Genomic DNA, 144,179 nt, shown 5'->3' on the forward strand with positions numbered 1-144,179 from the left:
TCATCAAGAGACGGGTGGACAAACAAAACCCAACAAATTCTGGCAAAATGCAAGCATTGCTTATGCAAGAATGGACAGCTATCAGTCAGGATTTGGTCCAGAAGTTGATTGAGAGCATGCCAGCGAGAATTGCAGAGGTCCTGAAGAAGAAGGGTCAAAACTGCAAATATTGACTTGCTGCATTAACTCATTCTAACTGTCAATAGAACTTTTTGGTACTCATAATATGATTGCAACTATATTTCTGTATGTGATGTAAACATCAGACAAACACAATAAAAAACCAGAGGGCAACAGATCATGTGAAAACATAATTTTGGTGTCATTCTCAAAACTTTTGGCCATGACTGTATACATACAAATACCACACAGGATCATAAAGGTTTCATTTGGGGATGTAAAACATTTTACTGCTGGTTTTAACCCCTTAAGCCCCCGGGCTTTTTGAATTTTCAATTATATTTTTTTCCTCTCTTCCAAAAGGCGTAATTTTTTTTATTTTTCCTTCAATCTTGTCATATAAGGGCTTGTTTTTTGTAGAACGAGTTGTAGTTTTAAATTAAACCATAAGTTATACCATATAGTGTACTGGACAACGGCAAAAATATTTCAAGTGTAGAAAAACTGGAAAAAAGTGTGATCGCACAATAGTTTTTCGGATATTTTATTCACCATGTTCATTATATGGTAATGTGACGCCCTGGGCAAGCCAAGGGTCACAGGTCATTACACCACCACACCCTACATCCCAGTTAGGAACACCAAAGCTACTAAAATCCTTGTTGCCTTCCTCCAGGGGCTGATGTTCACACCAGGGGGTGGGCCAGTTGGTTGGCTCCGCCCACCGAGGAGTTCACAGCCCTGGAGGCGGGAGGAACCAGGCAGATAGAAAAAGGAGGAGGAAGTGAGAGGAGTGAAGCTAGGGAAGTGAAAGTAGAATGAAGTTGTAGAGGAGCTAAGTGAAAGTGAAGTGGGAGTGGAGCAAAGAAGAAAAGGAGCAAAAGTGAGCGTAGAAAGACCTGAAGTGAGTCCAGCTAAGTGCAGGACAGGTCAGCAAGGTCAGCAACAGCGGTGATCGTCTGGAGGGGGACTGCTCGGAGGTTGCTGGAAGGACCGCGGATGGGTAGTGGCCCGGCGGTCTGGAGCAGTATACGAAGGACAGTCAGCACCAGGGCAGGGGCCTCTCGGACCCCGGCAAGGCTGGGAGTCGCCATAATTTGCCGAATCCGTCAGTGAAGGGGACGTCGATCCCCCAACAACCAAGTCCCGACTGAAGGCAAAAGTCCAACCATTAAGGAGGAACACCGCCACCGCCAGGGCACCAGTTCCTCTGGGCCAGCGTCTGCGGGCAAGAGAGGGCTCCTCCGGCCAATATCTAAGCCGGGGAGCGGGTTACCGGTGGGAACCCATCGCTACCAACACAGAAACACTAGGTGCAGGTCAAAGGGACATCACCGTTACCTACTGGGAGAGCAAGTGCAGCCGTCCGTGGGAACCGTCTTTCCAGCCGTGTGGTTTACCGTAAAACTGTGTCAACGTCTCAGGCTGAGTGAGTACCACAGTGCCGCAAGGCACAGCGCTGCCCCCGCGTCCCTGCGCCCACCAGGCCCTGCATCTCCCACCTCATCACTGGGCCCTGGGATCACCAACCCCTACCCACGGAGGGGCAACACAACAACTGGCTGCTCCATACCATCCTTCACGGGATCCCCATACAGAGCAGCGGTGGTGCCAACAAATCACCACAACCGTGGGTGGCGTCACGGACAATAAACCATCCCCACACCCAACAACCCCCTTTCACTCACGGGCGAGGAGCGCCGCTAGAGCCCCCGGGATCCGGCTCATCGCTCGAGCCACCGAGCAGCAGCAGGCCGCGGCGGCGGCCGGACCCGAGCAGCAGTGGGAGAGCGCGGCGTCCCCTCCTCCGCCCGCGACAACTTGGCGTCACAAACAGGATCTTACCGCTCTGCCGTTGGGTAGAGGTGCGCCTTGTAACCGCCGGAGGTATCCGGCTGAAAATTTCCAGAAGTCGCCATCTTTGGCGCGAAAAGTTCCCGCTCGAGCGTCTTCTCGAGTAGCAGAGGCGCGAAGGCCAAAACTCCGCCCCAATAGAGGAGTGGCCGAAAAGAAGCTAAGGGGGACGCGATGGCGGCTGGATGTATGCAGCGCGCGGCTGTATGAGCCAAGACGCTGGGACCCCGTGATTTGCCGAGCCTTACAACGAGATGTCTGTTCCGCCTAGCTACGCGGAGGCTACTGAGCTGGTGCCCGGAACAGCGGCATGGCTGAGGGCCCGAACGGCAGCGATCTGCCGACACTACCGGAGCCAGATCTGCAGGCTGATGGAGCAGTGGACCGCGGAGGTGGAGGATATAGCTGCGGTTGAACGAGTGTATGGGATGGAGGCCATGGTGGAGGAGCTGGTGAGTGACCCACGCCCCTGTGTCCCCGAGGGACCGGCCGCTGCGGCTGAGGGACCCGGTCTGCCCCTGGCTCCCACGCCACCTCCGCCCTCCTTACCCGTGCACCGTACTGTGCCTGGCCCGTCGGGCGTACACCCCTCCGTGACTGTGGCCAAGAGAGCAGCCAGCCTAGAAGCTACGGCAGTTGGTATCCACCCGTCTGGTGCAGAGGCCGGCGATGGTGATTCCGGGCCTGACACCGAGCCCATGTCGGAAGAGGATGGGTCCGCCGCAGCCGAAGAATCTGAGTAGGGCAGCGGAGCACCGCTGCAACAGTCCCCGTTGGGACCACCTTGAGCTTGTTTAAAAGTTTGAAAAGTTTTGAGAATGATAAGAAAAATGATGATTACCGAGTACTTCACCTGATTCTTTGTGATTGAACCGGCCGGAGCCGGCACCGTTGTCCCCGTGGGGACCGTTAAAAAAGCTTAGCATGGGAACTATCCATGGACAAGCCCGTGAACTTGCAGGGCAACCACTAACGTTAAGTGGCTTGTAAATAAGTTGTTTTACCGTACCGTTTCCGCAGTTGCCGCCTCCGGAGAGGCAGGTTGGAGGGAGGGCCCTCAGCAGAGCAGGCTGGGGCCCAGCCACCAAAGGAACCGGTGGCTACCCTCTGGAGGGGAAGGACAGATCCCGCTCAGGTGACTTGTGCTGGACTGTGGGTCAAGGGGTGCTGCCTGGGCTTTAGGGGCAGCATCAGGGCCAGGTTGCTTGGGTGGGAGAGAGCGGAAACCGTACCCGTAAAACAGTTTAGTAACGTTTAAGAAATGTGCCTCCCGTTGTGGGATGATGTTATACTTTACATGTTATCTTTTTACATTTACAGAAAAATAAAACCGGTGTTGGACGGGCAGCCCGCGGACGGTCTGCATTTTGCTAAGGGGGAATGTGACGCCCTGGGCAAGCCAGGGGTCACAGGTCATTACACCACCACACCCTACATCCCAGTTAGGAACACCAAAGCTACTAAAATCCTTGTTGCCTTCCTCCAGGGGCTGATGTTCACACCAGGGGGTGGGCCAGGCGGTTGGCTCCGCCCACCGAGGAGTTCACAGCCCTGGAGGCGGGAGGAACCAGACAGATAGAAAAAGGAGGAGGAAGTGAGAGGAGTGAAGCTAGGGAAGTGAAAGTAGAAGGAAGTGGTAGAGGAGCTAAGTGAAAGTGAAGTGGGAGTGGAGCAAAGAAGAAAAGGAGCAAAAGTGAGCGTAGAAAGACCTGAAGTGAGTCCAGCTAAGTGCAGGACAGGTCAGCAAGGTCAGCAACAGCGGTGATCGTCTGGAGGGGGACTGCTCGGAGGTTGCTGGATGGACCGCGGACGGGTAGTGGCCCGGCGGTCTGGAGCAGCATACAAAGGACAGTCAGCACCAGGGCAGAGGCCTCTCGGACCCCGGCAGGCTGGGAGTCGCCATAATTTGCCGAATCCGTCAGTGAAGGGGACGTCGATCCCCCAACAACCAAGTCCCGACTGAAGGCAAAAGTCCAACCATTAAGGAGGAACACCGCCACCGCCAGGGCACCAGTTCCTCATGGCCAGCGTCTGCGGGCAAGAGAGGGCTCCTCCAGCCAATATCTAAGCCGGGGAGTGGGTTACCGGTGGGAACCCATCGCTACCAACACAGAAACACTAGGTGCAGGTCAAAGGGACATCACCGTTACCTACTGGGAGAGCAAGTGCAGCCGTCCGTGGGAACCGTCTTTCCAGCCGTGTGGTTTACCGTAAAACTGTGTCAACGTCTCAGGCTGAGTGAGTACCACAGTGCCGCAAGGCACAGCGCTGCCCCCGTGTCCCTGCGCCCACCAGGCCCTGCATCTCCCACCTCATCACTGGGCCCCGGGATCACCAACCCCTACCCACGGAGGGGCAACACAACTGGCTGCTCCATACCATCCTTCCCGGGATCCCCGTACAGAGCAGCGGTGGTGCTAACAAATCACCACAACCGTGGGTGGCGTCACGGACAATAAACCATCCCCACACCCAACAACCCCCTTTCCCTCACGGGCGAGGAGCGCCGCTAGAGTCCCCGGGATCCGGCTCATCGCTCGAGCCACCGAGCAGCAGCAGGCCGCAGCCGCCGTGGCGGCCGGACCCGAGCAGCAGTGGGAGAGCGCGGCGTCCCCTCCTCCGCCCGCGACAGTAACACTGATGTGTTGCTGGGATGCCTGAAGTCAGTGCGAGTTTGTAGACCCCCAAACATGAATTGGGTTACTTGTATCTAAGGGGTTAAAACAATTCCCAAGTTTGTCCAAAAAAAGTGGCACAGGTTTTTCGCCATTTGCCGAAACCCCTAGCGTTCTCATTTTTCTGGATCTATGGGTCAGTGATGGCTTATTTTTTGCGTTTCGAGCTGATGTTTTTAACTGCATCATTTTTGTGTAGATGATACTTTTTGATCGCCTGTTATTGCATTTTGCGCAAAATTTGCAGCGACCAAAAAAAATGTAATTTTATTGTTTGGAATTTTTTCCCACTACACCATTTACTGATCAGATTAATTGATTTTATATTTTGATAGATTGGGCATTTCTGAACGCGGCGATACCAAATATGTATATTTTTTTAACGCTTTAATTTTCAATGGGGCGAAAGGGGGGTGATTTGAAATTTTAGGTTTTTTTTTTTTTTTACTTTATTTTACTAGGTCTCTTAGGGGACTATATGGATCAGCTGTCTGATCGCTCTTCCATATCTCCAGATCACAGCTACACAGCTGAGATCTGCAGATATGCTAGCTACAGGCGTCATCACATGACCCTGTGCTACTATGGCAACCACCGGACGTCACGTGATCACGTCACGTTACTTCCGATGGGCAGGGTAAATCATCATAATGGCTGCGCGTATATACATCTCGCTGCCAGATATTGGCAGTGAGATGTAAGGGGTTAATAGTCACGGGTGGAAGCGATTCCACTCGCAACTAGCAGGCACACATGTCAGCTGTTGAAATCAGCCGATATGTGCGCGGATTGCACCAGCAGGTTGCGGGGATTAACCTCACATGATCCATGATGTACCCAGTAAGGGGTTAAAAAAAGTTTTACCCCAAAGAAAAAATAATTTGCGATCTTGTGCTGTAATGTCTGTATATTCTCTTTTGCTTTCTCCCCGACCCAGAAGATATGGTATGATCAGACAATGACCCTGTACGGTCAGAAATGACCATTACACAATACACACCAGGGGCACAAATATAAAGATTATTTCAGCACAGGAGCATTTTTTTTTTTTTTAAAAAACATATTCAATTGTGGAATTTATTATTCCAAGATGTTGATTAAAATTAACTCTGATTTTGGAAAAACCCCTTTAAGGCTACTTTCACATCAGCAGTTTTTTGCCTAAACTACATATGACTAGATGCAACCGCAATTGTTATTTTACCGGATCCTTCTACTTTTTATGGCTGCTGCGATGGATGCAGCGGGACACAGAATTTATTGGCCGGCACTGGAGTCAGCTGATCGGGAGTCAGCTGAACTCCTGATCTCACAGCTCGCACACGCTGCGATGGATGCAGGTTAACAGCAGTTACTGCCTGCTGCCAATCACGTGTGACCGTGTGCGGGCTGTGTGGTCAGGAATTCAGCTGAGTTCAGATCAGCTAACTCCAGTGCCGGCCAATTACTTGTTCTGTGTCCCGCTGCATCCATCGCACCGTGTGCGGGCTGTGGAATTCAGCTGAGTTCGGCCGGCACTGGAGTCAGCTGATCTGAACTCCTGACCTCATAGCCAGCAGAACAAGTAATCAGATCAGCTGACTCCAGTGTCGGCAAACTAATTGTTCTGGGTCCCCCTGCATCCATCACAGAGTGTGAGGGCTGTGAGGTCAGCTGAGTTCAGATCAGCGGACTACAGTGCCGGCCGAACTCAGCTGACCTCATAGCCCGCACACGCTGCGATGGATGCAGGGGGACCCAGAACAAGTAATCGACCGGAACTGGAGTCAGCTGATCTGATTACTTGTTCTTCTGGCTGTGTGGTCAGGAGTATGGATGAGTGAGCAGTAAAATGCTCGGGTGCTCGATGGGCGAAGCCCATGTTGATTTTTCTTATTTTTAAATTCTTTAAAAAATAAAAAATAAACAAAAACCCCAAACACATAACCCTAAAATGTGTGGGCTCCCGCTGCATTTTCTATTCCTAGGGGTAACCCAAGCAGCAACTGGCTGGTAACTCCCATTGCTTGGTGGTACCTTTACTAGCAATGGAAAAGTTTTGCTTAAAAACTAAAAACAAAAAAAAAATGACATGGGCTATTTTTGTATGCTAGCCAGGTACGCGCTGCCCCCAATGCCCAGCTGCCTATTTGTACTCTGCTTGGAACCAAAAATATAGGGAAGCCCTTTTTCTAATTATTTCATGAAATAATTAAAAAAAAAAACAAACAAACAAACAAACAAACAAACATGAGCTTCGCCCAATTTTTGTGTCCAGCCAGGTACAACTAGGCAGCTGGGGATTGGAATCCACAGCGCAGGATGGCCCAAACTTTCAGAATATGGAGTTTTCATAGAAGCACCATCTTCTGGCGCTGTATCCAACTTTTTTTGCACGGCCTTGGTGCCGGGTGGCACGCTAGGTAATAAGCGGTTAATACCAGCTTTGTTTTACCAGCTGGTATAAAGCCCGAGATTCTTAATGTCAGGCCAAGTTTGACCCGGCCATTAAGAATCTCCAATACAGGGTTAAAGAAAAAAGACATCACACGGAGAAAAAATACTTTATTAGAAATAAATACACAGACTCACTTAGGGACTCCATATTTATAACTGCCTTTCACCCCTCCATGATCCTGGTATTCTGTCAGAGAGAGATATTTCTGTACTGACCATGCCAGGCTGCTTTCTGGGCATGCTCAGTGCAGAACACAGGATCCTGTCTATCAGAATGTGGTGATTTCCGATAGAGCAGGATCCCGCTCCTTGAAATGCATTGCAGGTACCGCCGTAAACTAATGGATTAATTGACATGCAGTATTTTGACCAAGGACAAAAACGCTGCAAGCAGCGGTTTTTGAAAAGGTAAAATACCGCAAAGCAACGGATCCAGTGTGTGCCGCATGCAACCGCATATTGCCGCGATTCCATTGCAAATGCATTGAAATGACAACGCAATTTTTATTTCGTAAATCAATAGTACACATAATAAGCAGATTTGTAATATTTTCTTATCAGACAAATCTGCTTCTTTCTCTGCCAGAATTGATCAGCCATTATCAAAATTCTCAATTCTGTGGTAAAATCTGTATTCAGTGAAGACTTTCCCATTACGCAGACAGGAGATGGCAGTTGTTACTGATGAGATTCTATTTAGATAGAAGAGGGAGAGTTCTGCCTCTAGCAGTTGCTTATTTTCATGTATACTATTGATTTATGAAATAAAAATTGAAACAGTTACAGTTAAGGCAGCTTTGACTCTGCAACATCGGATGCACAGTGGGATGGGAAGAGGTGGCTGGGATTAGGAGATAAACATGCTCCAGCAGTTCTGTATTGACTCAATGAAGGGCACATAAGCTCATTGGGAAAGACGTTCTAAGCACTTCACATTTTCATCATCTCTTGTACACCCACGTAGTGCGTGGTCTCCTTGGCTAAGAAACACAAACAAACACACACACTTAACTTCTGGTCTCACGCTGCTCTTGCGCTTAGAATAAAGTGTCCACCAGCGTTCAACCATCACTTGTGAGTTGCAGCCTTCTAATTAATGATGGGCAGTCCGGCTTATTTTGGTGTTCTGGCTCCTCTTGCCAAAAAAAGCTGGTTCTTTGGATACTAAATGGATCTCTATTAAATATGTATTCAACCCAGGTGAACACATTTAAAATGATGTTAATGTGACAAAAGCCCGGCCATCCATGGCAAAAGCCCCGCCTACTTTCAAACACCAATTAAAGTAATGAGTGGATGGGGTTTGGTTCAGATGGGCTGGGTTTTGTCTGTCGAAAAGCTAAAATTCTCCACCCAGTGAGAGCGATTAAGAGAAACTAGTGGCTCTCACTGGGGTGCCAGCTCCCGTTGTTTATAGGAACCGGCTCTATGCCTCACATTATTCATGATAGACCCATCACTACAGCCTTTATGGGTTCGTAAAGGCTGTAGTGATGGGATTTTTTAGGTTTTTGCACCCAGTTCAGACTCAGAATGTAGTTCCAGACGTTATTTCTTGATTAATTTGTAGTTTTTCGTTTGTGAGCCCGGCCCCACCCAATAGCCAGTCCACATTATACGCATATATAGCCTGGGTCTCAGCTTCCCATACACGGTAAGGTTTTTTTTGTTTTTTTTTGTTTTTTAACTGCATGAGAGGACACACACAAGCTAGGGACCCCAACGTAGAGAAATATTTTGGCAAAGTGTTGGGGCTCTGTTGCATTGATCAATTCAATAGCTAAATTTCTCTTTATTCATATGTTCATGGCAGTAATGCAGGTTCCATTTTTCATATTTTCATTCTTACATATAGCTATTGGATTTTTCATGTCAGTATTCACACAGCAGTTTCTGCTTTTCATATATTCCCCTTACATAGTCACTGGTGTGCATACCTTCTCTCCATATAATTTACGGGTTTGTAGGACTGACAAGTGAAGGCTGCAGCCTATCTGCAGCCATTGATAGGCTGCAGTGCTCCTGTGACAAACAATAGCTTAGGGTAGAAGAAATCCGCTGGGAATCCATCAGGTAAGGTAAAAATTAACTTTTAATTCTTCCAAAATAAAAATTCATAACACTGGCATTTTCAATACTGGTTAAATAGGTGTTCAGATGTGGAAAAAAAAGAACGCGTTTCGGCAGCAATGCCTACCTCGCCATTGTTACAACTGAGTTTTTAAAAGCAACTAAGCGCTGTCTTGGTGACTCCCACAATCAGTGCACTAGTTGGCATCACCATAGGAGGTGGGAGAAACCATAGACAATCACAGACTAAAACATTGTAATGAAAACACATCTGAACAATAGTTTTCATGTTATATGTACAAACATTAATATTAGTATAATATCATTTCACATTAAATTCATTTATAGCATTGTACATATTATCAATCCAATAAGGACATCAGAAAATGTGGAAACACAAGAGAAAAAAAAACACAGAAAAAAAACACCAAAAGAAGTCCATCATATTATTATATATGTTAACCTTGCTTGATTTAATACCATAGATAGAGCCAACATTTTATAACAATACATATATTAATAACTTTTTTCTTTCATAGCAAAACAAGATTTTATTATTGCACAATGAGATGAAAAAACACATCAAATAATGCAAACATTCATAGGCGAAAGAGAAGCATCCACAAACACCTGTTATCGCAAATAACAGTCTAATAACATCTGATTAGATCTTGTCTGCTATTCAGACCTGTAGGTGCTCAAGTTTCCAATAAAAATATCCATTTACTTTCATGATTAAGAATTTTTTTTCTATGGTTTCCACCTCTTACTGGTTTGTAGATCTTCTCTATCCCCATAAATTTGAATGCTCTAACATCCCCCTATGTACCGTAGCAAAATGCCTTGATACCGCTGATATCCCTATCAAATATGTATTGGACACATCAGACAGGTGCTTTCTAATTCTCTTTTTTAAGGGACCCGTTGTGCAACCAATATACTGTATATGGTAGTCTATGCATTCTATTATGTATACTACATATTACGTATTAAAATTAATAAATGATGTAATGTTATAAGTATCACCTGTAACCGCTGAGGAAAATACTTTGGTTTTAGATGCGAAGCCACAGCATTTGCAGTGGTTGGCTCCACATCTAAAAAAAACCTGTCATTTCCAACCACATCGTAGATTTAACTGTTTGATGATGAGTTTTAAATAAGCAGGGTGACAAGATACTTTGCAGGGTAGGAGCCCGTTTTGCTACAAATCTGATTTCATTAGATTTCAGTATATCCTTAATCTTTGGATCCTGATCTAAAATAGGCAGATACTTTTTCAAAATATCTTTAATAAGTCTAAATTGTTCACTATACTGTGTGAAAAAGGTGATACTTTCCCTATTAGTACCTAATTTCCCATTTCTTTTATCTTTTAATAATTCATTCCTATCCAAATTTTCTACTATATGTTTGGCTCTAATAGTCCAGGTGGGATAATCTCGTTCTTTTAATTTGGACCTCAATACTGATACCTCTTTATGATAAGATTGTATTTGCATGCTATTTCTTTTCATTCTTATGAATTCTCCAACTGGTATATTTTTTACTACGTGCTTTGGGTGACACGATCTTGCATTGAGAGTACTGTTACAAGCTGATGGTTTAAAATAAGGAGCTATATCAATTTTATTATTGTGCACTATTTAATATCTAAAACATTAATTTCAGTATTATGAATATTTTTTGGTAAATTTTAAAAATTGCAATTTATTTTTATCAACATACCGTATTTTTCGCTTTATAAGACGCACTTTTCCTCCCAAAAATTTGGGAGGAAAATGGGGGGTGCGTCTTATAAAGCAGTACCGGGGGGCGGGGGGGTGTCCTGTCTGAGGTGATCGGGCGGCCAGGTGCCTGTGGCTGCATGCAAGCGGCCGGGTACCTGTGCTTGCGTGCGGTGACAGCCGGGTACCCGTGGCTGTGTGCGGGCGGCAGCGGGTGCTGTGTGGGGTCGGTAGCCGGGTACCTGTGCTTGCATGCGGTGGCAGCCGGGTACCCATGGCTGTGTGCGGGCGGCAGCCGGGTGCTGTGTGCGAGCGGCAGTCGGGTGCCCGTGTGGGCGGCAGCCGGCTACCGCCCTCACACAGGCACCCGGCTGCCAACCTCACACAGTCACCCAGCTGTCGCCCGCACACAGCCATGTGCAGCATTTTACCACTTGTCCGCGTCCCACTTTCAAATGATGGCGCCGGTGGAGCTCGTGGATGAGAGCTCCATCTGCGCATGCGCTGCTCCGGGAGTCAACGCGTGCGCAGATGGAGCCCTTGGATGAGAGCTCCATCTGCGCATGCGTCGCTCCGGGCGCCATTACTTCAATCGGGACCGCGGACACACTGGGAAAACACCGCATCCGTCTGCTCCACCACTGAGCAGTCCCTGCCGGTGCCACCACTGAGCAGTCGACGCTGCTGCCACCACTGAACCGGGACCGCGGACACTCACTGCACCGGCCTGCTGCACTGCTCACCCGCCACGGCTGCTGCCGCCACCACGGACCCCACGGCTCCTGCAACCACGGACCCCGCTGCCACTGACCCACCGCGCCTGCCAGCACAACCTGTGCCTCCTGTGACCCTGCTTCACCACCAATGCTGCCCCCCTCCGGTAAGAGAACACCGGAGTATAAGACGGACCCCATTTTTCTTTTTTTACCTTTTTTATGTCTAAGTTTGGGGTGCGTCTTATATTCCGGTGCGTCTTATAAAGCGAAAAATACGGTAATCAAAAATCTTTTCAGCCTCCATTTCAGTGCCTCTCCAGATTATCAGTAGGTCGTCTATGTACCTCCCGAGCCAGAATAAATTATGAAAAAATGGGTTATTATCAGAATATAAATATTTTTCTTCCCACACTGCCATTATGATATTCGCTAAAGATGGTGAAAAAACTGCTCCCATGCTCATTCCTTGTAACTGTCAAAAAAAAAACGGTTATCAAAAGAAAAATGATTGTGGCTGAGGAGGTACACGACCGATGCTACTAGAAAATCCTTAATGACAATATCATAGTTGCTATAGGTATCCAAAAAATATGTAAGACTGGAAATTGCTTCATTATGGGGTATCGATGGATAAAGTCTAATAACATCACAACTAATCCAATAATAATCATCCTCCCATGTAATATTTTCTAACATAGAAACCGCAGATTTGGTATCTGTAATATAGCTTGGGATATGTTTTATAAGTGGCTGTAAGTAATGGTCTATCCATTCTCCTAATCTCTCATTTAAGCCTCCTATACCCGCTATTATCAGTCTCAGAGGAGGAGGGAAGATGTATTTATGCACTTTTAGGAGCGAATGATATATTGGCAATACTGGAAATTCAACCAAAAGATATATATATTTTTTTTATCAATAGCTTTAGTATATACAGTGCCTACAAGTAGTATTCAACCCCCTGCAGATTTAGCAGGTTTGATAAGATGCAAATAAGTTAGAGCCTGCAAACTTAAAACAAGAGCAGGATTTATTAACAGATGCATAAATCTTACAAATCAACAAGTTATGTTGCTCAGTTAAATTTTAATAAATTTTCAACATAAAAGTGTGGGTCAATTATTATTCAACCCCTAGGTTTAATATTTTGTGGAATAACCCTTGTTTGCAATTACAGCTAATAATCGTCTTTTATAAGACCTGATTAGGCCGGCACAGGTCTCTGGAGTTATCTTGGCCCACTCCTCCATGCAGATCTTCTCCAAGTTATCTAGGTTCTTTGGGTGTCTCATGTGGACTTTAATCTTGAGCTCCTTCCACAAGTTTTCAATTGGGTTAAGGTCAGGAGACTGACTAGGCCACTGCAACACCTTGATTTTTTCCCTCTTGAACCAGGCCTTGGTTTTCTTGGCTGTGTGCTTTGGGTCGTTGTCTTGTTGGAAGATGAAATGATGACCCATCTTAAGATCCTTGATGGAGGAGCGGAGGTTCTTGGCCAAAATCTCCAGGTAGGTCGTGCTATCCATCTTCCCATGGATGCAGACCAGATGGCCAAGCCCCTTGGCTGAGAAACAGCCCCACAGCATGATGCTGCCACCACCATGCTTGACTGTAGGGATGGTATTCTTGGGGTCGTATGCAGTGCCATCCAGTCTCCAAACGTCACGTGTGTGGTTGGCACCAAAGATCTCGATCTTGGTCTCATCAGACCAGAGAACCTTGAACCAGTCTGTCTCAGAGTCCTCCAAGTGATCATGAGCAAACTGTAGACGAGCCTTGACATGACGCTTTGAAAGTAAAGGTACCTTACGGGCTCGTCTGGAACGGAGACCATTGCGGTGGAGTACGTTACTTATGGTATTGACTGAAACCAATGTCCCCACTGCCATGAGATCTTCCCGGAGCTCCTTCCTTGTTGTCCTGGGGTTAACCTTGACTCTTCGGACAAGCCTGGCCTCGGCACGGGTGGAAACTTTCAAAGGCTGTCCAGGCCGTGGAAGGCTAACAGTAGTTCCATAAGCCTTCCACTTCCGGATGATGCTCCCAACAGTGGAGACAGGTAGGCCCAACTCCTTGGAAAGGGTTTTGTACCCCTTGCCAGCCTTGTGACCCTCCACGATCTTGTCTCTGATGGCCTTGGAATGCTCCTTTGTCTGTCCCATGTTGACAAAGTATGAGTGTTCACAAGTTTGGGGAGGGTCTTAATTAGTCAGAAAAGGCTGGAAAAAGAGATAATTAATCCAAACATGTGAAGCTCATTGTTCTTTGTGGCTGAAATACTTCTTAATACTTTAGGGGAACCAAACAGAATTCTTGTGGTTTGAGGGGTTGAATAATAAATGACCCTCTGAATAAACTTTTCACAATTTAAAAAAAAAAATTAAAAAAGAAATAACATTCTTTTTTGCTGCAGTGCATTTCACACTTCCAGGCTGATCTACAGTTCAAATGTCACAATACCAAGTTAATTACGAATGTGTAAACCTGCTAAATCTGCAGGGGGTTGAATACTACTTGTAGGCACTGTAGCCGTTCATCAAGTAACAGTAGAAGTTCTTTTTTGTATTTATCTGTGGGGTCAGAAGGCAATTCCCTATACACATTATCATTTCCCAAATCCATCAAATTACGTTTTTTATATAACCCAGAATTTAAAACTACAATGGAACCGCCTTTATCCGATTTTTTAATAAGCAGATCCTTATTATCATTTAGACTTAAGGCATTTCTCTCTTCCCTCGTTAAATTATCATATTTTTTACTTTCTAGCTTAGTTTTTTTTTAATTTAGATCTATCAGTTCTAATTCATTCATCAAAATCATTTCTTGAAAGGAATCACAGATTTGCGGTCTTGAGCTAAGGATAGAAATATAGATTAGGCATATATTATATACTAGAAGGTGGCCCGATTCTACGCATCGGGTATTCTAGAATTTACGTATTGTGTAGTTCATGTATGATTTTTGTTATATATATATATACAGTTAGGTCCAGAAATATTTGGACAGTGACACAATTTTCGCGAGTTGGGCTCTGCATGCCACCACATTGGATTTGAAATGAAATCTCTACAACAGAATTCAAGTGCAGATTGTAACGTTTAATTTGAAGTTTTGAACAAAAATATCTGATAGAAATTGTAGGAATTGTACACATTTCTTTACAAACACTCCACATTTTAGGAGGTCAAAAGTAATTGGACAAATAAACCAAACCCAAACAAAATATTTTTATTTTCAATATTTTGTTGCGAATCCTTTGGAGGCAATCACTGCCTTAAGTCTGGAACCCATGGACATCACCAAACGCTGGGTTTCCTCCTTCTTAATGCTTTGCCAGGCCTTTACAGCCGCAGCCTTCAGGTCTTGCTTGTTTGTGGGTCTTTCCGTCTTAAGTCTGGATTTGAGCAAGTGAAATGCATGCTCAATTGGGTTAAGATCTGGTGATTGACTTGGCCATTGCAGAATGTTCCACTTTTTTGCACTCATGAACTCCTGGGTAGCTTTGGCTGTATGCTTGGGGTCATTGTCCATCTGTACTATGAAGCGCCGTCCGATCAACTTTGCGGCATTTGGCTGAATCTGGGCTGAAAGTATATCCCGGTACACTTCAGAATTCATCCGGCTACTCTTGTCTGCTGTTATGTCATCAATAAACACAAGTGACCCAGTGCCATTGAAAGCCATGCATGCCCATGCCATCACGTTGCCTCCACCATGTTTTACAGAGGATGTGGTGTGCCTTGGATCATGTGCCGTTCCCTTTCTTCTCCAAACTTCTTTCTTCCCATCATTCTGGTACAGGTTTATCTTTGTCTCATCTGTCCATAGAATGCTTTTCCAGAACTGAGCTGGCTTCATGAGGTGTTTTTCAGCAAATTTAACTCTGGCCTGTCTATTTTTGGAATTGATGAATGGTTTGCATCTAGATGTGAACCCTTTGTATTTACTTTCATGCAGTCTTCTCTTTACTGTTGACTTAGAGACAGATACACCTACTTCACTGAGAGTGTTCTGGACTTCAGTTGATGTTGTGAACGGGTTCTTCTTCACCAAAGAAAGTATGCGGCGATCATCCACCACTGTTGTCATCCGTGGACGCCCAGGCCTTTTTGAGTTCCCAAGCTCACCAGTCAATTCCTTTTTTCTCAGAATGTACCCGACTGTTGATTTTGCTACTCCAAGCATGTCTGCTATCTCTCTGATGGATTTTTTCTTTTTTTTCAGCCTCAGGATGTTCTGCTTCACCTCAATTGAGAGTTCCTTAGACCGCATATTGTCTGGTCACAGCAACAGCTTCCAAATGCAAAACCACACACCTGTAATCAACCCCAGACCTTTTAACTACTTCATTGATTACAGGTTAACGAGGGAGACGCCTTCAGAGTTAATTGCAGCCCTTAGAGTCCCTTGTCCAATTACTTTTGGTTCCTTGAAAAAGAGGAGGCTATGCATTACAGAGCTATGATTCCTAAACCCTTTCTCCGATTTGGATGTGAAAACTCTCATATTGCAGCTGGGAGTGTGCACTTTCAGCCCATATTATATATATAATTGTATTTCTGAACATGTTTTTGTAAACAGCTAAAATAACAAAACTTGTGTCACTGTCCAAATATTTCTGGACCTAACTGTATATATATATATATATATATATATATATATATATATATATATATAGATGTTGTTGTGTGTAGTTACCAAGTGTTTGTGTAGGGCGCTGTACATGTTCTGGGTGTTGTCTGGGTGTGATGGGGGGTGAGAGCGGTGTTGTTTGTGTGTTGCGTTGTTTGTGGAGCGCTGTGTGTCTGTAGCGTTGTGTGTGTGTTGCGCGGTTTGTGTGTGTGTGGTGTGTTTTGGGGGGAGGTATGTTTTGTGCAATGTGTGTGTTGTGCGGTATGTGCGTATATTTGTGTGTGCAGCGTTGTCTGTGTGTGGGTGTCTGTGTAGGGCAGTTGTTTGTGGTTCCCAGTGTGTGTGTGTGGTGTGTTGTGTGTGTGTGTGTGTTGGGGGGAGGTGTGCACTTCTCATCGTGCTCCATCCCCCATGCAGCGCACTCCCCATCGTGCTCCATCCCCCATGCAGCGCACTCCCCATCGTGCTCCATCCCCTATGCTGCGCACCCCCCATCGTGCTCCATCTCCCATCCTGCGCACTCCCAAACGTGCTCCATCCACCATGCAGCGCACTCCCCATCGTGCTCCATCCCCCATGCTGCGCACTCCCAAACGTGCTCCATCCGCCATTCTGCGCACTCCCCATCGTGCTCCATCCCCCATGCTGCGCACTCCCAAACGTGCTCCATCCGCCATGCTGCGCACTCCCAAACGTGCTCCATCCGCCATGCTGTGCACTTCCAAACGTGCTCCATCCGCCATACTCCGCACTCCCCATCGTGCTCCATCCGCCATGCAGCGCACTCCCCATCGTGCTCCATCCCCCATGGTGCACACTCCCAAACGTGCTCCATCCGCCATGCTGCGCACTCCCCATCGTGCTCCATCTCCCATGCTGCGCACTCCCAAACATGCTCCATCCGCCATGCTGCGCACTCCCCATCGTGCTCCATCCCCCATGCTGCGCACTCCCCATCGTGCTCCATCCCCTATGCTGCGCACCCCCCATCGTGCTCCATCTCCCATGCTGCACACTCCCAAACGTGCTCCATCCGCCATGCTGCGCACTCCCAAACGTGGTCCATCCGCCATGCTGCGCACTCCCAAACGTGGTCCATCCGCCATGCTGCGCACTCCCAAACGTGCTCCATCCCCTATGCTGCGCACCCCCCATCGTGCTCCATCTCCCATCCTGCGCACTCCCAAACGTGCTCCATCCGCCATGCTGCGCACTCCCAAACGTGCTCCATCCGCCATGCTGCGCACTCCCAAACGTGCTCCATCCGCCATGCTGCGCACTCCCAAACGTGCTCCATCCGCCATGCTGCGCACTCCCAAACGTGCTCCATCCGCCATGCTGCGCACTCCCAAACGTGCTCCATCCGCCATGCTGCGCACTCCCAAACGTGCTCCATCCGCCATGCTGCGCACTCCCAAACGTGCTCCATCCGCCATGCTGCGCACTGCCAAACGTGCTCCATCCGCCATGCTGCGCCAGCATCAGCCTCTCTACCCGCAGCATCAGCCTCTCTGCCCGCAGCATCAGCCTCTCTCCTCCCAGCATCAGCCTCTCTGCCCGCAGCATCAGCCTCTCTGTCCCCAGCATCAGCCTCTCTCATCCCAGCATCAGCCTCTCTGTCCCCAGCATCAGCCTCTCTGTCCCAAGCATCAGCCTCTCTCCCCGCAGCATCAGCCTCTCTGTCCCCAGCATCAGCCTCTCTGTCCCCAGCATCAGCCTCTCTGTCCCCAGCATCAGCCTCTCTGTCCCCAGCATCAGCCTCTCTGTCCCCAGCATCAGCCTCTCTCATCCCAGCATCAGCCTCTCTGTCCCCAGCATCAGCGTCTCTCATCCCAGCATCAGCCTCTCTGTCCCCAGCATCAGCCTCTCTCATCCCAGCATCAGCCTCTCTCATCCCAGCATCAGCCTCTCTCATCCCAGCATCAGCCTCTCTCATCCCAGCATCAGCCTCTCTCATCCCAGCATCAGCCTCTCTGTCCCCAGCATCAGCCTCTCTGTCCCCAGCATCAGCCTCTCCATCCCAGCCTTCCCCAGGATCAGCCTCTCTCATCCCAGCATCAGCCTCTCTGTCCCCAGCATCAGCCTCTCTGTCCCCAGCATCAGCCTCTCTCATCCCAGCATCAGCCTCTCTCATCCCAGCATCAGCCTCTCTCATCCCAGCATCAGCCTCTCTCATCCCAGCATCAGCCTCTCTGTCCCCAGCATCAGCCTCTCTGTCCCCAGCATCAGCCTCTCTGTCCCCAGCATCAGCCTCTCTGTCCCCAGCATCAGCCTCTCTGTCCCCAGCATCAGCCTCTCTCATCCCAGCATCAGCCTCTCTGTCCCCAGCATCAGCCTCCCCATCCCAGCCTTCCCCAGGATCAGCCTCTCTCCTCCCAGCCTCCTCCAGCACGCCATGCTCCTCTGCCGACACTCACAGATCCGATCGCATACACTCACACACACTCACACACACCCGATCGCATACACTCACACACACCCGATCGCATACACTCACACACACCCGATCGCATACACTCACGCACACACACATTGACGATATTGCACATACGCGCTCATACTCACAACTAGAGTTGAACGCGGTTCGTGGTTCGTGGTTCTCCAGTTCTAGGCTCGAGTGATTTTGGGGCATGTTCTAGATCGAACTAGAACTCGAGCTTTTTGCAAAAGCTCGATAGTTCTAGAAACGTTCGAGAACGGTTCTAGCAGCCAAAAAACAGCTAAATCATAGCTTGGTTTCTGCTGTAATAGTGTAAGTCACTCTGTGAATCAAACTATTATCACATTTCAGTGTATAGTGTGCGTGAACAGCGCCTTCAGATCACTGCTGTTTCTATAATGGCGATCGCCATTTTTTTTTTTTTTTTCTTGTCTTCCTTCCCTAAGCGCGCGCGTCTTGTGGGGCGGGCCAGCATGTCAGCCAATCACAGACACACACACAGCTAAGTGGACTTTGAGCCAGAGAAGCAACGGCATGTGTGATAGGATCTGCATGTCACATGTCCCTGCATTATAAAACCGGACATTTTCTTCACGGACGCCATTATCTGCCTTCTGCGTCTTTGGTGTCAGACATCACTGTCGCAGCTCCGTCTTGAGTCCTATCGCTGATACAGCTGTATGCGCTGCATACACAGCGTTAGACAGCATAGGGAGAGCACTTTATAGCAGTCCTTTTAAGGGCTCAAACCGGCAGGGTCAGAGTTAAGGTGACAGGTCCTGAAAACAGCGCCAGCGTCTGTGCAGCCAAGGTCAGGGATTTCCTCCCTGCATTTCACCATTAGGAGGGAATAGAAAGGCAGGCTTCCATTCCTCTACCCAGAGCACCACAATCCTGCCACTGTACCCTCTTGTCCTCTGCACACTCCAACTCATAACTAAGCCATTATACTAGCAAACACTCAGTGTACCTAGTGGCATCCTATCTGTGGCTATTGGACTTTGCTATAGTCCCACTAGTGCAAAGACATTTGCAGAGCACGTCTGCCTGCATTGCACACTACAACTAATTATAACTAAGCCATTATACTAGCAAACACTCAGTGTACCTAGTGGCATCCTATACGTGGCTATTGGACTTTGCTATAGTCCCACTAGTGCCAAGACATTTGCAGAGCGCATCTGCCTGCGTTGCACACTCCAACTAATTATAACTAAGCCATTATACTAGCAAACACTCAGTGTACCTAGTGGCATCCTATACGTGGCTATTGGACTTTGCTATAGTCCCACTAGTGCCAAGACATTTGCAGAGCGCATCTGCCTGCGTTGCACACTCCAACTAATTATAACTAAGCCATTATACTAGCAAACACTTAGTGTACCTAGTGGCATCCTATACGTGGCTATTGGACTTTGCTTTAGTCCCACTAGTGCCAAGACATTTGCAGAACGCATCTGCCTGCGTTGCACACTCCAACTAATTATAACTAAGCCATTATACTAGCACACACTCAGTGTACCTAGTGGCATCCTATACGTGGCTATTGGACTTTGCTATAGTCCCACTAGTGCCAAGACATTTGCAGAGCGCATCTGCCTGCGTTGCACACTCCAACTAATTATAACTAAGCCATTATACTAGCACACACTCAGTGTACCTAGTGGCATCCTATACGTGGCTATTGGACTTTGCTATAGTCCCACTAGTGCCAAGACATTTGCAGAGCGCATCTGCCTGCGTTGCACACTCCAACTAATTATAACTAAGCCATTATACTAGCACACACTCAGTGTACCTAGTGGCATCCTATACGTGGCTATTGGACTTTGCTATAGTCCCACTAGTGCCAAGACATTTGCAGAGCGCATCTGCCTGCGTTGCACACTCCAACTAATTATAACTAAGCCATTATACTAGCAAACACTTAGTGTACCTAGTGGCATCCTATACGTGGCTATTGGACTTTGCTATAGTCCCACTAGTGCCAAGACATTTGCAGAGCGCATCTGCCTGCGTTGCACACTCCAACTAATTATAACTAAGCCATTATACTAGCAAACACTTAGTGTACCTAGTGGCATCCTATACGTGGCTATTGGACTTTGCTATAGTCCCACTAGTGCCAAGACATTTGCAGAGCGCATCTGCCTGCGTTGCACACTCCAACTAATTATAACTAAGCCATTATACTAGCACACACTCAGTGTACCTAGTGGCATCCTATACGTGGCTATTGGACTTTGCTATAGTCCCACTAGTGCCAAGACATTTGGAGAGCGCATCTGCCTGCGTTGCACACTCCAACTAATTATAACTAAGCCATTATACTAGCACACACTCAGTGTACCTAGTGGCATCCTATACGTGGCTATTGGACTTTGCTATAGTCCCACTAGTGCCAAGACATTTGCAGAGCGCATCTGCCTGCGTTGCACACTCCAACTAATTATAACTAAGCCATTATACTAGCAAACACTTAGTGTACCTAGTGGCATCCTATACGTGGCTATTGGACTTTGCTTTAGTCCCACTAGTGCCAAGACATTTGCAGAACGCATCTGCCTGCGTTGCACACTCCAACTAATTATAACTAAGCCATTATACTAGCACACACTCAGTGTACCTAGTGGCATCCTATACGTGGCTATTGGACTTTGCTATAGTCCCACTAGTGCCAAGACATTTGCAGAGCGCATCTGCCTGCGTTGCACACTCCAACTAATTATAACTAAGCCATTATACTAGCAAACACTTAGTGTACCTAGTGGCATCCTATACGTGGCTATTGGACTTTGCTTTAGTCCCACTAGTGCCAAGACATTTGCAGAACGCATCTGCCTGCGTTGCACACTCCAACTAATTATAACTAAGCCATTATACTAGCAAACACTTAGTGTACCTAGTGGCATCCTATACGTGGCTATTGGACTTTGCTTTAGTCCCACTAGTGCCAAGACATTTGCAGAACGCATCTGCCTGCGTTGCACACTCCAACTAATTATAACTAAGCCATTATACTAGCACACACTCAGTGTACCTAGTGGCATCCTATACGTGGCTATTGGACTTTGCTATAGTCCCACTAGTGCCAAGACATTTGCAGAGCGCATCTGCCTGCGTTGCACACTCCAACTAATTATAACTAAGCCATTATACTAGCAAACACTTAGTGTACCTAGTGGCATCCTATACGTGGCTATTGGACTTTGCTTTAGTCCCACTAGTGCCAAGACATTTGCAGAACGCATCTGCCTGCGTTGCACACTCCAACTAATTATAACTAAGCCATTATACTAGCACACACTCAGTGTACCTAGTGGCATCCTATACGTGGCTATTGGACTTTGCTATAGTCCCACTAGTGCCAAGACATTTGCAGAGCGCATCTGCCTGCGTTGCACACTCCAACTAATTATAACTAAGCCATTATACTAGCACACACTCAGTGTACCTAGTGGCATCCTATACGTGGCTATTGGACTTTGCTATAGTCCCACTAGTGCCAAGACATTTGCAGAGCGCATCTGCCTGCGTTGCACACTCCAACTAATTATAACTAAGCCATTATACTAGCACACACTCAGTGTACCTAGTGGCATCCTATACGTGGCTATTGGACTTTGCTATAGTCCCACTAGTGCCAAGACATTTGCAGAGCGCATCTGCCTGCGTTGCACACTCCAACTAATTATAACTAAGCCATTATACTAGCAAACACTCAGTGTACCTAGTGGCATCCTATACGTGGCTATTGGACTTTGCTTTAGTCCCACTAGTGCCAAGACATTTGCAGCACGTCTGCCTGCGTTGCACACTCCAACTAATTATAACTAAGTTACATTGTCAGGGATATTTATTCTTTATTATTCTGCTGTTAATAAAGCTAGACCACCACTGCAATCTTCACCACCTCTCAATTTTTACTACCACATTTTCAGTCCACAATCTTGTCGCAATCAACATGAGTGGCAAAATGACAGATGCTGGTGGAAAGGGGAAGAGGCGTGGTGGAAAAGGCAAAAAAGGTTTTGTCAGTGGGGAAGGTGGCAAAGCTCCATTATCATCTGCTGCAGATAGACCATCTACTAGCAAAAGTAAGATGTCTACTACTTATTGTGGACAATCCGATGTGCTCCCTTTTTTACGGACACGAACAAGAGGAACAAAGGTAGATGATGGGCAAAAAAGGAAAATGCTTGAATGGATCTCAAGTGGTCCAACAAGTGCCCTCTCAGCCACTTCAAGTACCGCATCCAAAAAACACCAGTCCTCTGAGTTGTCATCCCAATCACACTTGATTTCTCCCAGCTCTGAAGTCTCCATCAGCCCTGCACAGTATGGTGGAACTGAGATGGCTGAGTCTGCAGAGCTGTTCAGTCACACTATAGCCTGGGAATCAGAGGTCTGCTCCCAAGCTACAGTGAGTACAGAACAGGAAATGGTCTGCAGTGATGCCCAGAACCTTTGTGACTCTGATTCAGGCCGTGAGGACCAAGTTTCTGAGCATAATGTTGACCCTTTGTTACAAACTGTAACACCTGTGGTTATAGACAATGAGGAACATACTGATGAAGATGAGACGCAGATACCCGATTGGGATGACAACTTAAATATTCGGTCAGGGCAAGAAGAGGCTCGGTCTGAGGGGGAGGGGAGTGCAAACACAACAATTGATGATGACGTTCTAGATCCCACCTACTGTCAACCCCCAGTCAGGCACTCGAGGAGGTCAACAGAGGCGGTGGAGGAGGATGCAACCGACGACGAAGTTACCTTGCGCCTTCCTGGACAGAGTCGGAGCACTGGTAGCACGTCTACAACTGCATCCTCAGCCACCACTCTGCCTATGAGCATTATTCGGGGTGGATCAACAGGTCGCATGGCCTCTAAGCCTTGCCTAGCCTGGTCCTTTTTTCACATCGAAAAAGATCGCCCAACTCATGTGATATGTAACATTTGTCATGATTCTGTTAGTAGAGGTCAAAACCTCAGCAGTTTGACAACTTCTTCCATGAATCGTCACATGACTAAATATCATAAGTCCCGGTGGGAAGCTCACCGTGCTGCAATGCGGCCTAGCGGAGCGAACCATCCACCGCCCGCCCCTTCCAGTGCATCCGCGCGCTCTTCATCTTCTAGGACTGTGGGGACAGCTGTCACACCTGTTTTTCCACGCAAAACTTCCACCACTGTAACCGCAACAGGCAGTTTGCTTGTAAGGTCGTCAGTTGGTTTGGAAGGGGAAACAAGTGAGTGTGTACAGCTCTCTCAGACATCGATAGCACCAACGTTGGATGAAGGCAACATCATGTCTCCGCCTGCACTTTCCTCACAAACCTGCATTTTTCCAGGGACACCCTACTCAACACCGTCTACACACAGCAGCCAGATCTCTGTCCCTCAGATGTGGTCAAATAAAAGGCCACTTCCTCCGACCCATGACAAAGCTAAGAGGTTGACTCTATCCCTCTGTAAGCTGTTGGCTACCGAAATGCTGCCTTTCCGCCTAGTGGACACACAGGATTTTAGAGACCTTATGTCTGTCGCTGTGCCCCAGTACCAGATGCCTAGTCGCCACTACTTCTCTAAGAAAGGTGTGCCCGCGCTACACCAGCATGTCGCACACAACATCACCGCTTCCTTGAGAAACTCTGTGTGTGAACGGGTGCATTTCACCACCGATACTTGGACCAGTAAGCATGGACAGGGACGTTACATGTCGCTGACTGGGCACTGGGTAACTATGGTGATAGATGGTGAAGGGTCTGCTGCACAAGTCTTGCCGTCCCCACGACTTGTGTGTCAATCCTCTGTCTGTCCAAGTTCCGCCACTGCTTCTGCATCCTCCACCTCATCTGGGTCCTCCACCTCCGCCCCAAGCCTGCCTGGTCAGGCCACCAGCGTTCTCACTGCGCAGAAGGAATCACGCACCCCTCATTACTATGCTGGCAGCAGAGCGCAACGGCATCAGGCGGTCTTTAGCTTGACATGTCTTGGTAATAAGAGTCACACAGCTGAGGAGTTGTGGTCAGCTCTGCGGTCCAAGTTTAATAAATGGTTGTCTCCACTCAACCTGCAGCCTGGTAAGGCCGTGTGCGACAATGCTGCAAACCTGGGTGCGGCCCTTCGCCTGGGCAAGGTGACACACGTACCTTGTATGGCTCACGTGTTGAACCTTGTCATGCAGCAATTTTTAACACACTATCCCGGCCTAGATGGCCTTCTGAACAGGGCACGAAAACTGTCTGCTCACTTCCGCCGTTCAAGCGCCGCAGCTGAGCGACTTGCATCGCTCCAGAAGTCTTTCGGCCTGCCGGTTCATCGCCTGAAATGCGATGTGGCGACACGCTGGAATTCAACTCTCCACATGTTACAGCGACTGTGGCAGCACCGCAGAGCCCTGGTGCAATACGTCATGACGTATAGCCTGGGCCAACGAGATGCAGAGGTGGGGCAGATCACCCTGATGGAGTGGTCTCAGATCAAGGACCTATGCACCCTTCTGCACAGTTTCGACATGGCGACGAATATGTTTAGCGCTGACAATGCCATTATCAGCATGACGATTCCAGTCATTTACATGCTGGAGCACACGCTAAACACTATTCGGAGTCAGGGGGTGGGACAACATGAAGGGGAGGAACTACAGGAGGATTCATATGCGCAAGGGACAACAACATCACCAAGGTCCAGACGTTCATCATCACCAACGCAGCAGGCATGGGACCAAGGGGGACAGGGATCGACAAGGGCGCATAGTAGCAGGCGAAATGTTGAGCAAGGTGCAGGAGAACATGAAGAAATGGAGGACGAACTGTCCATGGACATGGAAGACTCAGCGGATGAGGGAGACCTTGGTCAAATTTCAGTTGAAAGAGGTTGGGGTCAGATGTCAGAGGAAGAAAGAACGGGTAGCACCTCTATGCCACAAACACAGCGTGGACTTGGTCCGCATGGCTGCGCAAGACACATGAGTGCCTTTTTGTTGCACTACCTCCAACATGACAGTCGTATTGTCAAAATTAGAAGTGATGATGACTACTGGATTGCCACACTATTAGATCCCCGGTACAAGTCCAAATTTTGTGACATAATTCCAGCCATAGAAAGGGACGCACGTATGCAGGAGTATCAGCAGAAGCTGTTACTAGATCTTAGCTCGGCTTTTCCACCAAACAACCGTGCAGGTGCAGGGAGTGAATCTCCCAGTTGTAACTTGACAAACATGGGACGGTCTCGTCATCTTCAACAGTCTACCCGTACCAGTAGGACCGTATCTGGTGCCGGTAACAGCAATTTTATGGAATCTTTTCATAATTTTTTTAGACCCTCTTTTGCAAGGCCACCAGAGACAACAAGTCTGACACATAGTCAACGGCTGGAGAGGATGATACAGGAGTATCTCCAAATGAACATCGATGCCATGACTGTGCAACTGGAGCCTTGCTCCTTTTGGGCTTCAAACCTAGAAAAATGGCCAGAGCTCGCAACTTACGCCTTGGAGATTTTGTCGTGTCCAGCTGCCAGCGTTGTCTCTGAACGTGTATTCAGTGCTGCTGGGTGTGTGCTGACAGATAAGCGCACGCGTCTGTCCAGTGACAATGTGGACAGACTGACGTTCATCAAAATGAACAAGTCATGGATCCAGAAGGAATTTACTACCCCTGTGTCATCCTGGGGAGAGTAAATGCTTGTTGATTTGGAATGTGCTTGATGCAAATCAAAACATCCTGTTTGCAACTAGGGCACAAGTGCTGCCACTGAATGGGTGGGTGTGTGGGGCCCAATTTTTGGAAAAAAAAGGGAGACTCCGCTTGGAGTAACCCTTGCTTGCTGTGTTTTTAAAAGAAGCCAAGATGAACAGAGCTGGGATCAGGAAAGACTTTGCTACCTACCCCGGTGTCATCCTGGGGACGGATAAGAATGGCGTATTTTTGAATGTGCTTGATGCAAATGTAGCTGTGAAGTGTACAACTAGGGCACAACTGCTGCCACTGAAGGGGTGGGTGTGTGTGGGGCCCAATTTTTGGAAAAAAGGGAGACTCCGCTTGGAGTAACCCTTGCTTACATTGTTTTTAAAAGAAGCCAAGATGAACAAGTCATGGGTCAGCAAAGACTTTGCTACCTACCCCGGTGTCATCCTGGGGACGGATAAGAATGACGTATTTTTGAATGTGCTTGATGCAAATCTAGCTGTGAAGTGTACATCTGGGGCACAACTGCTGCCACTGAAGGGGTGGGTGTGTGTGGGGCCCAATTTTTGGAAAAAAGGGAGACTCCGCTTGGAGTAACCCTTGCTTGCTGTGTTTTTAAAAGAAGCCAAGATGAACAGAGCTGGGATCAGGAAAGACTTTGCTACCTACCCCGGTGTCATCCTGGGGACGGATAAGAATGACGTATTTTTGAATGTGCTTGATGCAAATCTAGCTGTGAAGTGTACAACTGGGGCACAACTGCTGCCACTGAATGGGTGGGTGTGTGGGGCCCAATTTTTGGAAAAAAAGGGAGACTCCGCTTGGAGTAACCCTTGCTTGCTGTGTTTTTAAAAGAAGCCAAGATGAACAGAGCTGGGATCAGGAAAGAGTTTGCTACCTACCCCGGTGTCATCCTGGGGACGGATAAGAATGACGTATTTTTGAATGTGCTTGATGCAAATCTAGCTGTGAAGTGTACAACTGGGGCACAACTGCTGCCACTGAATGGGTGGGTGTGTGGGGCCCAATTTTTGGAAAAAAAGGGAGACTCCGCTTGGAGTAACCCTTGCTTGCTGTGTTTTTAAAAGAAGCCAAGATGAACAGAGCTGGGATCAGGAAAGACTTTGCTACCTACCCCGGTGTCATCCTGGGGATGGATAAGAATGACGTATTTTTGAATGTGCTTGATGCAAATCTAGCTGTGAAGTGTACAACTGGGGCACAACTGCTGCCACTGAAGGGGTGGGTGTGTGTGGGGCCCAATTTTTGGAAAAAAGGGAGACTCCGCTTGGAGTAACCCTTGCTTACATTGTTTTTAAAAGAAGCCAAGATGAACAAGTCATGGGTCAGCAAAGACTTTGCTACCTACCCCGGTGTCATCCTGGGGACGGATAAGAATGACGTATTTTTGAATGTGCTTGATGCAAATCTAGCTGTGAAGTGTACAACTGGGGCACAACTGCTGCCACTGAATGGGTGGGTGTGTGGGGCCCAATTTTTGGAAAAAAAGGGAGACTCCGCTTGGAGTAACCCTTGCTTGCTGTGTTTTTAAAAGAAGCCAAGATGAACAGAGCTGGGATCAGGAAAGACTTTGCTACCTACCCCGGTGTCATCCTGGGGACGGATAAGAATGACGTATTTTTGAATGTGCTTGATGCAAATCTAGCTGTGAAGTGTACAACTGGGGCACAACTGCTGCCACTGAATGGGTGGGTGTGTGGGGCCCAATTTTTGGAAAAAAAGGGAGACTCCGCTTGGAGTAACCCTTGCTTGATGTGTTTTTAAAAGAAGCCAAGATGAACAGAGCTGGGATCAGGAAAGACTTTGCTACCTACCCCGGTGTCATCCTGGGGACGGATAAGAATGGCGTATTTTTGAATGTGCTTGATGCAAATGTAGCTGTGAAGTGTACAACTAGGGCACAACTGCTGCCACTGAAGGGGTGGGTGTGTGTGGGGCCCAATTTTTGGAAAAAAGGGAGACTCCGCTTGGAGTAACCCTTGCTTACATTGTTTTTAAAAGAAGCCAAGATGAACAAGTCATGGGTCAGCAAAGACTTTGCTACCTACCCCGGTGTCATCCTGGGGATGGATAAGAATGGCGTATTTTTGAATGTGCTTGATGCAAATGTAGCTGTGAAGTGTACAACTAGGGCACAACTGCTGCCACTGAAGGGGTGGGTGTGTGTGGGGCCCAATTTTTGGAAAAAAGGGAGACTCCGCTTGGAGTAACCCTTGCTTGATGTGTTTTTAAAAGAAGCCAAGATGAACAGAGCTGGGATCAGGAAAGACTTTGCTACCTACCCCGGTGTCATCCTGGGGACGGATAAGAATGACGTATTTTTGAATGTGCTTGATGCAAATCTAGCTGTGAAGTGTACAACTGGGGCACAACTGCTGCCACTGAATGGGTGGGTGTGTGGGGCCCAATTTTTGGAAAAAAAGGGAGACTCCGCTTGGAGTAACCCTTGCTTGATGTGTTTTTAAAAGAAGCCAAGATGAACAGAGCTGGGATCAGGAAAGACTTTGCTACCTACCCCGGTGTCATCCTGGGGACGGATAAGAATGGCGTATTTTTGAATGTGCTTGATGCAAATGTAGCTGTGAAGTGTACAACTAGGGCACAACTGCTGCCACTGAAGGGGTGGGTGTGTGTGGGGCCCAATTTTTGGAAAAAAGGGAGACTCCGCTTCGAGTAACCCTTGCTTACATTGTTTTTAAAAGAAGCCAAGATGAACAAGTCATGGGTCAGCAAAGACTTTGCTACCTACCCCGGTGTCATCCTGGGGATGGATAAGAATGGCGTATTTTTGAATGTGCTTGATGCAAATGTAGCTGTGAAGTGTACAACTAGGGCACAACTGCTGCCACTGAAGGGGTGGGTGTGTGTGGGGCCCAATTTTTGGAAAAAAGGGAGACTCCGCTTGGAGTAACCCTTGCTTACATTGTTTTTAAAAGAAGCCAAGATGAACAGAGCTGGGATCAGGAAAGACTTTGCTACCTACCCCGGTGTCATCCTGGGGACGGATAAGAATGGCGTATTTTTGAATGTGCTTGATGCAAATGTAGCTGTGAAGTGTACAACTAGGGCACAACTGCTGCCACTGAAGGGGTGGGTGTGTGTGGGGCCCAATTTTTGGAAAAAAGGGAGACTCCGCTTGGAGTAACCCTTGATTGCTGTGTTTTTTATAAATGATCCAAGCTGCACAGAGCTGGGATCAGGAAAGACTTAGCTACCTACCCTGGTGTCATCCTGGGGACGGTTAATTATGGCGTATTTTTGAATGTGCTTGATGCAAATCTAGCTGTGAAGTGTGCAACTGGGGCACAAGTGCTACCACTGAAGGGGTGGGTGTGTGTGTGGCCCAATTTTTGGAAAAAAGGGAGACTCCGCTTGGAGTCACCTTGCGGTGTTTTACATGATTTTAGAAGGGCGTGCCATGCCTATATCTGTGTGTCCTCCTCTTTTTCCTTGTCCAGCTGTTTTGTTTTCGCATGAGTATATGTCCTTGTCACTTTCCAATGTGTTTGAGTTGTTTGTCACCTTTAGGACACCTTTGAGGGTGTTTTCTAGGTGTTTTTCTGTGTTTGTGATTGCCTGCCATTGTTTCCTATGCAGTTCGAGTTCGGTTCGTCGAACGTTCGACGAACCGAACTCGAACGGGAGGTCCGTTCGGCGAACCAACCTCGAGCCGAACCGCGACCGGTTCGCTCATCTCTACTCACAACATCCGGAGATACCACATGCTTCTGGCCATGTGATCCTCCGGCAAGTCCTGGAAGCTCACAACAGCACAGTATCGAGGCCGAGAAGCAAGCATTATCTCCGGATGCTGTGAGTGTGTGGATGCGATGTGTGTGTGAGGTGTTTGTGAGAGTGAGTGTGATCTGATGTGTGTGTATGTGTGTGTATGTGTGTGTGTGTGCTGTTATGTGTGTGCGTGTGGATCTTCCGCCGCTGCAGGACCTTGATGTGCTGGTAACTATGCTAGCATGGTTACCAACGTATCCCGTCCCCCGCTCAGGACTCCTACGGGAGCCCACACCAGCATACGGCGGCAAGGCCAGCAATGCGAGGGTCAGTGTCAGCTGGGTTGGCGGCATACGCTGATGTGGGCTTGCGCGGGGGGGGGGCAGAGCTAGCGTGCATTGCGTGAGGGGGGCGGGGCGTGGCGTGGCCGAGTTGCCAATGCCTGCAGGGTGCCGAGGCGAGAGGCCAATCTGTGGGGGGCGGAGCCTGGGCGAGCGGCTGGCCAATCCGTGTGGGGGCGCAGCCTGGGCGAGTGGCCAATCCGTGTGGGGGGCGGGGCCATGGCGAGCCCAGCGGCCAATCAGCTTTGTGTCACCGTAAGGACACAATGTCACCGTAAGGACACAATTTTGGAGCATGACAGACAGACAGGCAGGCAGAATAAGGCAATGATATATATAAAATATATATATATATATATATATATATATATATATATATATATATATATATATATATATATACACACATATATACATATATATACACATATAAGTTGAATTGGGCTTCAGATAGTATATAACTTGACAAATCCCAGACTGGAATAGCTGCTACCACTTTTTCTTGCTCCGTGTGCTATACCTTGCTTCTGTGTTTTCTGCCTGCCCTGCGTCGTTTTTTGTCTTTTTTGAATCCATAATTATTTCTGCGCAGCGGGGGCCATTGTTCACTAGAAGCACTGGCTGATACACATGAGGTATCAGAAATGTCCTCTGAATTATTTGAAAAGGTACTGTCCATAGTAGAATTAGGATTTCTGAATGATACTTTTTGGTTTCTATATGGCTGTCTTTTATTGTCATTCCTCAAGATAGAATATGGACCTCTACTCCAGTTGTATATTTTATTTTGTTTGTAATCTTCTGTATCTCTATCAAATTTTCTTTTTTTAGTTTCTGTAATATTGGATTCAAGTTTACTTAAATTCTCAGATGTTTTCTCCTCTATTTTACCAAACGGTTTATGTCCAGAGTAGGCATTGGCTGTAGTTTGTAGATCTTTGATCCATTATCTGGATTGTTGTGACAAACAATTGTCACGCAATCACCAGGGAACAGAACTCAAAGTGCTGCCAGTATGGTTTTTTTTAATTTTACAAGGTAAATTAGGGACATTTAGTAGTGGACAACCCTTTTAATAAAAAGATAGGAGATACAAGATGGAAATGACCCTTAATAAGATACTTATTTTTTTTTCCACTTTCCATAGCTAGAGAAATATACTCTTGCTGATATATGACACAATGGAATAAATGGGTGCTTTTTTTAATCATATCTGGCATCTATTAGAGTTATTTTTGCCAAAACAGTCCAATAGCTTTTTATAGCATGTGTAAATTATGCCTGATAAAGGCAGAAAAACAGTTTTCTATGGCATCTGCCTAATAACAAAGATGTCCGACACTCATCAGAGTACAGTTGTAAACATAAATAGGTCATCACATTCATTGGTGAGAATACTGTCCTGGTGTTTGGTTACCAGTCACCATTATTGACCATTGGCCAATTACTTACCCCTAGTTTGCAAGCAACATAGCTTCTCTTGCAGGGTGAGCCCCAGATTTTTGTTAACCAGAGGGGTGACAATTCTCTCCAAGGCGATGAGAGATGGTCTTTCCAGGTCAATTAAAAGGTCCCATTGTCATTACTTTTAGAAGAAAAATGGAAACATTTGCAGTATGTATCCTTCAGAGAATGAGGCGTTTTGAATATATTCACCACAGCTAATGCATACCATTTTTTTCACAAATTATTTTATTTATTGATGTCATTCAATGAAAATTTTACAACCAGTAAGAATACATGGGGTAGAAAATTGATGCTAAGGTCAAGTATAGGCACAATAGAGGTTTTGTGAGGGGGGGTTAAGGTGCTGTGTGGAACAACATGCGTGGTCCTTAAAAGCTGAAGACAGACATTGTAGATGTCCCAAGAATGATTTTTGGTTTAGAATTGAGGAATAATTGGTTTATTCGTTCTGTGCTGAAGATGTAGTTTTCAGGCAGCTGCTAATCCAAGGTTGAGACACCACAGATCGTCCTAATATTGGTCATTAGTTCTGCAGGATAAGGCAAAGGTTAATCTGTAAATTGGTGTTGTGGGCAAATTGTCCAAAAATTTCAATGGATCGTCAACTGTTACTTATAGCAGAAAAATTGCAAGTAATCTTGCGACTATCATTTAAATTTCAACATGGTTACGTACAAGTTTTCTTTCTAGTCGTATGCAATTGCAATTTTACTATGAATTGCAGACATATTCAGGTAATCAGAATTAGGAATTCAATTTACATCATTGCTGAAAGTTGAAGATGTCAGAGAGATGGGTTATTTGCTTGCATATTGCCTCATTTGCATAGAATAAGCAATTTACAGGCACTGGTGTAATGGTGTTCATGTGGGTATGGAAGATGGAGCATAGTTAGACAAGTCCAGTCTTTGTTGTTGATATATTCTTTAAAAATCGCTGGGATTTTAAAGGAAATCTAAACAACAGTATTGTAGGTTACACACCTTAAGGAGTTCGTGTAGAAGGTGCTATTTCCTTTAGAGCCAACCACTGAGCTTGTGTAATACTGTAGCAGGAAGGAGAAAGGAACTTCACAGCAAGAGGCTCATAGAGATGCTTTTAATATGGTTTAATATTGGCATCTCATATCCATACATCACACCGTTGTAAGTGCAGAAAATATACGGTGCAACATTTCAGGTATATCACCTTTCATCAGGTGTGAACGCAAAGGTCATCCTGGTGGGCTCCCCATGAAAGAGGCAAACCATGACCCTATCCAAAACACCACAAAAGAGGATGTAGGATTGGGTCAAAGTTTGACTTTATCTTACCCTGTGCCCTGGACTTTCTAGTTCATGTGCAGTGACCTTGCATGGAGGCCTGATGAAGGGTAATATACCTGAAACGTTGTACAACATATTTTCTATACCTACAGTAGTATGATCTATGTATATGAGATAACAATAATAATTACTATTTAAGTTATCTCTACGTGCCACTTAGTGTGCAGTGCCTTCCTCCGTTTTACTTAAAGGGAATCTGTTGGCAACATTTAATGTACGCATGCAGAGGTACTATTGGATAAGGTAGTGTATAACATTTTCAAGGATACCAATGTTGCCCCTATCTGGAGCCAACTTGCTTTGAAATTCATCTTTCAAGTGCAAATTAGTGCACTAGTGGGCAGCCCAGTACACTTGCAGTGGATGGCTCCTTTTTGCTCCTTACTATCAATACAAAAAGTAAAGGGCAGTGCTAGTGAGGACACTGCAGAGATTACCTCTTGCAGCAGAGCCTGAGTATCCACTGTCAATCAAGAAGCAGGAGCAATACCGGTTGGGAGAACCAAAGAGGAACCATCGACTACAAATGCACCGATACACTCGCCTTGCAAAGCTAATTTCATATGAATAAATTCTACATTTTATAGCAAGGGAACACAAGATAAGGGCGAAACACGTATACATGGAAATGTTTTAACTCTGCACCATCCTGCAGCACCCCTCCAAGACTAGGGCAAATTTTACTAAATAAGACAAATACATTGTCTGTGTTATTACATTAGTAAATATTTCCAAATGCGTTTTTAAGGCTATGTGCGCAAAAAATTTAATTTTTCTTAAGGAAAAACCGGACCTTCTGAAAGAAAGAATCCAGCACCTGCAATAAAAAAAACGCACCAAAACTGCAACGAAATCCGCATGCGGTTTTCCCGCGGTTTTTCAGCAGGTTGGTCCCTGCGGATTTTTACCATTATTTATTGCAAAAACCACAGTTGCCTGCGGAAAAGAAGTGACATGCTCATTAATTCCGCAGCGGAAATTCCGCAGGTAAATCTGCAGGTATAAAAAAAAAGCAGTGTGCGCACAGCAATTTTTTTTCATACCCCGAGGTTTTGCTGGGGAATGACTGCAGCAATGTTAGACACATTTTCTGCAGCATATCTGCAGTAAACTCGGCGGTAAATCTGCAGCGTGCGCACGTAGCCTAATACAAACATTTTTGTACATACAGCACTTTCCAAACAAATACTGAATGAAATCTTTTCAATGTGCAAACTTTACCATTTTGAAAATATTACATTTTGAAAATAAAACTGCAATATTTAAAAAAGAAAAAAAACATATTTCAGAGGGCAGAATATACATGAGGTTTCATGGATCAGTATCAATGTGCTGTTAGCAATAAACAGTTGTATCTGTCCAGAAAAATAATTTTTTAACATTGTTAATATTAATTTTAACTTTAAATCTTTATGAATAAAACTTTCCGCCAAGATAGGCAGAGATGTAGTATTAAAGGAAATCTGTCACCAGGTTTTTGCCACGTAATCTGAGAGCAGTAAAACGTAGAGGCAGAGAACCTGATTCCAGCGCTGGGTCACTTACTGGGCTGCTTAGTGTAGATTTTATAAGATCACTGATTAATCAGCAGCTGATTATCATTACAGGACTACTTGACATGCTACAAGGTAGTCCAGGAGCTGCACGAGCTCGTTAAAATCCTGCTTTACATTCAAATAACTGCTAGATCTGCAGCAGAGAAAAAAGCGATTTTATCAAAACGAGAGCAAACAGCTCAGTAACTGATACATGGCTGGAATCAGGGTCTCTGTCTCTATATTTACGCTTCTCTTAGACTCTCAGATGGTGTAGCAAAAACCTGATGACAGAGTCCCTTTAAAATCTGAATATTCGGTGACATAGCTAAACTGCTACACTTACACATCAACATTTTTAACGTTGTTCAGAAAAGAAAATATACAAAAAGCTCTAAGATAATTTTTGGAAAAGGACTAATAAATATGGGAAAGGTGAAGGTTTTGGCCGCATTTGGAATGGCACCAGAAAGGAAGTCTGTATCTATATTCCAGATCTTCAAGCTTTAAGTGACACATACCTAGAATTCAAAACAGTGAAAAATATCAAACAATGAATAAAAATGCAAACACAAGTGAATAAAGTATAGATACAGGTATGACTTCAAATATTTCCATCTACAGTCTTAGGGATATGCACAAATGAAATGGATTATATGCTTTTATATTATGCTGCATGTTAGAATACAACCCACATACAGAACCAAACGTTTTGACACTTCTATTCATGTAATCGTTCACCTTGTTCATTTTGGAATGTGCACTTTGTAGGTTAAGACTGAAGGCAGTAAAAGAATGAAAGAACACATATGGACACTAGTATAGAAACGGTTAACACAAACCAGAATATGTGTTAAAGGGAAGGTGTCGCGTTTTTTATTTTTGTATTAATAATAGTGATTATGAAATTAATTCTGTATTAAAAATACTTTGTCACTGTTTATGTAGTTTGTATTTAATTCTATTTTTACTGAAGCACTGGGGGCTGCCATCTTGGATTTGCTGTGAGTAACGATCGTTACTCACCTCAAATACGGCAGACCCTCTGCATAGAAGACAGTTGTCGCTCTCTGACCCCATCTCTTGCACGGTGTCTGCTTCCTGCTGTGACCTGGACAAGCCCCCTGGGTTGTCCAGATCACAGCAGAGGGAGGAGATTACCGCCATCTTTGTGGAGCTCACAGCGTATGCTGTGTGCTGCACTTTCCTCCTGTTACCCACCGGGATGTGTGAGTACCGGTGCCGGGCCGCCGCTACCCTTCCCTCTCCCCCGATACCCTCCCCTCTCCCCCTGCTGCTTCCCTCTGTCCCCCTGCTGCTGCCCCTCTACCATCCCCCCAGCCGCTACCCCGACGCCACTCCCCCTGCCTTCGTGTTCTCACCTCGGGCCTCTGCTTCTCAGCAGTATACTGAGGAGCGGTGTACACAGGCGTGCGTGCAGCAGAGCATTCCAGCGCGTGACTGCGGCAGAGCATTGCGGGGCATGTGTGCGGCAGAGCATTACGGGACGTGCGTGCGGCAGAGCATTGCGGGCTGATGTGCGTGTGGCAGAGCATTGCTGGTACAGAGCGAGCAGAGCGCTATGTGGGGAACACTATGCAGCTGTCCTTGGTGACACTTTAGACATTAGGATCACTTTGCGGTCACCAACAATATGGCTCTGCACTGTGATCCTAAACTTCATTCTCTTATTATTTTGGAAACACCCAGATTGGGAGGGGGAGCTGTGACATCACACACAAGAGAGCGGATTCCACCCACTTTTACTGCAGTTGTAATGTGAACTATTTCTATAGTCGGATTTCAGTAGCTGCTCCTCCTAGTGTTTAAGAGTGGAAAATATCAAACTTTTATTTTTTTTATATTTTGCTCAATTAAAACAAATACTATAGAAACAAAACATTAAAACTTTAATTTTTTTCAGTTCTTGAATTTTATTTTTTGGACGATACTCTCCCTTTAAAACAACCTTTTATTCTAATGACAGTTTTATAAACCTTTGACATTTTCCCAAGCAACTTCATCAGTTAGTCCCCTGAATTAGCTGCCAATGAGCAGGTCTGCCTCCTCAAGAATTCATTTGTGGAAAGTGTGGCCTTCAGAAAGTGTTCATGATCATCACTAGAGAGCGTTTTGGTACACAGTTCCATACAGTGCTGAGCCCTATTCCACAATTGCTGTATGCCAGAATACGGGAAACAGAACCACAACTAACCATAGAGAAAACCATCCACTACTACTTTAAGACAAGAAAGTCAGTCAATCTGGAAAATTATTAGCCCTTTGATGGTTTCATGACTGCACATACTTTCAATCAGTATGATTAAACTGGATTTAATTAGGACTGCCCTAGGAAAAGAAGGCCAAGAATTTCCTCTGCTGCAGAGACTCTATATATATATATAATTGCCTTATTGTCTGTCTGTCTTGCTCCAAAATTGTGTCGTTACAGTGACAGTGTCAATTGTCGGATTGGCCGCTGGGCTCGGCCTGGCCCCGCCCCCCCACGGATTGGCCGATCGCCTCGCCCTAGCCCCGCCCCCCGCATGGATTGGCCGCTCGCCCGGCCCTCCGCACACATTGCCCGCTCCAGCGTACACCGGCTCCCGATACACATGTGCAGTGAGCCGGCATACGCTGACGCCTCGCCCGCTCGGCCCCGCCCCCGGCACATGTTGGCACGCTCAGCCCCGCCCCCGGCGGACATAACTTTGCGATGCTGGGATTGTGACGGACACCTATACACCTCCCCCCCAGAACTACTCCTCCCATTATACTGCTCTTTCCCCAGGACTACTCCTCCTATTATAGTCCTCCTATTATACTCCTCTCTGAGTATAATAGGAGGACTATTATAGCATGGGGAATGGAGCACGATGGGGGGTGCGCAGCATGGGGGATGGAGCACGATGGGGGGTGCGCAGCATGGAGGATGGAGCACGATGGGGGGTGTGCAGCATGGAGGATGGAGCACGATGGGGGGTGCGCAGCATGGGAGATGGAGCACGATGGGAGGTGCGCAGCATGGGAGATGGAGCACGATGGGGGGGTGCGCAGCATGGGAGATGGAGCACGATGGGGGGGTGCGCAGCATGGGAGATGGAGCACGATGGGGGTGCGCAGCATGTGGGATGGAGCACAATGGGGGTGCACACCTCCCCCTAAACACACACACACACACACACACACACACACACACACACACACACACACACACCACACCACACACACACACTGGGAACCATAAACACTGCCCTACAAAAGACACACACACAGACAACGCCGCACACACACACACACAACACCCAACACACAAACACCGCGGCATACACAAATATACGCACATACCGCGCAACACACACACACATTGCACAAAACATACCTCCCTCCAAAACACAGACGCACCCCACAGCCACACCCACACACAAACCGCGCAACACACAATACACACAGCACCCCCCACACCCAGACAACACCCAGAACATTTACAGCGCCCTACACAAACACTTGGCAACTACATACACATTAATATATAATATATATATATATATATATATATATATATATATATATATATATATATATAAAACAAAAATCATACATTAACTACACAATACGTAAATTCTAGAATACCGGATGCGTTAGAATCGGGCCACCTTCTAGTAAGTTCATAAGAGTGATCAGTATTCAAATTGTCTCCTCAAATAATAGCCTTTAAAAACGATGCACATAGTACCACACACATCTCCACATCAAGTGTCCAGTGGAAACTGCAAAATTCAGGCCTTTATGGTCAAATTGCTGCAAAGAAGTCATTACTGACTACTGCAAACAAAAAGATCCTTGTTTGGGTTAATCAATACAAGTACCGGACATTAGATCAGTGGAAATCTGTACTACGGTCTGAAGATTCAAAATTTGAGATTTTTAGTGCCAATAACCATGCTTTGTGAGACTCAGAAAAGGCAAGTAGATAGTCTGTATGCGTGTGGTGCACATAGGATAGCCTGGAGGGTGAGGTGTTATGGTGTCAGTATGTTTTGCTGGTAACACTTGGCGATTTAGTCTGAATACAAGGCACGCTTATCCAGAATGGCATCCACAGCATTCTGCAATGACATGCCATGCCATGTTTTTTGCACTCAGTGGGACCAACATTTGTATTGCAACAGGACAATGACAGCAGACATATCCAGGCTATGTAAGGGCTATGTGACAAAGACATGGATGAGGAATGGAGTCCTGCGTCACATGACCCAATAGAGATGGTTTAGGATTAGAGCTGGGCAGACTCGCAGATAACCTGGACCAGCGGATCCCTGCTAAATTGTAATTAAAAATTTGGATCTGGTCCGGTATCCGGTACCCATATAAGTTTGTGGGGACCAGAATCCGGAGATTAAAAAATATTGGTAGACGGGATAGTGTGGGTAGGAGTGCGGACAGTGTACTCGCCGAAATCCATCATGGCAGCAAGCTCCTTCCAGGTCACACACTCCCTTCCAAAGCCGACAATTAATCCTCATTGAATATTCTAAATAATATAAATTTGAGATTTTTTCTTTTTATAAAATCTCACAAACCAGCGCTGAATAATAGTGAAAGTTTATTTTATTACAATCCTTATTCCTAATCCTTGACAAAATACACAAGAATTAACCCTACAAGTAGGTTACAAGAGGCAAACCACATATAACTTGTAGGCACAGTAACACCTAAAAGATCATGGGGCCCCGGCCGGTGGCAACCATGATCTGATAAAAAAAAATTTTATTAAGGTCTTTAATCCAAATATAAAAAAAGGGTAATTCTCTCATGGAATTTTAGGTCAGTAACTGCAACCAGTTTTTACAAAGAAGTACTGTAACAATGCCAGCCCGTATGTCACGGCGATCTTCCTGCTTAAAAGGTACCTGCACAGAAGTTGCTTAGTATAGTATAGCTGCTTGGGCGTTCACCTGCCAGAGATCTGACAGGTCCCGCAGTCAGTCAAGGGCAATCAGACAGTTACGTCCACTTCACAAACAATGAACTGAGCACGATCCGACGCACGTTTCGGGGGCGTTACCGATCCCCTTCCTCAGGGATAGCTCAGTCACTCCTTTAGGTGCTATTTATAGTTAAAATATAACTGCGATATTTCGCAGGTAACAATGCAACAATTACACACAAAAATATAAATAAAACCACATATAAAATTCATACACAAACCGTACTAAGTGCCATATTTAGTGCAGAGGTTTTTTTAGGAAGAATTTTTTGAAAAGGACCTTATTATAATAAACCTTAATAAAAGGTATAAATATTTAACCAAAAATTCTAGAATTAACAATTTCTACCCATAGTTCATAAAAAACCCTTAAATGAGGTATATACAGCCACATATAGATACTAAGAATATAAAAATATATTTATATGTCTTATATAAAAACAATATAAAGATAAAAAATATGAAATTGTGAATATACAAATGTATGTTAATAAAAAAAAAATTTATAATTTTTTTTTCTTCTTTTTTTATATTTTTTAGCTTTTTATCTAATAGTATTCTTTTATCTGTTTATATATAAAGGTTTTTTAAAAAAAAAGTTTATGCAAAGATGAAAAAAATTATAAATGAAGAAATTATAAACAGAAAAACAAAAAAATAAAGAATTTAATAAAAAAATAAAAATTTTATAAAATTTTTTTTTATTAAACACAATTTTTTTTTATTAACATACGTTTGTATATTCAAAATTTCATCTTTTTTATCTTTATATTGTTTTTATATAAGACAAATACATTTTTATATTCTTCTTAGTATCTATATGTGGCTGTATATACCTCATTTAAGGTTTTTTTTATGAACTATGGGTAGAAATTGTTAATTCTAGAATTTTTGGTTAACTAAATATTTATACCTTTAAAAAAAGGTTTATTATAATAAGGTCCTTTTCAAAAAATTCTTCCTAAAAAATTCTTCCTAAAAAATCTCTGCACTAAATATGGCACTTAGTATGGTTTGTGTATGAATTTTGTGTGTGGTTTTATTTATATTTTTGTGTGTAATTGTTGCATTGTTACCTGCGGAATATCGCAGTTATATTTTAACTATAAATAGCACCTAAAAGGAGTGACTGAGCTATCCTTGAGGAAGGGGACCGGTAACGCCCCCGAAATGCGCATCGGATCGTGCTCAGTTCATTGTTTGTGAAGTGGACGTAACTGTCTGATTGCCCTTGACTGACTACGGGACCTGTCAGATCTCTGGCAGGTGAACGCCCAAGCAGCTATACGGAGAAATCTACAATCCAGGAGTATACAGCCCTTTGTAACATTCAACAACACTTTTGGCTTCCTGCTTCTTGGATTTGAAAATCCTGTGCACAGAAACCTAACATCAAACCTATCATCTCCAGACAGGAGAAAAAACCGCACCACGCAAGGACCACATCTCACGGAGTCCCTCTGGTTAACATCGGTGTCAGGTAACCTATACTGGGGATCTGTAGCAGGCCCCCGGCGCACTGATTTAGTTACCGCTAGACTCCCTGCCAGGAGCGCAGTATATCTAGTCATAACCAGGGATCGTGAATAAGTGCAGCGTGGCTGTCAGTGAGAATTTAACAAGCAGTAAAGACTCAACTTCTGTGCAGGTACCTTTAAGCAGGAAGATCGCCGTGACATACGGGCTGGCATTGTTAGGCTATGTGCGCACGTTGCGTAAATACATGCAGTTACGCTGCGCTTTGTAGCGCAGCGTAACTGCATGCGTCCCCTGCACAGTCTATGGAGATTGTGCAGGGGCCGTGCGCACGTGGCGTTTTAGAGCGCTTAGCTTCGGCTACTGCCGAAGCGCTGCGTAAAAAGAAGTGACATGTCACTTCTTACGTGCGCTTTGCCGGCAGCTCCTGCTCTGTCTATGGGAGGAGCTGCAGGCAGAGCGCATGGAATCGGCTTCACTACGGACATTTCTGCAGCGATTTAAAGCGCACATGTGCTCTTCAGATCGCTGCAGAAATTTCTGCAGTGAACTGTACGCAACGTGCGCACATAGCCTTACAGTACTTCTTTGTAAAAACTGGTTGCAGTCACTGAACTAAAATTCCATGAGAGAATTACCCTTATTTATATTTTGACTAAAGACATTAATAAATTTTTTTTTATCAGATCGTGGTTGCCATCGGCCGGGGCCCCATGATCTTTTAGGTGTTACTGTGCCTACAAGTTATATGTGGTTTGCCTCTTGTAACCTACTTGTAGGGTTAATTCTTGTGTATTTTGTCAAGGATTAGGAATAAGGATAGTAATAAAATAAACTTTCAATAATTCAGCGCTGGTTTGTGAGATTTTATAAAAAGAAAAAATCTCTAATTTATATTATTTTCATTTTAGGCAATTTTTGGGGAGACTTTTGCCTTAAAACCAGCTGCAGAATTATAAGAAAGTAGTTTGGGTCAAGCGCTCACTATTGTCTTGGGACAATTATTTTAACTCATTGAATATTCACTGCTTTCCCTGCCTACCGGCACATGTAATTGGTTGCAGTTAGACGTGTCCCCACTCTGAGTGGCAGCCGACTGCAACCAATCACAGGCGCCAGGATGGCCAGTGGGCGGAGAAAACAGTGCAATAGTCTGCGGGTCAGTATCATGGCATAAAAATAAATGAATACATAAAACTATCAGTGTAGGGCCCCCCGTATTCTGATACCCAGCACAGATAAAGCCTGGGGTTACAGGCTGCAGCTGCCAGCTGTCGGGCTTTATCTTGGCTGTTTATCAAAATAAAGCCGGAGTCCTACTTGCGAGGGACTCATGTGAATCTTGCATTGCATCACCCGGCACAGCCTGATGCTCTCCGGACTTGAGCACGCAGCTGCATAGAAATACATATAGCCGACATGCTCCTGTCAGGAGAGTATGCAGCCGTGCCAGGTGATGCGATGTGAGACTCGTGAAAGTCCCTCGCAAGTGTGACTCTGGCCTAAGAGAACCTGAATTTTTTTTTATTATTTAAATAAACAAAAAAAAAACAAAAAAAAAAAAAACCAGACCTGTGGTTTCCCCCAATTCTGATACCCAGCCAAGGTAAAGCCTGATAGCTGGGTCTGGTATTCTGAGGTTGAGAAGATCTAGCCTATAAATATCAGCCTCCAGCCGCCTGGAATTGTTGCATCCATTAGAAGCGCCAATCCCGGCGCTTTACCCCGCTCTTCCTGATTATCCTGGTGCGGTAGCAATCGGGGTAATAAGGAATTAATGGCAGCCCACAGCAGCAGTGCCAGTTCCTGCAGTTATACACTCAGTATATGGGTGCGTTCACACAAGCCATATGACTCATGACTCTCGCATCGCATCACCTGGAACGGCCGCACACTCTCCTGACAGGAGCGGGTCGGCTGCATGTATTTCTATGCAGCTGAGACACTCCTGTTTGGAGAGTGTGAGGCCATGGCTGGTGATGCGATCCGATACTCGTTCGAGTCATACGGCTCGTGTGAGCGCACCCTATAGAATATATCAGGGAGGTACAGACCTCCAAGATTGGTTGCAAGGAGAAAGGCTGGGGGCGCGTATGAGAGAAACCAGACTCCAGGCCGGCTGGTGGGCAGGGAAAGTAATGCATATGGTGGAAGTGGCCCAGGAAGTGAAGGAGAGGCTGCAGGAGCAGCGTACAGCTACGAAGGAGCCTTGGTAAGTATAAAGCACTCGCTTCAGTCTTAATTTCTTTATTGTTATGTTTGTTTTTTTATTTTCTTGCGAGTCGGATTCGGATTGAACACCTGGATTCCCGGGCTTGGCACCCCAGCACCTTTGAAACCACATGGATCCATACTTTTACAGTTCGGGTCCGGCCATCATTCTTTCGGATGCTTTGGACTGCAGAATAATGGACTGCAGAGTAATACAAGGCAGCCAAAAAGTGCTCCCTTTTGGAAACTTCTTCAAGGTTGTGGGAAAGTCATTCGAGGTGACTACCTGATGAAACTGCTTGAGTGAATTTCAAGGATGTGTAAACATGTTAAATAAAAGGGGGAACGTTGACGATTAAAACATATTCTGGTTTGTTTCACACGTTACTCCTGGTTTACAAATGTATTTTTTTTTGTGGTTTTGCTGCCTTCATTCTGAATCTAAACGTAATAATCCTATACTGCGTATAGTAATGACACACAAAGGAAATATTGTGTAAATACCAAAAATGTATGCACATATGTCACAAAAAAAACAATATAATTGTGGCTCTGCACACAAATAGCTACAAATACACATACAGTAAAAGTGTGTTAGGAATCAACGTAAGCGGACAAAAAAATATATAATCTTTATTAAGGAATACACATTAAAAACACATTAATACACATTAAATATTAAAAAGCAACTCACACTGACAAGAAAACTAGAGCCACAATATGCTCTAATACAACTCTAATAGCTGGTCTATGAGACGCTTATTGTATTTAACCCCATCACAACATATGAAGTACATGTACATTATATGTTGTGCCCCTGCCTTTGATGTGAGCTTGCATAGAGTACACATATTTACCAACATCTTATCTCTTACAGTGGCATTCAACACGCACTGGCAGGGGGAGTGTGTCATTCCATGTGGCCATCAGCACACCCGCAACGTAATTGTGAGGCGCTGATGAGTTATGAAAGCCGGGGATCTGCTGATGATCCCCAAACGGGTCAATACAATACTCCTGTGAAAGCCAGCCTGTAGCTGGCGTTTATTTGAGATCCTGATTTTTACTATACACAGGTGTATAGCACAAATCGATCAGATGATTGCAGCTTGTGAAAGATTTTAAAAATATGAAAAAAAAACAAACTAAAAAAGTTCAAATAACCCCCCTTTTGCCCCATTACAAATAACACAATTATAGAACAATACACATTTTTGGTAATGCGTTCATAATAGTCAGATCAAATTATAAAATAAATTACCGTATTTTTCGCTTCATAAGACGCACCTGATTAGAAGACGCACCCCCAAATTTGGTGAAGGAAGAGAGATTTTTTTTAATGATAAATGGGGTCCATCTTATAATGCCAGTGTCCGTCTAACAAATCATATAGGGTATATGTCCCTCATAGCCCTCCCATCCTAAAATTAGCCCCCCTTAATCTGGATATAGCGCCCTTATATTAAATCTAGCACCCTTGTGCTGGGACACATCCCCCAGTGATGCCACATGTCCCCCATTGATGACACACATCCCCTATTGCTGGCACATGTCCCCTATTTATGGCACATGTTCCCCTGTGCTGCCCATGGCCCCTATAGATGGCACACCTCCTCTGTGTTAGATATGGTCCCCATATGTGCTGCCCATGGCCACTATAGATGGCACACCTCCCCTGTTAGATATGGCCCCCATACTGTTGCCCATAGTAAAACAAAACACTCTTTCCTTACCTTCTCAGCGCTGTCCCTCCTAGTGTCTCCCTCCGTGCTGCTGCTCCTCCTCCACTTCCTGGTTCTCAGTGCCGGTCATGTGATCGGCACAGCAGAGTGATATCATCTCTGCGTGCCTGATCACAGACAGCAGCAGCAGAGACACCGGGAGATCAGCGCTGGAGGTAAGTAAAGCTTTTTTTATTTTACTATGGGCAGCAGTATGGGGTCCATATCTAACACAGGGGGGGATCATGTGCAATCAAAGGAGGGCGCAGGCAGATATATTATGCGCCGCTGCCCCAGCCCATCGCCGCGGTGCGGTTTCAGCACCACGGTGATGGACAGCGGCAGTGCATATTATATGAGCGGGAGCAGGAGATCAAAGGCTCCCTCCTGCAGCTTTCACAAGTGCCCAGCACCGCTCCAGAGCTGCCCCAACCTCCCCTGCACCATTTATATATATATATATATATATATATATATATATACACACACACATACATACACACACACACACACACACACACACACCCGTATATTTGGATTATAAGACGCACCCCCTACTTTCCCCCAAAATTTGGGGGAACAAAAGTGCGTCTTATAAAGCGAAAAATACAGTAATCCAAACAATAAACAGCGTAAAGAAAAAAAAAAAAATGTCAAAATTACGGGGGGTTTTTTTGTCCCAGCAACATTACAATACAATGCAATAAGAGGCAATCAGAATTGTATCAACCCCAAAATGATATCAGTAAAAATGCCACAGATCCCTAAAAGTGGGAACATTACAAGTCTAGGGAAAATTTTTATTTCTTAAAGGGCATCTGTTACCAGGTTCTTGCTTCCTCATCTGAAAGCAGCATAATGTAGGAAAAGAAACTCCGAATTTAACGTGTATCACTTTACTGGGTGCAGCACTTGTGACACAATTAGAGTTCTAATATGTATGATGAACCAGAGCTCAAAAAGCTAACCCCACCCACACCACAGCTTTCAATGAATAATGTATATAGACAGTGAGCTGCTTATCAGAGGTGGGATATATTATATAAATATTTATTTATAATATATATATATATTGTGACGTTGCACCTTGCAACATAGGGGGTTACTCGCTCAGCATGAGGGCTTCAGGTAGACACAGGAGGCACAGTTTCTTAAGATCACAGCCTGCTTTATTCCACTTCATAAAGCACCGCGCTGGTACGGACATCACATGGCATGTACAGGCAGGAAAACAGGTACATTCCCAAACCTCAGCCCTTCAGGTTATGTTCAGTCCACAAGTCCCTGCAGAGCCTTCTCAGATGCTGTTTCCTTACCTCCACCCAACAATACACCCAGCTACTTCCTCCAGCACAGGAACTTCAGTGCAGGGCCATGGGTGTGTTCAGAGGCCTGACTTTCATTCCTGGGACCACACCCCGAGGTGGAGATATGGTGAACAGCCATCCCACCTATCTCATTAGCTGTCCACAACAGAGCCGGCCCAGGTAACACACCTTAACCCTCTCAGCACAGTACCAGTGATTATATCACATATCCTCCCCCTCTGCCCAAAGCCGGGGGGTTTTGGCACCTTGACATAGCGGACAAGAGCACCCGCTCTGTCCGCCCCGGACTACAGCCCTTGATGTACCGTCCGCCACAGTCACCGGACCCTCCCCAGCGAACTCTCTCATACGCCCCCTGGTCAGTCCCAGCTCTCCAAGGCTGCCACCCACGGTCAGTGTAGGAGGGAGTCTCTCTCCCAGTCGATACTACCGTTCCGTCCAACCCTGAGCTATCCCGACCACTAGAGGGGTCACTATCAAGGGGTCTCAGAGGTGAACTGCCAGAAGAGGCGCCATATCCAAGCCCTCCGTAGGGTCTGTGTATACATCTATCGTGGGCTCTTCTACCCGGGCATCGCCGTCTGTTTCTCGGATTGTGCACTCTCTTGTCAACGACATTGGCTAACGACACATTGCTACTTTCGTTCAGTCCTCTGGATTGTGTCTCACAGGCCTGAGACAGTTCAGAGTCTGTGCTATAGCCCAATGAATACCTGGGTCCTCTATGACCCTGGCTCCTTTTACCATTGGACTTGCTTTTGCCCTCTGAAGCAACACGTTCATAGAGCGGGCCACCTTTCTCTTCGGGGCCATAGCCCCTATATGGTCGCCATCCCACACCAACGTGGCGAAGTTGGTTTGCAATCCTCCGTCTTTCTCGATTCAATTGTTTTAACTCTTCCAGGTATCCCAAACGGTATTCTAGGAGGGCTCGTATATCTTCAACACACCCAGTTGTGCCCACAATGGCACATGGAACCATACCGACTTCACAGGGCCTCCTGGCTTCGTTATGAATATCAATTCTTAATGTCGTCACACCGGTCTTATCAACCATCTCCTGCATGGCTCTTCCATGTCGTCCAATAAGTTTTCTTCACAACCACCAATTCTTGAAAGCCTGCGGTCAGCTGCGCCAAGCGTCTGGTGTCTTCATCCTTCTTTGCAGTGATGATCCACTTCGTACGAAGACACCGTAGGTGCATGTCACTCAGGATTGCCACTCGCTTCTTTGTGACATCACTGAAAGAGCACACCACTAACTGATTAGTCTCTGCGGCAAAGTACACTTTACAGGCCCCTACTGCCTTCTGGAATCTCTCATGCACCTTCTCACTGGCACAGGCTTCTCTTAAGTCTTCCGGCACGTCTATCCGGCACTTGACGACTGGTCTGCTTCCTTCACTGTCAAGGACACTAGACTGTTCCTGAGGTCTCTTGCCTTCCTCCATATTCTCCACCAAAGGCTTCACCTGTTGAGTTACACACGCCTCGGGTTCCGCCCCGGCCTCAGAGCCTTCGGGTTTCAGGCTCTTAGCTGAGCCAATCTTCTTGTCTGCGATCTTGGTCTTACCCACTGAGTCAGTCAGGCTCTCAGCTTCTGATGAGACCTCACGTCCAGACTTCACCTCTTCCTCAGAGACTCTTTCCACTTTTACAGCACCAGCCGTGTCTTGGGACTTCACTGCATTATCTCCACCTTCCTCTTGGGTCTGTGCAGTGTCACCCTCTGCCTTCTCTTGGGAGTTTACAGCATCGCCTTCTACCAGGGTATTACGCCCTTCAGCACGGCACTCTGTTCTTCTTAGAACCTTGGCACTATTTTCAACATATATCACTTCAACACTGGGTGGCTTACCGGTCTGCTCACCAGGACCTTTGTGGATTTGTACTCCACCAATACTGTCCAGGATTCCGTCTCCTGTATTACTCTGTTGGATTTCATCTCCTACAGCGCTTTCATCCGACAGACCACCAGCTTCATGCTTGAAAATTATAGGAGACACCGCCATTACTTCTTTGGTCGGTTCCGTCCCTGCAATTTCACCCTGCTGATTTTTGTCGTGACAATGTGTCAGTTCAGTCTTTGATTCCTTTTTCTTTTGTATGATATCACTGTCTGACTCTACCGTAGCAGTTGCTACTGGCAACGTGTTTTCATTACCCAGGTATTTCACTTTCTCTGCACCCTCAGGCGACATACACTGTGCCCCCTCTCGGCGCTTATTACGTCTTCGGCGTCGGGAGGAAGTTTTCCCCTTCTCACACTTCTGTACCTCACTGTATGTGCTTGTCACCTTTCTGGAGTCAGTGTCTTTACTGGAGTCATCGTCACTCCCCCTGGTGTCCTGGACTAACACGTCCCCACTTAACCAGATGTCGGCCCCCTTTTCTGGAGCTACTAAAACTGTAGTGGTCACACTGTCACTTCCTTTTGGAGACGTCATGGTCACCCCTAACTGTTGACAGTCCTTATGTGGAGGTACCATCTCCTCATTGCACCCCAATATCCCACAGGGAATCTGTATAACCTCATACGGAAAAGAGGCTTTCTTAGGCGAGGGCCGACTCATTCCTGTGCAATCGGTCCCGGCCTCTGTCTTCCATAAATCCTGAAAGAGCTCAGAGTCCCGTCCTATGATAACCGGATATAACAGATCTGGCGCTACACCCACATCAGGGCGTCCCAAACGTTTGGCCGTTTGAATCATCACCCTGGCCAGAGGATATACTTTAGTGGTCCCATGCACACAACTTCCTTCTATCGTCCTACCCACCATCACATGGAGATCAGGCATGGGTCTAACTAAGGTCAACCGGCTCCCCGGGTCTAACAGACCAGACACACGTAGCCCATTCAAGTCCACGGAGCACTTCTGTGGCCTCATACTGGATAGATAGCCTATACCGCAGGTAGGACATATGTAAGGCGAACCCCATTGCCCCTTGCTATAGTCTACCTGTTTGGCTTGTAAATGCTCCACCCCCTTGTGGGTCACCATCGCTTTCTGAGGCTCCACCCCCTGTTGGGTAACTACCCCGTTCCGGGCCTCCGCCCCCTTTTGGGCAACCACCCCGTTCCGGGCCTCCGCCCCCTTTAGGGCAACCACCCCTTTTTGGGACTCCGCCCCCTTTTGGGCAACCACCCCTTTTTGGGCCTCCGCCCCCTTTTGGGCAACCACCCCTTTTTGGGCCTCCGCCCCCTTTTGGGCAACCACCCCTTTTTGGGACTCCGCCCCCTTTTGGGGTTTCCATGCAACGTCCTTAGCCCCCAGTTCACACCGTTCGCCCTTATCTCCCTGGGCACCCAGTGTCCATACCGGCCCCCGAAGGGAACGCTCAAACTGGTCCATGGCTGCCACATCGCTGCACACTGACAGCTCCTGCTGTCCCTGCACCAGGAACTGGTACAGCTCCTCCACAACGTCTGCAGGGACCATTCCCTCTTTTTGGCTTTTAGCCCCCACTGCTGTCACTGGACCTCCAGGCACATGCTGTTGGTGCTGCTGGCTCTGCAGCAGCTGGTTCAGGAGCTCCTCCATGCTGTAACGAAAAAGAGGCACAGGAGGGGCGCTCCAATGGGTAATACCCGGTGGTCAAAGACAGGGGGGGGGGTTAGAGAACCACTAACCTTTCCGGGTTGTACCGCCCGTACAACCAGGATCTCCAGCCTGTGGTGTATCACTGCTCACCAAGCAGGGCCTTGCAATTCCGGCTGGCCTGGAACCTCCAGTCGCTGGACTCTCGCCACTGCAGCACGGGTCCCCAACGACCGGCTGATTCACCACCAGGTGCTTGAGAGCGCTGTCCCTGTTCGTGGACCCGCCGATCCACCGCCAGCTGCTTGAGTGCACAGACAATTTTCGTGGACCCGCCGATCCACCGCAAGCAGTCCGTATCCACAGGAATATGTCGTAGGCCGTTGCCCCTAGCAACCAGACCGCATGCCCGCATTCGAGACACCATATGTGACGTTGCACCTTGCAACATAGGGGGTTACTCGCTCAGCATGAGGGCTTCAGGTAGACACAGGAGGCACAGTTTCTTAAGATCACAGCCTGCTTTATTCCACTTCATAAAGCACCGCGCTGGTACGGACATCACATGGCATGTACAGGCAGGAAAACAGGTACATTCCCAAACCTCAGCCCTTCAGGTTATGTTCAGTCCACAAGTCCCTGCAGAGCCTTCTCAGATGCTGTTTCCTTACCTCCACCCAACAATACACCCAGCTACTTCCTCCAGCACAGGAACTTCAGTGCAGGGCCATGGGTGTGTTCAGAGGCCTGACTTTCATTCCTGGGACCACACCCCGAGGTGGAGATATGGTGAACAGCCATCCCACCTATCTCATTAGCTGTCCACAACAGAGCCGGCCCAGGTAACACACCTTAACCCTCTCAGCACAGTACCAGTGATTATATCACAATATATATATATATATATATATATATATATATATATATATATATATATATATACATACATACAGTTAGATCCAGAAATATTTGGACAGTGACACAATTTTCGCGAGTTGGGCTCTGCATGCCACCACATTGGATTTGAAATGAAACCTCTACAACAGAATTCAAGTGCAGATTGTAACGTTTAATTTGAAGGTTTGAACAAAAATATCTGATAGAAATTGTAGGAATTGTACACATTTCTTTACAAACACTCCACATTTTAGGAGGTCAAAAGTAATTGGACAAATAAACCAAACCCAAACAAAATATTTTTATTTTCAATATATTGTTGCGAATCCTTTGGAGGCAATCACTGCCTTAAGTCTGGAACCCATGGACATCACCAAACGCTGGGTTTCCTCCTTCTTAATGCTTTGCCAGGCCTTTACAGCCGCAGCCTTCAGGTCTTGCTTGTTTGTGGGTCTTTCCGTCTTAAGTCTGGATTTGAGCAAGTGAAATGCATGCTCAATTGGGTTAAGATCTGGTGATTGACTTGGCCATTGCAGAATGTTCCACTTTTTTGCACTCATGAACTCCTGGGTAGCTTTGGCTGTATGCTTGGGGTCATTGTCCATCTGCACTATGAAGCGCCGTCCGATCAACTTTGCGGCATTTGGCTGAATCTGGGCTGAAAGTATACCCCGGTACACTTCAGAATTCATCCGGCTACTCTTGTCTGCTGTTATGTCATCAATAAACACAAGTGACCCAGTGCCATTGAAAGCCATGCATGACCATGCCATCACGTTGCCTCCACCATGTTTTACAGAGGATGTGGTGTGCCTTGGATCATGTGCCGTTCCCTTTCTTCTCCAAACTTTTTTCTTCCCATCATTCTGGTACAGGTTGATCTTGGTCTCACCTGTCCATAGAATACTTTTCCAGAACTGAGCTGGCTTCATGAGGTGTTTTTCAGCAAATTTAACTCTGGCCTGTCTATTTTTGGAATTGATGAATGGTTTGCATCTAGATGTGAACCCTTTGTATTTACTTTCATGGAGTCTTCTCTTTACTGTTGACTTAGAGACAGATACACCTACTTCACTGAGAGTGTTCTGGACTTCAGTTGATGTTGTGAACGGGTTCTTCTTCACCAAAGAAAGTATGCGGCAATCATCCACCACTGTTGTCATCCGTGGACGCCCAGGCCTTTTTGAGTTCCCAAGCTCACCAGTCAATTCCTTTTTTCTCAGAATGTACCCGACTGTTGATTTTGCTACTCTAAGCTGGTCTGCTATCTCTCTGATGGATTTTTTCTTTTTTTTCAGCCTCAGGATGTTCTGCTTCACCTCAATTGAGAGTTCCTTAGACCGCATGTTGTCTGGTCACAGCAACAGCTTCCAAATGCAAAACCACACACCTGTAATCAACCCCAGACCTTTTAACTACTTCATTAATTACAGGTTAACGAGGGAGACGCCTTCAGAGTTAATTGCAGCCCTTAGAGTCCCTTGTCCAATTACTTTTGGTCCCTTGAAAAAGAGGAGGCTATGCATTACAGAGCTATGATTCCTAAACCCTTTCTCCGATTTGGATGTGAAAACTCTCATATTGCAGCTGGGAGTGTGCACTTTCAGCCCATATTATATATATAATTGTATTTCTGAACATGTTTTTGCAAACAGCTAAAATAACAAAACTTGTGTCACTGTCCAAATATTTCTGGACCTAACTGTATGTTCTCCCCCACATGCTGGCATGTATGTTCTCCCCCCCATGTAACAGCCTGCCGTGACCACGTGGGCCCGCTCATTACATATGCACGCCCATCCTCCCGCCCATCATCTCTCAGCGAAACCGGCGCCGACAGGTGGGCGTGGGGGGGGGGTGCGTGCATAATTAGCAGCCGGCCGTGATCACCCCTGGCAACTACAGTCTGGAGTGATCATGTGCGGCTGTATTCACTGCCCCCCGTGCATCATTATCAGCGCGGGGTGCAGTGAATCAGTGCACTCACCCGTCACTGTGTGTGGAGCAGTCACCGGTGTCTGCAGCATCGCGTCTTCCTGTCTGTGCCGGCGGTCAGCTGATCTGGACACTAGCGGCGCGCACCGCGATGACGTCATCGCTGTGCGCGCCACTAGTATCCACCAGAATCGATCAGCTTACCGCCGGCACAGACAGGAAGATGCGATGCTGCAGACACCGGTGACGGCTCTACACAGTGGCGCTGCAGCTGAGACAGAGATCGGTGCTTCAGGGAGTGAGGAAGGGTAAGTATAAACGTTTATTTTTTTTTTCCTGTGCCACAGGATGCACGCCATTTACCAGGATGGGGGCATTTCATGAGCAGGATGGATGGGGGCATTTCATGAGCAGGATGGATGGGGGCATTTCATAAGCAGGATGGATGGGGGCATTTTATGAGCAGGATGGATGGGGGCATATCTTGAGCAGGATGGATGGGGGCATATCATGAGCAGGATGGATGGGGGCATATCATGAGCAGGATGGATGGGGGCATATCATGAGCAGGATGGTTGGGGGCATATCATGAGCAGGATGGATGGGGGCATATCATGAGCAGGATGGATGGGGGCATATCATGAGCAGGATGGATGGGGGCATATCATGAGCAGGATGGATGGGGGCATATCATGAGCAGGATGGATGGGGGCATATCATGAGCAGGATGGATGGGGGCATATCATGAGCAGGATGGATGGGGGCATATCATGAGCAGGATGGATGGGGGCATATCATGATCAGGATGGATGGGGGCATATCATGATCAGGATGGATGGGGGCATATCATGAGCAGGATGGATGGGGGCATATCATGAGCAGGATGGATGGGGGCATATCATGAGCAGGATGGATGGGGGCATATCATGAGCAGGATGGATGGGGGCATATCATGAGCAGGATGGATGGGGGCATATCATGAGCAGGATGGATGGGGGTATATCTTGAGCAGGATGGATGGGCCATATCTTGAGCAGGATGGATGGGGGCATTTCATGAGCAGGATGGATTGGGGCATTTCATGAGCAGGATGGATGGGGGCATATCATGAGCAGGATGGTTGGGGGCATATCATGAGCAGGATGGATGGGGGCATATCATGAGCAGGATGGATGGGGGCATATCATGAGCAGGATGGATGGGGGCATATCATGAGCAGGATGGATGGGGGCATATCATGAGCAGGATGGATGGGGGCATATCATGAGCAGGATGGATGGGGGCATATCATGAGCAGGATGGATGGGGGTATATCATGAGCAGGATGGATGGGGGCATATCATGAGCAGGATGGATGGGGGTATATCATGAGCAGGATGGATGGGGGTATATCATGAGCAGGATGGATGGGGGGTATATTATTAGCAGGATGGGGGGTATATGAGCAGGATACACACATACATATATATATATATATATATATATATACACACACACACACACACACACACATACACACACTTACATATATGTACTACAATCGATAATGCGTATTTCCCACCCCCCTTCCTCAGTGCGAGCCATTAATTAAAACACTCCAAGCAGCTCGCACTGGGCCAAGCACTGTGTGTACCAGAGCACAGCGATGCTCGTTCAAGTGGTTTGCATACGTAAAGCATTCGAACTCCAAGTTTGAACGCTGACTTTTTGTTAAGTCTGTGTTGAAATTTAAAGTTCGGGTCCGCTCACCTCTAAGTGAGGTGAGTAACAGCACACAGGCTAAGTGACACATTGCTGAATTCTGTTTTTAACCCGTACATTATGTGGTAAACAGATTACATAAAAAAAACCTGCTGACAAATTCCATTTAACTCTGGCTCTTCAGTTCAGCGTCAATATGAGTGTATTTACTATGTGTGTCTCTGAGCTCTATATAAATTACTGTATCGATTTGATGGTATTCTATTACTACTAAATCTTTGATCTATGTTAGTTTCCTGCTGCGTGTGTCGCCAACACATTGGGTGACTCGCTTTTAATATGTAATGTGCACTCCATAATAAAGATTATATAGGTTTTATCCTCTTATATTGGTTCCTAGCATACTTCTTATATAGGATTTGAATTTACCAACCCTTCAAAAAGTAAGCAGAGCATGGACAAGATGGGAGCATGGCAGTGCCTGTGTATCTAATTCATGACTAAACGTGGTGTGGCACAGAGACAGTCTTCATGGCTTAGATGGGACTATTACTTCTGCACCCTAACAACATCATCCCTGACAGTAGTCACTGTCAGCATTTTTATGTTATACTTACATCAATCATCAATCAGGTATAGCAGTCTTACAGGAGGGAACATGACCTAGGCTCACGGAATGGATTACTCCCAGCAGGCATCCCAACCAAGAGGGCATCCTTACAGGCATTCTGCATACAGTATTGTTGAAGCTCTGCTGCTGCTTGAGAAACCTGCAAATAAAAAAAACCCCACAAATATAGCAAAACAGACGAGAAATTCTAAACTGTAATGCCTACTAAAACTGGAAGAAAATAAAATGCATATGGTTTCAGGTTAAGGACTTGATTACCTCTATTACATGTTGACTATATGAATCATTTTCCTGTAAGTATCACATATGAAAAGGACCATTCAGATGGGCCAATCTTGGCCATTAAAACGAGCACTATATACAAGAAAATTGGTGATCGATTGGCTTGTTTACACAAATGGAAGAAACATTCTATGAGCATAGAATGATAACTAATACTGTAAAATATGATATAACTAGCTGTAGTACTCGGGCGTTGCCCAAGATAGTAACTGTCTCTCTCCCAGTCTCTGTTTGTCTGTCTCTATGTCTGTCTCTTTCCCTGTGTCTCTGTGTGTCTGTTTGTGTCTATCTCTGTATGTCTCTGTATAAGTCGCTCTGTCTCTCTCTGTGTCTGTCTGTCTGTCTGTCTCTGACTCTTTCCCCTGTCTGTCTCTGTCTGTCTCTTTCCTTGTCTGCCTCTTTCCCCATGGGTCTTTGTCTGTCTGGCTTTTTTACCCCATCTGTCTCTTTTCCTCTGTGCCTCTTTCTCTGTCTGTGCCTGTCTGTCTGTCTCTCCACTGACATCATATTACCTCACACATAAGCTTCTTATACTATGAATTGCTTTGTTTCTATAGCAACCAATCATAGCTCTTATTAATAGCCTGTAGCTCGCAGCTCCAATCAGTTTAATGGAGGCAGGTTTTTTGGAGAGTAACTGTAAAGCGCAGGGTTAAATTTTCTTGTCAAAACATAGTCTATAACGTTCCCTCAGTAACGAGGCATCTGTGCAAAATTTTGTGATTGTAAATGCAATGGTGCGGATTCCTTTAGCGGACATACATAGATACATACACACAAACACACATACATACACACATACACTCAGCTTTATATATTAGATTGGAAGCATATCTCCTGTTCATGTTGTAGACGATTCGGTGCTGCATAACCACCCGATAAAATGGAGGATCCTTTGAGGTCAGTTTTCAGGATAGATTTACGTGTTTTAAAGATTTTGCAATAAATGATCCTCCATTTTATGAGCTGGTTGTGCCGCACCTAATCCCATTATTCTACATGGTTTTGCTTGTTCATCGGGTCATTGCTCATTTGTTTAGAAGGACTGCTGGTTACCTGATTATTAGCTCATCTAAAATGAGCCACTAGACAGATCTTAAGTATTAAAAAAAAAAAATACTAAATATGGTAAGAAAAGATTACATATAAACATGATACAACAACAGAAAATGGTTATCATAGAACTTTCATTGCATGGATACACAGTTATCACATAGATTTTATTCTGATATTCTGAAGCATTATATTCTTGTAATGGTGGCGGAAGTTATACTTTCTTAGTAAAAGACTGCAGGTTTCCCACAAGCTAATATTATACTTTTCAGGAATAATTGCTTCCTTGTGGTTAAAATAGATTATAGGAATTCACTTAGTGAAAGGCTTAGCTTCACAATCTCAAAACTAACTAACTATTACATTCCAATCAAATTCTATTCTGTTGCTTAAAGGGGACTTGTTGTCTCAGTATTGCCTAAGTGGAGTAATCTAGGGGTTGTTATAAAGTTTCAATAACGACCAGGGTGTAGTTTACAGGCAGCTTTGAAAGGAGAAAATTATACAATTGTGCTACACCACTTCTTTTCCAGTCTGATTGTATTGAGTCTGCAATATTATGTCTCCATTTACTGCTGCTTTGACCTGGCTGAAAGGGTAACAAGCCCTAGCCTGCCATAGCTTCACTTAGGGTACGGATCCACTTTCGTAAAATTAATCACTCCGATACTCGTCCCGAAAAGTGGGACGAGTCATGCATGTGGTCTTGCATATGTCATGCGAGGGCGTGTTTTTTTTTCTCGCCTAGCATCGTGTGACATGCGTATGCTATCCGTATGACATGCGTATGTAATGTGGTGCAATATTTTTCTCGCACCTATAGACTTGCATTAGCACGTCAGGTGTGATGTACGCAGCATGCTGCGATTTGATCCTCAGCACGATTGATTAACACTGGTGTGAGTGAAATCTGATGTTTTTATCAGATTGCACTCGTCCGTGAAAATCGCAAGTGGAACCGTACCCTTAGACAGGCAATACTGAAGTAACAGGTTCTCTCTAAAGGGACTTCTAAACTAAACTACTGCAGGTAGCTAAAATTACATCCAAAATGACAAAGAACTGCATTAAAGGGGCTGTCCATTTTATCTTTATCAAAAACATTGGGGATGAGACTTCTGGCACTTATGAATATACAAGTAGTACACGCTCTCCCTTTGTAAAGTTCCACCTGTTTGTTGGTGCAGCCTTCCTTTTTTTTTTTTTTTTTTTAAAATGACAGTTAACGGAAGACCAAGTGGCCAATCGGATGCATAAACCTCCTCAAAGTCAAAAAACAACATTCGCGTGCTGTGTTTAATTGGATAAGGCTTGCAAAAGTGTCTAAATCACAAGCTCCTCCATCAACCGTTTCTTTTTAGAACAGGAAAGCTGTGGAGTCGATAAGATAAGTATAACTAACAAGTGCAGGAAGACAGGAGGAGAAGCTGTAACACTTTATTAATGGCCACAAAATCACGCCCCTATACATTTGTTAATACAGTAGATAACCCCTTTAAAGAAGGGTGCTCCCAGTGATTCCAAAAACGAGGTTCGGGATCCCGAAAACAGGCCAGTCTTGAATGAAGTATCGGTAAGTATGCTCAGCCTCCATTCCAATCACCCTCTATAGAACTACCAAGTACAGCACTTGGCCATTTCTGGCAGTCTTGTAGATAATATATTGAGAGGAGTTGGAGCACCTGTACTCCATTCGAGTTGGGCTTTATTCTGTTCTTGGAATTCAGAACCTAATCTGAGGATTGTTGGCAAGACAGCAGTTGGACCTTTAGCGATCGGTATGTCATCCCCTATTCTATGGGATAGAGGAGAACATCCGATTCTGGAAACACTCCCATAAAAGGTGTTGTCTTAAGAAGACCCTTGTTTGAAAGAAAGCCTCCTCTAATCCCAGTGATGAGCTGTTATAGTTTCACCACTGGATAGAAATATGTATACGCAACTGTAATAGCTTGGAAGAAACTGATAAAATACAAACCAAAAAAAAAAACAAACCATATTTAAAGTATGAACAAGTAAAAAAAAAAACTCTCCTTACAATTCTTAGAAAATTTCTGAAGTTATTATTCCATGCTGGACGAAATTTAAGGGTCTATAAAAAAGTCAAAGCTAATCACAATGGCGCTGGATTTATTTATTTCCAAGTTTTAAAAAAGAAAAACTTGATCTTAGATTCTGACTTCTAAAATGATTCAAGACTTAAACAAAAACAAACACCCTCTACCGTCAGTCATTAATCTTCTCTTCTGTAACCCAAACAGTAGCATCATATGGAAACAATATATACGACTATTAAGACACGTCATTTGAAAAAACTACCTATATGTCCAATTGGGAAAAAGACCTAAATAAAACATTCACAAAGGAAAAAAATGGCAAAATAGTTTAAAATGGACATACAAATCCAATATCTGTGCCAACATTTAGGAATCCTACTACAAAACTATGACAAGGTGATATTTCACAGCGGTGAAACTAAATAAAACATTCCCAAACCACTCTATTTGATGGAGAGGTTGCACCCCCTAAGGAGATATTCTATATATCTTATGGTCTTGTCCAAAACTAGGTAGTCTTTGGTCAGATGTATCCAAGCTCATTAACAAAATTACACAATCCAAAGTTAAACAAAACCACAAATGACCCTACTCTCTTTAAATATGCAAACAATCAATCTGGCATTTAAACCTACAATAATTCACCTATTCCTTCTTGTAAAAAACTCCATTGCAGCAAATTGGAAGAAATCAATAATCTCATCGATTCATGATATCGTTGACAATATGTCTTTTACATAACCTAACTGAGAGGAGTCACGCAATTTGTAATAACCTTTTCCAAGCTTATTATAAGAGGGGGAACCCTGGATAAATAACTTCCCTTAATCCTGGACGGATTTTACTATTAGGTCCTAAAATCCACCCCTTCTATTTTTTTCTTCTTTTCCCTTGTTTTTCCTCTCTCTTTCTTTATTTCTAGTTTTCTACAGCCACACCCATAGTGTATTTATCTATATAAGTGTTATGTTCAATTAATTGTTCTTAACTTTTTCTTCTATAAATTTGGAATTTACATTATATTTTTTCAATGTACGGTATATAAAGGTTCTCCCCCTTACTTTTCCCTTGTTTTCTCAATAAAAGTTTACTTTACCATTTCATCCCTCCCTCTCCTATACTCATTACCTATATTGTTTTAACTATGTATGTTTACAATGTATTCCTCAAATATTGTAACGTACTCTCCCTATTCTTCCCATTACCCACTTGTAATTCCTCTCCTAAACTAAAACTTTTGGAAATGAAAAAAATATTCCTTTAAATAGCGAATCTTTTCTTGTTATTCCTGCTGCAGATATGATTTAAGGCCTATTGTCACCGAAGCCCACTTCTTGGATTTCAATAAGCATTATTAAATCTGTTCTTTGAAATACATTTGACAGGTTTATATTTGGTAGAAAAACGTTGTGAGCCTTGATTATATCTGCTAAGAATATTAGATATTTTCACAGACCTTTTTTAGTTCCCAGTTTTGTTTTTTGGAAGAAACTCAAGGGTGAAAACTCTTGACAACAAGGGGGTTGCAGCAGATGGAACAGTTCTGTGCATTGTGCAGTGACCATACTGCAATCTCTCGCTTTCATTTCTATGGGAGAGCATTAAAGCCTTGTGTGCACACTGTTTTTTTCCATGTTTTTCGGGTGCAGTTTTGGTGCCAGAATTGCATGCATTTATATCCCTAGCAAAGTCTATGAGATTTCATTTTTGCTGTGCACACGTTGCAGTTTTTTTTGGCGGCATCTTTGTGGTGACCACAAAAATGCAGCAGGTCAATTCTTTTTGCATTTTGTCCCTGCATTTCGGAGGACTGGCAGATGAATCTCCCAGTGACTCGGGGTCGGCGGAGGATTAATCTCTGGTATCTGGCCAGATGCCGGTCCCCAAATAAAGTCTATGGGGACTAGAATATGGGCAATGGGGTAGGAGCAGGCGCTTTATACTTGAGTCACCAAGGTGGCTGTCATACTGCTCCTGCAGCCTCTCCTTCTTGGGTCGCTCATTAGGCTCATACATATTCACTGCTTACCCCGCCCACCAGTGTCTGATTTATTGCAGTCAGATGAGCCCCGTCTGAGTGACAGCGTGTCTGAAATTTCCAATCACAGACGTCAGTGGGCAGGTCTATATTGTACAGTAAAATAATAAAAGAAAAATGGCGTAGTATCCCCCCATAATATGCTACTAGCACAGATAAAGACTGACAGCTGGGGGCTGCTATTCTCAGGCTGGGGATAACCATGGTTGTTGGGCGCCCCGAGCCTAAAAATATCAGCCAGCAGCCACCCAGAATTGCCACATTCACTAGATGTGACAGTCCCAACACTTTACCCGACTCTCCCTGATTGCCCTGGTGCAGTGGAAATCGGGGTAATAAGGAGTTAATGGCAGCCCCATCACTAATCTGTAAGTGAAAGTAAATAAACACAAAACACTGAATAATCCTTTATTTCAAATAAAAGACAAAAAAGCACCATTATTCCCCACTTTATTAACCCCCAAAGCACACTTGCAGGTCCAACCTAAATCAACATGAGGTCCCACAACACTTCCACCACTGCTACATCTGAAGCTCACAGTAGCGCCATAAAACATGACTGCCCGCTGTGAGCCCGGCGCAGCGACTTAAGTGAGCTGCGCGATCGATCAGCGGTGATGTCACTCAGGTTAGTCGCGCCCACAGCTGGAGTCCTCCACCTGTGACCGCAAGTCACCTGAGTGACGTCACCGCTGACAGAGAGGCTCACTTCTGTTGCTGCGTGGAGCTCACTGCAGGCACTGATGTTCTATGGCAGTCACTGTGAGCTTCAGATGTACCGTTTTTGCCGCGGGTGCTTTTTTTTTGGGGGGGGCCCCAAAAACGTGCATCTTTGTGGTCACCACAAACATGCAACATGCGCACATAGCCTAAGAGTAGTATTCACAGGCAGTAATTTATGCAGCTGCACCACTTGCTTTTCATGCCGCAGCCCTTTTAATTAGCTGATTAGTAGTGGTGATGATGACCACCCGATTTCCGTAACCATACATCACCGTCATCAATATTAAGATCCTGTACACTATTTAAAATATTCTTATACTGCTTGAATTCACTTCTAGATTTGGTTAAAAACAACCTCCATCAAAAATTGTATTTTCACTTTTCAAAAATATCCAGTGGGACTTTGTTTCGTTAAACTTAAACGTTCAGTTGTCTATATATAACAATACAGCTCTACCACCCACTTGGACTTCAACATACCAAGCTGAGGTTAAGTCACAGTGCCAATCAGTGGGATAGCCAGCATGGAGCGGTGCCAACACTATTTCTGAGCTCTCCCACACACTGCAATTCCAGACGGGAAATCAGTGTTTACTTAGCAACGCTGGAAGTGTGTAAGGAAATAAAGTCCAGAAACTGTTCATGTGCAATAGTTGTTTGTGGTGACTTGCTCGTTGCACAGCATTTACATTTCATTTTATATATAAAATGTCTCTATATAGTTTCTCGCAGGAAACATTTTAGCCAAAGGGAACAGTTGTTCATTCCTGTAATAATAAATATCAGTTTTACAGTATTTTCTACGCCCCAAGCAAAATATTTTAAAGTGAGGTATGTGGGCATGGTACAATATTGTAAAGCCAAATTTATACAAGATGGATTAATTCACCATAAAGGTACCCTATAGACATTGTTGAGTGTATCGAGGAGGGGCACCATCAAGGTGGGCTGCATTCTGTCTTCCTGCAGGCATTGTAAACTTGGCTTGACAAAGAACGCAGGCAGTGTTCGAAACGCGTAGCCTTATGCCGTATATGGGCTCCATATTTTTGTCCTTGTCATCACATTAATTTTGACGTCCTTCAATAAAATTTTGCAATAGTTTTACTACAACTCCGGAAGCTGGATTTTTTTCTTCTTCTATTGTAAACTTGGGCAAACACATTCCCCTACAATTATATTTGAAGTGTTTTATGGACGTTGTTAGATATCTAAAAAATACCTCTAAAGCAGAACAGTAACAGAATGGTTCTTTCCTAAAATTTCTACTCTATTTTGATATATACTATATCCTCCACTTTGCTGGCACTGCACTTTCACATAATCGTTTTATTCTCCCATTGGGTATAGAATAATATTTTGAAAATTTTAGATAAAAGAAATTTCATGAATACAGCTTCTATGCACTTCCATGCATCCTAATGTTGTTACTATTGCTCCAATGAAACCACCTGTTTAGCCTGATCAGCAGGTAGGTGTTATGCTATGTGCGCACGTTGCATAATTACATGCAGTTACGCTGCGCTTTGTAGCGCAGCGTAACTGCATGCGTCCTGCGTCCCCTGCATAATCTATGGAGATTGTGCAGGGGCCATGCGCACGTGGCGTCTTAGAGCGCAGCGATTCGGCTGCTTCCCGAAGCACTGCGTTCAAGAAGTGACATGTCACTTCTTCCGGGCGCTTTGCCTGCAGCCCCTGCTCTGTCTATGGGAGGAGCTGCAGTCAGATCACATGGAATCGGCTTTTTTTTTTTTCACTACGGACATTTTCTGCAGCGATTTGAAGCGCACGTGTGCTGTTCAAATCGCTGCAGAAATTTCTGCAGTGACTGTACGCAACGTGCGCACATAGCCTTAAGCTGGCCAAAGAATTAAGATATTTATCTGCAGGCCAATGACAGATCAAGATACATTTGGTGAAATCGGGGGAATATCTGATATTTTTGGTGATTACACACACAAGATTAACAGCATATAGTTCTTAAATTACCGTAGGTGGATCAATGATCTCCACATCAATGTCATCTCTATAGACATACTCATCCATCCCCTCCACCTTTTGATAACCTGCAGATAGTGGAAGAATCAAGTACTTTATACTGACCCAACATTAAGATAGGTGATCAATATAAGACTGATGGGAGCAGCAGCAAGATGTCAACAGTGTACTGAGTGGATCATGGCAGCGCCATCATATTGTGTAATGGCTGCAGTTGGGTACTGCTGATCAGCTCCTATTAAAAATAACAGGAGTTGATCTGCAGTACCCATCAGCAGACACTACAGGGTGCAGTGCCACAGTATTCCAATTCGCAAACCATTTACATCCTGCTGCTGTTGGCGGATATAACAGCTGATAGGTGGGGCGAGTGCTGGGTGTTTGTGCCCTACCGACCTGATACGAATGAGTTATCCTCGGGATAGGTTATCAATATAATAATACTGGACAACTGCCTTAAAGGGAAGCTATAATCAGAAAATAACCTACTCATTAATTTAGGTATATGTGTTAAATTAATATTTGTTGGTTTTTTTTGTTTTTTTTTTTTTAATTCTGGCAATTGGCTTTTTCACATCATAATTTTTTATTAAAAAAAATCATGGAAATCTGGCACTTTTTACACTAGACACTGGGGCAGTTTTAAACTTCCTAGTTGTTTCAGGCAACAGCATAGGTTCACATTCCGCCCCGTCTTTATTATTGAAGTGTCTAATCACCAAGTGCAAAGGTCATTGTGCAGGAAGGGGGAGCAGGGTCAGCAGTGACATCACCTATGTGATTGGTAGATACTTTATTGGCTGAGTATAGAGGTTACATGTCATAGTAATCCTGCCTCTGATGATAAGAAAACTCCTGTAAAGTGTTCTCGAAAAGAAAGACGGTAAGAGTCTAAAAAAGCCCAGCGCCCAAAGTTGTAAGATTACTGCAAGTTACTATTTGGGACCTTTAAAAAAAAAAAAAAACCCAAAACAAAACATATTTAGTCCATGGTGAAAAGTCACATGACGGCAGTTCTCAGACAAGTCAAGACCAAAATCATCTGTGCAAATTGCCTGCAACTTCCTGTTGAGTGACTATTTTAGAGATTTGATTGTGCTGTCAAAAATATGGCCAAATAGTAGGCATTTCTCACAAAAAGTTGCAGTCGCATATGACTTAGAGAATCCAAACACGTGGAAACATGTTTCGCAGGTCGCAGTGCGACGTCTAGGCAATAATTAGATACAATGTCACAATGCAACACTGCCATTTCAGTGTTGCGCACAATTGTAAATGAATATATCACAGGTTATTAAATCTTTTCCCAAAGAACAATGTATCACTATATTATATTTTATTTTATAGCCTCTGCGTTTTAGCAGCTATAAATTTATTGTAAGATTTTTCCATTATGATTTATGAAAGAGGAAAAGCAGTCAACTCTCCATTCCGACATTAGAAAGAATCTTGCAAGGGCTGTGCGCTCAGAAAACATCTGCATTGTATCCAGTCCTTAACATCTGTAAATGGCAATATATTTTAGCAACTGCAATCCTGACAGTTGATAGATATTCCTTCATATTAAAAAACATAATGCAAACACCACCAGAGCAAAATATATAAACACAGACACGTTTCGGACCAGCGTCCTTATAGGGAATCTACCGTGTTTTTCCAAAAATAAGACCTCCCCCAAAAATAAGCTCTAGCAGGGATTTTCAGCATTTTCGGAGAAAGGCTTAAATATAAGCCCTCCCCCGAAAATAAGCCCTAGTCGCGGATCAATAATGAAGTGTCCGTGCAGCTAAAAAAGATACAGATACTGCAGGACACTTTATTATACACAGCGGCACCCAGCAATTACACTCACCCGACACTGAGCGGCAGGACCTGCAGTGATCACACACCCGCACACATCAGCTCTCACACACATACACACACACACACAATCAGATTTCACTCACACACCAGATCTCACACACAAATATCAGATCGCACACACATACATCAAATCACACACACACACACACACACACATCGGATCGCATACACGCTCACCTCATCCAGCAACAGCGATCTCTTCTCGCTGGCAGAATCCTGAGAGGCAGTGCAGTGGAGCGCAATGAACAGGACCTGCGGCCGGACACGTGACTTGCTCTCATTCCCTGCAGCTGTAAGTGCTGGATGTGATGTGAGTGTGTGTGTGTGTGTCTGCAATCGGCTGTGTGTGTGTGTCTGCAATCGGCTGTGTTTTTCTGCGATCAGCTGTGTGTGGATGCGTTCGGCTGTGTGTATCTGATCGGCTGTGTGTGCCTGTGATCGGATGGGTGTATCTGTGATCGGCTGTGTGTGCCAGCGATCTGCTGTGTGCATCTGTGATCGGCTGTGTGTGATCTGCTGTGTATATCTGCGATCTGCTGTGTGTGTGTGTGTGTGTGTGTGTGATCTGCTGTGTGTGTGTGATCTGCTGTGTGTGTGCCTGCGATCGGATGTGTATCTGTGATCGGCTGTGTGTGCCTGCGATTTGCTGTGTGTGCCTGCGATCTGCTGTGTGTTATCTGCTGTGTATATCTGTGATCTGCTGTGTATATCTGCAATCTGCTGTGTGTGTGTGATCTGCTGTGTATGTGTGTGCGTGTGTGTGTGTGTGTGTGATCTGCTGTGTGTGTGATGTGATCTGCTGTGTGTGTGTGATCCACTGTGTGTGTGTGATCTGCTGTGTGTCAGCTAGCAGCAGGGTAGGGCGGCATGCAGCACTGACCGGAGATCACAGGAGGACCTGGGAACCACGCAGACGTCCTGATCTGGTGAGTATGAGTCTCCTGGGAAGTGGGGAAGGGGGGGTCTGCTTTTTTGGGGGGTAAACGTACCCCCAACCGTGTTTCTCCAAGAATAAGACCTCCTCCAAAAATAAGCCCTAGTGCTTTTTTTGGGGGGGCAAAAAAAATATAAGACAGTGTCTTATTTTTGGAAAAACACGGTATGACCAGGCTTTTGCTACTTCATCTGAGAGCAGCATAATGTATCACTTAGATTACTGGGTACAGCAATTGTGACACAATCAGATATTTTTTTTTTATGTAGCAGAGCTCAGAAAACTGCCCCACCCACACCCCTGATTAGTAGCTTTCTGTGTACATTGTATAGTCTGTAATCTGCTAATCAATGGTCAGACTAGGAGGCACAGTGGCAGCTAGTCCATCAGTGATTATCTCTTGCTTATAAACCACTCATTGTATTGAAACCACAGCACACAGCTTAATAAGTGACATATCCCTGGAATCAATGTCTCAGCCCCAATTCATCAACCCTTCTTATTACACAGCAAAAAATCTGCTGACAAATTCCCTTTAATCTTTGCATGTAAACATTTAAGGCGCCAGTCCGAACAGCATCTTTATGTACTATATATATATTTTTTCAAGTTGTATTGTACTATATGTTTTTTTAATTGAAGGAATAAAGATCATTGTTTTGCCTTGCCAACAGCAGTCTGTCATGAGTCAGTGGTGCATCTGATCTTGGTCTGCTAAGGAAACACACATGATGGTCACACTGAATAGAAGCAGAGACATTGCCACTCATTGTATTCACTACATGGCATCATCAAACGCTTTCTGGGTTGAAACCACGTCTATCTTTTCCTAACCAGCTACTGCTAGATTGTGGGAGCTTTAAAGAGCTTTTCCATTTAAAAAAAAACCCTTTCTCCCTAGTGTAGTTTGCTTTGAAAAAAAACCCAAACCAAACTTTTAGCCATGCTTCTTGAGTCCAGCATTGAATTTCCGCCACTGCCGAAAATAACAGAAATCAAATCAAATCTAATCTTTATTTTTTATATAGCGCTAACATATTCCGCAGCGCTTTACATACATCATGAATGCTATCCCCATTGGGGCTCACAATCTAAAGTCCCTATCTGTATGTCTTTGGAGTGTGGGAGGAAACCGGAGCACCCGGAGGAAACCCACGCAAACACGGGGAGAACATACAAACTCCTTGCAGATGTTGTCCTTGGTGGGATTTGAACCCAGGACCCCAGCGCTGCAAGACTGCAGTGCTAACCACTGAGCCACCGTGCCGCCCATGACACCAGAAGCCGCGGCAGAGACTCAACACTGGACCAAGAAATGTTAAGTAGAGCAAGATTTCTTTTATTAAATTATATATATATATATATATATATATATATATATATATATATATATATATATATATATATATATATATATATATATATATCCCTGCCCTTGATGCGGGCTCACATCCTGAGCCTGCATCTTTCCTGGCAGATATAGGCAGTATTATTTAGCCAAAATCAGCCTCTACCCTTTAACATGTTAAATGCTACTGTCAATCTCTGACAAAAACATTTAGCATGCGCCAAAAGGTGGTCGCGCCATTCTATGTTCTCCTCAGCACATCAGTTATGTGATAGTGGGATGCAGATATGTTGCCAAGACAGCTGGGGGTCTGCTGAGCACACATTTTTATCATGATGAGTCTCTTGTGAAAGGCAGCATTTAGCTGGCATTCATAAGGGTCAATGACTTTCCTTATACATAAAAGTGCTGATGAACTACTCGTATAATAGTACAAGCGATCAGATGATCTCAGGTTCAAGTCTCCTTAGGAAAGCGAAAACAATGTTTTTAAAAATATATATACGGTACACAAAAGTTCAAATCACCCCCCCCTTTTGCCCCATTAAAGATAAAGCAATTGAAGAAAAAAAAAAAACATTTGGTATTGCTGCATTTGGAAAAGTCTAATCCATCAAAATATAAAATAGATTAATCCGATTGGTAAACGGCCTAATGAGAAGAAAAAAAAACAAAAAAAAAAAAACCAAAACACCAGAATTACATTTTTTGGCCAGTGCAACATTGCAATAAAATGCATTAAATGGGTATTCCCAGCTCCAAGATCCTATCCCAATATGTAGTAGGTGTAATAATAATACTATTAGCAAATACCTCCATTTAAAAATGTAGTATAGTTCTCATGATTCACTAGGTCACTTAACTCATGTGCAGGGTATTGCAACACCTTAGGTATCCATGGTTACGACCACAAGCAACTAACAGCGACTACATGAGTGATTGTAACCATGGATATCTAAGGTCCTACAATGCCCTGAACATGAGGTAAGCAACATAATGAATCAGAAGAACTATACTGAATTTAATTGCATTTATTTGCAAATATTATTACATCTACTACCTATTAGGATAGGATCTTGGCGAAGGGAATACCCCTTTAAAAGGGAAGTATTGCTAAATATCTTTTACTGTATACTAATGAGCGAGGGGACTAGTTCCCTGGGCACTAGTTCTCTTGGCTAGTTGCCCCCATTAGCATGTTAGCACGCCCCTGTGGATGTGCTAACATGCTAATGAACGCACAGTGTCAGAGGATGATCTCACTCACCTCTCCACCGCCATCGCCGCCCGACGCTTGATTTCGGCTCAGTGCGCATGATCCCAGAGTTTCGGTCATGCACATTATGAAGCCGGGTGTACGCGTCCTGGCTTCAAACTCATGTAGTGCGCATGACAAACTCTGGGGTCATGCGCACTGAGCCGAAATCCAGCGTCAAACGTGATGGTGGCGGAGAGATGAGTGAGATCATCCTCTGACGCTGCGCATTTATTAGCATGTTAAGAAACCCACAGGGGTGTGCTAACATGCTAATGGGGGCGACTAGCCAGGGGAACTAACGCCCAGGGGACTAGTCCCGTGCTCATTAGCATACGATAAAAGATCTTTAGAAATACTTTTTCTAAAGATCTCTTTATCCATGCTAGTGTATACAGGGACGGATAGGCAGGGATTAACAATATACACCCAGAACTGCTCGTGGTTCTGGTGCATATTGGACCTGACAGGTTCCCTTTAAAAGGCGATTACAACATTGGATTTACCCAAAAATGGTATCAGTAAAAACATCAGCTCAGGATGCAAAAATAAGGCCTCACACAGCCCCAGAAGCTAAAAATTGAAAATGTTATGGCTTTTGGAAAATGGCAAGACAAGCAGTATTTTTGGTATCTGCATAATCAAATCGTATTGACATAGAGAATCATAATTGCTGGGTTAGTTTCACTCCACAGTAAACATGGTACATAAAAAACAATTGTGATATTGCACTTTTTTCCCCCACTTTCCAGTGCATCACACAATGCAATGAATGATGCCATTCAAAACTACAACTTGTCCCACAAAAAAGCCCTAATACAGTTATGTGGATGGAAAAAGAAAAATGTTGTTATGGCGCTTGGAAGAAGGGAAAGGAAAAAAAAAAAAGAGGTATGTGCAGACAATGTCTTTTTCAGGAGGAAGGAACCCATCTGAAAAAGTGCCGCAAACAAATTAATAAAAACGTACAGCAATGTAAATTACATTGCAGCGCACATCTTTTGTTACTTCTTTTAACCGTTTCAGTGTTTTGAAACTGTGAAGTGGTTAAAAGAAGTAACATGGTGACTTTATACTGGGAAGCCTCTCACTATAGTTTAAATTACATTTAAAAAAAAAAAAATCTCTGGCAAAACCGCCAGCAAGGCTGGTTTAGGAAAATGTCCACTGGCTTTGACTAGGAGAACCTCGGCAGCTGTGCCCACCATTAAGGCCCATTAGGCAGTCACTAGGAATGTTAGAGATGCTTCTTTCCTAACTTTTTTAATCAGTTGCACTAAATTTTCTCATGCCACATGTGCCATTTTAGGCTGTGTTTCCGCAAGGTGATTTGGTGAATTTTTTATGCTGCGTATTTTCGCTGCACCAAAAACGCAGTATCTTCCAGTTCCACCACCAAAGAGGATGGGATTTATCGAGCTCTCCAGGCCATTGTGCTCCTTTTCTCCTTAGGCCCAGTGCCCACGCTGTGTTGTTTTGAATTTTCAGAAATCTGCAGTAAAATCTGCATGTTCATTGTGAAGCGAGCAAAGTCTATGAGAATTCAGAAGTGCTGTGCCCACTTATTTTTCCCTTGCGTATTTGGTGCAGATTTGGTACAGAAAAAAAAGAAATCTGCACCAAATAAGCAAGGGAAAAATACTCAACGTGAGCACAGCACTTCTGAATTCTCATACACTTTGCTGGCTTCACAATGGACATGCAGATATTGCTGCAGATTTCTGAAAATCTGCGTCAAAATCTGCATCAAAATACGCAGCGTGGGCACAGGGCTTTAGGGGTACTTTGCACACTACGACATCGCAAGCCGATGGCAGCGATGCCGAGCGAGATAGTCCCTGCCCCCGTCACAGCAGCGATATCTTGTGATAGCTGCCGTAGCGAACATTATCGTTACGGCAGCTTCACATACACTTACCTGCCCTGCGACGTCCCTCTGGCCGGCAAACCGCCTCCTTCCTAAGGGGGCGGGTCGTGCGGCGTCACACGGCAAGCGGCCAATAGAAGCGGAGATGAGCGGGACGTAAACATCCCGCCCACCTCCGTCCTTCCGCATAGCCGGCGTGAGCCGCGGTGACGCAGGTACGCTGATGTTCCTCACTCCTGCGGCTTCTCACACAGCGATGTGTGCTGCCGCAGGGGAACGAGGAACAACATCGTACCGTCGCTGCAGCGAAATTATGAATATGTCGGACACTACACCGAAGATACGATTACGACGCTTTTGCGCTCGCTAATCATATCAAAAAGGATTTACACACTCAGATATCGACAGCGACGCCGGATGTGCGTCACTTTCGATTTGACCCCACCGACATCACACCTGCGATGTCGTAGTGTGCAAACTACCCCTTAGTGTAAACTGACCTGAGGTGCGTATTTCAAGCCTGCAACATGTCGATTTCTCATGCAGGTATGCTCAGTTTTCTGTGCAAATTTTCGTCATAGACTTGCACTAGATGAAGAAAATCTGCAGCTAAAAAACATGCTCCTGCATTTTCAGTTCATTTCCATATTATATACCGCACGTAAGTATATCAAAGTTTTGTCAAAGCCAAATGCCAGAAAGTATAAAAAATAAAGCAGCTTTATTTAAAATGACATACCAACAAGAGAAAAAAAAAAAATGCAATAAAAGCGCATGAAAAAAAAAAGGCAAGTAACCCAATTTACATAATCGGTGCAGAAATATTTTGCAAACTATAATAGACATCTTGTACAGTGATATAACTTTCGTTTTTGTTTTTTTTTAATGAAACCACAATATGTAGGTAGGGCTGCGGTACTGCTAGATAGCGCCATCTGTATTTAAAGCCAGTGATACTTTTACTTGTCCAGCATATGGCACCATTGAAGCGTGGACACTCGGAGCCATTATCTTGCAGAGTATCATGTGAGCAGATATCTTACTGGCCGTTTCTCATAAGGATAAGCGGACATTATCATTACCAATCATTTCATTATCTAGGTTAGCAGCTGACTTCTAGTTGGCAGACTGTTGCTTCTACAGGGCATGTAAAATCAATAGCTGGAAAACACAGGAGAGAACCATTCAGTAAATAGAGGCATGCATTATTCAGCACCCCACTGCCTGCAGGCCGGACACCGCTCACAATTACAGGATTGTCTCACAGAAAGGGAGAGGACAGCACCGATGCTCCTGCCACAGCGCAATACAGTATATTTACCGCCTCATTTATAAAGCAATGAAAGGAGATGGAGCTACAAATAATCCTGCAGGGAAATGACCCAACTCTGTGCTGCCAAAGGTCTATAAATTCTTGGATAGTCCACAAAAATACAGGACATTTTGCAGTGTCTGTGAAAAGAAATTGTGTGTTTTTGTTTTTTATATACTTGAGCAGGTCGTTGTCAGTATAAATATCTTTTACGGCTCACAGTACAGTAACTGCTGGTGAAGTTTTCAGGATCAGTATACTGACCCATAGACATATATGATATAGGAATAGCAGTGGCGTAACTAGAGTTTGATGGGCCCCGGTGCAAAGTTCAGACCTGGGCCCCCCCTCCACATACACCGACACTTAGGGTACGGGATAATGACACTGACACTCGGGGTACGAGATAATGATGCTGACACTTGGCTTTTACCCTCCGCACCCAGGTTTCCCATGATCTGAAATCCCTCTATCAGCACCCAGCTTTCCTATGTTCTGATATCCATCTTGTCCTAAGCACCCAGCTTCCCCATGCTCTGCTATACATCTTTCCCTCAGCACCCAGCTTTCCCAGAGCATGGGGAAGCTGGGTGCTGAGAAATGATGTATAGCAGAGCATGGGAAAGCTGGGTGCTGAGGGAAAAGAGCCTTTTTCCCTCAGCACAAAACGTTCCCATCCCCTGCTTGTATCTTTGTCCCCCCTTGTATATAGTTCTCCAAATACAATAATGGCACCCACATAGCCTTCCATATAGTATAAAGGGTCCCACATAACCCTTCATATATTAGAATACACTTCCATAGTCCTCCATGTATTATAATGCATTTCCCATAGTTCTCCATGCATTATAATTCACCCCATAGTACTCCATATATTATACTGCACGACATAGTCCTCCATATATTATAATGCACCCCCATAATCCTCCATGTATAAAGTAGCCCTTCAATTATTATCATGAATTTCTCATAGTTCTCCATGTATTATAATTCACCCCATAGTTCTCCATATATTATACTGCCCCACATAGTCCCCAATGTTTTAGAATGCACCCCCATAGTCCATGTATAAGGTAGCCTCCATAGTCCTCCATATATTATAATGTAGCCCCCATAGTCCTATATGTATTATAACGCAACCCCATAAAACGTCATATTTCATTATGCAGCCCCATACTCCTCCATGCATAATGCACCCCTATATTCCATGTATAAGGTGTCCATTTTGTATTATGCAGCCCCCAGACCTCCATATATAATAATGCAGCCAGCCTCCTCAGGCCTCCATGTATAATGTAGCAGCCAGCCTCTCCAGGCCCCCATGTATACCAATGCACCCAGCCTCCTCAGGCCTTCATGTATAATGCAGTATCTCCAGGCCTCCATGTATAATAATGCAGCCTCCCCAGGCCTCCATGTATAATAATGCAGCCTCCCCAGGCCTCCATGTATAATAATGCAGCCTCCCCAGGCCTCCATGTATAATAATGCAGCCTCCCCAGGCCTCCATGTATAATAATGCAGCCTCCCCAGACCTCCATGTATAATAATGCAGCCTCCCCAGACCTCCATGTATAATAATGCAGCCTCCCCAGACCTCCATGTATAATAATGCAGCCTCCCCAGACCTCCATGTATAATAATGCAGCCTCCCGAGACCTCCATGTATAATAATGCAGCCTCCCGAGACCTCCATGTATAATAATGCAGCCTCCCCAGACCTCCATGTATAATAATGCAGCCTCCCCAGACCTCCATGTATAATAATGCAGCCTCCCCAGACCTCCATGTATAATAATGCAGCCGCCCCAGACCTCCATGTATAATAATGCAGCCTCCCCAGACCTCCATGTAAAATGCAGCCTCCTCAGACCTCCATGTATAAAGCAGCCTCTCCAGGCTTCCATGTATAATAATGCAGCTTCCCCAGAACTGCCTTCCCAAGCCTCTGGCCACCGTTTACTCACTTATATTAAAAAAACAAAAAACAAAAACAACAACAAGTACTCACCTTCTCTCTTCCTTCCACCGCTGCTGTCCTCCCCGCTGCTCGTTCTCCCGGTGCTGCGGTCGGCGTCCTCCAGTCCTGCACTCTATGTACTCAGCACAGCAGTCGCTCGGGAGTGACGTCACCGCACAGGGGGAGAATGGTGATGTATAGTGCGGCACCGGCCGCGCTATGCTTCATCATTACTGTGCGCGGTGACGGGGGAGACGCAGCAGCCGCTGACACCAGGTAGGGGGCCCCGGTGCCGCCGCTGACACCAGGCAGGGAGGGGCCCGGTGTCGGCGGCGGCAGCGGGTCAAATAGCGGCCATGTGGTCTGTGACAGATCAGCGCGCTCCTCTCACACTGACAGGAGCTGGCTGCTGATCTGCCTGGCGGCCGCCGGGACCCTAACCTCCCGGGCCCGGTCATGATCGCGACCGCTGCCACCGCGGTAGTTACGCCACTGAGGAATAGTAGTATTGAGACACGTACACAGTACACCGACAGCAGCCTTTATGACATCTTTGTAAATCAATCACTAGGCATTAAAGGGAACCCGTCATGTGAAAAAACGCTGTCAGCCTGCAGATATGGGGTGAATCTGCAGGTAATGTGAATCTGCCCAGCGCCTGCACCCTACACAGCAAAAGAACCGGCTTTCAGTCAGTGCGGGGGTGGCACATTGACAGCCAGCGCTCTCTATACACAAGGCATGACTGAGCACGCACCATGCCACCCCTATGAGTGAAGTTCTTTCTCTCCCCAGCAGCAGGGTACGAAGTGTGCTGGCACCAGGCAGGTTCCATTTTCTCTTAACCTGCAGCCCCATATCTGCAAGTCTATAGTGTTTGACATGTTCCCTTTAAAATGGAGTTGGTTCTTTTGTTCCTGTAAAACAGCCTCCACTCTTCTGGGAAGGCTTTCTATGGGACTCTTGGGAGTAACTGTGGGATTTTTTTCCCATTCATCCAGTAGAGCATTTGAGAGGTCAGATATTGAACGAAAGGGCCTCTGGCTCCTAATCGGGTTTAGTTCACCCCAAAGGTGTTTGATAAGGTTGAGGTGCAAGCAGCCATGTTCCTCCACATCAACCTCCCCCAATCATGCATTTATGAACATTAGGTGTGCACTGGGGCAAGGAAGCATACAATTGTCCAAAATGTCAGGCAGGTAACATTCTCCTGGCGTTCACCAAACCCAAACTCGCCCATCAGATGCAAGAGAGAAGTGTGATTTGTCATTGTGCATAAGGCTTGTATGCAGCTGCTCGGCCATGGAAACCCAAGACAACCTCCTCCTGGTGCACAGTAATTGCAGCAAAAGGTGGTCCTACAAAGTATTGACTTGGGGATGAATGCAAATTCACATCACAGTTTTCGGACTTTTATTTTTAAGTTATTTAGTAAACCAAATACTCGCTAGTTAGTGTTGGTATATCACAAGTTTGTGGGTGTAAAGTGAAAAAAAATGCAGAAACGTTCACGGGGCATGAATACTTTTTGCAAGACATTGTAGGTTAAAAAGGGGAAAAAATGAGTGTCAATTTTCCCCTAAATATGCTTCCACAAGAGAGTGAATAAACCTCAATCATTTGGATCCTTGACTTAGTTCTGAAGACTAGGGCTAATACACACAGTCAATCCTTCACCGGTAATATGAGTTACATATAAAATCCACAAAATCAGTATGAAAATCACGTCATATCACCGTCTTGTTGCAGTTCCTGTTGATAAGGAACAAACATGTTATAAAAGCCATTTTTGCCGATTCCCTTTTGTGCACATACACTTCAATACCCTTTAAGGGAACGTGTCCTGTTGAACGTACAGTCTGATCAGCAGGCGGCATGTTACTGAGTGGAGAAACTAAAGACAATGCCACACAGTTTTTTGGGGAAAAGATTTAGTTATGTAAATCCCTATTTATTCTGGTCTTCAGAGTCAAGTGGATGGTTCTAATTAATTAGTGACTGACAGCCATTTGTGTACAAGTGCTAATACAGGGAAAGCTGTCAATCACCAAGTAGGACCACCCACTGGACTCCTAGACCTCAAATGAGAATGGATTTTTCAATAATAAATTACAAGTTATACTGATCCTTTTCCCACAATCTAATATCTGCTCGGCTGCTCCTCCTTTACAACAAGCAGCCTTCATATAGGACAGTGTGTTCACCCTAACAGGGTCATAAAAAAAAAAAAAGAAAAAAAAGTCACCAAGACAAACCAATTTCCATGTGTTCCATCACGGTTTATGGGCTTCCTGACTGCCATCTGGTCCTATTTTTACTGCTGTAGAGTGCAGTTCCTCAGGCCTTTTCACTATATGCCAAGACTTCCAGCCAAGTCCAAGCCTTGAAGGCAACAGTGTGCTGTAAGGTCAGAGCGTAATGAGGTCAAGACTTTTGCCACGACCCTATGACGAAGTGCTGGCCTATAATTAAGAGGCTGGAAGTATGGCACACTACAGCAGGAAAAAAGACCTAACACCAGGGAGCGAAGCAGCCTGGTGATTATTAGTATTTTATTTTTTTTTTACCAATAGGCAGCTCATCCCCAAGCTCTCCTGCCACCTCGAAGCGCACAACAGTGGAAGAAAGAAGAAGAGTGGATGGCAGGAGGCAAGCAGCGGGGCGGCTTGAGAGCTGTGATGTAAGTATTAATTCATTTCTTTTAAACATTCGAAGTTCATACTTAGGGGCTGTAGAGTATTCAGAAGTTGTAAGTCATGGCTTGCTTGTACAAACATAAATTTTTAGTACGTAGATTTTTTTAATGATCTTTTTATACCTAGGTCTGTAATGATGACTAGAGGACATCATTTATGTCATGAACAAATAAGGATGACTCAGTGGTTAGCACTGTTGCTTTTCAGTGCAGGGGTCCTGGCTTAAATCTCACCAAGGACATCTGCAAGAGTTTTCATGTTCTCCCCATGATTATGTGGTTTCATCTGGGTACTCTGGTTTCCTCCCACACTCCAAAGACATAATCATAGGTAATTTAGCTTGTGAGCCCCAATGACATCGATAATGATGTCTGGAAAGTGCTGTGGAATATGTATGCACTCTTTGTGCAACGCAAAAGAAATAATCTCAGACGGTCACTTTTTACCGTACACGCAGTGATGATTTAGAACGCTCTATCATTTCATGTTGCAATGGTCGATTCACTAGGCAACATCAAGGAGGAACTACCACCACCACCACCCCTGGCGATTTTCCAGTTTTTGTTTTTTCCTCCCTTTCTTCCAAGGGCCATAATTTATTTTTCTATTAATATACTCATATGACGATTTGGTTTTTGGGGGACGAGTTGTACTTTTGAATGACACCATTTAATCTGCCACATATTGTATTGGAAAATAAGTGAAAAAAAAAACAAAACTTCAAGTGTGATGACATTGCAAAAAATTCCACAATGGTTTTAGGGTTTTGTTTTTTTTTACCATATTCACTATATGGTAAGACTGATTTGGTAGTATGATTCCCGAGGTCAGTAAGAGTTCCAAACATGCATAGTTTTTTTTTAGTTTTTTTTTTTTATTTAAGTGGTGAATAAAAAAAAAAAAAAAAAAAAAAAAAAAAATCAGAAATTTGTCAGAAACAAAAGATTTGCGCTTTTGACGCCATTTTCTGACACCCATAACATTCTCATTTTTCGGGATCTGGGGCTGAGTGACTACTTTTTTTCTGTCTTGAGCTGATGTTGATACCATTTTTGGATAGCTACAATGTTTTGATTGCCACATTAATGCAATAAAATGCAATAACTGGCAAGCAAAGAAAACAAAATGTAATTCTGGCGTTTTTTTTTTTTCTCTCGTTACTCCCTTTACCAATTTGATTAATTTATTTTATGTTTTAATAGATCGGGCATTTCTGAAAGAGGCAATACTAAATGTGTTTATTTTCATTATAGTGGAACCTCGCTTAACGAGTAACCCACTTAACGGGAATTTCGCTTAACAAGCAAAGCTTTCTGTAAATTTGTAACTCGGTTTACGAGAAAGCTTTGTTGTATGAGCAAAATACACACTTCCGGTTCCGTACATTCACCGCGCTCTGACCCGCACTCGCAGTCTACACAAACACAGACAAGCACGCACAAACAAACACAGTATTATGCTCACCTTACCTTTTGTTCCACCGCTGGCCTCATGGTTCTTGTAGTCCGCCGGTACATTGCGACGTCCTCGCGGCGAACTACAAGACCCAGGAGGCCGGCGATGGAACGGAAGGTAAGGTGAACATAATATGTGTACCTTCAGTTCCATCGCTGGCCTCCTGGGTCCTGTAGTTCGCCGCTCCACTCCAGGCTGTGCATCGGCAACCATAGCGATGAAGCAGGAACTTCCGCTGTCAGACGCTACTCAAAGGCAGCGCGCTGGCCAATCAGAGGCAAGCGGCTCCTGCCTTTGACGTCAGCGCTCTGGCAGCGGAAGTTCCTCCCTCGTCGTTATGGTAACCTGATACACAGCCCGCACCGGAGAACAGCAAGTCCCAGGAGACAGTCGATGGAACGGAAGTTAAGGTGAGCATAATATGTGCGTGTGCGTGCGTGTGTATTTGTGTGAGTTTGTGTGTGTGCGTGCGTGTGTGGAATGGCACAATAGGGGACCAGGATGGGGCATTTAACAAGTTGTGGAACGAATTGTCTGCATTGCAATGATTTCCTATGGGAAATCTTGCTCTGCTGAACGAGTAACTTGGTTAACAAGCACACTCCCAGAACGGATTGTTCTCGTTAACCAAGGTTCCACTGTATTATTGTTTTATGTTTACTGGGACATAAGGTGGGTGATTTGAACTTCTGGTTTGTTATTTTTTTAAACTTTTTTTTCTTCACTTTTTATTGCTGTTTACTACTAGTCCCCTTAGAGGACTTCAAGCTGCGATCTTCAGATTGCTTGTGCTATATACAGCAGTGCATCAGCACCTCTCTGTACAGCACAGATGCAGTTTTCCTAGGAATGCCAGCACTCAGCCAGCATTCACAGGAAGTACGTTATAACAGACATAGGGGTCATCAGCTGACTCCGGCTGTCATAACCTATCGGCACCCCATGATAACGCCAATGGGAGCGGGAATGGCGCACTCCCTGTCAGAGCGCGTTAAAATTAACCACACACACACACACAAACATATGCCACAGATCAGAAATTATTTTTCCATTAAATTAAGAAAAATTAACTCATTTAGAAGTTGAAGGCAGCAACACATCTCAAAAAAAGATGAAACTGGGTTAACACAAGGCCGGAAAAGTAGAGTTGGAAAATCAATTTTCAACCATGTCACAAGACACTACAAAAAGAGTATATTATAGAGGCAGAGTCTCTCAGCATTCGGGTTTGGGTGTTTTGCATATGCAAACCACTTGTGTGAGCATGGCTGTGATCTGGTAAACTTGCTGCTCAGCCCAGTGCGAGCTGTTTGTAGTGTTTAAACGGTGAGATCTGGAGGTAACAACAGCATGATTGAATGCACTTTGCAAAAAAAACAAAATTATTGAAAAACCCCGCCCACGGAAGTGATACTGCCCAATTAGTGACTTCTATTGGGGTTCAGGACAAGTCCTGATCTCAAATCGACCTTTATCTAAAGTACGGCTGAACTGAACTTCCACGGGTTTGCTCATCTCTACTTGTAAGAACAGAATCTGTACTCTTAGGGTACTTTGCAAGCTGCGACATCGCATCCCATTTGAGCTTGGTGATCCATTGTGTAATGCTTTATGTTAGTTTAGTGTGTCTTTTTAGAGAATGGACCTAGGTCATTTTACATAACTATATTAAAAATTATATTTTAAGTCTTTTTTCTGTATTATACACCTATGTGCTATTGTGTTATACCAACTTTTGTGGTGTCAGGAATCTTTATTCAATGTACAGTAATATCTTGCTTTCTAGTTAATAAAGTTTCTTGAAAGGTTTTATTGAATGTATTCTGCTGTGAACAATAAAGAAAAAAAAAATAAAAAAATGACATGGGCTCCTGCCTAATTTTGATAAGTAGCACAGGTAAAACAGACACTGTGGCCTGCAACCCTCAGCTATCAGCTTTGTCTTGGCTGGTTATTATTAGAGATGAGCAAACTTGAAGTTCGGTACAAACTCAGACTTTTCCAAGAAACAAAGTTCAGGAGCTTTATGAATGCAAATCACTCGCCTGAGCATCGCTGTGTGCTCTGGTATGCACGGTGCATAAAAAAAAAAACCCCTTCCCTGTAAGTGTTTTGTTTATGGCTAGCTGCATGTGGGCGGAGACCCGAACTGCCAATCAGTGACTTCAAATGAAGTTTAGGTCAAGCCCAGGTCCAAGACAACTTTAACACAGTTCTGCTAGACCAGCAGAACCAAGACTTCCACAGGTCCAGTTATCTCTAGTGGTTATGAAAAAAAAAAAAAAGGCGTTGGCTATGCCTTATTTTTGATATCCAGCCAAGGTATAGCAGACAGATAGGGGCTGGTATTATCAGGGTGGGAAGGCCCATAGCTCTTTGGCCCCTCCCAGCTTAAAAATAGCCCCCAGCCATCCCAGAGGTGGTGCATCCAGTAGATGCGCCAAGTGTTTCGCTTTGCCTGGCTCACGTGGTGGCAATCAGAGTAATGGTGTATGGGGTTGATTCCAGCTGTCAATTGACAGCGAACATCAAGCCCAGGGTTTAGTAATGGAGATGTGTCTATCAGACACCCCCATTATTATCATGGTAAGTATAGAAATAAAAAAAAAAAAAAAAAAAAAACACACGGGGGAAGGGAAAAAAAAAAAAAGTTTTGTTTGACTAAACATTCCCTCACACTCACTCGTTTACCAATTTATTAATAAATAAATATATAATTAAACATTGTAATGTACCATGGCGCTCATCAATTCCTATGGAGCTGCATTCTCAGAAAGAGGTTCCATAGGTCACTGCTGGTTAGCGGCAGCACGGAATTTCTCAAAAGCAGTAATGTCAGTAACATCACCACTTGTGAGAAATTCTGGGCTGCTACTGACCCTCAATGATCTACGGAGTCTCATTCTGAGAGAGTTCTCAGTACACAGCTCCATAGGAATCGATGGGCGTTGTGGGACATTACACCATGGGCTACGGCAAAACTTCCAGGATTGTTTAAATCTATACTTGCCACGTTAGAAATGGGGGTGTCTGATGGATGCTTATCCATGACGAACCCCTGGGCTTTATGCCAGCTGTCAATTCATAACTGACATCAACCCCAAAAGTATTACCCCGATTGCCACTGCACCCAGGCACATGACTTATTCCTTCCAAAGCCAATACTAAGGACGAGGAGGCACTCACTGCGAGTGGAAGAAAAGCAATTCTATCAGCTAAATAGGAAAGGGTTCTTTACAGTTAGAGCAGTCAGATAGTGGAATGACCTACCACAAAAGGTAATAATGGCAGTTACTATAAAAGCTTTAAAGGGAACCTGTCATCAGAAATTTAGCTATAAAGCTAAAAGTTCCCCCCTCTGCAGCTCCTGGGCTGCATTCTAGGAAGCTTCCTATAGATTTTGTGTCACCTTTTATCCCAAAATAAACACTTTATAAACTGGTACCTTTTCGTATGTAAATTTCTTAATTTTCCATGTGGGCGGGCTGTCTGATGTACGTTGCTGTTCCTCCATCATATTGACGCCGCCCCCGAACGCTGAATTTGAAAGTTCAGGACACCGCCCCTGGGTGCCCGTGGTCCAGCGCATGCGCTGTTCCACTGTAGCGGTGCCGTGCACTGTGTGCACGTGCGACCGCTGTGACGCTTTGCGCGGGCACGAGGTTATGGGCGGCGCTGTTAGTGTCATCAGTAAGTGCCGCCCATAACCTCGTGACCTCGTGCTGAGCATGATGGGAAGGAGGGGACGTCCGGGCATCATTCCTCCAGCGCTTGCGCATAACGCTGGAGGAATAGGGGAAAGTGCGGTCACGAGGTTATGGGCGGCACTTACTGATGACACTAACAGCGCCGCCCATAACCTCGTGCCCGCGCAAAGCGTCACAGCGGTCGCACGTGCACACAGTGCACGGCACCGCTACAGTGGAACAGCGCATGCGCTGGACCACGGGCACCCAGGGGCGGTGTCCTGAACTTTCAAATTCAGCGTTCGGGGGCGGCGTCAATATGATGGAGGAACAGCAACGTACATCAGACAGCCCGCCCACATGGAAAATTAAGAAATTTACATACGAAAAGGTACCAGTTTATAAAGTGTTTATTTTGGGATAAAAGGTGACACAAAATCTATAGGAAGCTTCCTAGAATGCAGCCCAGGAGCTGCAGAGGGGGGAACTTTTAGCTTTATAGCTAAATTTCTGATGACAGGTTCCCTTTAAATAAAAAAAAAAAAAAAAAAAAAAAAAAAAGGGGTTGGATGATTTCCTCAGAACACATAACATTGTCGGTTATAAACGATTTAGTGACAAGATGTACAATTGGTGGAGTAAGGTTGAACTAGATGGACATTCCCTCCCTGAAAATACCGGCCCCTAACTGTCTGCTTTACCTTGGCTGGTTATCAAAAATAGGGCGGAGCCCACGTCATTACAATAATTTTGAAAAACAGTCAAGGTAAAGCTGACAACTTAGGGCTGCAATCTGCCGTTTTCTGCTTTACCCTGCACTGGCTATCAAAAATAGGCATGAGTACACGTCTTTTTTTTAATTATTTTTATTTATTTATTTCCTATCCACATTTAGCAGGGGAATTGCATTAATGTTGCTACCTTTTGCAGCCCCCTAACCCTTACTAGAAGCATTTTACCGCACACACGTTCAGGTTTCCATTCATTTATATGTGGTCTAGGGTCAAATCCGCGTCCTGAACAAAACTTAGCTACACAGGTGTTTACATCACATAAGCACAGTCTGTTTTTTTTGTTTTTCCTCCCTATTCAACAACACCAAAACTTTTAACTAAAGTCCGGACAAACCCGAAAATTCCTCTCTTCGCTTTAATGAACCATTATTATTTTGTCCATGTGGGCAATTTCCCATGTTCCCAATTTTCCATGTGTGAATACAGTCTTAGCCCGCTTTAATAAACTGTTTCAATAAACTGTTATTTTGTCCATGTGGGCAATTTTCTGTCTGAGCATTCATGGATGTGGGCTTTTTTCGGTGGCCATTGTACTGTATGCGCCTTCTTGTTTTTATTTATTCGATTCTTACAAGGAAAATACATGGCGAGCACAATCTCTCTCATAATATATGTATATACATACTCACACACACACATACATACGCACACACTGCCTTGCAAAAGTATTCGGCCCCCTTGAATTTTTCAACTTTTTCCCACATTTCAGACTTAAAACATAAAGTTTAAAATTTTAATGTTATGGTGAAGAAACAACAAGTGGGACACAATTGTGAAGTTGAACGAAATGTATTGCTTATTTTAATTTTTTATAGAAAAAACCCAATAAACAGAAAATTGGGGCGTGCAATATTATTCGTCCCCTATAAGTTAATACTTTCTAGAGCCACCTTTAGCTGCGATTACAGCTGCAAGTCACTTGGGGTATGTGTCTATCAGTTTTACACATCGAGAGACTGAAATTCTTGCCCATTCTTCCTTTGCAAACAGCTCAAGCTCAGTGAGGTTGGATGGAGAGCGTTTGTGAACAGCAGTTTTCAGCTCTTTCCACAGATTCTCGATTGGATTCAGGTCTGGACTTTGACATTCTAACACCTGGATATGTTTATTTGTGAAGCATTCCATTGTAGATTTTGCTTTATGTTTGGGATCATTGTCTTGTTGGAAGACAACGCTCCGTCCCAGTCTCAGGTCTTTTACAGACTCCAACAGATTTTCTTCAAGAATGGTCTTGTATTTGGTTCCATCCATCTCCCCATCAATTTTAACCATCTTCCCTGTCCCTGCTGAAGCAAAGCAGGCCCAAACCATGATGCTGCCACCACCATGTTTGACACTGGGGATGGTGTGTTCACGGTGATGAGCTGTGTTGCTTTTACGCCAAACATATAGTTTGGCATTGTGCCGAAATAGTTCGATTTTGGTTTCATCTGACCAGAGCACCTTCTTCCATATGTTTGTTGTGTCTCCCAGGTGGCTTGTGGCAAACTTTAAACAACACTTTTTATGGATATCTTTGAGAAATGGCTTTCTCCTTGCCACTCTTCCATAAAGGCCAGATTTGTGCAGTGTACAACTGATTGTTGTCCTATGGACAGACTCTCCCACCTCAGCTGTAGATCTCTGCAGTTCATCCAGAGTGATCATGAGCCTCTTGGCTGCATCTCTGATCAGTCTTCTCCTTGTTTGACATGAAATTTTTGAGAGATGGCCGGTCTTGGCAAATGTGCAGTGGTAGGATACGCCTTCCATTTCAATATGATCGCTTGCACAGTGCTTCTTGGGATGTTTAAAGTTTTGGAAATCTTTTTGCAACCAAATCCGGCTGTAAACTTCTCCACAACAGTATCACGGACCTGCCTGTTGTGTTCCTTGGTCTTGATGATGCTCTCTGTGCTTTAAACAGGACATTGAGACTATCACAGAGCAGGTGCATTTATACGGAGACTTCATTACTCACAGGTGGCTTATATTTATCATTATCAGTCATTTAGGACTACATTGGATCATTCAGAGATCCTCAATGAACTGGAGTTCATAGAGTGAATTTGCTGCACTGAAAATGGGACGAATAATATTGCACGCCCCAATTTTCAGTTATTTAATTTTTATACAAAAATTGTAAATAAGCAATAAATATCATTCAACTTCACAATTGTGTACCACTTGTTGTTGATTCTTCACCATAACATTAACAGTTTTATCTTTTATGATTGAAGCCTGAAAAGTGGGGAAAGGTTGAAAAATTCAAGGGGGCCGAATACTTTCGCAAGACACTGTATACGGTATATAGTTGTTTTTTTTTTGTTTTTTTTTAAAAGTGCAATCTTTCTGTAGTCCCAAAATGCATTATGCTTGATTTTCCCTGACCATTAAGATTCCTTTCACAAGCCCTATTAAAATTGTATACTGTTGGGCAGAAAATGGATGAAATCAGAAAATCCATTAAAAAATGTTTGTTTTACTTTACAGGAAGTGGGAATGTGGGTGATTTATAAATAATGCAAAATAAATGGACACATAATGGAGAGACTCATAAACATGTAAAGTATTGTGTCTGTGATGGTAACAAATTTGGGACTATAGATTGCAGTTCATCATTTTTTTACTCTATGTCTGGATTTTTCCTAACAAACTAGTATTATAAGGAAAATGACTTCTAATACAATGCCATAACGTTTGGACAAAACATGACATTACCCAAGCTCTCCAGTGGTAGAGTTGTTGAAATTTTCAGATGGACATTTCACTCTACTGTGGGGTGATCACCACTGCACTGCTAAGCATCTTACAGGGAAACGGGGTATTCAGCAGGGGCCATTCCTGACATTATCCATGGCAAACTGATGTCATGTCACTGCACAGCTCTACTGAGAGTTCCGTCTTGTTGTGAGATGCCAGCATTGCAATAAATCCCAAATACCCCTCATCAAAACAGGAAAGTGAAGTAAAAGATCCAACAAGTAGCAGAGTCATTACCTTGATCCTCTCCACGCTGGCTTCCAGCTTCAGCTGCTCCACATGTCTCTGCATGGTGCTCAGGTTAGAGTTAGAAGACATTGTCTACCCAGAAGAGAGAAGAGTTCTATCTGCTACTTTTCCAGAGATACTTGTCTGATCCCAGGGCAGGAAATGATCTCACAAGTAGCTAAACTCAGTCACTAGCAGCCCAGAGCTCAACAGCAGCTTCCAAACTAGGGAAAGAAAGAAATAGCGATTATGGTACCACCTAGTGGCAGTGATAGGATATGGCATTTGTACAAAGTCAACCTAAACATAAAAGCCAGATTTAAAGGGAGTCTGTCATCAGAAATTTAGCTTTAAACCTAAAAGTTTCCCCCTCTGCAGCTCCTGGGCTGCATTCTAGCAAGGTTCCTGTTGTTCTTGTGCCCCCTTTCTGACCAAAATAAAGACTTTATAAAGTGGTACCTTTTAGTATTCAAATCTTGATAATGTTACACGGGGGCGGGCTCTCTGGTGTCCGTTAGTCTGCCTTCTGGCGATTTACGCCGTCCCCCAATGCTCCATTCCATACTTCAGGACGCCGCCCACTGCGCCCGAGGTGCCACGCACGCGAGGACCGCTGGTGACGTGGTCGCAGGCACGAGCTTATGGGCGGCGCTGTGATTGCATCGCAAGTGCCCGCCCATAATCTTCTGCCCGCCCTTTCCCCTCTGCCTCCAGCGTTCTGCGCAAGCGCTGCCCAGATGACCCGACGTCACCTCTCGTAACCGCTGGTATTCTGCTCCGCTCCTCCCATCTATTTCCTGCTGCAGGGTAAGATGGGAAGGAGGTGACGTCGGGTCATCTGGCCAGCGCTTGCGCAGAACGCTGGAGGCAGAGGGGAGAGCGTGCACGAGATGGGCGGGCACTTGCGATGCAATCACAGCGCCGCCCATAAGCTCGTGCCTGCGACCACGTGACCAGCGGTCCTTGCATGCGCGGCACCTCGGGCGCAGTGGGTGGCGTCCTGAAGTATGGAATGGAGCATTGGAGGACGGCGTAAATCGCCAGGAAGCAGACTAACGGACACCAGAGAGCCCGCCCCGTGTAACATTATCAAGATTTGAATACAAAAAGGTACCACTTTATAAAGTCTTTATTTTGGTCAAAAAGGGGGCACAAGAACAACAGGAACCTTGTTAGAATGCAGCCCAGGAGCTGCAGAGGGGGGAAACTTTTAGGTTTAAAGCTACATTTCTGATGACAGGTTCCGTTTAAAATAATCCTGGAGTTCTTCCTTCCCTAGAACTGCACCATTTTCGTGACATCAGCATCTACATCATCATGAGAAGCCTGCAGAACCCTCCACACCACAGGAAGTCAATGCAACCTCGAAAGTGGCCTGCAGCTGCTCCTCCACCCCCCCAAAGTGGCCCTTCAACTCTCGATTCACCAGAAAAGACTAGAGGAGGGAGGACACGCAGCAGAGAAAATGCTAATAGCCAAACCAAGCACTTCTAGAAATAAAATGGTATCAGATCTTTAACAGATTGCTCTTGTGAAAACTCCTGATTAGACATGTTTGCGTGGAGTACTCCGGTAGTATGATGTACTACTGGCAAGGCAAAGCAATATTGGCGCTACAGGAGGCAGTTGAGGCCTTTCCTTGTGTAGCTCTTCCAGGACTCCTTCCTCTGCAGTCTCCACACCAAGGTGGTCAGTCTCTGTAGAGAGAACATACAGCATGCACAGAGAATCTGTGACTCCCCCAATAAGCTGGGATAATTCCTCAGAGTATCTAATGTTCTTCTGCTTCCCGATAAAATGTTTCAAAATATTCAACCTCTCAGAAATAAGGAATAGGATTATTACAAAAATGGAAAATTTTATTTTAGAAGAAGACAAATCAGAACAAAGTAAAGTAAATGACTACCACACAGAGCTGGAGACTCAGGATATCAGGGGTTCAGACACCCTGGAGATCACATACTCTGAAGGGCAGAAGAACGGTCAAGCAGGGGAAGCAATAAAACAAGCCACAATAATAACCCAGAAATCCGCTTTGCAACTTTACTTTTAGTGATGTGCTTTTTTGCCAGGAGGTGTAGATTGGGTGCAGGAATATGCTGTTGAAATTTCAACACCCAGGCGGCACAGTGGCTCAGTGGTTAGCACTGAGTCTTGCAGCGCTGAGGTCCTGGGTTCGAATCCCACCAAGGACACCATCTGTAAGGAGTTTGTATATTCTCCCCGTGTTTGCATGGGTTTCCTCTAGGTACTCCGGTTTCCTCCCACACTCCAAAGACATACAGATAGGAAATTTAGATTGTGAGCCCCAATGGGGACAGTGTTCCTGATGTATGTAAAGCGCTGCGGAATATGTTAGCGCTATATAAAAGTAAAGATTATATAAAAATAAAGACTACTTATTATTATTATTTATTTATAGAGCACCATTGATTCCATGGTGCTGTACATGAGAAGGGGGTTACATACAGAACACATATACAAGTTACAATAGACAGACTAGTACAGAGGGAAGAGGGCCCTGCCCTACTTAACACCAAATCTGCATCTCTTGGCAAAAAAAACATGGTTTTCTGCCAGGAGATGCAGGTATATGAACTAAGTGACTTCACCTAAGGCCAGAATCACACTTGCTAGTGACTCGCGCGAGTCTCTCATGGTAGAACCCGGCATGGCCACACACTATGCATACAGGAGCGTCTGAGCTGCATAGAGAGATACATGCAACCGACCCGCTCCTGTCAGGGGAGTGTGCGGCCAAGCCAGGTTCTACCATGAGACTCGCGCGAGTTACACGTAAGGCACTAGCAAGTGTGATTCTGGCCTTAGGAGAAGTCACTGAGGTCAACTGAGTTCAGGTTACCTGTGATCACTGGTTGAGGACCATGGAAACCCCCAGCCGTGACTGCAAATAAGCTGAATGACACCATCGCGCTGCTCAGTCTCTGCCTGAACCTCACAGCGGGTGATCATGTTTTATGGCAGCTCAGTGTCACTTCAGATGTAGCAGAGCTGGCATCGTCGTGAGACCTTGTATGGATTACATTGGACCTGGGTGTTTTTGTGGTTAATAAATTGGTGAAAGGGTGTTTTTTTGTATTTTATTTCAAATAAAGGATTTTTTTGTGTTTGTTTTTATTTCTTTTCACTTACAGATTAGTAATGGGAGGGTCTCATAGATGCCTGCCATTACTAATCTAGGGCTTAGTGGCAGCTGTGAGCTGTTATTAACCCCTTATTAGCCCGATTACCACTGCACCAGGGCAATCAGGAAGAGTCGGGTAAAATTCCAGGATTTTCGCATCTACTGGATTTGAGCATCCTGGGCGGCTCCATGTTGCTATTTTTAGGCTGGAGGTGCCCAACAACCATGGGCCTTCCCAGCCTGAGAATACCAGCCCTCAGCTGACAGGCTTTAGCCCGGCTGGTTATCAAAATTGTGGGGGACCGCACGCCTTAAAAAAGAAATGTAAATAATTAAAGCCACATGCAGATCCTCTTATTTTGATATAAAGCGAAGATAAGAGCATGGAGGGAGGCTGCAGCCTGTAACCGTAGGCTTTATCTGTGCTGGGTATTATAATAAGGGGGGACCCTACACTAATTTTTCAAAATGTATTTCTACACCATGATAAAGCCACAGACAAGGTCTGTGATTGCAAGCAAATTGATTGTGATTGTCAAACACTGCCACACAGACTGGGGGTGCATCTGACTGCAATCAATCACAGATGCCAGGGCTGCCTCTGGATGAGGAAAAGCAGTGAATATGTTTGAAGTCAACGAGCGGCCCCGGAAGTAGAATGAGCGCCTTCGGAAGCAGTTACAGAGGCGCCAGAGACTCGGTAAGGCTGGAATCACACTTGCGAGTGTAAAATCGGTCCGATTCTCATGCCAGAAAGTCGGACGATTTTAGTTCACTTTTCATCAGTGTGCTGTCAGTGTGCAATCAGTTTTTACCCTCAGCAGCTGCTATTCATGTACTGTTATGTACAGGAGCATTTACATTATTCTCAGCTACTTGCTACAAATCTATTAAGAAAAACGGATGTCACTAGGATGGTGTATGTGCCGTCCGTGTGACATCCGTTTTTTTTTCACACATCCATAGACTTGCATTGAAGAGACTTGTGCGAGAAACTCACCAAAACGCAGCATGCTGCGATTTTTTTCCTCAGTCCGATTTGGACTGAAAAAAAAAATAAAAAAATAGCAGATGGTTGGGAGCTGCCTCACTGATTAACATGGGTCCAAGTGCAATGCGAGGTTCTCACATTGCACTCGTGCGAGTTAATCGCAAGTGTGAAGCCGGCCTAAGTATAACACTGCTTTATTCTTATTTTCTTTTCTTTTTTTTTTTTAGTTTTCCCAAGTTGCTGGATCTGGATCATTATCCAGAGCTCCCTGAGAATTCTGGACCTGGCGCTCGTGATTTTGAAACCACGCAGGTCCAGACTTTTACATTAGTGAATGGATCGCGGGTTTCACCTGAATCACGCATTTCGGAGATGTAGATGGAAACCTGGATGTAAGTGTATTGAGCACAGGATAAATGGGAACTGATCTAAAATGTTCAGTACCAAAATTGCCACCAAATAGCATTCAACTCAACCCACAAAAACACAAGTCCGCACTCATATCCGTCATTGGTTAACGGAAAAATAGGGGGCTTACACATTAGCTGTAGCACAAAGGCTCTCGAAAAACGCTATGGCACACCCCCTCAAAAAAGAAATCCAGCAAAATCTGGGCTCCCAAATCCAAATGCCCCCTCTCTTCTGAGCCTCACAAATGTGCCTTAGGCCATGTGCGCACTTTGCGTTAAATTTCTCAGCGTGTAAGTCACTGCCTGTGCGTCTCAGAACACAGCCGAAAAAGCTGCGTCCTGAGACGCATTCGGCAGAACGCAACGTGCGCACATTCCTGGAGAATACATGCGTTCTGGATGCTTTCTCTGCCATAGACAGAGTGGGAAAAGCATCCAGAATGCACATTTTTTGTTGTAGTAAGGAGAGCCCGCTTAAACGTACAGGTTTCCAGCAGCACGAACTAGGCACAATGTACAGGTACTACAATGAACTGGGTACAAGGAAGACTTATTTCCATAGTTCGTTTGACACCATGTGTTTTCCAAAGACTAAATCTTCACTACAACCATTGATGAATTCCCAGAGGGGTGTAATTTACAAAATTTGATCTTTCTTCTGTTTTGGCATTTACGGGCTCTGCAAATGGAGTCCGCAAACTATTCTAGGAAAATCTGCGCTCCAAAAATCAAATGGCCCTCCTTCCCTCCCGAGCTCTGTGGTTTGGCCAAACAGTACTGTATAGTCACATGTGGGGTATTGCCACGGTTAGGAGAAATTCTGTAACATTATGGGGACTTTTTTTTAACCTATTCCGCTTGTGAAAATTGGAAACCTTGGGTTAAAACAAAATGTTAGTGGTAAAAATGTAATTGTTTTTTGTTCAGCGCCAAATAGTATATTTTGTGACACACCTGTAGTGTCAACATGCTCACTGCACTCCTAGATGAATTCATTCAAGGGTGCAGATTGTACAACAGGGTCACTTGTGGGTGGGGGTTTCTGATGTTCTTGCACCTCAGGGGCTCTGCCAATGTGACATGGCACCCACACACCATTTCAACTAAATCTACACTGCAATATGGCATTGCTTCCCTTCTTCACTTTGTACTGTGCCTCAAAAGTATTTTTTGACTACATATGGGGTACTGGCATACTCAGGAGAAATTGCACATTAAATTGTAAGGTTCATTATCTCCAGTTACCCAAAGAAATATGAAAAAAAAAATGGAGTTAACATTTTTGAGGTTAAAAAAAAAAATGTAATTTTTCATAGCTCAACATTATAAAATTCTGTGAAGCACGTGGGGCTTCCAGGTGCTCACCAGCCATCTACATAAATTCCTTGAAGAGTAATTTGAAGATGGGATCACTTTTGGAGGGAGCTCCACTGTTTAGGCACATCAGCTGCTCTCTATACGCGTCCGCTGATTCCAGCCAATTTTGCAGTCAAATGGCATTCCTTCCCTTCCAAGCCCTGCTATTCACCAAAATAGTTGATTTCCATCACATATGAGGTATCAGCGTACTCAGGAGAAATTGTATGGTGAATTTTTTCCTGATAAAATTTTGCATTTTCACAAAGGTATGTCTAAAGTAACATTTTTGTAGGAAAAAGAAAAAATTTTCCTTTTTTCCCTTCCACCTTGCTTTAGTTGCTATGAAGCACCTAAAGGGTTAATAAACTTCTTTGATGTGGTTTTGAGCAGTATGATGTGTGCAGTTTTTAGAATGGTGTTGCTTTTGGGTATTTTCTGTCACCTAGGCCTCTCAAAATCACTTCAAATGTGATGTGGTCCATAAAATCATGGTTTTGTAAATTTTGTTGGAAAAATGAGAAATGACTGCTAAACTTTGAATCCTTCTAACTTCCTAACAAAAAAAAAAATGCAAAACTTGGGTATAAAGTAACAGGATTGTGGGAAAACGTCACATTTTATTTGTTCCTTCCACAATGCTTTATTTCCTGTGAAGCATCTGAAGATTAAATATACTTCTTGAATGTGGTTTTTTGAGCAGTTTGAGGGGCGTAGTTCTTAGAATGGTGTCACTTTTGGCTATTTTCTGTAACATAAGCCTCTCAAAGTGAGAAATGTTATTAGTAAAATGAGAAATTGCTGATAAACTTTTAAGCCTTCTAACTTCCTAACAAAAAAAAAATATGTTTCAAAAATTGCACTGATGTAAAGTAGACATGTGGGAAATCATATTTAGTAACTATTTTGTGTGATAACATTTGGATTTAAGGGCATACAAATGAAAAGTTTGAAAAAAGTAACTTTTTGCCAAATTTCCGATATTTTCACAAATAAACAAAAAATATCGGCCTAAATTTACAAATATCATGAAGTAGAAGTACAATATGTCATGAAAAATCAATCTCAGAACTACCGGGATTTGTTGAAGTGTTCCAGAGTTTAACCTCTCAAAAGACACTGGTCAGAGTTGCAAAAAATGGCCCGGTCATTAGGGTGTTTTAGTGGCCGGGGGTAAAGGGGTTAAACGATCGCAAAAGAGGCGTCAAGGTGAAAAACAGGCTAAGGGCCGTTTCACACATCCGGCTTTTCGCCGGATTGGCGGATCCAGCACACTCAAGTACAGTGTGATACAGTACAATGGCAGTGCGGCAACTTCCGGGTGACATGACCACGTGACCGGAGCTTACCGTGCTGCCATTGTACTGTATCACACTGTACTGGAGTGCGCCGGATCCGCCAATCCAGCGAAAAGCTGGATGTGTGAAACGGTCCTTAGGGGTAAAGAAGTTAACTAATAGGCTGGACTGCATATCAAATATATACGTTTGGGGGTCACTTGGGTAAAAGTGATCAAAAAATAACATTTCATGTACCCTTTTATAAGATGTGCAGTAGAGAAATAAGAGCTTTAAGGAGTGCAATAAATGACAAAAACAAAAAATATTGTTCTACAGAGTATTTGTAGAATTAAAAGCAAAAAAGGTAGTGATAAGGCATTAAATAATTATAGAAAATTAAATGAATTCTGGAAAAAGCAAATCAAGGTAGCAAGGATTGAGACGGAGAGACTCATTGGCAGAAAAAGTTAAAAACAAAACAAAAATATTCTTCAACTACAGTGGGAAAAATTAGTATCTGAAACACTGCCAATTTTCCAAGTTTTCCCACCTACAAAGGATGGAGAGGTCTGTAATTTGTATTGTAGATACACTTCAACTGTGACAGACAGAATTTAAAAAAAAAACAAAAAAAAACAAACAAACAGAAAATTACATGGTCTGATCTTTAAATAATTAATTTGTATTTTATTGCATGAAATAAGTATTTGATCACCTACCAACCAGGAAGAATTCTGGATCTTTAACCACTTCACCCCCGGGTGATTTTCCATTTTCGCTCTTTCCTCCCCTTCTAAGAGCCATAACTTTATTTTTCCGTTAATCTTGCTATATGAGAACTTATTTTTTGCAGGACGAGTTGTACTTTTTCATTAAATCATTAGGTTTTACCATATAGTGTACTGGAAAACGGGAACAAAATCGCAAGTGTTGCGAAAGTGCAAAAAAACTAACATTGGAGGATTGTTTTGGGGGTCTTGTGTTTCAATAATTTTCATTAAATCGCTAGGCAAAGTAAAGAATGGAACAACAGTCGTGAGAATTTCTGAATAAGAATTTATCAATACATATAGTATAACATTTGAATTAAGCATGAAGATTAACAATACCTTGGAAGGGGGGGTAAGATAGGGTGGAAAAATTAAGGAAAAGTTTTTTTTTATTTGGGGAACAGGGAAGGAGAAGTGGCAAGGAGAAAGGATAAGGAAGAACAATCACCTACTAATAACAGTGCATAGGTTTCTCAAATAAGTATCTAATTAATATTGTTTATTTAACCTTATTATAAATAACTAAGCTAATCTAGGTATAGTATTGAAAGAAAAGAGAAAGAATTGAACAAGTAAGAGAGAGAAGAAGAAAAAAAAAAAAAAAAAAAAAAGAACACCAGGGGAGGGGAAATGTGTGTAAGGGCTGCTTCTCACTTGCGAGTTTCTCGCAGTAGAAAAACTCGCATTGGAATCGGACACGTTAGTGAATCATTCAGCTCGCATTTGCGATTTTTTTCTCAGTCCAAATCGGACTTTGAAAAAAAATCGCAGCATGCTGCTTTTTTGCAAGTTTCTACTGCGAGTCTCTCCAATGCAAGTCTATGGGAGCGTGTAAATAATCGAATGTCACGGGACGGCACTCACACCATCCTAGTGACATCCAATTTTCTAAATACATTTCTCGCATGTTTCCTAAAACACTGGAAACGAGTGATGTCTCACAATGTCTGTCAATCACTATTCTCTGTCAGTCGGTCTCTCCCTCTCGGTCTCTATTCTCTCTCTGTCGGTCCGTCACTATCTCAGTCCCTCTCTCACAATCTGTCGGTCATTTTCCCCTCCTCTCTCATACTCACCGTTCCCCGGCGCGGCGCTGCACGGCAGTCACACTGCTGCGGCGGCTTCTACTATTTTGAAAAAGTCGGCCGATCATTAAACAATCTCGTATTCCCTGCTTTCCCCGCCCAGAGGTGCCTATGATTGGTTGCAGTGAGACACGCCCCCACGCTGAGTGACAGGTGTCTCACTGCACCCAATCACAGCAGCCGGTGGGCGGGTCCATACTGTGCAGTGAAATAAATAATTAAATAATTTAAAAAAACGGCGTGCGGTCCCCCCCAATTTTAATACCAGCCAGATAAAGCCATACGGCTGAAGGCTGGTATTCTCAGGATGGGGAGCTCCACGTTATGGGGAGCCCCCCAGCCTAACAATATCAGTCAGCAGCCGCCCAGAATTGCCGCATACATTAGATGCGACAGTTCTGGGACTGTACCCGGCTCTTCCCGAGTTGCCCTGGTGCGTTGGCAAATCGGGGTAATAAGGAGTTAATGGCAGCCCATAGCTGCCACTAAATCCTAGATTAATCATGTCAGGCGTCTCCACGAGATACCTTCCATGATTAATCTGTAAATTACAGTAAATAAACACACACACCTGAAAAAATCATTTATTAGAAATAAAAAAACACTAACAAATTCCCTCATCACCAATTTAATAAGCCCCAAAAAGCCCTCCATGTCCGGCGTAATCCACGGACCTCCAGCGTGGCTTCCAGCTCTGCTGCATGAAGGTGACAGGAGCTGCAGCAGACACCACCGCTCCTGTCAGCTCCACGCAGCAACTGAGGTGAGTAGCGCGATCAGCTGAGGTGTCACTGAGGTTAATCGCGGCCACCGCTGGATCCAGTGGCGGCCACCGGGTAACCTAAGTGACAGCTCAGCTGATCACGCTACTCACCTCAGTTGCTGCATGGAGGTGACAGGAGTGGCGGTGTCTGCTGCAGCTCCTGTCACCTTCATGCTGGAAGCGACGCTGGAGGTCCGTGGATTGCGCCGGACATGGAGGGCTTTTTGGGGCTTATTAAATTGGTGAACCAGGGAATTTGTTAATGTTTTTTATTTCTAATAAATTATTTTTTCAGGTGTGTGTGTGTGTTTATTTACTGTAATTTACAGATTAATCATGGAAGGTACCTTGGGGAGACGCCTGACATGATTAATCTAGGATTTAGTGGCACCTATGGGCTGCCAATAACTCCTTATTACCCCGATTTGCCAACGCACCAGGGTACATCGGGAAAAGCCGGGTACAGTCCCAGAACTGTCGCATATAATGTATGCGGCAATTTTGGGCGGCTGCTGACTGATATTGTTAGGCTGGGGGGCTCCACATAACGTGGAGCTCCCCATCCTGAAAATACCAGCCTTCAGCCATATGGCTTTATCTGGCTGGTATTAAAATTGGGGGGGACCGCACACCGTTTTTTAAAATTATTTAATTATTTATTTCACTGCACAGTATAGACCCGCCCACCGGCTGCTGTGATTGGGTGCAGTGAGACACCTGTCACTCAGCGTGGGGGCGTGTCTCACTGCAACCAATCATAGGCGCCTGTGGGTGGGGAAAGCAGGGAATACGAGATTGTTTAATGAGCGGCCGGCTTTTTCAAAATAGTAAAAGCCGCCGCAGCAGTGTGAATGCCGTGCAGCGCCGCGCCGGGGATCGGTGAGTATGAGAGAGGGCTGCTAACTTCAGTCACTCCGGGGATAAGCGGTCACCGGTGAGTCCTTCACTGGTGACCGCTAATCAGGACGCGACACAGACAGAGCCGCAGCATGACAATGAAGTCGGGTGAAGTTCACCCGAGTTCATTCTGATCGTGCGGCTCTATGTCTGCTGTCATCTGCCATTCAGCTCTGCTACATGGCTGTCTGTGTCTGCTGTCAGCGGCCATGTAGCAGAGCTGAATGGCAGATGACATAGTAAAAAATACGCATTACACACGCTAGTAAAATCATTAATTTATTCAGAAAAAAGCATCGCACTTGCGTTGCACTCGGACTTAACGTGAACTAAAATCAGCCGAGTTTTTTTCAGCCCAGTCGGACCGATTTTACTCGCATAGATGTGTTTCCAGCCTAAGGGGTGGGAGGGAGGTATGTCTGGAGAGGAGGTAAAGCTGGTACATAATCAATATTTTCTAAGGATTATTGCTTTTAATAAAGAGATTCCAGCTATTCCACCTTCTATAGTATGAAGGGAACAAGTTATTGATTATCGCATGCCGTTTTTCATAATCATGATGGATAGATACCAGATGAATGACATCAGAGATGTTAGGAACATGTTCTGTTCTCCGTTTGGACAAAATGAGTTCCTTAGTTGTTAAGAAGATGTGAATCACAACTGAGATATGAGATGAATTTATATCTTGTAGGTCTAGTGATAAAGCCATCTGAGGTAAGTTTTATTTTAGAGTGTGTGATCTGATTTATTAGTTTTGAAACTTCTTCCCCAGAGAGCTTTAACCTTCGGGCATTCCCATAGGACACTCATGGCGAACCTTTTGCAGGGCGAGTGCCCAAACTGTAGCCCTAAACCCATTTTTTTTTTTCCGAAGTGCCAACCAATCCTATTATGCAAATAGTTGATTTTAATCTTACCTTTCCAGTCTTCTCTTCAGCAGGGGGCATCACGCTCATGCATGCTTACCACACATTGAAGCTGAGCCCCTGCCCTTTCTAGACACAGCAGTTGGATTGATCTTTCTGGAAAAAATTGCAGCATATTAGACAGAGATTTTAGCCTGGAATGCAATCAGATTTCACCCTGTAATCCACATCTACATTTCAAAGTCTGAACATCCTGAAATCCCATAAAGACGTACGAGTTGCTCCCCTCCCCCTTCATTGTGTAGTTCTGTCCCCCTTACTGGACACTTCCTGGTAAACATGTCCCCCATGCTGATATATATTTCCTACATTCTGGTATATTTCACCCCATCATGGCCCCATTCTGGAAATATACCTCATCCTGGTAAATGTACCCCATCCTGGTAAATGTCCTCCATCCTGCTAAATGTTCCCCATCCTGGCATATTCATGTACCCCCATCCTGCTATATGTTCCCCATCCTAGCATGTTCATGTACCCCCATCCTGGTAAATGTTCCCCATCCTGGCATGTCCCCCCCCATCCTTGCAGTCATGTTTCCCCCCCCCATTCTTGCAGTCATGTTTCCCCCCCATCCTTGCAGTCATGTCCCCCCCCCCATCCTTGCAGTCATGTTTCCCCCCTCCCATCCTTGCAGCCATGTTTCCCCCCCCCATCCTTGCAGTCATGTTCCCCCCCCCATCCTTGCAGTCATGTTTCCCCCCCCATCCTTGCAGTCATGTTTCCCCCCCCATCCTTGCAGTCATGTTCCCCCCCCCCATCCTTGCAGTCATGTTCCCCCCCCCCATCCTTGCAGTCATGTTTCCCCCCCCCATCCTTGCAGTCATGTTTCCCCCCCCCATCCTTGCAGTCATGTTTCCCCCCCCCATCCTTGCAGTCATGTTCCCCCCCATCCTTGCAGTCATGTCCCCCCCCCCATCCTTGCAGTCATGTCCCCCCCCCATCCTTGCAGTCATGTCCCCCCCCCCATCCTTGCAGTCATGTCCCCCCCCCATCCTTGCAGTCATGTCCCCCCCCCCATCCTTGCAGTCATGTTCCCCCCCCCCATCCTTGCAGTCATGTTTCCCCCCCCCATCCTTGCAGTCATGTTTCCCCCCCCCATCCTTGCAGTCATGTTCCCCCCCCCATCCTTGCAGTCATGTTCCCCCCCCATCCTTGCAGTCATGTTCCCCCCCCCATCCTTGCAGTCATGTTTCCCCCCCCATCCTTGCAGTCATGTTTCCCCCCCCATCCTTGCAGTCATGTTTCCCCCCCCCCCATCCTTGCAGTCATGTTTCCCCCCCCCCCATCCTTGCAGTCATGTTTCCCCCCCCATCCTTGCAGTCATGTTTCCCCCCCCCCCCATCCTTGCAGTCATGTTCCCCCCCCATCCTTGCAGTCATGTTTCCCCCCCCCATCCTTGCAGTCATGATGTCCCCCCCCCCATCCTTGCAGTCAGGTCCCCCCCCCATCCTTGCAGTCAGGTTTCCCCCATCTTTGCATATTTCTCTCCATCTTTGCACGTTTCCTCCATCCTTGCAGCCATGTATGCCCCGTCCTCTCCATGTATGCCCCATGCTGGCACTGTCCCCCACACCTTGGCACAGCCGCACACAGCTTTTAAAAATAAAAAAAAACAACTCACCTTACAGCCCCCGCTCCACGCCGCTGGGACATCAGAGTTCAGTTCCCGTGCGGCCACAAGACGTAGGCGCCGCCTACTGACGCTCCTCCGTCTCCTAGGCAACAGTCCTGCAGCCTGGGAGAGGAGGAGTGTCAGAGGGAGGAGAAATATCTCCTCTGCTTAACACCTCTTTGATCTGCCGGCGTGATCACACCAGCAGATCAAAGTGTCTCAGTGTGGTGACAGCGCGTGTGCCAGCAAAAAGGGCTCTGCGTGCTCAGTCTGGCACGCGTGCCATAGGTTCGCCATCACTGCTATAGGATATGGAGTAGGGTGCATTTTTTTTTTGCACAATTCTGGTAACACAAAGCTGATTGTCCTGAATTTATTGTTTAGTTTAGAGGGAGTAAAGCACCATTTTGTTAGTACTTTATAATAGGTTTAATGGAAGACAGCAGAGAATTTGGGGGTCTTTTGTTCACTATATGTTAAAACTGATGTGTCCATCTAATGCCTCACATCGGTACAAATTCGTAGATACCAAATACATATACTTTTATCCAGGGGGGGGAGTAAGAGTAGCGTTTTTGTCGCCATTTTCCCCGAGACCTGTAGCGTTATCATTTTTCGGGATCTGGGGCTCTCATTGCTTATTTTTTGCATCTTTAGCTGCAGTTTTTAATTATAACCATTTTTTGTACAGTTATTGTGTCGCGGGCGGGGAGGGGATGCTGCGCTCACCACGCTCGGGTCCGGCTCGGGGCTGCTTTGCTTGCTGCTCGGTGGCTCAAGCGGTGGGCCGGATCCGGGTACTCGAGCGGCGCTCCTCGCCCGTGAGTGAAAGGGGAAGGTTTTGGGATTTGAGGGGTATTGTCTGTGACGCCACCTACGGTTGTGGTGAGGTTGTGACACCACCGCTGCTCTGGACGGGGATCCCGGGAGCGATGACAGGGAGCAGCTTGGATGTTGTTTTCCCCCTCCATGGGCAGGGGTTGGTTCTCCCGGGGCCCGGCGAGGGTGAATGGAAGGTGGATGGTGGGGTTTGGTGAGGTGCAGGGTCGTAGGGGCAGTGCGGTGCCGCACGGCACGGTGGTACTCACTCAGCCAATGATGAATGCAAAGTCTCCGGTAAAACAAACGGCTGGATGGACGGGTCCCACAGACGGCTGCGGTGGCTTTTCTCCCGGTAGGTTAGCGGTGACTGCCTTTCCCTGCACCTGTAGTATGTTTCTGGTTCTGATGGCTTCCCACCGGTAACCCGCTCCCCAGCTTGGATTGATGCTGAGGGAGCCCCTTTTGCCCGCAGGCTCTGGCCCTGGGAACTGTAGCCTTGGCGGTGACTGTACTTCCCTTCACGGTTTGAGCGGTTGCCTTCAATCAGGTCTTTGCTGCTGGGAAACCCAGGAGGTTCCCTTCGCTAATGGATTTGACCGGTTTTACGGCGACTCCTAGCCTGGTTGGGGTCTGTAGGCCCCGCCGAATGGTGCTGGCCTCTCTTCGCTCCCCGGTCCGGTACCGGCGGGCCACCGCCCGTCCCCGGTCCTTACGGTTTACGTCAATCGGCCTCTCCTGCAGACGGTCACCACCGTCTGCCAACCTTGCTGTATGTGCCCGGGCCACGTACCCGGACACGGTCAGTCTGCTCCACTACCACTTCACTCTTCACTTCACTCCTGAACTACACTGCCTTCCTTTTCCCGCCTCCAGGACTGTGAACTCCTCGGTGGGTGGGGCCAACCGCCTGGCTCCACCCCCTGGTGTGGACATCAGCCCCTGGAGGGAGGCAACAAGTATTTTTGTCTGACTTTGATGTGCCTAGTCGGGGTGTGGGGTGTGTTGTTGCAGTACCTGTGACGACCTGGCTTGTCCACAGCGCCAAAATTGCATTTTTAAAAAGTTTACAGCGACCAAAAACAATTTGGGGATTTAGAATTTTTTTTTTTCTTGCTTTGTTACCAATCAGATTAATTGATTTTATATTTTGACAGACAGGGCATTTCTAAAAGCAGCGATAACAATGTGTATATTTTTTTAACAATTTTATTTATTTTCAATGGGGCAACTGGGGGTCATTTTAACTTTTTTTTAATTTTTTTATATTTTTAAAAACTCTTTAATGCATTTTACTAGGGGACTTTATGCCTGCACACCAATCTTTGCATTTCTGATCATAGTAGCATCACTCTGATCAGGAGAAATGCTGCTTTCCTGTGAGTGCTGGTGCTGTTAGCTCTCATAGGAAGTTAGTCATGGTAGAATTAGGGGTCATCAGCTGACCCCACGCTACCATGGCAACACCAAGGCACCCCGTGATGACGTCACAGGGCTGTCGATGGCAGCGGGGAATGGCGCGATCCTTGACGTGGCCATTTAAATCATGCGGTCAGTATTCCAATCCACCTGCACCTGTTAGCCACACTTCTCTGCTGATCAGATGAGCAAAGATGTGCGGGGAATACCGCAGGCTTGCGGAAGCCCGCGATAACCACAGGGAGACGACCAGTTACACTCCTTGGTTGTAAAACTCTTCATTTTATCAACTTTACTTACTTGTGTTTCAAAACCTATACATCCTAGCTGACAACTAAAGGTATGTATAAACTCAGCCTGATAGTGCCAGTATAGCACTGGCCTTAGGTTATATAGGAAAATCCTGGTGATTGGTGCGCTTTAAGGGCTCTGCAAATGGAGTCCGTTTGCTATTCTAGAAAAACCTGTGCTCAAAAAGTCAAATGGCTTTCATTCCCTTCTCAGCCCTGTTTTGTGGGCAAACAGTATTGTACAGTCTCATGTGGGATATTGCCACGTTCAGGAAAAATTGTATACGGTTTTTTTTTTTTACCTTTGTTAAAAAAAAAAAAAAAAAAAAAAATTGAAATTAGTGGCTAAAACATTTTAGGCTGGCTTCTCACTTGCGATTTTCCCGCAGTAGTGCAATGCGAGAAATTCATTCAGTGCACTCGGACACATGTTACTCAATGAGGCAGCTCCCATCTGCTATTTTTTTCCTCAGTCCAAATCGAACTGAGAAAAGAAAAAAAAAAAATAAATAAATAAATCGCAGCATGCTGTATTTTGGCGAGTTTCTCGCACGAGTCTCTCCAATGCAAGTCTATGGGTGCATACGGACCATCTTAGTGACATGCGTTTTTCACAATAGATTTCACTCATGTAGCAGAGAACAATGTAAATGCTTCTGTACATAACATTACATGAGTAGCAGCTGCTGAGGGTAAAAACTGATTGCACACTGATCACTAGTGAACAAAAATCGTCCGACTTTTTTTCCTGCTACTCGGACCGATTTTACACGCATAAATGTGATTCCAGCCTTAGTGTTAAAAATGTAGTTTTTTTTTTTTTTATCACCGCCCAATAGTTTAACATTTTGTGACACCTCTGGTGTCAATATGCTCAGTGCACCCCTAGGTGAATTGAGAGGTGTAGCTTGTAAAATGGAGGTTACTTATGAGGATTTTGCTTTTTTGGCACCTCAGGGGCTCTGCCACTGACATGGCACCGCTAAACCATTCCAAATTCCAACTAAATCTGAAGAAAAGAAAAAAAAAAAGTGCTTCTTCCTTTCTGAGCGCTGCACTGTGCCTCAAGCGTAGTTTATGACAAGATATAGGGTTTTGGCGAACTCAGGAGAAATTTTTGTAACAAAGTGTATGGTCTATTTTCTCCTATTAGGCTATGTTCACACAGGGCATTTTTTGCTGCTTTTTTTTTAGCATTGTTTTGCTTTGCCATGCTATTAAAACTCTGCATTCAAAGTGCCAGCAAAGTCTATGGAGATTCCAGAAATCACACACACACAACCTGCGATTTTTTTTCCTGACTGTATTGTCGACCTCCTTGGTTTTTGCTGTGTTTTTGAAAGAATTAGCATGTCATTTAGTTTCAGCGTTTTTGCCACTGTTTTTCACAATACAAGTCATTGAGGAAGTGCAAAAAAACGCAGTTAAAAAGTCAAATAGTGCTCCTTCCCTTCCTAAGCTTTGCTGTGCACCCAAAAAGAAGTTTTCCCATCACATCTGTGGCCTTTTGTGTTCTCAGGAGAAATTGCACAACAAACTGAGGGGTACATTCTCTCTGATTACCTTGTGAAAATGCAAATTTTGGAGCCTAAATAAAAACGTTTCATTTTTATTTGTTCCTTCCACAATGCTTTATTTCCTGTGAAGCATTTGAAGGGTTAAACTTCTTGCATGTGGTTTTGAGCAGTTTGAGGGGTGTAGTTTGTGAGAAAATACAAGCCATTTTGTATTCTATAGAAACCATCTTGTCTTATAACTGAATGATGTCATAGGGTTCAGCTTACACTGATTGGCGGGGAAGTTTCACATTTCTGCACACACCCCTGTGGCTCTTATTGGTGCATGGTAATTTCTTTGTGTGAGGTACTATATAAACTGGATACATGATGTAATAAAGCAGAAACCTTCAGTATACCACATTTGGCTGTGCTGCATTGATTTCTCCAAGCTTTTGTAACATAAATCTTATTAATTTGGAGTTCCAAGGGCATAGAAGTAGAGAATTTCGCTCACATGTTTTTTTGAATGGTGTCACTTTTGGGTATTTTCTGTCACATAGGTGCCTCAAATTGACTTCAAATGTGATGTGGTCCCTTAAAAATAAATAAATAAATAAAATAAAAAAAAAATATAAAAATAAAAGTAATAGCTTTAGAAAAGTGGTTGGTGAAATGATAAACTTAAGCTTTCTAACAAAACAAAAAAGGTTTAAAAATTGCGCTGATGTAACAGACATGTGGTAAAATGGTATTACCTATTTTGTGTGACAAAACTCTGCTTTAAGGGTGCGTGCCCATGATCAGTTTGCAGCGTTTTGGATGTAGCGTGTTTTCGCTGCGCCCAAAACGCTGCGTTGTACAGTACAAGCATAATGGACAGGATTTCAAGAAATCCTGTGCCCACTGTTCTTGTTTTTTCTGCAGCAAACACTGACCTGTGGTGCGTGTTTCCAGACCACAACATGTCCATTTTTTGCTGCAGAATCACATGCATCCTTCATAGAGAGAACATAGCAAGAGACCTGCGAAAGAGTCTTGCGGCCCCGCAGGTGAGGACGCAGCAAGTCCCGATTGTGGGCACATACCCCAAGTCCATTAAAGTTCAAAATTCCAACATTTTGAAAATGTTAATCATGTTCACAAATAAAAGAAAAAAAACAAAAAAGAAAAATGTATCTCATCCTAAACTTACCACTAATGAAGAACAATGTCAAGAACCCCCCCCCCCCAAACTCAGAATCAATGGTGTGTTTGTAAATCTATAGAGATATCTCTAAATATCTATCTACACACACCGCCTCTTCTAGTTTCCCCGCCACTTTGGTCCTCCTCTCACTTACGTGACATCTATTCCAACTTGTTGGGTCACGATGAGTTGTGTGAGCTGAAAGTTGCTTTTACAATAAAAGTCTATGGAGTGTCACAACGAGGCTAATGTCAGATCATAATTTCTTTAGTAGTACACAGGTGCCATCACTTATGCTATACTAAGGTAATCCTGAAAACGATCTGCTGCTGGGTCTTGAGAACTAATCACCTGTGCAATAAATAACTAGTAAGGAAATTTTGAAGCCATGATGTGTTGGTGGGCCTCGAATTGTGGACCATTGTTTTAGCAAATTATGTTTTAAGGCTATGTTCGCACGTTGCGTTTTTTACCGCGTTTCTGCAGCGTTTTTGGCAGCAGCGTTTTTGGGCAAAAATGCATGCATTTTTGATTTCCAGCAAAGTCTATGGGAAAAGCAGAAATCCTGTCTGCACTTTGCTTTTTGTTCAGCAGCGTTTAATTTGCATATTTGTGGTCAAAAACCATGCTGAAAAAGAAGCAGCATGTCAGTTGTTTTTGCCATTTCTGCAGCGTTTCCTTAACATTGGAGTCAATGAGAAATGTCAAAAAGCAACCAAAATCACAATTCCTGCGTTTTTCATGCTTTTTACCTGCTTTTCAACTGCGTTTTTGGCTCCAAAAACGCATGCTTTTCTGGCATAAAATTAATTGGTTCTAATGTTCCTTTACACACACACACAATAACCGAAAATTTAAATGCTAAAAAATAATAAACTTTAGCTATTTTTCTGTTAAAATGTGCATAACCGCTATTATTACATTTAAATTGATAATTTCCCATTTAATTTTATTACAAGTTAATTTTATAATTTTTTTCTCTTTTTTCAATCTTTTTGACTATTTCAACTTTATTTCTCAGTGTCTTGATCTCAAAAACGCATCTGCAGAAACGCAGGTGAAAACGCAGGTAAAAAGCGCTAAAAACGCACTAAAAACGCGGTAAAAACGCATGCGTTTTTAGCGCTAAAAAATTGTCAAAAGCCATTTGGTCAAAAACCAAGGGAAGGAAAACGTGCAGAATAAACTGCAGGTACTCCGACGCAACGTGCGCACATAGCCTAACAGAGAAAACCTTTTGAAAAGCTCCCAGGGGACTATAGGATTACACGGACTAGTCCGGCGTAGCTCCCGGCCGGCATTTCCCTGCCCTTCTCCAGGTGACTGACAAATCTTTCTCATGTGTCTATACAGAAAGAGACCTGCTCTCAATTTAAGGCCATCTTCACACTTGCGGGGGGAGGGGAGAAAAAAAAAAAATTCGCAGCATGCTGTGTTTTGGTGAGTTTCTTGCACGAGTCTCTTCAATGCAAGTCTATGGGTGCATGAAAAAAAAAAAATGGATGTCACACGGACGGCACATACACCATCCTAGTGACATCCGTTTTTCTCAATACATTTCACGCATTTAGCAGAGCACAATGTAAATGCTCCTGTACATATTAGTACATGACTAGCAGCTGCTGAGGGTAAAAACTGATTGCACACTGACAGCACACTGATGAAATGTGAGAAGAAATCGTCTGACTTTCTGGCATGAGAATCGGACCGATTTTACACTCGCAAGTGTGATTCCAGCCTAAGGCTATGTGCGCACTTTGCTTTTTACCTGCTTTTTCAACTGCAACGTTTTAATGCCAAAATTGATGTGTTCTGCCTTTAAAGCAAAGTCTATGGGAATTTGGGTTTCTTGTGCGCACTATGCAGTTCAAACTGCAGCCTTTTTTTGTGGCAAAAACTCAGCTTTTCAGTTCAAAACGCAAATAAAAACAATTGACATGTTGCTTCTTTAAAAAGCAGAGTTTTTGCCCAAATTTCTGCCACAAAAAGGCAGCATTTTGAACAGCATAGTGCGCACAAGAAACCCAAATTCCCATAGACTTTGCTTGAATAGAAGAACACATCCATTTTGGCATTAAACGCTGCAGTTGAAAAAGCAGCAAAAAAAGCAAAGTGCACACAGCCTAACGCTACATGCGCACGCTGCTTCTTTTTCGTGTTCACAAACTGCAGCCAAAACTGCACCTTGTCAGAAAGAGCCTGGAAATGTCACAAAAAATGTAGGTGCTTTTTTGGTGCATTTTTGCTGCTTTTTTGGTGCGTTTTTGGCTGCAGTTTTGTCAACAATTGTTTCATGTATTTTTCAGTTCAAACAAGCCCATAAAGCTTGTTGAATTGAAAAAAAAAAAAATTAGAAATAAATAATTAAAAAAAACGGCGTGCGGTCCCCCCCAATTTTAATGCCAGCCAGATAAAGCCATACGGCTGAAGGCTGGTATTCTCAGGATGGGGAGCTCCACGTTATGGGGAGCCCCCCAGCCTAACAATATCAGTCAGCAGCCGCCCAGAATGGCCGCATCCATTAGATGCGGCTGTTCTGGGACTGTACCCGGCTCTTCCCGATTTGCCCTGGTACGTTGGCAAATCGGGGTAATAAAGGAGTTATTGGCAGCCCATAGCTGCCACTAAATCCTAGATTAATCATGTCAGGCGTCTCCCCGAGATACCTTCCATGATTAATCTGTAAATTACAGTAAATAAACACACACACCCGAAAAATCCTTTATTAGAAATAAAACACACTAACAAATTCCCTCATTACCAATTTATTAACCCCGACAAAGCCCTCCATGTCCGGCGTAATCCAGGATGGTCGAGCGTTGCTTCCAGCTTTGCTGCATGGAGGTGACCGGAGAAGCAGCAGACACCGCTGCTCCAGTCAGCTCCACGCAGCAACTGAAGACAGCCGAGCGATCAGCTGAGCTGTCACAGAGGTTACCCGCGGCCACCGCTGAATCCAGCGGTGGCCGCGAGTAACCTCAGTGACAGCTCAGCTGATCGCGCTACTGCGTGGAGCTGACAGGAGCGTGGAGGACGGGACTATCAGCGGCGGTGGTGGCAGCGAGAGAGGTCCATCATTTCCATTGTGCGTGCATGCTGGGGACAGCGGTACTTCGGGGAACACGTGGAGGACGGGACTATCAGCGGCGGCGGCAGAGAGAGGGAAAAATCAATGTTTTCAGCTGTCAATGTCCATCCCCCTCTCGCTGCCGCCACTGATAGTCCCGTCCTCCACATCATCTCCCCTGTGCGTGCATGCTGGGGACAGTGGTATTTCGGGGAACACGTGGAGGACGGGACTATCAGCGGCGGCAGCGAGAGGGGGATGGACATTGGCAGCTGAAAACATTGATTTTTCCCTCTCGCTGCCGCCGCTGCTGATTGTCCCCGTCCTCCACATCATCTCCCCTGGGGACAGCGGTACTTCGGGGAACACATGGAGGACGGGACGGGACCACTTGCCTGACCTCACTTCCTGACAAATCACCTGCGTTTTTGGTACCAAAAACGCAGGTAAAATGCACCACTTTTGATTAGCATGCATTTTTCCTGCGTTTTTGATGCCCTCATTGATTTCAATGGGTGACAAATGTTGACAAAAACGCAGGAAGAATGAACATGCTGCATTTTTTTTGTCACAAACTTTTGACAAAAAAAACCGCTGACAAATAAACTGCAATGTGCGCATGACAAATCTGACTTCTCATAGACTTTGCTGGGAAGTCAAATGTCAGAAAGTTCTGCTGACAAAACTGCAGCCAAAAAAGCAGCAAAAAAGCAGGAAAAAAAAAAAAGCAGTGTGCGCATGTAGCCTAGAAGCAGAGAAAGGTGATAATAGTCTAACACATGACCACAATGATGACACTTCCAGCAGGCAAACAGAGCAGAATCCAAAGGGCTGCTTCTCACTTGTGAGTTTCTCGCAGTAGAGCAATGCGAGAAAATCTCGCATTGGAATCGGACACATGTTAGTGAATGATTCAGCTCTCATCTGCGATTTTTTTTTCTCAGTCCAAATCGGACTGGGGGGAAAAAAAAAACAAAAACGCAGAATGCTGCTTTTTTGCGAGTTTCTCGCACCATTTGTCCCAATGATTTCCTATGGAAGGGGATTAAAAGAAGGATCACACACGCGCACCAGCGTTCACATTTGCGAGTGTGGCAGTAACTTCACTCATTAAATAATCAACAGATGACTGTGACATCACATTCCCAAAGGTAAATTAAATGACACATGTGTAATAGCTTTTAGATAATTAAGATGTTGCATGAAACTAGCATCGCAAACGCGACACACACGCGAGCAAAAAGCATTGCACTTGCACCTAACGTGAACTAAAATCAGCCGAGTATTTTTCAGCCCAGTCGGTCCGATTTTACTCGCATAGATGTGTTTCCAGCCTAACAGTGTGCATAGTACACAGTTTTAGGCTTTGGCAAAAAGCAGTCAAATAGACTGCAAAAAAAAAAAAGCCTGGCCCAGAAAACCATGTGCATATTGAGTATTTGGCAGGGCTGTGGAGTCGGAGTCATGGAGTCTGTGTTGATTTTGGTGGAGTCAGAGTCAGTATAAAATGGACCGACTCCTAAAATATATAATAAATTGGAGACAGTAGTGCAATGCAGAATGTGCTGAATATTTTTTCATAAGAATTTGGAAAAGTTATGAAACGTCCTATAAATGGCTGTTCTGTTCCTGATCTAAGGCTACATTCACACACAGCGTTTTTGCTGCGTTTTTTGAGGATACGTTTTTCAGCTGCATAAGCAGATCAGCTTTTTTTTTAAAAAAAAACAAAACGCATCACCTGAAAGGTTTGAGCTCATAAATAATGATTTCAATAGCAAAAGCAGATTAGAAAAATAACAGACAATGCTTCAAACAGAAGTACAATTAAATTGATGAATGAGAGTAATGAACAACAGCTAGAAGAAAATTTAGGATTCAGTATGTGTAAGATGGAGCCACAGTGCTGTTCATGTAACTGAGGAACAAACAGGTATTACAACAGAAGAACAGCAAAATGATACTTTAGGATTAGATGATCTTGTTGAAGCTGCTTCACGTGCGCTGTGTTGTGCACACGCTGCAGCTGGCAATAAGAGATAGTCTGCAAGAGGGACATGCTGGAAATCTGATTGTTAAAGTGAGGAAATTGGTTATTGCCGCCAGAACCCCTTAAAATTAATTCCATCTTGAAGAGACGTGCTGGGAAAGGGGAAATTGTCGATCAAGCCACTCAATGAGGCAGAACTTTTATTAATGATTGAGCGATTGCTTGAACTAAAACTGTTTCTTATAGATATGGCGAACCCTCAGGTAACCCTAAATGAAGGTGAATGGACAGGGGTAGCTGAATTAAAAGGAATTGATTAATCACCCATTTACCGTGACTAAAAAATTACAAGCTGAGGATTTAACTCCTGGTATTTTCATAAGGGAGTAGAAGAACCTGCTATTTTACCTGTCACAAAGAGGAGGTTTAATCACAGATGGCATGTTTTTGCTTCAACGAAATGGAGAGAGACACAGCTATTGGAAATAAAATTCTTCTGGCAGCTGTTTATGTGGACCCAAGTCATCGTATACTGCTTATCAACAGCTTACTAAAGGAAAAGAAGCTCTGACTGAAGTAGCAGTTAGGATGAGCGGCTACAGGACTGCCAGGCACAAAAGGACTTGGGCCTGACAGTGCTACTGCTGCCGTATCTTCATCCTCATCAGATGAGGAGTTTAACTTTGACAAGTATTTGTACGACATGGAGCAGGCAAAGTGTTGCTGCAAGGAAAAAGATTTCACTCCGTCTCCTATAGCAGCAGATTGACCATATTTCAGAAAAAAATTTCACTTGCTCTCAAAGAAATAGAAAAATTCAACCGTTCATCAAAACTGACTGTGCATGAGGCAATTCGTTTATAACCGGAAATTGTTAGAGATGTTGCCCATGTGGTTACGGCTTTGCCTCCAACCCGAGTTACTGTAGAGAGGTTGTTCTCTAGCCCTAAAATTATTAGGTCAGATTTGAGGTCATCTATAAAGGAGGATCTGATTGAGGCAATTCTATTCCTTAGAACAAATTCATAGACTGCACAAATTTTATTTAGCATGTCTTTGTTGAAAACTGTTTTTTGCCACATGCGCATATATATATATATATATATATATATATATATATATATATATATATATATATATATATATATATATATATATATATATATATATATATATATATATATGCTGTTCCGAGGCAGACCAGGCTGCCACTATATATGGTGCCAGCACCGGCCCCACCCTTGCCTGTCATCGCACACAGCAATGATAAAGCATTGAGCGGTGCGTGCTGTTCGATGCTTCATCATTCTCCCCCTGTGCCTGCACGGTGGCATCACTCCTGTGTGACTGCTGTGCTTAGGCATGCAGAGCACAGGACAGAATGACGCTGACCGCAGCAGCAGGGGAACGAGGAGAGATGTCAGGACAGAGTAGCGGGGAAACTAGAACAGGTGAGTACTTTTTTTGTTTGTTTTTTTTTAATCAATCAGTGATTCCACGGTGGCCAGAGGCCTGGGGGGCTGCATTATACATGGAGGTCTATTGGGCTGCATAATACAGCATTAAGGACACCTTATACATGGACTATAGGGCTGCATTATACAGTATAGGGGGACTGCATTATACAGTACACGGTGGCTGCATTATACAACATGAAGGACACCTTATACATGGACTATAGGGGTGCATTATACATGGAGGTGTATGGGGTGCACTATAATAAATGGAAGACTATGGGAAATGCATTGTAATACATGGAGGACTATGGGGGTGCATTCTACTATATGAAGGGTTATGTGGGACCCTTTATACTATATGGAAGGCTATGTGGGGGCTATTATTGTATTTGAAGAACTATATACAAGGGGGGGGGAAATGATATAAGCATGGGATAGAAACGTTTTGTGCTGAGGGAAAAAGTCTTTCCCTCAGCACCCAGCTTTCCCATGCTGATATGGGAAAGCTGGGTGCTGAGGGAAAAATGTATAGCAGAGCATGGGGAAGCTGGGTGCCGAGGACAAGATGGATATTAGAACATAGGAAAGCTGGGTGCTGAGGGAAAGAGCCAAGTGTCAGTTTCATTATCCAGTACCCCATGTGTCGGTGGAGGTGGGCCCAGGTCCAAACTTTGCACCGAGGCCCATCAAACTTGAGTTACACCACTGTCAATGTGTGTATGTGGCTTTTCAAATACTGATTGTGTGCATGTGGCCTCAATGAAAAAAAGCAAAAGAATGATCAGAATCGGAGCCTCTGGTGAGCCCAATGTTCCCCAGTCCGACATGCAGGGCTCACACACAGGATGGTCTCCGCTGTAGGGCCCTAGTTTTGCAGAGGGTGGTGTTCTGAAGATTGCCAATAAGTGACCAGTAATAGAGGAAATTAGCTGTAGGATATTAAAAAAAAAATCCCTCAGTTCTTGAGACGTAAATTGCAAAATGTCTCCTTTTTACAAGCACTTTGCCATTTTAACCATATGTGAACACGAGCCAACCCCCTGAAGAGATTCTCCACCAGACCATTTCCCCCTAGTAACCTGATATACCAGGAGTGAAGTTCCCGCCTGTTCGTCTTGTCCGGCTATGCGTCTGTTAATAAAGTTATTGAAGTGAGCGGCTGCTCCTCCCCGGTGTCACGTTGCAGCTGGCGGCTGCTGACATGGCGGTCCCGGGGAAGGCGGAGGGGGAAGCGGTAGTCCCTCTCCTCCTTCCCGGGTCCTCCATGTCTCTTCGGGTCGTCGCCCTGTTCCTGAGTCTGGCATGTCTGGCCGGGCAGTCAGCGGCGCTCACAGAAGGTCTATACTGCGGCCATCAGGTGTGCTACGACGTCCTGGGGGTGAGCAGAGATGCCAGCAAGGCGGACATCGCCCGGGCATACCGGCAGCTGGCCAGGAAGTATCACCCGGACCGGTACCGGACGCCTGAAGACAAAGAGACCGCGCACAATCAATTTCTACAAGTGGCCACAGCTTATGAGACGCTGAAGGTAACACGTCACCGGACCGCTGCACTGCTGCAGGGGGGGGGGGGGCACGGTGTAGCAGAGCCGAAACTTGGTACAACCCATTGTGCACTACCCGTGTCAGTCATGTCTGCTGTGTAGTAAAGAGGTTCTGCAGGTCTGGGGCTTCTCCATTACCTGGCAGGTAATCGGTGTTGGCTTCAGTTCCCCATTACGTGTAATTGCTGGCATGAAAGCTCGGATGTGTTGGCCACTTCTCATTGGTTAGGGACTATGAACTTTGGCTGCAAGCTGCACACGTAAAAGCTAACAGCCACTGCACCCATAGGGGGCCCTCTCTAAGAAGCCCCACTGTGGTCTGCCCCCCCCCCCCCTGGTGCGGATATAGGGGGCCCTCTCTAAGAAGCCCCACTGTGGTCTGCCCCCCCCCCCCTGGTGCGGATATAGGGGGCCCTCTCTAAGAAGCCCCACTGTGGTCTGCCCCCCCCCCCCCCCCCTGGTGCGGATATAGGGGGCCCTCTCTAAGAAGCCCCACTGTGGTCTGCCCCCCCCCCCCCCCTGGTGCGGATATAGGGGGCCCTCTCTAAGAAGCCCCACTGTGGTCTGCCCCCCCCCCCCTGGTGCGGATATAGGGGGCCCTCTCTAAGAAGCCCCACTGTGGTCTGCCCCCCCCCCCCCCCCCCTGGTGCGGATATAGGGGGCCCTCTCTAAGAAGCCCCACTGTGGTCTGCCCCCCCCCCCCCCCCCTGGTGCGGATATAGGGGGCCCTCTCTAAGAAGCCCCACTGTGGTCTGCCCCCCCCCCCCCCCCTGGTGCGGATATAGGGGGCCCTCTCTAAGAAGCCCCACTGTGGTCTGCCCCCCCCCCCCTGGTGCGGATATAGGGGGCCCTCTCTAAGAAGCCCCACTGTGGTCTGCGCCCCCCCCCCCCCCCCCCCCCTGGTGCGGATATAGGGGGCCCTCTCTAAGAAGCCCCACTGTGGTCTGCCCCCCCCCCCTGGTGCGGATATAGGGGGCCCTCTCTAAGAAGCCCCACTGTGGTCTTCCCCCCCCCCCCCCCCTGGTGCGGATATAGGGGGCCCTCTCTAAGAAGCCCCACTGTGGTCTTCCCCCCCCCCCCCCCCTGGTGCGGATATAGGGGGCCCTCTCTAAGAAGCCCCACTGTGGTCTTCCCCCCCCCCCCCCCCCCCCTGGTGCGGATATAGGGGGCCCTCTCTAAGAAGCCCCACTGTGGTCTTCCCCCCCCCCCCTGGTGCGGATATAGGGGGCCCTCTCTAAGAAGCCCCACTGTGGTCTGCCCCCCCCCCCCCTGGTGCGGATATAGGGGGCCCTCTCTAAGAAACCCCACTGTGGTCTGCCCCCCCCCCCCCTGGTGCGGATATAGGGGGCCCTCTCTAAGAAGCCCCACTGTGGTCTGCCCCCCCCCCCCTGGTGCGGATATAGGGGGCCCTCTCTAAGAAGCCCCACTGTGGTCTGCCCCCCCCCCCCTGGTGCGGATATAGGGGGCCCCTCTCTAAGAAGCCCCACTGTGGTCTGCCCCCCCCCCCGGTGCGGATATAGGGGGCCCTCTCTAAGAAGCCCCACTGTGGTCTGCCCCCCCCCCCCCTGCAGATATAGGGGGCCCTCTCTAAGAAGCCCCACTGTGGTCTGCCCCCCCCCCTGCAGATATAGGGTGCATTGACTATAAGGCTTTGTGCGCACGTGTGCGCTCTGCACCGCACCGAAAATGTGCGCTTCAGAGCGCAGCTGAAAAGCTGCGTTCTGAAGCGCATGGTGCCGGCAGATTTGTGCGCTCTGCATGCTGCCTCTCCCTACAGACAGCATGCAGAACGCATGAAAGAAGTGACGTCACTTCTTAGAACGCAGCGATTTGACAAGCAGCCGAATCGCTGCGTTCTAACATGCCACGTGCGCACGGCCCCTGCATAATCTCCATAGATTGTGCAGGGGACGCAGGAAGCATGCAGTTACGCTGCGCTGCAGAACGCAGCGTAACTGCATGTAATACGCACACGTGCGCACATACCCTAAAGCGTAACATACTAAAAAGGAATAAATAAAAAAGATAACTTATTAGGTGTATATTGTGTAGATGTATAAAAGGTTTCTTGGGCAAGTTAGACATGGAATGAACAGGAAATATCTGTAGATAATCGGAAAATGAACGCATGTCATATAACTGTGTGTGTATAATATATATATATATATATATATATATATATATATATATACATACTTATGACATGCGTTAATTTTCCTGTAATCTACTGATATTTCATTATCATTCCACACCTATAATGCTCATATATAATGTTCATTCCATGTCTAACTTGCCAATGAAACCTTTTATACATCTACACAATATACACCTAATAAGTTCTCATTCTCTTTATTTATTCCTTATTCTTTTTAGTATGTCCCCTATAAAGCCCATCTGATTTCTCCACTTACCCTGTACAGTGCCAAGGCCAGCAAATACACTAGACATCACTACTAATGTAATAAAATACAGGCAAAGGAAGACAGACAGGGGCACATAGAGAAAAGGATATGCACCAACTGCAGCAGCCTAACACCAGAGCTGAAAAGCTCCAAGAGCTTCCACTGACTTCCTCCTTCAACAACAGCCAGCTCAGGAGGGGATACAATTCTGTAAGTCACATCAGGTGATGGGCCATCTGACTATTTAAAGGAATGGGAGTGGGCGCAAACAGGCTGCACCTGAGTTGAACTAACAAGAAACTACCTGCCAGGAAAGAGTCCTTAACCCTTTCTGCACTGAAAAAAATCAGATACATTTAATATCCAGAGCCTCAGAAGGCAATGTGAGACTCAGATCCAAAACCTGTCACAAATCTCCCTAGGATAGGAGGATAGGAGACCTCCGTCACATAGGATCTTCCTGACTATGAAACCCACTATGGTCTGACCTCTCTCCTGCAGTTAAAGGGTGCCATGACTCTGAAACCCACTATGGTCTGATTCCCTACTGTAGTTATAGGGTGCCCTGACTATGAAGCCCACATTGATCTGACTCCCTGCAGCAGTTATAGGGTGCCCTGACTATGAAGCCCACATTGATCTGACTCCCTGCAGCAGTTATAGGGTGCCCTGACTATGAAGCCCACATTGATCTGACTCCCTGCAGCAGTTATAGGGTGCCCTGACTATGAAGCCCACATTGATCTGACTCCCTGCAGCAGTTATAGGGTGCCCTGACTATGAAGCCCACATTGATCTGACTCCCTGCAGCAGTTATAGGGTGCCCTGACTATGAAGCCCACATTGATCTGACTCCCTGCAGCAGTTATAGGGTGCCCTGACTATGAAGCCCACATTGATCTGACTCCCTGCTGCAGTTATAGGGTGCCCTGACTATGAAGCCCACATTGATCTGACTCCCTGCTGCAGTTATAGGGTGCCCTGACTATGAAGCCCACATTGATCTGACTCCCTGCAGCAGTTATAGGGTGCCCTGACTATGAAGCCCACATTGATCTGACTCCCTGCAGCAGTTATAGGGTGCCCTGACTATGAAGCCCACATTGATCTGACTCCCTGCAGCAGTTATAGGGTGCCCTGACTATGAAGCCCACATTGATCTGACTCCCTGCAGCAGTTATAGGGTGCCCTGACTATGAAGCCCACATTGATCTGACTCCCTGCAGCAGTTATAGGGTGCCCTGACTATGAAGCCCACATTGATCTGACTCCCTGCTGCAGTTATAGGGTGCCCTGACTATGAAGCCCACATTGATCTGACTCCCTGCAGCAGTTATAGGGTGCCCTGACTATGAAGCCCACATTGATCTGACTCCCTGCAGCAGTTATAGGGTGCCTTGACTATGAAGCCCACATTGATCTGACTCCCTGCAGCAGTTATAGGGTGCCCTGACTATGAAGCCCACATTGATCTGACTCCCTGCTGCAGTTATAGGGTGCCCTGACTATGAAGCCCACATTGATCTGACTCCCTGCAGCAGTTATATGGTGCCCTGACTATGAAGCCCACATTGATCTGACTTCCTGCTGCAGTTATAGGGTGCCCTGACTATGAAGCCCACATTGATCTGACTCCCTGCAGCAGTTATAGGGTGCCCTGACTATGAAGCCCACATTGATCTGACTCCCTGCTGCAGTTATAGGGTGCCCTGACTATGAAGCCCACATTGATCTGACTCCCTGCTGCAGTTATAGGGTGCCCTGACTATGAAGCCCACATTGATCTGACTCCCTGCAGCAGTTATAGGGTGCCCTGACTATGAAGCCCACATTGATCTGACTCCCTGCTGCAGTTATAGGGTGCCCTGACTATGAAGGCCACATTGATCTGACTCCCTGCAGCAGTTATAGGGTGCCCTGACTATGAAGCCCACATTGTTCTGACTCCCTGCAGCAGTTATAGGGTGCCCTGACTATGAAGCCCACATTGATCTGACTTCCTGCTGCAGTTATAGGGTGCCCTGACTATGAAGCCCACATTGATCTGACTCCCTGCTGCAGTTATAGGGTGCCCTGACTATGAAGCCCACATTGATCTGACTCCCTGCAGCAGTTATAGGGTGCCCTGACTATGAAGCCCACATTGATCTGACTCCCTGCAGCAGTTATAGGGTGCCCTGACTATGAAGCCCACATTGATCTGACTCCCTGCAGCAGTTATAGGGTGCCCTGACTATGAAGCCCACATTGATCTGACTCCCTGCAGCAGTTATAGGGTGCCCTGACTATGAAGCCCACATTGATCTGACTCCCTGCAGCAGTTATAGGGTGCCCTGACTATGAAGCCCACATTGATCTGACTCCCTGCAGCAGTTATAGGGTGCACTGACTATGAAGCCCACATTGATCTGACTCCCTGCTGCAGTTATAGGGTGCCCTGACTATGAAGCCCACATTGATCTGACTCCCTGCAGCAGTTATAGGGTGCCCTGACTATGAAGCCCACATTGATCTGACTCCCTGCAGCAGTTATAGGGTGCCTTGACTATGAAGCCCACATTGATCTGACTCCCTGCAGCAGTTATAGGGTGCCCTGACTATGAAGCCCACATTGATCTGACTCCCTGCTGCAGTTATAGGGTGCCCTGACTATGAAGCCCACATTGATCTGACTCCCTGCAGCAGTTATAGGGTGCCCTGACTATGAAGCCCACATTGATCTGACTTCCTGCTGCAGTTATAGGGTGCCCTGACTATGAAGCCCACATTGATCTGACTCCCTGCAGCAGTTATAGGGTGCCCTGACTATGAAGCCCACATTGATCTGACTCCCTGCAGCAGTTATAGGGTGCCCTGACTATGAAGCCCACATTGATCTGACTCCCTGCAGCAGTTATAGGGTGCCCTGACTATGAAGCCCACATTGATCTGACTCCCTGCTGCAGTTATAGGGTGCCCTGACTATGAAGCCCACATTGATCTGACTCCCTGCAGCAGTTATAGGGTGCCCTGACTATGAAGCCCACATTGATCTGACTCCCTGCTGCAGTTATAGGGTGCCATGACTATGAAGCCCACATTGATCTGACTCCCTGCAGCAGTTATAGGGTGCCCTGACTATGAAGCCCACATTGATCTGACTCCCTGCAGCAGTTATAGGGTGCCCTGACTATGAAGCCCACATTGATCTGACTCCCTGCTGCAGTTATAGGGTGCCCTGACTATGAAGCCCACATTGATCTGACTCCCTGCAGCAGTTATAGGGTGCCCTGACTATGAAGCCCACATTGATCTGACTCCCTGCAGCAGTTATAGGGTGCCCTGACTATGAAGCCCACATTGATCTGACTCCCTGCAGCAGTTATAGGGTGCCCTGACTATGAAGCCCACATTGATCTGACTCCCTGCTGCAGTTATAGGGTGCCCTGACTATGAAGCCCACATTGATCTGACTCCCTGCAGCAGTTATAGGGTGCCCTGACTATGAAGCCCACATTGATCTGACTCCCTGCAGCAGTTATAGGGTGCCCTGACTATGAAGCCCACATTGATCTGACTCCCTGCTGCAGTTATAGGGTGCCCTGACTATGAAGCCCACATTGATCTGACTCCCTGCAGCAGTTATAGGGTGCCCTGACTATGAAGCCCACATTGATCTGACTCCCTGCAGCAGTTATAGGGTGCCCTGACTATGAAGCCCACATTGATCTGACTCCCTGCTGCAGTTATAGGGTGCCCTGACTATGAAGCCCACATTGATCTGACTCCCTGCAGCAGTTATAGGGTGCCCTGACTATGAAGCCCACATTGATCTGACTTCCTGCTGCAGTTATAGGGTGCCCTGACTATGAAGCCCACATTGATCTGACTTCCTGCTGCAGTTATAGGGTGCCCTGACTATGAAGCCCACATTGATCTGACTCCCTGCAGCAGTTATAGGGTGCCCTGACTATGAAGCCCACATTGATCTGACTTCCTGCAGCAGTTATAGGGTGCCCTGACTATGAAGCCCACATTGATCTGACTCCCTGCTGCAGTTATAGGGTGCCCTGACTATGAAGCCCACATTGATCTGACTCCCTGCAGCAGTTATAGGGTGCCCTGACTATGAAGCCCACATTGATCTGACTCCCTGCAGCAGTTATAGGGTGCCCTGACTATGAAGCCCACATTGATCTGACTCCCTGCAGCAGTTATAGGGTGCCCTGACTATGAAGCCCACATTGATCTGACTCCCTGCTGCAGTTATAGGGTGCCCTGACTATGAAGCCCACATTGATCTGACTCCCTGCAGCAGTTATAGGGTGCCCTGACTATGAAGCCCACATTGATCTGACTTCCTGCTGCAGTTATAGGGTGCCCTGACTATGAAGCCCACATTGATCTGACTCCCTGCAGCAGTTATAGGGTGCCCTGACTATGAAGCCCACATTGATCTGACTCCCTGCAGCAGTTATAGGGTGCCCTGACTATGAAGCCCACATTGATCTGACTCCCTGCAGCAGTTATAGGGTGCCCTGACTATGAAGCCCACATTGATCTGACTCCCTGCTGCAGTTATAGGGTGCCCTGACTATGAAGCCCACATTGATCTGACTCCCTGCAGCAGTTATAGGGTGCCCTGACTATGAAGCCCACATTGATCTGACTTCCTGCTGCAGTTATAGGGTGCCCTGACTATGAAGCCCACATTGATCTGACTCCCTGCAGCAGTTATAGGGTGCCCTGACTATGAAGCCCACATTGATCTGACTCCCTGCAGCAGTTATAGGGTGCCCTGACTATGAAGCCCACATTGATCTGACTTCCTGCTGCAGTTATAGGGTGCCCTGACTATGAAGCCCACATTGATCTGACTCCCTGCAGCAGTTATAGGGTGCCCTGACTATGAAGCCCACATTGATCTGACTCCCTGCAGCAGTTATAGGGTGCCCTGACTATGAAGCCCACATTGATCTGACTCCCTGCTGCAGTTATAGGGTGCCCTGACTATGAAGCCCACATTGATCTGACTCCCTGCAGCAGTTATAGGGTGCCCTGACTATGAAGCCCACATTGATCTGACTCCCTGCAGCAGTTATAGGGTGCCCTGACTATGAAGCCCACATTGATCTGACTCCCTGCTGCAGTTATAGGGTGCCCTGACTATGAAGCCCACATTGATCTGACTCCCTGCAGCAGTTATAGGGTGCCCTGACTATGAAGCCCACATTGATCTGACTCCCTGCTGCAGTTATAGGGTGCCCTGACTATGAAGCCCACATTGATCTGACTCCCTGCAGCAGTTATAGGGTGCCCTGACTATGAAGCCCACATTGATCTGACTCCCTGCAGCAGTTATAGGGTGCCCTGACTATGAAGCCCACATTGATCTGACTCCCTGCAGCAGTTATAGGGTGCCCTGACTATGAAGCCCACATTGATCTGACTCCCTGCAGCAGTTATAGGGTGCCCTGACTATGAAGCCCACATTGATCTGACTCCCTGCTGCAGTTATAGGGTGCCCTGACTATGAAGCCCACATTGATCTGACTCCCTGCAGCAGTTATAGGGTGCCCTGACTATGAAGCCCACATTGATCTGACTCCCTGCAGCAGTTATAGGGTGCCCTGACTATGAAGCCCACATTGATCTGACTCCCTGCTGCAGTTATAGGGTGCCCTGACTATGAAGCCCACATTGATCTGACTCCCTGCAGCAGTTATAGGGTGCCCTGACTATGAAGCCCACATTGATCTGACTCCCTGCAGCAGTTATAGGGTGCCCTGACTATGAAGCCCACATTGATCTGACTCCCTGCTGCAGTTATAGGGTGCCCTGACTATGAAGCCCACATTGATCTGACTCCCTGCAGCAGTTATAGGGTGCCCTGACTATGAAGCCCACATTGATCTGACTCCCTGCTGCAGTTATAGGGTGCCCTGACTATGAAGCCCACATTGATCTGACTCCCTGCAGCAGTTATAGGGTGCCCTGACTATGAAGCCCACATTGATCTGACTCCCTGCAGCAGTTATAGGGTGCCCTGACTATGAAGCCCACATTGATCTGACTCCCTGCAGCAGTTATAGGGTGCCCTGACTATGAAGCCCACATTGATCTGACTCCCTGCTGCAGTTATAGGGTGCCCTGACTATGAAGCCCACATTGATCTGACTCCCTGCAGCAGTTATAGGGTGCCCTGACTATGAAGCCCACATTGATCTGACTCCCTGCAGCAGTTATAGGGTGCCCTGACTATGAAGCCCACATTGATCTGACTCCCTGCAGCAGTTATAGGGTGCCCTGACTATGAAGCCCACATTGATCTGACTCCCTGCAGCAGTTATAGGGTGCCCTGACTATGAAGCCCACATTGATCTGACTCCCTGCAGCAGTTATAGGGTGCCCTGACTATGAAGCCCACATTGATCTGACTCCCTGCAGCAGTTATAGGGTGCCCTGACTATGAAGCCCACATTGATCTGACTTCCTGCTGCAGTTATAGGGTGCCCTGACTATGAAGCCCACATTGATCTGACTCCCTGCTGCAGTTATAGGGTGCCCTGACTATGAAGCCCACATTGATCTGACTCCCTGCTGCAGTTATAGGGTGCCCTGACTATGAAGCCCACATTGATCTGACTCCCTGCAGCAGTTATAGGGTGCCCTGACTATGAAGCCCACATTGATCTGACTCCCTGCAGCAGTTATAGGGTGCCCTGACTATGAAGCCCACATTGATCTGACTCCCTGCAGCAGTTATAGGGTGCCCTGACTATGAAGCCCACATTGATCTGACTCCCTGCAGCAGTTATAGGGTGCACTGACTATGAAGCCCACATTGATCTGACTCCCTGCTGCAGTTATAGGGTGCCCTGACTATGAAGCCCACATTGATCTGACTCCCTGCAGCAGTTATAGGGTGCCCTGACTATGAAGCCCACATTGATCTGACTCCCTGCAGCAGTTATAGGGTGCCCTTGACTATGAAGCCCACATTGATCTGACTCCCTGCAGCAGTTATAGGGTGCCCGACTATGAAGCCCACATTGATCTGACTCCCTGCTGCAGTTATAGGGTGCCCTGACTATGAAGCCCACATTGATCTGACTCCCTGCAGCAGTTATAGGGTGCCCTGACTATGAAGCCCACATTGATCTGACTCCCTGCTGCAGTTATAGGGTGCCCTGACTATGAAGCCCACATTGATCTGACTCCCTGCAGCAGTTATAGGGTGCCCTGACTATGAAGCCCACATTGATCTGACTCCCTGCAGCAGTTATAGGGTGCCCTGACTATGAAGCCCACATTGATCTGACTCCCTGCAGCAGTTATAGGGTGCCCTGACTATGAAGCCCACATTGATCTGACTCCCTGCTGCAGTTATAGGGTGCCCTGACTATGAAGCCCACATTGATCTGACTCCCTGCAGCAGTTATAGGGTGCCCTGACTATGAAGCCCACATTGATCTGACTTCCTGCTGCAGTTATAGGGTGCCCTGACTATGAAGCCCACATTGATCTGACTCCCTGCAGCAGTTATAGGGTGCCCTGACTATGAAGCCCACATTGATCTGACTCCCTGCAGCAGTTATAGGGTGCCCTGACTATGAAGCCCACATTGATCTGACTCCCTGCTGCAGTTATAGGGTGCCCTGACTATGAAGCCCACATTGATCTGACTCCCTGCAGCAGTTATAGGGTGCCCTGACTATGAAGCCCACATTGATCTGACTCCCTGCAGCAGTTATAGGGTGCCCTGACTATGAAGCCCACATTGATCTGACTTCCTGCTGCAGTTATAGGGTGCCCTGACTATGAAGCCCACATTGATCTGACTCCCTGCTGCAGTTATAGGGTGCCCTGACTATGAAGCCCACATTGATCTGACTCCCTGCAGCAGTTATAGGGTGCCCCTGACTATGAAGCCCACATTGATCTGACTCCCTGCTGCAGTTATAGGGTGCCCTGACTATGAAGCCCACATTGATCTGACTCCCTGCAGCAGTTATAGGGTGCCCTGACTATGAAGCCCACATTGATCTGACTCCCTGCTGCAGTTATAGGGTGCCCTGACTATGAAGCCCACATTGATCTGACTCCCTGCAGCAGTTATAGGGTGCCCTGACTATGAAGCCCACATTGATCTGACTCCCTGCTGCAGTTATAGGGTGCCCTGACTATGAAGCCCACATTGATCTGACTCCCTGCAGCAGTTATAGGGTGCCCTGACTATGAAGCCCACATTGATCTGACTTCCTGCTGCAGTTATAGGGTGCCCTGACTATGAAGCCCACATTGATCTGACTCCCTGCAGCAGTTATAGGGTGCCCTGACTATGAAGCCCCACATTGATCTGACTCCCTGCTGCAGTTATAGGGTGCCCTGACTATGAAGCCCACATTGATCTGACTCCCTGCTGCAGTTATAGGGTGCCCTGACTATGAAGCCCACATTGATCTGACTCCCTGCTGCAGTTATAGGGTGCCCTGACTATGAAGCCCACATTGATCTGACTCCCTGCAGCAGTTATAGGGTGCCCTGACTATGAAGCCCACATTGATCTGACTCCCTGCAGCAGTTATAGGGTGCCCTGACTATGAAGCCCACATTGATCTGACTCCCTGCAGCAGTTATAGGGTGCCCTGACTATGAAGCCCACATTGATCTGACTCCCTGCAGCAGTTATAGGGTGCCCTGACTATGAAGCCCACATTGATCTGACTCCCTGCAGCAGTTATATGGTGCCCTGACTATGAAGCCCACATTGATCTGACTCCCTGCTGCAGTTATAGGGTGCCCTGACTATGAAGCCCACATTGATCTGACTCCCTGCTGCAGTTATAGGGTGCCCTGACTATGAAGCCCACATTGATCTGACTCCCTGCAGCAGTTATAGGGTGCCCTGACTATGAAGCCCACATTGATCTGACTCCCTGCAGCAGTTATAGGGTGCCCTGACTATGAAGCCCACATTGATCTGACTCCCTGCTGCAGTTATAGGGTGCCCTGACTATGAAGCCCACATTGATCTGACTCCCTGCTGCAGTTATAGGGTGCCCTGACTATGAAGCCCACATTGATCTGACTCCCTGCAGCAGTTATAGGGTGCCCTGACTATGAAGCCCACATTGATCTGACTCCCTGCAGCAGTTATAGGGTGCCCTGACTATGAAGCCCACATTGATCTGACTCCCTGCAGCAGTTATAGGGTGCCCTGACTATGAAGCCCACATTGATCTGACTCCCTGCAGCAGTTATAGGGTGCCCTGACTATGAAGCCCACATTGATCTGACTCCCTGCAGCAGTTATAGGGTGCCCTGACTATGAAGCCCACATTGATCTGACTCCCTGCAGCAGTTATAGGGTGCCCTGACTATGAAGCCCACATTGATCTGACTCCCTGCTGCAGTTATAGGGTGCCCTGACTATGAAGCCCACATTGATCTGACTTCCTGCTGCAGTTATAGGGTGTCTTGACTATGAAGCCCACTATGGTCTGATCATGTACACCCGGTATTACTGATTGTGCGGTGACTAAGGATCATGCCGCCTAAAGCATTGTGTTACTCAAGATGAAGTCCACAACTGGACACTTCACTTTAACCCCTTCGCGACGCAGCCAATAACTGTTTTTGTTTTTCCCTCCCTTAGCTATAACTTTTTTTTTCTGTCCATAGCCAGATGAGTTATATTTTTGAATGACCCCATTCATTTTACCACAGAATAAACTGGAAAATGGGGAAAAAAAAAATCTAAGTACAGTGGAATAGTGAAAAACAACAAACAATTCTGCCATTGTTTTTTGGATCGTTTTTTACAGCGTTCATTATGTGGTAAAACTGATCTGGTAATATCAGTCTCCTCAGTATGATTAGACTAGATTTGACATTCTGCAACCAAATCTGCATCTCCTGGCAGGAAAAACGCGCCTTTTTGCCACGATTTGCCTCATTTTTTATGTTTTTTTTTCCTTTATTGCTTTTAATGGTGGAAAAGAATTGACATGCTGCAGATTTTTTCTGCCAATAAAAATCCTGAAAGTGTGCACTAGACTTCAGGATTCTCATAGACTTTCCTGGCATAAGGATATCCTTGCAGATTTGTGAAAGTCTGCAAGAAAAAAAAGTGGTAAAAACGCACCGTGTGCACACAGCTTAATAGTGATACCAAACATGTCCAGTTTTTTTTTACTTTACTGGTGAAAAAAAATCAAATCAAAGGTTTAAAAAAAAAAAACAACACGTTTGGGGTTGTCGCCATTTCCTAAGACAATGGAGCCGTGTGATGGCTTGTTTTTTGCAGGGCAGGACAACATTTTTATTCATAGCACTTTGGGATAGGTATGACATTTTGATTGCTTGCTACAGCATGTTTTGTGGTATTGTGGCAACCAAAAACACGTAATTTTGGCTTTTTTTTTCTGTTTTAAGGTGTTTCTGAATTTGGTTAATATTTTTTATATTCCTATAGATTGGTCTTTTGTATACACGCCCATACCACATATGTGTACTTTTTATCACATTTATTTTTAATGAGAGACTAGGGGCCGATTTGAACTTTATATTTTTTTATTTTTTTCTTACTGTATAGGAGGCTATAACCTGCTAGTGCTATGGACAGCAATGCCATAACATTGCTGCATATATAGTGAAAATCACTGCCTCCTTTGAAGTCTGGCCACAGGCAGGATCTCGAGGGAGCTACGTAATGACAAGCACCCATGTCTTCAGAAGACCCCCAAATGTCATAGCAACCCATCCATAAGGGCATGGACTGACATGATCCCATGCCAGCGTGATGTTCATGCCATTGTCAGAGATTGATGGCGGCATTTAACAGGTTAACAGTGACAGCAATTGTTAGAGGTAGGACCTGCAGCATACTGTGAGCCCGCACCATACAACCACCACCAGCTTGCGCCTAAGGCTAGTTTCACACATCCGGCTTTTCGGCGGATTCGGCGCATGCCAGTACAGTGTATACAGTACAGTAGCAGCACTGTAACGTCCGGATCACATGCTCCAGTCACATGACAGCATGTGACCGGAGCTTGTCGCGCTGCCACTGTACTGTATACACTGTACTGGTGTGCGCCGAATCCGGCGAAAAGACGGATGTGTGAAACTAGCCTTAGGCTACTTTCACACATCAGGTTTTTGCCATCAGGCACAATTCGGTAGAAAAACTGATGCAACGGATCCGTCGAAAAAACGGATCCATCGCATCAGTTTTTTCCATCCGTTTCTTCCATTTTTCGACAGATCCGTTGTGATACTGAGCATGCTCAGCTTAAAAAAATCACAATCCTTCGTTGGATTCCGTCATATGACGGATGACGCCCATAGGCTTCCATTATACAACATGCCAGACGGCGCCGGATCCAGTGTGGTCCAAGTTTTTGCCGTTGCTAAAAAAAAGTTCCATGCTGCGCCCTTTCCGGCAGCCGGATGAAGAAATGTTGCTGCATCTGGCGGACGCCGCATGCAACGCAATGCCATTTAGCACAATCCGGCGCTAATACAAGTCAATGGGGAATTAAACGGATCCGGCGCCGGATCTGTTTTATCCGCATTTCGCAGGACTGTGCCTGATGGTAAAAACAGGATGTGTGAAAGCAGCCTTACATGTATGGCGAATGTCAACAAAGGGTTAAAGTAGCTCAGTCTTTATTCCTTTTTTATTTATTTTTTTACTGCCCTTTTAATTACAAGCAAATTGGTGAGGGTCTCAGTTCTCAGACCACAACTGTTCACTCAAAAATCTCTCAAAGAGGTGCAGGAGCTTCATTGCCTATACTTTCTATTGAATCCTTGCGGGGGGTCTCAACACCCAGACCTCCACTAGTTTGCTTGCAGTTAAAAGGGCATATAAATATAAGGGAAAAAAATAAATGTTATAAAGATCTAGTTACTAAGTATTTTGAAATCCAGAGCTCTTCTCAGTACAGCACAAGATTAGTCACATTAGTCATTAGGTTGAGATCAGACTTGCAAATATACCCAACTGCAAACATTAGTACAGCTCTCACCAAGCCCTAGGATGTTCCCTGGACACAGCAACTTTTTTTTTTGTGCCCTACAAAATACTGTATAAAGGACAAACGAGTGACACATCATGTTATAAATTGGACTTTAGAAGAACAAGTCTTCAGATGCATGTTCGGTACTGGGACAACATCTAAAACCTTAAGGCTATGTGCCCACGGAAGAGAATCCCTGTTGATTTATCTGCGGAAAATCCGCGGATTTTCTGAATTTTCCAGATAAATCCTCAGATTTATGCAAGTACAGACACTCCCCATGTTATCCTATGGGACATGGGGAGTGCTGTGTCCATGCGGCGGAATGTGCAGCTGCGGAACATGCTGCGGATGTCCCGCAGCCGCACGTAATTGCATAATTGCATGTCAATTGTTTATGGGAAATAGCTGCGGAATTCCCGGCCCTCCACTATGGAGATAGAGGGCAGGACGTCCACAGGTAAGTTGCATGATTGTCCGCAGGTTTACTGTAGCTATTTCGCTGGAATCCCGCAGCTATGGATAGCTGCGGATTCCGGGGAGCTGCTGCGGGAAACCTGCGGACATACCTGCGGATATATCCGCAGGTACAAACTCCCGTGGGCACATAGCCTTACAGTTAGTTCACCACAACGATGGTACATACGCTAAAGCAGCAGATGGATGATATACAGCGAGTTGAATTCAGAGTGTCTCCCGTTCTGGTAGACCCCAGGGGCCTATACATTACATGGTTGGCCCTTCATTTTAATGACTGGCATGTAATGTTAAGAACTACAGATTAGGTGATACTGTCTATCATTGGGGAATACAAATAATTTATCCAGCTCACCCAATCTTGAGGAGACCTCCTAAACCAGACGGTGCACGGGCAGGATAGAGTCAGCAAAAGTGTGAATAAGGACATAGAGTCCGAAACGCGTCCTTGTTACATCATTTTCACTGGATTATATATATGGATCGTTTGATGAACTTTTTAACATGGATTAAATAAAAAATGTTGAATTTTATACAACTGGGGACATGTTTGCTAGACATCCTTCCTCCACGCTGTCTATCAGTGGGGGTCTGATTGCTGGGACCGCCACTGAATGGGGCACTTTTATCCCCATAAGAATGGAGCAGCAGTACTAATAATTCATTATTTAATTCTCGATAGAGCTGCCGAGTGCCGTGTTTGGCTTTTCCCAGGAGTTATCAACTACCCCGTGAAAGGGGATAACTTATTCCAATTGCAATGCCCCTTAAATAAAAAGTAGAGCAGTAAAAGGTGCTTCAGGCTGTGTTTGAAGTGCTGTTAAAAACTACTATAACGTTAATAAGCCTGAATATAAGGTGTTTTGGATTGAATAAAGAAATCAAGCTATACAGCTGGCCTAGCCTCCCTTGCATTTTTGGTTGCCGTCATGGACACCCATGCGTCAGGTAAACAGAAGTCACGTAACCACCTGTTGTGGCCAACAGCAGCCAAGAAAGGAAAAAGCCCACCAAATTTAGGCCTCATTCATAAGTCCATATCACTAATATACAGCATGTTCTTGTTATCGCTTACGGGACTGTTCACAGAACTGTCTTTCCACCACTCCTGTGTGCGCAAAACTAATGGAGACGTCCGTTTTTATTTCCCAGCAGCACAGATGAAATATACAAATCTATGGGTACACGTACAGCACACGGATTGAATCAGTGTGCAGTCTGTGTTGTCTAGGATTATCATTGCAAAGGGTAGAACCTTTCTAATGTACTTATTAATCCACACATGAAAATCACAGATGGTAAAAACTGACACTGACTCACGGATCCAAAACACTGATGACACGGTACTATTTTTTTTTTTTCCTGCGTCTGTGGAATAACTTGGACTTGGAAATGAGGCCTAATGAAGTATTCTACATATACTGTACAGTAGATAGCTATAATAATATCTCTGATGTAGAAAAAAAGGTTTCTATTCACCACAATTTGTCTCCATTGGTTTCAATGGAATGTTGTACTATGCTATGGTGGGAGATATAAATCTTTTAGGCTGTTCTCCAACAGGGCGCAGGTTTTATATATATATATGAGACTGCTATTCTGTTGTTAATGAATATATCTGAGCCTTAGTAAAATGGAAAGTAACATAACCTGCTTGTTTCCAACTAGGATGAGGAAACCCGGAAAGATTATGACTATATGCTTGATCACCCGGAGGAGTACTACAGGCACTACTATCACTACTACAGCAGGCGTCTGGCTCCGAAAGTGGATGTGAGGATAGTCATCCTTGTTACAGTGTGTGTCATCTCACTCTTTCAGGTAATTACACACTTAACAATCAGTAGTTGGTAAATGTTTTTCACTCAGGGTGATAGACAGCAGTTAGAAGCAGAGGACTTTTCTTTGATATCTATATCTACCAATAGGACTTTTTTACATATATATATTACAAACATAACGTATTTTTCGTTTTATAAGACACATCGGATTATAAGACGCAGCCCAAATTTCGATGCTGTGCCAGGTGGTGGTGAGGCACTGGCTATTCTGAAGATGTCGGCGGTGCGGGCTTCAAAGACATGGCGGCTGGAGTCCGCACATGCGCAAATGAGAGCTTTAGCCGAGAGCTCCATCTGAGCATGTGCCGATTCTGGGCTCCATTATTTGAAAGCCCATACCGCCGACGTCTTCAAAATAGCCCGTGCAGGGCCGCCAGCCGCACAGAGCAGGGCCGCCATCCGCACAGAGCCACACAGAGCAGGGCCGTCTGCTGCAGAGAGCAGCACAGCATTGCCCCTGCCTCCTCTGACCCCTCTCCACCACCCCCCGGTAAGCTATATTCGGATTTTAAGACGCACTCCTCATTTTCCTTCCAATTGATTGGGAGGAAAAATGTGTTTTATAATCCTAAAAATACGGTATTTCCTTTTTTGATATCCATTTAAAGAAGTTTGAGAATGCCAAAAATGAGGCACACAGCTGTAGATCCGATGAGCCATCCGCAGAGGCAACTCTCCAATACCCAGGACAAATTCTGTGTAGTGTAATCCAGCAGGCATATTTTCCCATACTTATCCCCTACTTTATGTTGCTGTCAATTTTATGGGATAGGAATAATTAGATGACAAAATGGATTACCACTGCAGGATCAAACTACTAACAATCTGTTTGTTGTCTGTTACCATACAGACATACTGTAGTTTGCAAATAATCTGTAGAAACAAAATGGGTAAAAAAAAATGACGATATGTTGCAAGATTAATGTCATTTTAAATCCATGGAGAGAATAACAATTGTAAATGTACTTAGTTTTTCAACATAAAAATCAAAACATTCAAAGGCACTTGTAGATATTAGGTGTTAGACGTAGCCACTTTTGACGAATCTGTTGACAATCTGTTGTCCTTGAGCGTAAGATTTTACCAGAATTGTCTCTATCTGATAATCATGTGTCATGCCTATGGTCCCTGCTGGTACAAACCTTATTAAATCCTGTATACTATGTAATGTTGGTGACTGTAGCTGTGGATTCTCATAATTATAGTGAATATTCTTCAGTTTTACAGCTGGAGGAGCAGCTATAATGAAGCCATTAAATACTTAGCAACGGTGCCAAAATACCGAATCCAGGCCACTGAAATTGCAAGGCAGCAAGGTCTCCTGAATCGCGGTAAAGAAAAGGGGAAGAACAAGCGATCAAAAGAAGAAATTAAAGAAGAAGATGAGGAAATAATTAGGGACATTATCAAGAACAAAATAGACATTAAAGGAGGCTATCAAAAACCCCAAATCTATGACATCCTCCTGTTCCAAATCATCATATTCCCCTATTATTTCATCCAGTATATGAGTTGGTATATCCGATGGGTGTATACGTTTAATATCAAAGGAGAGGAGTATGGTGAGACAGAAAAACTCTACCTCATCCGTAAACACATGAAAATGTCTCAGTCTCAGTTTGACAGTTTAGAAGATGAACGGAAGAAAGCATTTCTTGAGGAGGAGCTGTGGATCCGAGAGAATTATGAAGTAAGTAGAGATTTAACGTTAAAATCTTTTTGACAGGCAAAAGGCACAAGAAATGTATGTTAGACTTAGTTCAGGCATTTTTTCTTTTTTTTTTTTTCCCCTCTTTTTGCCTAGAGCCATAACTTTTTTTGCTTAGTTTATTATTGCATTGTTTAGGAAAGTGAGGTAACCGAAAAAAACCCAAACCCCGCAATTTTGTCGTTTTTCGTTTTTTTTTCCCTTGTTACAGAATTTACTGATAAAGGTAATTTATTATTTTTTTAGATCGGACTTTTACAAACAGCGATTATGTTTTTTCTTATACTCTAATAGTATAGTATTGCAGTATATAGTATAAATATTGGGCTCCTCTGGAGCCTATGGCTAAGCTTCACAGGAGTACACAAATGACTGTGATGGGTGGATTTAGCAGGACCCCAGCTGCCATGGTAAACCATCAGTGCTCTACAGTCAACTGTTAATATCTATAATGTGTGGATAGAGCTGGGCTCCTGAGGCTTATCTACATTTCCCCCGACCATCAGTCCGCCCCACACACATTATAGTCTTCTGTACCCGTCAATATTGTCAGGTTCAGGCACATTCCAGTGCAGTGTAATACAGTACAATGGCATTGCGGCAACCTCCGGTCACATTCTGGCATGTGACCGGAGCATGTGACCAGAGCTTGCCGCGATGCCATTGTACAGTATTATTTGTCTGGAAAAGAAAGTGCACAAAGGGTCTTACCAGGTATGAGATTTCACAAATAAGGTGCCAAAAGGCACACTCACCCACTGAGGTTGTGTCAGGCACAACTCCTATATACACATATATCAATTGGTGGTCAGCAGCAGCCCCGAATAAAGGGTTAAAACAATGGGAATAAAAGAGATCCGGGTTTAATGCTGCATTAGAAACCACATGAATCCAAAGGTATGTGATGAGATCCTTTTTTCTTTATTTCTGCAGGTCAACGCGTTTCAAAGACATATCTATCTTCTTCATCAGGATAAAAGAAACAATATCTTAGTTCTTTGAAACGTGTTGACCTGCAGAAATAAAGAAAAAAGGATTTCATCACACAACTTTGGATTCATGTGGTTTCTAGCGTAGCATTAAACCCGGATCTCTTATATTCCCATTATTGTACAGTATTAACACTACTGGAGTGTGCCGGTCCGGTAATCTGGCGAAATGCTGGATCTGAAACAGCCGTAAGAAGACCAATAGTGTGTAAATGGTTATAGGGAACTTGCTTCATACCACATTTGTTCCCACCATTCTTGTTTTTGTATGGGCACTTCACGCTTGTAAATAATTGCAGGCAGTACACTTATTTTCTTTATCGTTCCTATGGGAGACCCAGACATTGGGTGTATAGCTTCTGCCTCCGGAGGACACACAAAGTACTACACTAAAAAGTGTAGCTCCTCCCTCTGAGCATATACACCCCCTGGAGAACTAGATCTAGCCAGTTCATTGCTTTGTGTTCACTCAGGGTTGGCCCCGCCCCCTCTCCTCGCTCCGGCGCCATTTTATCAGCGTTTTCTCAGCAATCAGCACTGGCTGCAATCCTTGCAGGCCAACGGAGTAATTGTACCGGTTCCCGCCCGGGAACGGTTCAGAGGTTTCTACTCAAATCTCTTCCTAGTCCCCAAAAAGGACGGTTCCTTCCGGCCCATCCTGGATCTCAAGCTTCTCAACAAGCATGTTCAGGTGTGACATTTTCGCATGGAGTCTCTGCGATCAGTCATTGCCTCAATGACCCAAGGAGATTTCCTGGCATCCATCGACATCAGAGATGCCTATCTGCATGTGCCAATTGCAGTTTCACACCAGCGTTGGCTACGTTTTGCAATCGGAGAGGAACATTTCCAATTCGTGGCTCTCCCCTTCGGGTTAGCCACGGCCCCTCGAGTATTCACCAAGGTCATGGCAGCAGTGGTTGCGGTTTTGCACCTCCAGGGGTTGGCAGTGATCCTTACCTGGACGACCTTCTAGTCAAGGCTTCATCCAGCGCAGACTGTCAGCGGAGTGTCTCGCTCACTCTCGCCACTCTAGCCCAATTCGGGTGGCTTGTCAATCTGCCCAACTCCACTCTGACTCCTACCCAGAGGCTCACGTACCTATACCTAGGGATGCAGTTCGAGACTCTGCCGACACTTGTGAAGCTGCCCTTAGTCAAACAGCAGTCCCTCCAACTGGCGGTGCGCTCTCTGCTGAGGCCCCGCCGTCATTCCATCAGGCACCTAATGCAGGTGCTGGGTCAGATGGTGGCGTCAATGGAGGCTGTTCCCTTTGCCCAGTTCCATCTGCGTCCTCTACAGCTGGACATTCTCCGCTGTTGGGACAAGCGGACTTCCTCCTTGCACAGGCTAGTGGCTCTGTCGCCACAGACCAGGAGCTCTCTTCAGTGGTGGCTTCGGCCCCTCTCTCTGTCTCAGGGGCGCTCCTTCCTGGCCCCGTCCTGGGTGATCCTCACCACGGATGCCAGTCTATCCGGCTGGGGAGCGGTATGTCTCCACCACCGAGCGCAGGGCACTTGGACTCCGTCCGGGTCAGCCCTCTCGATCAATGTGCTGGAAACCAAAGCTGTGCTTCTAGCTCTCCTAGCCTTTCACCACCTGTTGGCGGGCAAGCACATCCGAGTCCAGTCAGACAATGCGACAGCGGTCGCCTACATCAATCACCAAGGCGGGACACGCAGCCACCTGGCAATGTTGGAGGTTCAACGCATCCTTCAATGGACGGAGGACTCCAAGTCCACCATATCCGCAGTCCACATCCCAGGCGTGGAAAACTGGGAAGCAGATTATCTCAGCCGTCAAACCGTGGACAGTGGCGAGTGGTCCCTGCATCCGGCAGTGTTTCAGTCAATCTGCCGCAAATGGGGCACTCCGGAAGTGGACCTAATGGCATCCCGTCACAACAACAAGGTTCCGGTTTACGTGGCTCGCTCCCACGATCCTCAGGCCTTTGCAGCGGATGCTCTGGTTCAAGATTGGTCCCAGTTTCGTCTGTCCTACGTGTTTCCCCCTCTAGCTCTCTTGCCCAGAGTTCTGCGCAAGATCAGAATGGAGGGCCGTCGGGTCATCCTCATTGCTCCGGACTGGCCCAGGCGAGCTTGGTACCCAGACCTGCTCCATCTGTCCGTAGAGGTGCCGAGGTATCTTCCGGACCGTCCAGACCTTCTCTCACAAGGTCCGTTTTTCCGCCAGAATTCTGCGGCTCTCAGATTGACGGCGTGGCTCTTGAGTCCTGGATCTTGACGGCTTCTGGTATTCCTCCTGAAGTCATCTCCACTATGACTCGGGCTCGGAAGTCTTCCTCGGCCAAAATCTATCACAGGACTTGGAAAATTTTCCTGTCCTGGTGTCGCTCTTCCGGCCATGCTCCTTGGCCTCTTTCCTTGCCGACCCTTCTGTCCTTTCTACAGTCCGGTCTGCAGCTAGGACTATCCCTCAATTCCCTCAAGGGACAAGTCTCGGCTCTGTCAGTACTGTTCCAGCGGCGTATCGCCCGGCTGGCTCAAGTGCGCACCTTCATGCAGGGCGTGTCTCACATCATTCCACCTTACCGGCGGCCCTTGGATCCCTGGCACCTCAATTTGGTCCTCACGGCCTTGTAGAAAACCCCCTTTGAGCCTCTTCGGGAGGTTTCTTTGTTTCGTCTTTCACAGAAAGTGGTCTTTCTAGTGGCCATAACTTCCCTCAGGAGAGTCTCTGATTTGGCTGCGCTCTCTTCGGAGTCACCTTTTTTGGTTTTTCATCAAGACAAGGTGGTTCTCCGTCCGACCCCGGACTTTCTCCCTAAGGTGGTTTCTCCTTTCCACCTTAACCAGGACATTTCCCTGCCTTCCTTTTGTCCGGCTCCTGTTCATCGCTTTGAAAAAGCGTTGCATACTCTGGATCTGGTGCGGGCGCTCCGGATCTATGTGTCTCGCACCGCTGCTCTTAGGCGGTGCACCTCTCTTTTTGTGCTAACCACAGGTCGGCGTAAGGGCCTCGCTGCTTCTAAGCCGACCTTAGCTCGTTGGATTAGGTCGGCCATTTCCGATGCCTACCAGTGTACTCAGGTGCCTCCCCCGCCGGGGATCAAGGCACACTCGACCAGAGCTGTCGGTGCCTCTTTGGCTTTCAGGCACCAGGCTACGGCTCAGCAAGTCTGTCAGGCTGCCACTTGGACTAGCCTGCATACCTTTTCAAAGCACTACCAAGTGCATGCTCATGCTTTGGCAGATGCGAGCTTGGGCAGACGCATCCTTCAGGCGGCTGTCGCCCATTTGTGAAGTTAGGCTCTGCCTACTTCTCAGTTTTTCTGTTTATTCCCACCCATGGACTGCTTTGAGATGTCCCAATGTCTGGGTCTCCCATAGGAACGATAAAGAAAAAGAGAATTTTGTTTACTTACCGTAAATTCTTTTTCTTATAGTTCCGTATTGGGAGACCCAGCACCCTCCCTGTTGCCTGTTGGCAGATCTTGTTCCGCGTGTTATCACCGGCTGTTGTCGTGGACAGAGTCTCCGGTTGTTCCGGTTCTTACTCTGTCTTTACTTGTGGGTGGCTATCTCCTTCAGCTTTTGCACTAAACTGGCTAGATCTAGTTCTCCAGGGGGTGTATATGCTCAGAGGGAGGAGCTACACTTTTTAGTGTAGTACTTTGTGTGTCCTCCAGAGGCAGAAGCTATACACCCAATGTCTGGGTCTCCCAATACGGAACTATAAGAAAAAGAATTTACGGTAAGTAAACAAAATTCTCTTTTTTAATACATCTTACTCCATAATTTACACATTACGTTATTGTCATTTTTAACAGATGTACAAAAAAGAGCAAGACGAAGAAATGAAGAAAAAGATGGCTTCAGATCCACGATGGAAGAGATACAGAAGATGGATGAAGAATGAGGGACCAGGAAGACTCACATTTGTAGATGACTGACAATGCTGTCTTACTTGGTCCTTTAAAATATTTTCATAAAATAAAATATAGTTTTTTGTGTTTCGAGCACACAACAGTGATCCTGATCTCTGATGCAAACATTAGACACGTATCGTGTCCTTTATATTTTGGTACTCTTGGGCAAGTTCAGGACAAATGTTCACTGTGACCACACTCTGCTTTCCCTGTTACTAGAATATTTACAAGAAATGTTTTAATTGTGGAGTGGCACCAGATATTTTCTATATTGGGCATCAAGTGTGCATGGCTTTGCCTTACTGACATTCACATTTGTAAAGTTTAGAATGATCCCCATAACCGGCCTATTTGTTTTGGTGCTTTTCCTTTAGGAGCCACTATCAAGAACTAACATCCTGGCTGAAGGAGTGGACCAAAAATTAATATCGATAATCTTTAATACATTGAATTACAATTAAAAGCCAATTTTAATGAATATTTTTCTAACATGCTCAAGGCTTAATGGGATTTATGATTACCGTATTTACCCTCGCACATAATCAATGGAATACTTGTAGACTAAAGGCCGCTTTACACGCAGCGATATCACTAGCGTGCGTACCCGCCCTCGTTGGTTGTGCGTCACAGGCAAATCGCTGCCCGTGGCGCACAACATTGCTCGGAACCGTCACACTACTTACCTGCCTAGCACCGTCGCTGTGATCGGCGAACCGCCTCCTTTCTAAGGGGGCGGTTCGTTCAGCGTCACAGCGATGTCACTAAGCGGCCGCCCAATAGAAGCGGAGGGGCGAAGATGAGCGGAACAAACATTCCGTCCATCTCCTTCCTGCCTCATTGCCGGCGGCCGCAGGTACGAGGTTGTTCCTCGTTCCTGCGGTGTCACACATAGCGATGTGTGCTGCCGCAGGAACGACGAACAACTGCGTCCTGCTACAGCAACGATATTTGGGAAATGGACAGCGTGTCAACGATAAGGTAAGAAAATTTGCTCGTAAACGGTCGTTTGTGCGTTTCACACTCGACGACGTCGCTAACGAGGCCGGATGTGCGTCACGAATTCTGTGACCCCAACGACATTGTGTGTAAAGCGGCCTTTAGTAGCAATTCTTAGAAAAATGGTCTGAACTGATCAAATGAATTGTGGTACTGCACGTAAAAACTGCACTATTGAAATGTTGCAGAAAAACTGGTGGTTTCCAGTAAGTTTCTGAAATATTACAAAAATGCTACTTGTGAACAAATGTAATTGTTACAAAGTTGTTAAAAAATGCTACTGATTCCCTTTTTTACTGGTTGCAACAGGTAAAAAAAGTGAAAAGGCCCAATTAGTGATGAACGATCTAATTCATGCTGCCCTAGTCAAGCGTTCCTTGGTGTTCATTTTGCAGTAAAAAAAATTCTGGAAATATGATTGTCCAGGTCAATTTGATTATGACCATACCAAACTTGCATATTTTTATTTAAGTGCTTGAAAAAAATATCAAATTAGTAAAAAGAAAAAAAAATTGGCTAAATTTTTACGTGGTAACTAGCGATGAGTGAGCAGTACCATGCGTGGTACTCGCAACAAGCAGTTAGATTCTCGGATGGGCGTAACTTGTATACCGAGTATAATGGAAGTCAATGGGAAACTAGCATTTTTTCGGGAAGTCTTCTGGAAAAATGCTAGAATCCCCCAGTGACTACCATTATTCTCAGCTACGCGACCATTTGAGCATCCAACTGCACATTAAGAGTGTGGGGGCACGGGGGTCAGTGGGTGCTCTCGTCCGCTTGCCCGGCCGCCTTTAGAAAGACAGCATGGCCCAGGGCTCATCCCAACTGAACGCCCGACCTCCTTAACCCCTTCAGCCCCCGGGCACTTTCCGTTTTTGTTTTTTGCTCCCCTTCTTCCGAGAGCCGTTACTTTTTTATTTTTCCGTCAATCTTTCCATATGAGGGCTTGTTTTTTGAGGGACAAGTTGTACTTTTAAATTAAACCATTAGTTTTACCATATGGTGTACTGGAAAACAGCAAAAAAATTCCAAGTGTGGAAAAACTGCAAAAAAAGCGTGATGGCACAATAGTTTTTGGGATGTTTTAGGCTAAGACCGCACTTTGCGTTTCCACCCGCGTTTTAGCTGCTTTATAGGTCTGTTTTGAACTGCACCTTTTTCATGCCAAAAGGCATGCGTTTTGATTTTTAGTCAATGGTAAATGTTGATTTTCAGACCGCACTTTGCATTTCTAAACGCTGCGTTTAATTTGCATATTTTGTGTCAAAAAACATGCGTTCAAAGAAGCAGCATGTCAATTGTTTTTGCCATTTTGGCTGCATTCTACACCCATTGAAATCAATGAGTTGTAGAAAATCGCTGCCAAAATGTGAAGCAGTGCGCTTGCATTGCATTATTATTGCAATCCACATGTTTTTTTAACATAACAAAGGCCGGTCTTTCGTCTTTCTCTGTTTGTCGGTCAGTCTCTCTGTCTCTGTCACTATCTCTCTCTGTCCATGTTGGTCTCTCCCTCCCATCCCCTGTCTCATACTCACCGATCCACGATCACCGGCGCGGCTCTGCACGGCGTTCAGACTGTGGCAGCTTTTTCTCTTTTGAAAATGCCAGCCGCTCATTAATCCATCACGTATTCCCTGCTTTCCCCGCCCACCTGTGCCTATGATTGGTTGCAGTCAGTGGGCGTGTCTATATCGAGCAGTTAAATAAATGAATAAAAACGACGTGCAGTCACCAACCATTTGGATACCAGCCAGAGTAAAGCCACACGGCTGAAGGCTGGTATTCTCAGGATGGGAAGCTCCACGTTATGGGGAGCTCCCCAGCCTAACAATATCAGCCAGCAGCCGCCCGGAATTGCCGCATGCATTAGATGCGACAGTCCCGGGACTTTACCGGCTCATCCCGAATTGCCCTGGTGCGGTGGCAAACGGGGTAATAAGGAGTTAATGGCAGCAACTGAAGTGAGTCGCGCGATCAACTGTGCTGTCACTGAGGTTACTCGCGGTGGAGGACTGCAGCTGTGGCCGCGAGTAACCTGAGTGAAAGCACAGCTGATCGCGCGGCTCACTGAAGTCACTCGTGATTTGCGATCACAGGTGAGTCCTTCACGTGTGACCGCAAATCAAGCCACGGCACACGCACAGAGCCGCGCGATCACAATGAAGTCGGGTGAAGTTCATTTGAGTTCATTCTGATCGTTCGGCACTATCCGCAGCCAGTCGTGACAGTGCGGTCCCACTCTGCTCTGGTGCAAGTCTATGGGGATACTGCAGAGCCGAGTGGGTGCGTTCTTTGAAAAATGTGCGTTCTGGATGCTTTTCTCACTCTGTCTATGGCAGAGAAAGCATCCAGAGCGCATGAATTCTCACCAGTAATGTCCTCACTTTGCATTCTGCCGAATGCGTCTCAGAACGCAGCTTTTTCGGCTGCGTTCTGAGACGCACACGCAGTGTCTTACACGCTGCAGAATTGAACTGTAAAGTGCGGTCTTAGCCTTATTCACCATGTTCACTATATGGTAAAACTGATGTGTGGGTGTGATGCCTGAGGTCGGTGCGAGTTTGTAGACACCAAACATGTATAAGTTTACTTGTATCTAAGGAGTTAAAAAAAAATTCACAAGCTTGTCCAATAAAAGTGGCGTACGTTTTGCGCCATTTTCCGAAACCCGTAGCGTTCTCATTTTTTGGGATTTTTGGCTCAGTGACTGCTTATTTTTTGCGTCTCGAGCTGACATTTTTAATGGTAACATTTTTACACAGATGCTACATTTTGATCGCCTGTTATTGCATTTTGCATAAAACTTGCGGCGACCAAAAAACGTAATTTTGGCGTTTGGAATTTTTTTGCCACTACGCCGTTTACCAATCAGATTAATTGATTTTATATTTTGATCGGGCATTTCTGAACGCGGCGATACCAAATGTGTATATTTATTTATTTTTTTTACCCTTTACTTTTCAATGGGGGAAAGAGCGGTGATTTGAACTTTTTAGGTTTTTTTTTTTTTTTTACTAGTCCCCCTAGGGGGCTATAGCGATCAGCAATCCGATCACTCAGATCTATCTGCTGATCACAGCTATACAGCTGTAAACAGCAGATATGCTCACTTTCTGATTCACTCGGCTCCGGGCCGAGTGAAACCGAAAGCAATTCATGTTACCTACAGGAGTCATCAGATGACCCTGTGCTACCATGGCAACCACCGAAAGTCACGTGATCACTCACGTGACTTCCGGTGGGGGCGGCGGTAAGTGAAAATCATGGCCGCGCGTATATACATCTCACTGCCAGACTTTGGCAGCGAGATGTAATGGGTTAATGTTACGGGAGGAATGCGATTCCACTCGTAACATGCAGGCACACATGTCAGCTGTTGAAAACAGCTGATATGTGCACGGTTCGCAGCATCCTGCAGGGGGCGGGGCTTAAAGTCACACGCTCCATGACTGATATATCCGTCAAAGGTCGTGAAGGGGTTAACTGTGGGCGGAACAGTATTCAGACAACACAGGGTGAGGGAATCACAATATTAAGACTTTATTGGATCCCCAAACAATTAAAGGCACATAACCAGCAAAACCACAAAATGTAACTGGCAACAGTTTCTCACCCTTCCGCTGGCTCTCCAGGGATTAGAATATCTGTTCCTCAGAGCATCCAGGTCTACTTACTCCAAACCAGCAGCACCCCGCTTCCGGTGGGCACCCACCAAAAATGGAATAACTCCAGATTTAGGAAGCTGTCTGAGGACTGCAAAGCCTGTAGTCAGGTGACTGGATTGTCCCAAGCTGGATTCCTTCCTAAGGTAGTTCTTGATAGCTCAGCCGAATCTTTGCATTCGATGCTGAAGTTCATATAGTATTATAAACCAGGTTCAGTTATGGCTTGCCAATCGTATCCGCAGATCCTAGATTGGTAGCATGTAGCAAGAGTCTCTCCGGTTAATGGACAGTCCTCCTTATTCCCCTGAGCTCTCCATTCAGACCATTGGGGTCTTCACGATTGGTGGATAAGACTGGGCTCTTATTTGGCTAGATTTCAAGCCATATACAAAATATTCAGAGACGAGGGAGAGACAGCTAAGTTACATCACATCTAGCAATTCACATAGTAATACAATGGGAGGTTCACATAATTGATTTGTCTGGGTGTCTGACCTTCACTGGCCAAGGCAATTATATGTGGCAACAAGAACTGTAACACTAGACTCCTAAGAGTCTTGTAGAAACAATGAGGGGCTTATCCCCCGTCTATAAAGAAATATCTTCATGTCAGGCTGAATTTTAAGAACGTAACCCATGCTAGGCACTGACAGAGTCCATGTAGTCACAACGAGTACCAAGCATTGTAGTGCTCCATCATTAATGGTAACCTGATGTTTTTATTGCTGCTGTTTTGGGTTAAATACAATGCTTTGATTCTGAATAGATTTTTTGTGGAGTTGCGCCACAAACCTGCAATTCTGGCATTTTGATTTTTTTTTCTCTACACTTTTTTACCAACCAGGTTAATTTTTATATTTTCATAGATTGGGCTTTTCTAAACACATTCATACCAAATATAATTTATTTTACTTATCTTTGTTAACTGGAGAAAAGCGGGGTGATTTGAATTTTTTTTAACTTTTTTTTTTATTTATTAATCCCTTAGAGGATTTGAACCTGCAATTATCTGATCGATTTTACTATATACAGCAATACCACCGGATTGCTGTATATAGTAAAAATCACTGTCTTCTATGAAACCCAGTTACAGGCTGAACGTCACAGAGAAGATGACATGACAGGCACAAGGGCGTTCTGATGGCTTCCAACTGTCATAACAACCCATTGCTTCTTGCTAACGCTTCTTCGCAGGAAGGTGATGGCTGCACAAATGGACGTCCACGCCTTATCGCGCTGCACTTAAATGTCGCTGTCCGCAATTGACTGCAGTATTGAAGAGCTTAATAGCCACAATCGGCAGGCATGCTGATCTGTGCTGTTAGAAGCAGATGTAGGCTAAATAATATAGCTGGCATCTTGCCTCTTTGGAGTGGGCTCAGCTTCTAAGTCAATGAGGAAAAAATACCGTCTGGGGACAGGGCAGTTCTAGTCTTAATTGAACATAGCTCCTACATCAAATATGCATTCATGTCTGGAATTTGTGGACGTGACTAGCCCAAGAATTGTATATCTTTACGTAGCGTAAAGGCAAGAGAGAAAAGAGGCTTACTGATATAGTAAAGTAGAATCAACTTTAAAGTTAAAAACCTGAAAAAAAAAGACAATATTGTATCATTTTTTCAGTATAGGAAAAAAATAACCTTTGTGCTGAAACTGTATTACCCCTTTACAAACCTATTAGGAAGTCCTTTTAGAGGGAACCTGTCAGGCGATTCATGCTGCCCAAGCCGCAGGCATGATTGGTCACAAACATTTCAGAGAAAATTTACTTTTAAGGATTTGGCCAGGGAACATAGCCAAACACAAGACTAGTCCGACTCAAGTCAGCTCTTTCCAGCACTGCTAGAGGTAATTGAAAGATCTATCCTTATATACACATGAGGGACCTATCAATTACCTGTTGCCGCCCCCTGGAAATAATTAGTTGGAGGTAGAGTTGGACTAGTCTGGTCCCCGGCCGGATCCTTAAGGTATTCATTACAGGATCCATAAAGGCTCGCAAGGGCTGTAAAAAAAAAAAAAAAATCAGCCAAGTACCCAAACCTTGCTTGGAGCCAGTCAAATAAGATAATGGCACTGGGACAATATATGATATATGACTACACAAATTATTATGAAACCTCTATAAAATGGGCACAAATATATTTTGGATTATCCTCTTTCTCAAAATATCCTCAGATCTGAATCATGGATGGAAGAGAAATTTTCCTATCTCCAATTTATATAAATTAGATGACTAATGTAGTGGCAAAATAGTGACAGGACTGTGAAGTGAAAGCATAGAAATTCTAGTATGACTTTTACATTTTGCAGCTTCAGAACCTTTTCTCTACAATCTACCTGCTCAGTATTGTGATCTAGTCTCTGACAAGGAGAAGCACTTAGGAAACAGCAGCAGCTTAGTCCTTCAATTTCACCTAGCTCAAGCTGCTGTGAGAAGATTAGGACTCTTTTAGGCCTGTTTCACACGTCAGTGATTTTGGTATGTATGTGACAGTTTTTATACGTACCAGAATCACGGACATATGCAGACCCATTCAAATCAATGGGTTTGTGCACACATCAGTGATATTTCACTGATCATGTCTTTGTGTGGTGTACACGCGTGTCCGTGTTTCTGCACCTAGACAATTGCGTTTTTTTCTGGCATCACTGATGTCCCACAGACCACACAGTGGTGTGATCCATAAAACACGTCCCAGAAAAAAATGTACATTTAAAATAAAAACCTTTTTAAACTCACCCGTCTCCAGTGATGCTGTCTTCAGCTGCTGCTGCTGTCTCTGCTTCCAGCTTGCCTAATTATGCTCATGAATATACATTTATGCACTGCACAGCCGACCCGGAAGTAGCTGCAGAGGGGAGACAGCGGCGGCCAGACACAGCATTGTGGCAGATAGCACCACGGACAGCAGGAGCATGGACAGGTGAGTTTGGAATACCTGATCTCCATGTACTATCACAGATAGCACATAGAGTACACACGTCTGCCTTGAATCACTGCACACGGAGGGACATATGTGTTTTTAACACGTCAGTGAAAGACATCTGTGTTTTTCACTGATATGTGAAACAGACCTTACAAACTATTTCCTTAGGTACATGTGCTATATGTTATTTAACGGATAGCACACAGCCTTTTTATCTTTTGTGGACACATTTTCAGGGAGAAAACCCCCCAAAAAATCCTATTTTGATCCATTTTGCGGATAAGAAGTCACCCATTCAATTTAATGGGTCTGTGAAAAAAAACAATAAAAATCAGATGCCATCTGTGTGTCATCCAAGTGCATTTTCACTGTGTAGTTGATTGGAGAATCTTTGAATTTCATTTTTTTGTGTGTGACAAAGACGGATGCCACACTGATTGTAAAAAGTTACACACAGAGGAAAAATGGATCCCATAGGATTAGCAAAAATGGCAGTTTTTCATGTGTAAGGGCTTATTCAGATAGCCATATTTACAGTCCATCTGTTGTCAATGTCTTCAATGGACTGTACACTGATCTAATAATTACCGCTGGGCCTGTGCACACCAATCAAAAATTACAGCAATTGTTAGTCTGGAGCGATTAATGAACCAGATTAGTGCATGCCAAAAACAAGTAGTCCTTGTGTTCATCTATAAACAAGCAGACAAATCCAGTCATATCTGCAATTTGTGAACGTGACTTGCTTGGGTTTTAGTACAGCCGTTGTGCCGATGGACTTGAATAATGGCTGTGGGGGTAACCCAAGTGCAGAAGCCTGTGAGGTCCTGCCTTGAGCAGGATCTGACACACCTACATATGTACCAGCCGTTGACCTAATGCCCTGCAATATAAAAACATTGCAGAGTATTAGGTCAGGGCACGAAAAGTTAATGTCCTATCCTTTTACTCGGTAAAAAAGTAAAAAGAACTAAATAAAGAACAAAATACATTATATCAATAAATACATATATTTGTGTAAAAATGAAAAAGTACACATTTGATATCGTCGTGACCATTAAGGGTGCTTTACACGCTGCGACATCGCTAACGATATATTGTCAGGGTCACGTCGTTAGTGACGGACATCCGGCGCCATTAGCAACATCGCAGCGTAAGACACTAAGGAGCGACGTGCAACGATTGCAAAAACGTCTAAAATCGTTGATCGTTGACACGTCGCTCCTTTTCTAAATATCAGTGGTGCATG

General features: G+C 45.3%; 2 protein-coding genes across 3 annotated transcripts; one reads left to right on the forward strand and one right to left on the reverse strand.

Moving 5' to 3' along the window:
- Positions 1 to 32,116: 32,116 nt before the first annotated feature.
- GNG10 (G protein subunit gamma 10) lies at positions 32,117 to 85,712 on the reverse strand. Of its 2 annotated transcripts, none has more exons than XM_075316031.1 (3): positions 85,518 to 85,712; positions 55,210 to 55,356; positions 32,117 to 35,308 (listed from the first exon to the last, which is right to left on the reverse strand). In XM_075316031.1, exons 1-2 carry the CDS (start codon positions 85,596 to 85,598, stop codon positions 55,231 to 55,233), a joined length of 207 nt encoding a protein of 68 aa, XP_075172146.1. In that variant the 5' UTR covers positions 85,599 to 85,712; the 3' UTR covers positions 32,117 to 35,308; positions 55,210 to 55,230. The 2 variants fall into 2 exon arrangements, with proteins under 2 accessions (XP_075172146.1, XP_075172143.1); XM_075316028.1 differs by having other exon boundaries at positions 32,118 to 35,309; positions 55,204 to 55,356; positions 85,518 to 85,710.
- Positions 85,713 to 111,637: 25,925 nt separating this feature from the next.
- Positions 111,638 to 136,739, forward strand: DNAJC25 (DnaJ heat shock protein family (Hsp40) member C25). The gene is made up of 4 exons (XM_075316040.1): positions 111,638 to 112,004; positions 128,572 to 128,724; positions 129,964 to 130,434; positions 135,232 to 136,739. Exons 1-4 carry the CDS (start codon positions 111,678 to 111,680, stop codon positions 135,352 to 135,354), a joined length of 1,074 nt encoding a protein of 357 aa, XP_075172155.1. The 5' UTR covers positions 111,638 to 111,677; the 3' UTR covers positions 135,355 to 136,739.
- Positions 136,740 to 144,179: the final 7,440 nt, after the last annotated feature.

This window comes from Anomaloglossus baeobatrachus, chromosome 1, assembly GCF_048569485.1.
Source record: "Anomaloglossus baeobatrachus isolate aAnoBae1 chromosome 1, aAnoBae1.hap1, whole genome shotgun sequence".
NCBI classification, from domain to species: domain Eukaryota; kingdom Metazoa; phylum Chordata; class Amphibia; order Anura; family Aromobatidae; genus Anomaloglossus; species Anomaloglossus baeobatrachus.

Bases quoted from the DNA above. Each gene is read 5' to 3' on its own strand.
- GNG10 (XM_075316031.1), bottom strand. From the start codon at position 85,598: ATGTCTTCTAACTCTAACCTGAGCACCATGCAGAGACATGTGGAGCAG. The intron at 55,357-85,517 runs GTAATGACTCTG...TTTTATTTGCAG, and splicing joins CCAGCGTGGAGAGGATCAAG to GTTTCTCAAGCAGCAGCAGA.
- DNAJC25 (XM_075316040.1), top strand. From the start codon at position 111,678: ATGGCGGTCCCGGGGAAGGCGGAGGGGGAAGCGGTAGTCCCTCTCCTC. The intron at 112,005-128,571 runs GTAACACGTCAC...GTTTCCAACTAG, and splicing joins CAGCTTATGAGACGCTGAAG to GATGAGGAAACCCGGAAAGA. The intron at 130,435-135,231 runs GTAAGTAGAGAT...CATTTTTAACAG, and splicing joins GGATCCGAGAGAATTATGAA to ATGTACAAAAAAGAGCAAGA.